The sequence below is a fragment of the Barbatula barbatula genome (genome assembly GCF_947034865.1).
Source record: "Barbatula barbatula genome assembly, chromosome: 8".
Lineage (NCBI taxonomy): Eukaryota > Metazoa > Chordata > Actinopteri > Cypriniformes > Nemacheilidae > Barbatula > Barbatula barbatula.
In genome coordinates this window covers 10,907,444-11,021,111 of record NC_136771.1, presented here as the reverse complement: position 1 = coordinate 11,021,111, position 113,668 = coordinate 10,907,444, and the positions used below count along the sequence as shown (strand labels likewise).

The window sequence follows — 113,668 nt, the reverse complement described above, 5'->3', positions numbered from 1 at the left end:
AGCAATATCATGGCAGCAAGTCTTGGAACACTTCTTGTCAAAGTAGATGACACAGAAGTAGTCAACGATGTCCCAGAAATCTCAGTTGCTAACATTTTTCCAAATATGTTACTTGGTGTTCAACTGGACAAAAAAATATATATACAGGTTTAGAACTGAGAGTGAGTAAATGATGACAGAACGTTCATTTTTGGGTGTCCCAAATGAGAACGTAATCTTTATGCGTGCACTTCAGCTATTCGCACATTACTGCAATTACCCTACATAAAAGATATTGCAAGATTATATCAAAACATTATATTTAGTGTGGCCTTGAGTTTGTGCGACTAAAACGGTGATGGGCGTAGATGAGAGAGATGGGTGTTTTACCGAGTAATAGACTAAGTGGCAGTCATTTTAGGTCTACATTACACCATTTCCTGTCCTTTCTGTCTCTTTTTCCGTGGAAATGAAATTGCAGAAGGTGACTGATCAGAGTTCAGTGAGAGCCTTAAAGAAAACCCATAAAATAGTTTTTATGGAGACTTCCCGACCTCATTCCTTCATCTCTCTATTAGAGGAGACAGTGCTCTGATTCAAGGCCGCAGTTTTCATTTTACTCCGCAGTTTGCTTAGTGGACCCAACAGCAGCAATAACTGTGCTGTAAAAACAAGACCATGTAGCTTTAGGACACATCACACTTGTTGTGGAAACGCACACTTAGATGTATAACTGCATAACATTGAATTATGTTTGCAACAGTTTTATATCCACCCGACTTTAATGGTTATAAACCATCACAAAAATAATTTTAGCCATTATGGCATGCTTTTGAAATGAACTAATGAATTCAAAAACAGGTCTTATCTGGACATGTTTCTCTGCCAGTCTTACTATTAACATTGGAAGCATGAAATCATCTGTTTGTTTGGGCATGTGAGGTCAATGACGAAAGTTCTGAACCCTGTGATGTGCGGTTGTAAACTGGATTTCTTATATTATTAAACATTATTCCAGACGGCACATTTTTGAAGTGCATTATCAAAAATTAGAATTAGCATCTGATAGTGAAGTGAGACATTACGTCAATGGTTGCGTTATAATATCTGTTCAAACTAAAGAGAGATTATAGATATTTATTTGATTATTTGATTATTAGTCATTAATTCCCCTCTCTCTCTTCCCCCTCCCACACCCTGACACTCCCACAAAAAATGCCCTATTCATTGTTTCCAGTCTTTGGGAAACAAGGGTGATCTTTAGAGCAAATTATATGGATGCATTCCACCTCATATATTTGTCAGGCGTTTCAGCAGCGGAGCACTCATTAGGAGAGGCAATAAGGAGCTCTGACAGCCAGATTCAGTCCACCTCAAAGCACAGTCCATTTACGGCGGCCCTCAGGAGCGCACATATACACTGCTCCTTTAGAAAACACACTCGTTACACTCTCCTCGCCGTGCAGTGTGTGTATTGTGACACATTCGACACAGATGTGTGATTTAGATGAGGTGAGTTTAGGGAAGTGATTGGTATAGTTTGACAAAGGTCAGCAAAGTTGTCTCCGGTGTGTGCTGGTGATTTATTTCGGGAGTACTGCGGTTTGGGCGAGTCAGTCGGAGCTGTGTGAGAAAAACATATTTTTGTGGATAGGAAACTGGTTTTATTGGTTGACGAAACCTCAGAGTTCCAGCTGTTTCCGAGCTTTAACTAAAGGCGGACAATCTAACTTTGACTCCAGAGAGATTTAGGAGAGAGAGAAAAGTTAAGGAATGGAAAATGATTTGGCAAATCTACCTCAAGATAAACACTTTCAGCACATCTTCCTACAAATTACAGATTTAAGTTATCACATGATTTATTTACAGCTGCTATAATATTTTCAATGTACTGTGATTTTATTTACTTTGATCAAAACATTTTATATAGTGTAGAGATGAATCTTAGACAAAATGTCGCTTTTTGCATTGAGCTCTCTCAAACTCAATGAGCTACATTGCCATTCAAAGGTTTTATCAGTATCATTGAATAAATAAGTCTGAAACAACAGATAGCATTGAAAAACCAGGATCTCTCAGTATTTCCACTGGTAAACATGTTCACGTCACCAAGCTTAGCTCAACACTCGGATATGTCATGGGAAAACTGAGTCAGGCTTTGTTTGAGCGTTTTCTGCTATCTCTATCCGGTTGGTATACAGCTGTCATGTGTATATTCATTTGGCCCCCACACTGTCGTCATAAAGAACTTGTAAAAGTATGTTATCAGGCTCAATTCTGGAACAAATTGTCCTATTTTTATCTTTGACATTATTGTAAATTATACTTGACCCAGTCTGTGAAAACCAGGGTAACGTCTCAAAATTGAATAATGAGATAATAAGCATCAAATTTGATTTCAACCTTTAATTTCACTATGATTTCAATCTTTGACATAACGTTATTCAGTCAGTATTAAAGATATTAAAATTATATTTTCACAAAGGGTTCTTTACATAATGTAGGGCACTTCCATGTAGAAAACTGTAAATCACAAAAATGACTTTAGTTGGGTGTGCACAGACTGGGTCACATAATCTGCTCATTTGTAAAAAGATGATATTACACAATGTTTGCCAGGGTCATTGACAGATATTAATGAAATATTGGCTTAGTCTATTAAAATCAAAGTTAAATTGACTAATAATGCTGTTTGAAGACCATGTTTTCACCACACAATACAGCACAACATTGCAATGATTATTACAATGACATTGGAACAGCTTGTGTTATAGAGATATGAATCTCCTTATTATATGGGTGGTAAAGGATTATGTTTTTTTTCATTTTGTGATTTTTGTAATTTGTTTAATATGGACAAGGGAACCCGCTAAGTAACAAATAATTGCAATGAGATCAGCTAGCACAGCAGATTATTGAAAATGATTGTATTTCAGCTTTTGTATGACTGATAAATAATATTTAGCCTCTTAACCTTTTAGATATGTTTTTAGGTATGCCTGAATGTCATAATGACAATTTTACAGCTGTAGTGGCCTGTTTTTGATTTACTCTCAGCTGGAGGCCCTTGGACTCTGCCCCCAATGGTCTGGCCTTTAATAGATCCTTGAAGTCTGTGTTAAATTATGCCTCTCGTGTTTACAAAACATTTTTTGTCATTTACGCATGTAAAAATAATAAGTAACACCTGTCCGGTTGTTCTATTATTTGAAGCCAACTTGCTCACCAGGTGTCTGTGACATACATGTTTGTTCTGTTTCTGAGACCCCTCCGTCCCCAGGCTGTATGTCAGGGTGAAAGTGCTGCTGGTCATCGAGGCTAATGCTGACATCTGCCCCCAGCCAGCTGACTGCCCTCTGGGACAGAGATCTTAACATGCACAAGCCACACACAGCCTCTCAATCTTTATCTGTAGCTTTTGCTCTGTGGCTTAGAGTAACAGGTGCTCCTACAACTCTAATTGAACATAATGAGACTATCTACGAACCTGTCCTCAATCTTAGTCCGTCTATCTGCTGTCAAGAGACCTGCTCTCTTATCTGTGTATCTTAGACCAGAAAAAAAATTATTCAAAGGAATTAAAAAGTGGCTACTTGTGTGGATCATTTGCTCGGTCATTACAGTAACAAAGTTTCAAGCAGCACCGTCTGCGCGGTAGACACGTGCCGAATCAAAGGGCGAGAGTCCTGGAGCCGACCTTTCTTTGAGCATCCCACGGCCCCTGGGGGCTTCGAGGAGGGGTGGCCTCTAAGCCAAATTAACTTATCTTGTCCATTTGTTTCTCCTAAAACAGATTACAGCAAGGGAGTCCACGTTGGATGCACTTGGGCCCCTCACTCACTCTTTAACCCAAGCCCAGTGGGCGCTTGAGGAGCTTTTGTTCATGGTGCATTAACTCTGTCACACATTAGCTCTGACCACAGCTAATTGACTACACTTGAGTCAATTGCTGTATAGAGTCCATATTATCAGCTTTAAATGGTCTTTATGTGCACTCCCTGTCATCTTGCCGTGGTCTGACAGAGTTGCTTTAGTAAATCTCTGTGGAAGTTGAACTGAACAGTCTTTATTTTGGTGCATTAAGACTTAAATTGAGTTTAGTCACCGACAAATCAGCACGGAAATTCAAAATGTGGACGATTTCAGGGTGCTCAGTTTTCTTGGATGCAGCTTTCCAGGAAGCAATAGTTTGGAACATTGCTGGCAGAGAATCAGACGAGGCCCAGGCAAAATTAATGAGTGTGAGGGAGCCGAGCTTCGGCACACAGACTAAATGGCCATATTTATTAGAGCTTACAACAACAACAACTGGATTGCTTATTGCTCTAATGGCCCTGTGTGAAGAGCAGATGCACAGTGCCATTAATAGTCATCTGACCTTAGCTTAACAAACGCTCAAAACAGGCGCACGTGCACGTAGACCCATGCACACAGTCAGTTAAATGTGAATCAATCACATTAAAACTTGTAATTGTTTAATGAAAATGTAGGATTAAATAAACACACATGGGTGTTACTTTGAAACGGCCTGTTTTGGTCCTTCTGTCTTTTTTACACTTTTCCCACTCCCACTAGTTGATTTACAGTAATTTGTCCTCTAACAATGTCGAAGATTTTGAAATGTAATAATTATGATTTTCAAATTTTACGCACCAATGACATATTTGTGTGTGAAATGTAGTGGAATCTAGTGGTGAGGTTGCGAATTGCAATCAAAAGCTCACACCACCCCTCCTTTTTGAAGCACTACAGTGGCTGACACAGCCGTGACATGATGTCTCGTTTTTCGCTTCTGTGCCGAAGGAGATAACGTATTTGCGAAATGCGCTTTACATCAGTTTGTCCGTTTAGGGCAAGTGTAGAAACAACAAGGCAAATTCCATGTAAGGGGACCCACGGTGCATGCAGCTAGAAATAGGTCATTCTGAGGTATTAAAAACATAACACTTCATTGTGTAAGGTCTTTGTACACCTCTGAAGACAGTGTTCTTACATTGCATTTATGTAAATAGATCTTCCAAAATAATTACACAGCACCATTAAGTTTCAATGTGACCTTCATATACTAAATAATAACACCCGATAAGAAAAAGAGCTGATATAAAAAGTAGCAAAAACTGATAAAAGTGGGGGTAAAAAGTGTGTAAACACAGACAACATCACTGTCCTTCTGAAACCTTAATCCCCAAATTAGCTGGGAATGGAAAAAACACTGTGTTTTTAAATGATTATATACTGTGCTGTCAAAGTTGACAGGCACTAATACTCTTTATTGGCTAGATATTTGCAAAACCTAGTGAGGTTACTAATAATTATGATTCATTCCAAAAAATAACGAAACATGAAGATACAAGGTTTCAGCAGCTATATATTACTGGTCATTCATGCATATAGATACTTCACACACCTTTGAAATTGGTGTGTGTGTGCATGTGTGTGTGTGTGTGTGTGTGTGTGCATGTATGTGTTTGCAGATAATGCGTATTTGCCTCTTGTGAGTCTCTCAGTGTTCTATAAACAGCTCTATGCTATTTAAATCTGGGTGTGACGGCAAAAGCCTTGCAGCATGTTAAAATAGAGGCCTCTCAGTGCAGTAATTACTCCCCACAGGAGGGATTGTTTGACAAGGCACAAGGCAGGGGTCAAAGGTCACGCCCTGTCTGCCTCCCTTGTTTGCCAACATGGACACAAGATCACAGTCTGCCGAGGTGCCGCACGTTCTGTCGCATTTTGCCTCCTTGCACGCAAACAAACAAACAAACAAACAAACAACAGCAACCGGGCAAATACACGTGTCATTTGGAAATAAGCAGTTTTGGTTTTATAATGTGACACGATTATTCATATAAAGTGTCTTCAATGTTTCTCATCCTTCTTTCTCTGTCTCACTGAACGTGGCTGATTAGTAATTATGATAAAGCGCTTCTTGCCGCAAGCAAATTGAGTCCTGGGAGTCGGCCGTCCAGTCCGTGATTGATCATTAGTCTGAAACTTGCCGTGTCTCAGACCAGGGGTGTATTTTTAAAGTCGAACACTGGTAAAGAGAAATGTGGCGTGAGGCATGGCGCCTGAGGCCTCAGTTAAAGAGGAGATTTCCTCCATCTGATGGTATGCTGACTAATGAAATATGAAAGTACAAACATGGTCTAACAGATAGTGAATGGCAAAAAGAATACATATTTTTATACGTAGAGTGTAGGATAATTCAAACTTAGAGACTGAGATGTTTCATGTTTTCTAAAATATATTGCAATCTGAAGATGTATCTTGAATACAGTATTTAAAAGTACTCTTGTAGACAACAATGTAATAGTACTAAACTGCTGAGATTGGCATTCCTTCAATTCTCCACCAGGGTGATATCTAAAGAAAGTAGTAAATAAAATAGAAAGAGTACATCTGTATGTATAGTATAATACATTTTATAAATAATATAATATAGTTGTATCAGGACATTTTTATTTTATCAACAAAGCTGATAGAATATTCACCATGCAACATTTGATTCATTTTTTATCTTAATAAAGTAAATTTCCTCTTCTGTCGTCCGATTAACAACTCCATTTAAAAAAATAAGTCATAAATATTTTTGAGAATAATACAAACTCATTACTAAAGAATAGTAAACTATAGAGTTGCACAGATAGAACTGTATAAATAATGTTGTGACCAGTGTTGTAGTTTAGACCAGCTCAGAGTCCGAGTCAACACCGAGTCCAGAGTAAGTCGAGTCCAAGTCAAGACCGAGACCAGAGAGGATCGAGTCAGAGTCAAGACCGAGACCAGAGAGGGTCGAGTCCGAGTCAAGACCGAGACCAGAGAGGGTCGAGTCCGAGTCAAGTCTGAGTCCCCAGAGAGACTGAGACAAGACCTAAAGAAATCTGCAAGAATATGTTAAATGTTTGGTGGAAACAATAAAACTGACACCAAGCTCATAGAGTGCATTAAATATACCATAGCATGAACACTGCGTTTGATTTACTTAGACTGATAGTTTAAAAATATTATTAGTTGAGGGTAAAAAAGCTACATAGCAAGTGTTGTAAAGGTAATATTATTACAATTATGACTCCTCCCTGAGCAAAGATATGTCCAAAAGACCTCTTTTCTACATATTAGACGATGTAGAAAAGACGTCCCTTTATTGGCCAAAGTAAAGTGGTTTCTACGTCTGATTTATGCGTACAGGGGACCTTTGTACGATGTAAAAACTGGTTCAAATCTGGAGTTTATCAGACTACTTTCAGTTTTCACATGGAAATTAATTAAATGAGACTCTTTGAAATGAATTGAGTTGATGACATGATCCGTTTTTGCTTCAGTTGGGCTCTTGATCCTTGACTTTTGTAAAATTATTTCTTTTCGGTCGTGTAATACTGTTTTAAAAACACTTTCTATCTTGCTGAATTCAAATCATTCAACTCAGTTTATTTCGGAGAGTCTCACTTAATTTATTTCCATGTGTAAATTGTTACTAGACTGATAACCTCAAAATTTCAACCAGTTTTTACTTTGTACAGAGTTCCACTGGACAACATCAGTATTAGACAATCAGGAAATGCCATGAAGTAGAAACACTTTTCACTTTTGGCCCATAAAGGGACGTCTTTTCAATGTCTTTAATATGTCTTTAATACTCAGGAATAAGTCCAATGCATAACATGTTCTATTACGAGTCGAGACCGGGTGCACACAAGTCCATGACAAGACCATTAAAATATGGTCTTGAGACCGAGTTCAAGACAGAGTCCGAGTTTTAAAAACGTTTTATACTTTAGTATGTCCAGTATAGTCACCTTTGCCTAAAATTTGTGTAAATATACTTTGTCCAGTTTAGCAGCCAATGTCTTTAGGCCACACCCTGAATGTTAATTAACAATATTGAAATATATTTCTGCTGGCCTCTTTTGCTTCATTATTTAGTGAAAGTATAAATATAAAGACCTTTATTTAGTTTTAACTCTTTTTTTAATTTACTGTTTTAAGCATAAAAAGAAACTTGCATGTAAACACATAATAGCTTTGTCTGCAAAACAAATTTCAGACATTTAAGGATATGTCTTGTTAGGTCAAGTGGCACATTTTACTCAAGTGTCCTCAAAATTTTGAAATATACATGTTAAATCATAATAGGTCTTATAGAGTTGTTAGATCTTAACATCAACTGTCAACACTTCGGTCAAAGACCACTAACAGTACACTTTTTCCTAGTCTTCTTTGACCCTCTGATTTGTGATTTAAGACAATTTGCAATCCAAGGTCTGTTACAGATCTTTGCGTGAAAACAAACTGTACAATATACAGCTAAATGTTTTGAGGTGCCTTTGCCTGTAAATAATGACTATGATTTTGGAGAAAAGCAGGAAGCAAAAAATATTTATCAATAGACTGTAATAAGTTGCCCGACCTGTACTGACCTCTCACTACTATACCATACAATGCATTACCCAAAATGCTGTAAAGGTGCGGCTGACCTTTGCCTTCTGAGCAGTTTGTTCATGCAGAAAAGGTCAGTGCAGCTTTGGACTACAGGTGAGAAAGATCTGGCCTGTCAGTGGTGCTAGACTCTTCTCTGCTCTCTTAAGGGCGCCAGAGCACATGTGAGTTTGAACGGTGGAATGTTAACAGTCGTCATTAGTATCTGGGCTTCTGAGGGGGAGAGGGGCCCAGCGGCCCTGCTGCGAGTATGTCACAGGCTCGCGCCGCTATCTCTGTTTGGGTTTTCCCACGTTATGTCATGCATAGACACATATGTATGCACGCACGCTAAGTCGTGAGAAGCAGGTAGAGATTTTATTTAATGTTTAGGTTCCGTGACTCCAGCTGAGATTTATGGTAGCTGGAATGTGTAGATTTCACAGGGGTTATGTAGTTGATGTTTTGTGTATGTTCCATTGATGTTTACCTTTTCTTTTGAATTGTGTGTTTTTTCGTTCGTTTCAGAATGTTATGTCCAATATTTTAAGTGTGTCGTGCACTAGTAAAATGTAGTCCATGCTATTCTTCTATATACACTGTCTTCCAGCAAGCCAAACATAGTGTAGTAGTTACATTGCATTTAAGGTTACAGCACAGGAGACAAAACAGAGCTCTCAGTTTTGTTGACTTGTGAAGAGCATATTAAAATGGCAGAAATAAGAAATTAGCACAAATGTTCTGAAAATGTATGATAGTCTGTAGCTTACAGTAAATGAATGAGCTATATAATGATAATGAATTACATACAAGGGCTTTACAACGATTAATCTTGATCAACCGCGTCCATAATAAAAGTTTGTGTTTACAGAAAATATATTTGGTTACTGTGCATATTCATTTTGTTTCTGTAAACACATACACATACATGTCTATTTAAAGAAATAAAAAATTATAAATGATTATATGTAATTCAAATTATATATAAACTATATATATGCACATTTTTCCTAAATACATACATGAATGTGTAAATAAATACAAATACTAAATAAATAGGCTAAGTACACAGACATAAATTATGTAAATACAAACTTTTATTCTAGATGCGATTAATACCAATTTATCATTTAACAGCCCTATAACATACACAAGCTCAGATAGTTTGGTTTTAGAAGAATATAATGGATGTTCGACTTTGGTATCTTGGCACCTGAGTATTTAAATACAATGCGGGATATTTGTCAAATCTCTGAATCTCTGGAGTGAAAAGTCTCCATTTGCTTTAACTTAATCTCATTTATAACTGAAGTACGAGTACCTTATAACTGGTAAATGTGGTAGAGCAATGCCTATATCATGGGTTCATGATTCATCTTGATTCAGTTCAGTTATAATCACACATCCTTAAAAATATGGCATGAATGCTATAAATAGCTCAGATTGTTGCACCTGCACAATACAAAAATCTACATTAATACATGAATATTAAATCATCTCAGTTGTATTATTTATTTCCTTCTTTCCTATTTCTTTCCTATGGCACATTTTAAACTGAAACTAATTCCAACTCCATTGTTTGTTTTAAAGGTGTATAAATGCTTGGGTAAACACACAAATTTCTGCCGCTTTATAGGGAACATATCACCCAATTACCCTGTGTTACCACCTTTATAAACAGCAAAATCTTGATTAGCAAATAACATTCCTTTGGACACTTCATGGACACTGGTGTGCTGAAGTCTGAAACCTCGCAACCTTAACGGCGTGCAGAGTGAATTTATGGTGCGCTGCACTGGAGGGTGAGGTGAGCAATCCCGGAGGTCAGGCTGACCAGGGCAGATAACACAAGCTGATCCAGGGCACTGCGGGCCACTGCCCCCCCCCCTTCAACCCATTCCATGGATCTTCAGCACCATCCCTGGCTCTTTGAAGTAACTGTGATTTAATGTTATGAGAGGACTCCTCTGGCAAGTCTTCATTGATCTCGGGGCGTATCGACGGCCGCGACTCGGCCATGCTTGTTCTGTGAGGAGATTGACCCTATTTTCATCTCTTCGTCAATGTCTGATGACCGGACAGTGGATCCTGCTTCTGCCATCTGGCCTCTCTGAAGTGATGCTATAGAATGAAATACTGAGTGAGTGGGATAAACATGTGCTTTTATGCTAGAGGTGCCGGAATTCGGCACACAGGCCCGGGACATCGAGGAAAGCACATGTGCGCTGAGATGATTATGTGTTTATGCGATAAATGCGAACACTTCCACAATCCTTATCAGACCACTTGCCACATGGTGGCAGATCCAGTTAATCCAATCAGATTGTAATTCTGATAAATTCATATTTGGAGTCAAATAGTAAAGCGCTTGCTTGCAAACCCTCCTGGCTCATTGTTCAAGCATCAAGTGACGATGCGAGAAAAACGACTGGGGCAGTTGTCCTTGTCCATCCATACAGCTGAGTAACTTAACAACCAAAAGAATTTCAGCTCCCGCATGTCAGATGGTTTGTTATGTTTAAATGCTACAAAAAGCAGCTGCCACCTACTGTATGTATATGCAGAGGGAAAAATCAACTACAGTCTTTATTAAATTAAGACTTGGTTACAATGTAGCAAAGCAATGAGACATGATGCTCTGTCTGAACTGTGGTCACAGTAAATCATTTTTCCGAGAAATCGCATCATTGTATGTTATGTTGTCATGTAATGGTGATTTCGCTTAATGGTCCTTTATTGCATAAACATTCTAGGAGGGTTTGTTGATTGTTAGCACTTAATGCATCAAGCAAGATGTTTCGCAAGCACTTGAATTTCAGAGGGGTGTTTAGGAAAACAAAGTGCACTGAAACATTTAACAACTCGGTTAGCTACACCAGGAAGCAATAGTTATATTCGTGACTGGATGCATTAGGCTTTCATGCGTCACAACAATATTCACAGGTAATTGCTTCTTCATAAAATAATTCAATTATGGAGTCACTTACCACACAGAACTCATCTAATTCCCCTTGAACTCGGAAACAGTTTAATGCACAGCGGCTTGTCATGGCTGTTGAGAAGCTGCTATTAATAAAATTAGTTATAATTGTGGGAAAACATAAACTCTTCATGACCAGATGATCACAGATGGGGTGTCCATGGCAATATCTCCAAGGAGATGGAGTTGAAAACAAAACTTGTTCTTGTTTTCTTTTCTCAGGCAGGAACCGGCAATTTGAAGGGATTTTCACACCGGTGTCCTTGATGTCATATTGCTGTAGAACTCCCACTTTTCAATTGTGAAACGCATAGCTGCCCTAAAATGATTACATGCTTCCAATTCCAATATGACTTTCCAGGACAAACATTGGGTTTATACATCCTTCAAGGCCACCATTACAAAACTTAAACAACTTAAAGTGATAGTTCACCTAAAAATCTAAAATTCCGTCATCATTCTCTTAGCCTCGTGTAATTTCATACCTGTATAAATTACTTTGTCCTGATGAACACAGAGAAAGATATTTGTAAGAAAGTAAGCAATTTTTAAATTTGTGACTTCATCGACTTCCATAGTAGGAAAGATTAAATGGTAGTCTGAGGTGCCCCAGAACTGTTTGTTTTCCTAAATTCTTCAAAATATCTCACTTTGTGTTCAACAGAACAAAAAAAGATACAATATTTTTGTACTACTATGGAAGTGCTTTGTTGTCATTCTTACAAATATTTTTCTTTCTGTTTAACAGAACAAAGAAATGTATATAGGTTTGAAACAACCCGAGGGTAATTAAATGATGACAGAATTTCCATTTTTGATTGAACTTGCCCTTAACTGTGGTTAAATTCTCTCACCATCCAGCAGAGCCCTGATCACCCCAATGCCTGATTTAACTGTCACTAGCACTTTGCAAATCTTGGCCCAGGTTCACTAGATCCTTCATAGCAAACGTTCTGTTCAGTAACATCCCTTCCTAAATCACAGCTGTTCGGTAGAGAGAAGAAACGGGAAAGAACTCATGACCAACCCCTTGTGTAGCTCTCAGTCTGAGATCAAGGTTTGTGATGTTGTTTGAGCTTCTCAAAATGAAGTGTGATTTATAAGTCATGGGGAAAAACTGTCGGTTTTTGCAATTTTGACAATGATGATCTTATGAGCAGGGAATGATGGGCTCCAAAGGGCCTTTTGGGAGACAAGCTGCTGCTTCAGCCCAAACAATGAAGCACTGTAGTCCATTTCCTTTCATTGGCTCGGCTCGTTTTTAAACGTATTAGATCACTGTGATGCGATCGTTACATATTGCTGCTCTATAGATGACCCTGGTAGGATTCAACCAAACGAGACCAAAGGATAATCGGCTTTTCAGACTGCTTTCTCATACGAACAACTATACAATATTATCAAATATGTAATGATTAAATCAATGGAGCTGAATGAGCTCTGTTCCTTTTTGTCTCCGGCATTGGACGTTTTGGGCCTATTTTTCTTCTGCTTCTGCGTATCTCAGACGTATCTCTCTCCTAACAGTCACCAATCACAGGTCTGAAATAGAATGAATTTGGAACAGATTGCAGATTAAACGTGAGGAGGTAATTAGAGCTAAAGAGGAGATCATTTTGCTCCAGCCAGGCTCCTGTTGTTTTAAGTCCTTCTGGAAAATGTGGATTTTCCAATGATGGCCATTTAAAGGTGTCACTGTGGAGCCACAGCGAATTAAAGGGAGTCACTACATAGTCTAAACAAGCAATCTTCTCCATTATCAACAGCCTGACAGGATAATAGAGTACAACTGGTCATTTGACGCGGGCTGCAGAGACAAAAGACCGACATCTATCATTTAGGCGACTGCGATGGTGCCCGCTATTTATCAGCACAGTTTGATTTAAATGAGGGACAAGGAGAGCAAAGGAGTGTGAGGAGGATCAAGCATCTTGATTAAAAAAGGCAATGGTTTTAATTGGATATCAAAAAAGTATGTATTTTTTAGATTTTCTTAATAGTGTGATCATAAAAAGAATTATTTATTTATGAGATCTGCACAAAATTTTCCAACTGTTAATTTATTTATTGATTACAGTTTTTTGCTATATTTTCTGCTAATTTGTTTTGTTATGTTCTTTAATAGCAAGCTAATTTTTGCCAAACATTAACTCTGCATCAAAGGTACCGTAACAAACAAAGCAAATACTACCATAAAAGTTCAAGAGGTTATAAAGGTAAATTATTTCATCTGCCTCGCCCAAGCTACGGCAAACGGGGCCAATAGCAATGCAATGAGCCGGTCCATTCTCCTCCGAGGTGGAAACTGCTAGCTAGATTCCGTAATCTCCAGAGACGCCTCCAGTTCGCCCCAACCCTGAACCCCCCCACAAGGGTCTTTTAAGTGGAACCTTCTGAACATCGAGCCAGACTTTGCTGGATAGCAGGCAGCTGGACTTTGTCATGCATGACCAGCGACATTCTTGTTAGTGTAGTGTAACCTTTTCTGCACTAACACAGATAACACTGGCACCTAGCTGGGTCCTAATCTGTGTGCAGTGCCCAAGCAAGGGGAGGGAGTCCGGGCAGTTGGGAGATGGGGGAGTTGAAATTATTCCAAAACAGCAGGCCAGCGGTGGCTAGGGACCCTGGCAGGAATAAGTCAGAATCCCCCACAGCATTGGCGGTGACCTCATTATATTCAGAAAACAGATACAAAACTGATGATACCAAACTTCTACTGTCGATTTTTATTTACATCTGAAGTGCACTGTCACAGTCTATGTTGCCGTAGTTTGCCTGCCTCTGCTAGAGGATCAAAGCGTTAAGAGGATCTCCATCACATTGCAAATATGTTCAATCTAATCTCAATAGTGCTGCTAGGGATTCACTGTTGGTGTGGAGAGCTTAGCTGCTTCATGGAGAGGTGCTTTCAGACAGAGAGAGCCAACATGTGTACTCCAGATGCCCAAGAGCGGAGGTGGGTGTGAGCCATGCTAGTGCTGACAATAATTCGGGGACAGCGGGTGTCAGGCCGAGAGAGGCCTACACCTCATCACCCCGCCGGCTAATTGATTTCCAAATGAGCCGCGGTATTTCTGCACAGTAATCTTGAAAGGGGGCCATAAAAATGTCCAGGGATACAGGGTGTGCCGCGCTTTTATCTGAAAACCTAAAATCTCTCCCTCTTTCCTCTTCTCTCTTACTGCAGTAACCACTAACCTTTCTCTCTTTCTTTTCCACATTTCTTTCTTCAGTTTTGCTCCGTTTTTTCTATTTTTGGCTCAGAGGTTGCACACCTGAATGTTTGAGAACAGAAGAATCTAACTACCAACTTTCCACAAAAACAGCACTTTTTCTTTGAGAGGAAAACTCTAAGAACATTCAAATCAGAACCATACTGGTGTTCTCAACACACTTTCTAAAAAAACAGTGCGCATGTGTGTGAGAGAGGGAGTGAAGTAAGCAAGAATCACAAACAATAGTGTTTAAATCAATGATACATTATATGGCCCATTTAGATCCTGAAAAGGTGAGAAATCAGTATGATATTTGTTGCAGGTATTCTGTAGGTCAACAGTCGCCTCTTTACTGTGTCTCACTATTATGATGATGATGATGATTGTTGCTATTATTATTATGATTAATAATGATAATAATAGTGATAATGGTAATAATAATTATAATAATATTAGTAAGAATAAGATATTTTATTTATTATGTGCTATGTCCCTGATTTCTGGTGTTTTAAAGTATGTTTAAGATACCATATAAGTGGTACTTTTGTGTGCTCATACAGCTGTTGACTATAATGATAAATGCAAGTGTGTAGTGAAAATGGGGTCAGTTAATAAATTCAAGCAAAAAACTATCTTGTGTAATTTATTTATCTCCTTTCCAGTATTTATTTAAGTGTTTGAAAGGCTTAAAGGGATACTTCACCCAAAAATGTAAATGTTGTCATCATCTACTCACATTCGAGTTGTTCCAAATCTGTATAAATGTCTTTGTTCTGATGAACACAGAGAAAGATATTTGGAAGAATCTTGACCCCCATCGGCTCCCATAGTAGGAAAAATGACTTTATCTTTTATTTTTGTTCTGTTGAACACAAACGAAGACATTTTGAAGAATGAAGAAAGTTTGAACAGTTCTGTGGCACTTTGACATTATATTTGTTCCTACTATGAAAGTCAATGTGAAGCTAAATCTGTCTGGTTTTTAGTCTGTTCTGGTTTCCAGATATCTTTCTCTGTATTCACCAGAACAAAACATTTTTACATATCAACAACTCGAAGGTGAGTAAATGATAACAATTTTTGTTGAAGTATCCTTTGAATTGGTTAGGTAAACTTAGCATTGCTTGCAAAGCCACTCAATAAATCTGAATTTGAGAAACACTTTAAATTAGCCCCGAGTAGAAAACTGTAGAAAAGATAATTAAAAATAAATTATGCTAATTATAATAAAAATGTGTTTTTCGTCACTGTCCTTCAGAAACTTTGGATGTCCAAAGTTGCTGTTTAAATCCTGTGTTGTCAAAGTTGACCAGCACTTTTTAATAGTTTTTATTGGTTAGATATTTCCATGACCCAGTGACAAACAAAAAGTTCCTTTTTTAATTGTTGACAAAATGACAATATATGGAGTTTTTATAAGGTTATAGCAATATGGGGATTCATTTACTAGACAGAATTATTTGATTATTTATTTAATAATAATAATTATTATTTATTTTTATTACTAATAAATATATGATAATAAAAACGTGGAACAACTTTTTATGTGTTTGAGTTCTAGTCGGCAGAATTAGTTTTATATAAAAATGTCCCCATCTACATAGTTTGTTTTTAATAAATTTCAGTAAAACATGGGAGATACTTATATTATTTAGCTTTGTCCTATACATTTGTACAAATTTAAAGTTGTAATAAGGATTTTGAAGTAGATATGATTTAGAATAAAACAATATTACAAAATTTGTATAGAAAAAACTATAAACCAAAAAGAAAAATTCTAATCAACATTTACAAATGTTAATTCCATATAAATCACAACAACACTTGTTCGCCCAAATAAAGCTAAACAAGCTTTGCAATGATCCCTGATGATCCGTCATGGCAGTTGAATTCAGAGCAGATGTTTCCACAGATTACTCAGAGCTACTGTCCGCACCACTTGTCAGACTGGCACATTTCAAACTTTGCGGTCTCTTCGGGTAACACAGAGGCTGGGCAAGGGCATTATAACTGGCAGCCCTGCTGGCATTGTGCCCCTCTCCCTATTAGAGCCGTCCAAAATGTAAATATTTCCTTAGTTACCCCATTTGTTGATCTGTGCAGTGTTTCCATATTTATATTGCTTTCAAAACATTTGTTGGAGACAATGTGAATGGACTGAGGTGCTGTTCCATTAACAGTAACAAAATGATTTGCACACAACATTTTACCATTTCGTTTCAACAGGGAGCTACTGTTTCCCATTTAGAAACGTGCATCTGTAAGGAAAAAAATAAAAAAATAAATGTATCATTCGTGTGATGAAGATTGAAGTTTCAGCACATGCCGCTATTGTGCAGTTGCACCTGTGTGTGCATATTAAGCATTTTTGTATACAAATATTTTAATTTCTCTGTTTAAACACTTTTGTTCTGCTTTAGTCTAAATTTTTGGTTGGCACAAAACATTTTATTCTACTTTTCACATTTCAAAAGGGTATGTTTTACTTTGAAAGATGAAGCAAAAATAAAACCATCAAAGCGCTATGCCTGTATTCAATTGTCCTTGTTTATTGTTTTGTTGTTTGTGACATTTTGTGACAGATTCCAGTCCAGACTTGCAGTTTAATGAGCTTTCGAAATATATCTAAAAATATTTCAAAAACAAGTTCAAAAAGGAAATAATAACTTTTAAATATTATAAATGTTTGTGTATGTTGATACTGTACAATAAAGTACAGTATATAATGTAATGCATATATAGAAATGTTTTTATATTATGACCCTAAGACAGAAATAATTGCCTGGCAAGGTAAATCAAAGCATATTTCAAAATCTAAATTGTCCAAGTGTAAATTTTCTTTATCTCTGGACTGATGGTTCCAGAATACACAGAGCTTGGTGGCTCCTTCTTATCAGAGCCTTGCTGAGCCTATCATCACTTTTAGGAACTACAAGGCGAACTTTGACCTCTGATCTCTCACTTCACCAAGATATGGATAAGAAACCTAGTTCTCCTGAAACGTCTGATAAATGCAAATGTTTAAAAGCTCACCAGAAAAGTGGGGTCGGGAAATGAGGAACTTATGTCTCCTCCTTAAAAGTCCACAGATGCATTAGACTAAACTAGACAACTCCATCTCCATCCGACAATTTAAAAGTGAATTGAAACGACTGTGAGACTAGCCAAATGAAGAACTTGTGGGGCAAAATGAAAATTATGAGATTGGAAAAAGCAATATTTTGCTATTAATTCAATAAATTACAGGCAGAGCACATCACATGATGGAGAATGGATAAATAACCAAGTCAGCTTTGACATTGTGTCTGCTTCACATTACGATTAATCGTCGAATATACGACATAACCACGTTATCAACTCTTTCCCCTCTCCTGTTCCAAGAACAACCGTATACGCTGGCATCAATTACCCATCCCAAAATTCGGTTAACTCTTCTTTTCACAAAGCCGAAACAAAAGCCGATGGCTACACAGAACCACACTGAGGCTGAAGCTAAATGGATTAGCTCCGGGGCTTCTGGGTATCTGGTGTGTGTCAGTGGCTGGCTGGCCACAGTTTGAGTATGCAAGCGTGCGTTTGCTGGACCGGCTACGAGCTGCCCTCTTCTCAGTCCAGACCCTGCGTTCGCTGATGTGTTTTTTTTTAGTTGGTTTTAAAATCGGGTTAGGGTGACAGGGAGAGAATTCAAGCATTTGCTTGCTGATTTGATTTAGCAGGGCAATCAGTCGGGCAGTTGCTCTGATTTATAGCTTCCTGCTTCCCTTATGCTCCTCACGTTGCCCTTTCACATACTGTATCATGGCGCTGGGGGAAGAGGGCACTCGTACTGACCATAACACACACTAATATACACACACAGGCTACTTATCAGTGGTCACTGGGTCAGTGCTAACTGTATTTATTTAAACATGAAAAAATGCTTCCCTCAAAGCAATTAGGGAAATCCTCAATGGCGTTCTGGCTCAAGACCTCTACAGACATCTGGGAAGAAAAAATGCAGTATGAGAGGCTTTCTCGGCACAACAATATCATTAATTTCTGGCCAGGCCGTCGGCAGGCCACATAATGGGGCCTTTTGAGCAGTGCCACCCGCAGACTTCGGGAAAGCAGAGATGAAAGCTGGCACGCGGCTAACCTTTGTCTTTCAGAGAGATGATTCTCCTAATTGCTTGTGACTGCACGAATAGGCATGAAGATGGCTGCAGTCACGACCAATATTGGGTTGTGCCCGATGCCTGTGTGCCCACACACAGTCCCACACAAAAGTCCTTCACACTCAGAGCAGAAGTAACGGCTCAGATTTAAACATGGAGTCATGGAGCCCCTGAAGAGCTTCCAAGAACGATTTTCAATAATTGCATTTAATTCCCAAAAATACCACACCATAGCCAAAATATTTTGCACTGAGTCAGCTCTGTGTTCTAAGTATTTTTGTAGTGCTGAGGTAGGTAGGATCTATACCATCTACATATTATTGTAGATTAACTGTTGGATAAGCGTTACATAAATAAATGTTAATCAAAATTAAGTTTTCTATGCAGCCTTTATCATGTTGATAATTTTGCATGTTTTGGGCCTATTCGCTTTATGAAAAATCCTCAAGGGACAGTTTCCCGGACAGGGCTCAAGACTAGACTAAAATCAATGTTAAAGCTTTCTAAACTGAAAACAGTTATCAGTGACATATTCTAAAATACATACTTGAATTTTGTCTCAAAACAAGTAATGTTTTTTATTTATAAGGTATGTTTGTAAAAACTAGTTAAATATCCTAATTTAACTATCAGGCTTTAGAATAATCCCTGTCTGCGAAACTGCCCCTAAATGGCAATCCATACTTTTTTGGGTGCATAATAAATTATTATAAATGTTTCATAAAATATTAACAGTAAAACGTTTAAAGTGAGATATAATTGATTATTAAGTTTAGATTTAAGATGTTTGATTGATGTTATTTCAAACTTGACAAAAATGGTTTATTTTATACAGTAAATACAATTTTTTTTATTAACTTAACATGTATTAAATTCATTAAAAAATAATTTTAATAGGAATTAGCTTTTTACTTACATTTTGCAAATCTTTATACTGTAAAATGTTGTTACATTGTTATACTGTTAGAATCAAATTCGACATTATAAATGTAATGTTATTTTTTTTTTAAATAATAGATTTGATGGTTGTAGAAATATTGACAGGTAAAATATTATTTTGCAATGTTATAAACAACACAGACACACTGTTTATGGGGCTGATCAAAGCATTTTTAGACTATTGTGTTCTATTGTGTTCTTTTGCATTCTACATTTAAAGTTAGCCAAGATACTTTTATCGAAAGCGACTGAAAAAGCTAAAATAATAATAAAGCAACATATCATAAGGAGGCAGTAACAATACAAGAATTGCAAACAAACACGTTTTTATTGATAATAAGTGAAGAGCACTCAACATGTTCCTGTGCACAGAAAATAAAGATGTGAGAGAGTTGTAAAAGTTATTATTTTAGACTACTTTCCATTTACTAAATATTTTTTCTATAGAAGGCCATCAATATTCAATACAAATGTTACCTGTTAAGCGTTACATATATAGGCAATAGAGCAATGGGTGGTCCAGTTATGGCCCTTTAAGAGCCCTCTTATTTCCACCTACAGCTGTCCTCACCCGAGCCTGCTGTCCAGAATCAAGCCACCTATGCACCAGCTGGCCTTCACTGCCACTAAAGCCTCTGGTTTTAGGGTACGTGACATCAAGGAAACGCCACAAAGGCCTAATCATGTTAATGTCCGCAAACCAGACGCTGCACTCATCTGACTAATCAAAGAGAAGAGCTCGTTCAGAGAGCACTGAATGATCTACTTTCTATCTGTTATTCTTATCTGTTCATCCTGGTACAGCACCTATGCGGCGTGCACTTAATGTGGCCTGGACTTACTCATTTGCTTTCGCATGTTACCTGGGATGCACTGTGGGCTGGCGGATGGCTTGTTTGGTTTACGATGATGATGATGATGGTTTATTCAATGTAAATCTATTTCTCTAGTGGTTTTGCTTTGTTGCAAAGCAGCTTCACAGTAATATATATTAATACAGAATTAAATGAATGACATAAAATGAAATTAAGAAAAATACATGAAATAAATGCTACATACCAGATCGTATGAATACTATTGTGAAGCTTAGAATGATTTGTTGATTGCATTCTGTCACATTTAATGGACCAAATATTGATTTCAATGCTTCAATAAAAGTAAATAAAAATTGAAGGTTTTGAAAAAAAAATAATAGCAATAAGTAAAAGAGTATACTGTAAGTGTATACATAATAGCATTCATAGTTTTTCCCTTAAACTTAGTCATGCAGACAGCATTCCAACATCAACAGTTATCAGAAACTTTTCACCAGTACCCATTTCTGCACAGAAAGAAGATTGGCCCTATCCTAGTGCTGAATGATGTCTATAATGTTAAGCACAACAAATGACAAAACCTTCCAAGCGCGTACATCAGCACAGGGGTCAGGGAAGGTAAGGAAAAAGAGGCCCTCTGTGACATATCTACTGTGGGAAACGGGCCGCGGAGATAACCAAGCTTTAGTGTTTCATCTCTGCTTCATCCTATACACATTATCATTGACCTTTCACCCTGCAATAAGAAAGGCTCTGTAACCCAGAGAAACACACAGCCGTAAATCTATTTACTCGAAACTATAAAAGTGCAGGATATTTAGGTGATGGGAGTAGTGCAGAAACAGGAAAGAAACCCTTTGCTTTTGAGAAAAAGCATATTTTTGTTTTTACCATTTGTTCCTCAAGTTACACAAAAGTTGGTTTTGTTTCTTTTCATCCATGTGTGTATATCCCATTTTAGCTTATTCCTAACTGGTAGCTTTTATTTGAACTAAAATGCACATTTAATTCTCAGCACTGGAAATGCAAATAAAAGACACTGCACTCATTTATTTTGTCCTGTAAAATGTAGAATCTCTCCCTGTCTAAAAGCTGCTACTGACTATCAATAGCAAGTAAAATAAACCAATGTCATTACGATGGAATAAACAAATAAAGAAATGCATAATCTTTTGATTGCCAAGGAAAGAAAACTGTGCTCTTTACTCCAGTTCGTTGGGATTTTAATGTTTTTACTGACATTTTTTACCTCCGTCCTCATGTGGAAAGATCCTTTTCTGTCTCTCTTTTTCCTCCAGCTGATGGGAAAGAATCTAGAGACAGAGGAAGGTGATTAACTTTAATCAGAAGGCACAACAACACTGTAAAAACTGAGAAAACACGCAGTTACAGGAAATCACAAACTCAGTGCGTACACACGCATATACTCCACACGGATTAAGAAAAAATGGGATAGCTGGATTGTTTTGGTCATTTGCCCAATGAGACAGTTTTCAAGAGAGAATTAGATCACTGTATCACAATAGCTCTAGCTAAAATGACCTTCTAATATTTCACTATTTACAGATATTTACACGAATGCTAGTCAATATCATAGGCCTGTAATCTAAAATGCACTGGCCATAGGATATATTTTTTAGCTTCATTCAACTTCTTCATTCTACTACACCTAAAATTGAAAATAATGTCAACATTTACTCACTGAACACGGGCAGTGATTATAAAATAGAAGTGAATGGGTACCGCCATTGTTCGGTGTTGTTGTTTTTGTTCTGCAGAGTAAAAGAAAGTCATACAGGTTTGAAATGCCATTAGGATGATGACAGAATTAAAAATTTTGGGCAAACTATTCCTTTAATTTACTTTAATGTGCAAGTATGAATTTTTTAAAGTAGTTTCTATAAACATAAACAGCTTTTTATTTTATTTTTTAAAGCACAAAACAAGAATGAAAAATATGTAATTTTTCTAAAAGTTTTCTAAACAAACTCAACATTAATTTAATTTAAATGTCAAAGTCACTTATACAGGTCAAAAATAGACCCTGGTCTCACTCATTCAAGTGCTTGGATGGATTTTATTTAAGCTAATGAGGTGTGAAGCCTTACCCTCAGTGTGTGTGTGTGTGGTGCTGCTCATAAACTAAAAGTGAGAAACAGCTTGTTTGGTAAGAATTAGGGGCTTACGTTTTCCTTTTTCGACTCGCTGGCTGTCCATGTCCCCCTCCCCTGTACGAGTCAATGTGACATGCTAATAGATTTTTCTCAGAAATAAGCATTTCAGTTTAGCGTATGTATAAAGCATTATAGGAGGGAATCAAGTAAGCAAAATCCGGCAAATAACTCCCAGTATTTCCTCAAACTTTTATTTACCATGTCTATTTTGAGAGTGTATTAGTCTAAGTGGCTGATTAGTTGCCTGGGCCCCTGGACTCTTATTGTCATCTCATGCCTGTCTGTGTCTTGCAGACATGGGGCCCCTTCGCAATGCAGCCATTAACTAAGGTCATTACAGAGAGAGGCTTTGTCATTAGGACCACATGGCTTCTCTACGAGTCATGTTAATAACTTTTTCATTTTACATTTGATTTGTCCCTTGATTCTTCATATCCTTCTCACTATCGAGATCTCTTGAGACATTTGTGAGTTTCGACAAATATGAGTATCACCTTCAAGTGTCTACAGAGGTGTCTGGGTTGATGTCATCCACTCAGACAAACATCCTTTTAGCAGCTCTTTGCATGGCCATTGTTCTGCAGTGACAGCACATACTTGGAACTGTCAGTCAAGGTGTCATGAAGGTTTGTGTCGATGAACACGGAGGCAGCGTTATCGCCGCTCGCAAATAAATCTGTTGCAATTCATGCAGTGCATTTTAAGTATTTTTACAGCTATGTAATCGGTGTGACAGAACCTGCCAAAGCTGTTATGACATGGGAAAGTTGCTCTACCACCCAGGTGCTAACACCCTTTTGAGCAGCTCTGCTTAGCATTGGCGTCTCCTCCGCAGCTTTCAACAGAGAGGCCTCGCAAAGACTTGTGGGAAACGTAGTTTTGCACAACCTTTCAGAAACTAATTAATTTACATGACATGAAAATTGAGAGTACATTCACTAGTTGGTTTCCTAGCGTAACCTTGACAACCATCAGATGCAAAAAATCCCTTTACCTCGATGTAGCCAACCTGTAAATGAAAGCGGGCATCTGTTTTTTTTCATTCTATGGCAAAAGTAACCCAAGGGGATGGACAGAGCCTGTGAATGGGCCGGCACCCTGTTGTTTCAGAGGCCTGGTCTCTGTATCAAATAACGGCATCCCGGAGGAAAGACCCATGGCATAGGGGATACTATCATGGAAGTTTTGACCTGGATGTGTGTCTGTAGTGCATTTTATCTCCTCTATTTATCATCTGTTATTTTCCTTTTTCTATCACTCCTCCACCATTTTAAAGAGGTAGTTTGACTTCCCTCCTCACGCTCTTCTTGTTGCCCCTCTGTTTTTCCATGAAATCAGACATCCGTCACCAGATCCAATTCTCAGAGGACACACAATGGAAAGCATGAGATATGCCCTCACGGAGCTCCTTGTCCTCTTTGATGCTATTGTCCATGCGTGATGTCAGAAACTATAGCAATAGTGCTATTTAACATGTCTGAGATTCCGTTTGTTTAATCTCTGCCTTTTATTTGAGTGGAAATTGAAAACTGCCCGTGTTCTATTCATATTGCGGAACGCCATAAAAACTCCTGGATTTACTACTCGCGGTGTCCCCCAAGCCATAAGAGGCCATATTATACATGTCTGAAGTGACCCCCCCTCCACCACCGACAAAAAAATTTACACAGTGGATTCCAAGCCACTAGGCGGTCAAGGCCAATAAAAAGCCTAACAGTCTCTGCTTGTGGCTGTTGGTGGTCTGCCTTGTTCGTTGGCCTTTAGATGGCAGAAGGGCCTATGTGCAAGTGAATGTGTGTGTGCATAAATACGTTGTCCAGGGACATCTGAGAGAAACATCAAAAGGCAACATAATCCAGGTACAGGAGTTCACTTTTAACTTTACAACAGCTAGTGTCTGAAGCTGCAATAAAACTACGGTCAATGCAGTGAACAAAACAATTGATACTGAGCAAGGCATTTAGCTGCATCTTCATAATATGCTGAAAACTTTATGTCGAGTATGTTTATGTTGAGTACGTAAAGACAAAAAGGAGGATTGTTTTAAAGGTAAAAAGGTGTTCTTGCATTAGAGGGCAGAATTTGTTCTTTAAATTTAGGGTGCCATTTTTAAATCGGGAAGTCTAGATTTTCTTTTCATCCATGGCAACTGTACAGTTCAAAGAGGTGGGGTGATGAGAGAATAGGCTGGGCTGATCAAACAACTTTCCTGTGCCACCAGGGTCCTTCTCAAATCCTGCCCACTTACAGGACAGAGAGCTGGAAGAGTGAGAGGACTCCCTGCAACAGCTGTGCTCTATGGGCAAAAGTATAGGAAAGGTAAGATTGTGCCATCATGATGCGTAGTCTTGGACAAATTCTAATAAAATTCCAGTTGAACCGCTTACAATTGTGTATGACTGCAGGAGGCTGGTCAACATCCAGATTAATTTTCTCTTTTTATATCATTCTCATTGCATGTGGTTTTATGGTGACCTGTTTTTATTTTGATTTAGTTTAGGGTGATGTTAAAGACTGAAAGCCCTCCCCCAAACCACATGTTTGAAGGGGTTTTTATCGCCACCTAGTGGTTTTATGGCCCTAAAGCTACAGGTGAACCTTCTTCGTGAACCTTCTCAATTTTATATAAGGCACGGACATGCCATATTTGCATTACACCAATATATTGAAGTTAACAGCTCAATTATATTATAGAATAGTCTTTTATAAAATTTATATATTAAAAGTATATTTCATATAAAAAAAGTAAAATAAAGGTCTGCTCAATATACAAAGCCTAAGTTTATCAACATTATATAATACCATATTTAAAAAAAAGGTTCGTGTTCCTTCGTTATTATCAGACATTCATGCAATTTCCACAATAGATAATGAATACATATAAAATACATATTTTAACTAACCAAAATGTAAAGTGACAAGAACATACCCCAAAAAGTGCTTTAAATAACACGTTGTAATAAAACCGTAATGTAGCATAATTTACGATTTGGCACACATTTACAGTCATAAATACGGTTTCAAAAAGAAACATGGTATTAAAAAGACATGGAATCGACAAATAACCCTTAAATGTTGACCCCAATTACGCTAAAGGGCATTTGTGTTATAATTTCCAGTTATGTTTCGCCTCTATTATTTTCTGTTTTTATTATTTACAACAAGACAATTTTGCGTGAGAAACATTTTTATAACGCATTAATTAGTTTATTTTGTATGAAAATAAGAAAAAAACCTTGTTTTTATAAGATTATGTTGAAGATTATCATTATCTCTTGCCGTGGTTTAACAACTGTCATTTTGTTTTGATTTTATAAGATTTAGCCATGTGTTTAATGTTTCATTTGTTAGCAATAAACTGTACGCAACGTTGACAGCACGTTTTGTATAGTCCTGTACAGCAGCAACACTTATTATAGAAAAGTAAAACAAAATAAAATAGTTTTGAATCCGTTTTCACTCCCGGAACTCATTTTCTTTAAGTCACTTAAATCTAATACTGTGACAGTGTGTGCAATCATTTGTAATTATACAGAATGAACTTGCAGTCTTCATCCCTGGTGATAAATCTTTTAGACAAGCCACTCTTGACATTCTTACTCAATATCCTCGATGAAGCCATAAAGGGGAGAGCTGCAGACGACCCTGTTCTTTCTCATTGCTGAGTGATAACTATCCACCCCAATCGTTTCTTCACTCACTGTGGCCCAAATACAATTTTGTAAAATTACAAAAAGAAAACTTTGATTGGTTCATGTTCACGGAAGGGCAGATGGTAAATACGTGTTGTTCTAAATATCTGCATTACCTGAACGAATCAAATATGTGAGTGTTAAATGTGATTGTACAACAGACTAACTGCAAGTACACCATTTAAAAAAATTATACGTATTTGTAATAATATAGCTATTTTTTATTTTACGAAGTAGCTACTAAAATATTGTATTAGTACTCTTTTATTTATTGTTATTACACATGTTTATTCTATACACCATTACATTAGATTTTATTGCAGATGTTTTTTTTTTGTTTCGCTTTTATTTATTCATTTATATTTCAATAGGCAATTGTGATGAGCCGTTTAGAGAGAGAAATGGGCAGTTCTTTTTGCATTATGTATATTTTGTATATTTATGTATATTCTGCCTCCATATACACAAACCTTTTTTTAGGATTAAAGTCAACCAAGAAAAATCGCTATTTCTTTAACTGACACAGAAAACATATCTACTAAAATATAGAAAAATATAGAAAAACAACTCATCGAAACAATATGTATTGTTCAACAATTACGTATCACAAAGTAATGAAATCCGTGATCTGATTGTGACAAATGAGATAAGCGTAATTGGAGGATGCTGATGAACGTGATTCGAACATTCAAAATGCTATTGAATTGCATCTTTATTAGAAGAACAAAGCGAAAGTCTCCAAGATTGAACAGAAAAATCGCAACCTATCACGAGAAATAGTCAAATTTGTGCAACCTTCGTGGTTTGAAATAGATTAACACAATGCACGAGCATATGGCGATGGTTGTTTTCCAAACGGTGAACTTTGAATGTGTTTGTACTGTAGTTGTTTCCAGCACTTTTGTATTCAGAGATCAAACTGTTTGACACTGGCTCAATGAACGCAGCTTACGAAGGGGATCCGCGTGAGGTGCTGGGTGCTGGCTGGGGAAATGTTATGATCTTGTAATTACGGGTCTGGGACAGATGCATTATCCAGGCTCAAGCGTTGGAGCCACTGGATATTATTGTAGCCAGAGAGCCGGAGGGCCAGACACCTAGCATCGGAGAGAGGGGCTGACCCTGCTGGCCCTGCGCTCTGGCGCGCCATATTGCGCATTCAAGTGCCAGGATTTCCCAAGTTCACCAGCGCTGTTGAAGAACAGCGTTTAGGGCAGATGATGTCCGCATTCTTTATACGAGTTCCCTACAAAACGGGATTGATGTCATGCTAACATAGGACATGGGTGACAAATGCCAAGTTGTTTGTGAGACAGACAACACATTCACAAGTCAATCGGTAAATGTATACTTTACATTGCGCGGTTTTCATGGTTGCCAACGATATCCAGGGATCTTCTGGGGTAGAACAGACAAGAGAGTGTTGTCGAATAAGTGAGTTGTAACGCCAGTTAAAGCCATGATCCCGACCTGAGCTGGCAGAAGTTGTTTTTCTACGTGTAAAAATGGGACAAACTATTTTGAGCCAAGAAAGAATTATACAGTTTTTACTAATTTATCATTTCATTTGGTATCTGAGTTAGCACGTTCTAGGCTAATGTTAACAAACTGAACTATATGACAAAACAAAGATTGTAGGCTATTCGTGAATTTAACTCATTTGCACAGATTTTTAAATGCTTGACATTGGTTTGAGGTATAGTGAGCTGAGATGCCAGATTTAGGCTAATTAAAACAAGTCGAAAGTACTGCATTAAATATATAAATAACTTCGTTAAATATGTCCCCTGAATTAATTTAAATCAAAATTCTATGTATTTCTTTTTAAGTGCTCATTTTTTTCTATGGGCCGCACGTCTGTTCTGTTTCATGGATACAAAAAAAGATTGAAAAGGTAGAAGTGAAGCTACGCTATGTTTATTTAAATCCACTATAACTTAATTCCGCCCAGAAGTCCGTATTGGTTGGTACATGATCATGAATGTCTTCCATCGGCTCTCCAGTCCTGGAATAAGTGTTTCCCACAAGTGTCAGACACTAGCAAACGTCAAGCGCTCTGTATGGCACGATGTGACAGTGGACAGCCCCTGTCAAAGAGAGACGGTCTCATGCATAAACAAACCATAAAACATACTCTGCGATCATGGCCTCGGTAATGTTGAAGATTATTTTCAATAACTGCTGACTTAGGCAGGGCGTTTGGAGAGTGGTGTCTCACATGAAAAGCTCACCTCGGACAGGTAAAGAATCAGCTCTCAGGAGCGTTTAATGCACTTGGGCCGGATTGGGAGGAAGCTCACAGCTGTGCCACATCTGTGGAGAGCTGTAAGATGGTCAAGGGCTTTTATGGTGTGAATGACAGAAGACTCTGTCTTCGCATCACAGTCTGGGACCCAGGCATCATGCTTAGCTCATATCCAAACCACTGTTATTTGATCTGATCATACGATGTGCGCTCGTAAAACTTTGATCAAAGGAGGGCAATAGAGGGCGCATCACTTTAATAACCATCTGAGATAAAAGGCTACGGTTTGATAAAAGACGTTGACGAGCTTTGTCTTTAGTTTTGCCAACAACGATATTCACAGGCCTACGTCCAGATAAGCAGAATGTAAATGTTTCACCATGATTCGTAGCTTTTATAAAACGATTGTAATTTTTCAAGCGAGAAAACACTATTATTTTTTAATACAAATTGGAAGTCACAATGCAAATAAATAATATATAATCATACTTTTTAATGCACCACAGCTATTATGGACTCTATTTAGCTATTTAATAGGCAAAAGGCAATGCAGTTACAAAAGTATGTGTCATCAACAGCACATATTTCACGAGGCTACACAGCAATAACTCCTGCATCCAAATGACCATACCTATAAAAACATAATTTGATGCATAGCAAGCAGAAGTAATGCATTGCAATATTTCTATGTGCAAATTGCAGGGGCGTCATCTTGAACAGTTAGGGACAAGAAAATTAATTCATCGCATTTTCTCAACGATGATATATGACCAAGGAAGTCAATCAACCTAAATAGTCACTCACTCAGAAATTCTTGATTATTTAGTAGAGAAACTTACATCGCGGTATTGCGGTGGTCGCTGGGGGGAGTACAGGAAACAATTACAGAAACAGGGGCACTCCCGTCCTCAAGCGCAGGGTCTGGGTTATACCCACGTTATAGAGGAGGACACCTGGAGAGAGGACCAGCCTAAACAACCTGCCGTCATCACACAGAGCAGCTATACCTGACGTTACTGCGCCGATTTCCCATCAGCTGGCCTTAATAATCTTAAACCCCTTTTTATATTTGCATACACTACATTCATAGGTTACTTACACTTAGGTGCGCTGGTAAGTTAGTATGAGATTTGACGCAATGCAGTATGTTTTAGGCATACAAGGCTTTACCCAGCTTTTAAATCAAATTCAGTTATTCGTAACAAATTTAGACGATAGCCAGAAAAAAGTAAAAAAAACAGACATTATCATCACGACCTTCCAAATTCGCCCTGTCCCTCAACACAAAGAGAACTTTGAATATATCGACTTCAAAGACTGCAGATGTGAGTCAATAGGATTTTCCATGGCTCCACCATAAACATTAATATAAAACTAAAACCAAAATTCCAATTACTTAAGGCATTTGCTATAAAAAGCGGAGACATTTGAGTGGGCAGTTCTGGTTCTACGTTTTGAGCATCATGAAGTTTGGCGTCTGCAGGGCAATGACGTCGAACGAATTGCGTGAGAGAAACACTATTCAAATACCAAACATTTAAAATGATTCTTTACAAAAATAATAATACGAGAGCTCTTATGCTCTGTTATTCGTGATGTCTTGTAGAGGTTTAAGGTCAGCTTTCGATTTTAATTATTAAAGTAATTTCACTACTCACGACGCTTCTTCTATGTTAGAACTTCATACTCTCATACTGTTATTTTACTTGAATTCCAAATTAATTATAATAAAATATAGATTACACAATGGAAGTTCATACATTTCCAACATAGGCCTCATATAATATTATTTAAAGTTGTTAGCTTTTTATATTTTAAAAACAGTTTTACAAGCTCGAAATCCCAAGGTCTTCTCATTTTCTGTCGGGTGTCAGGTACCAGATGCAATTTTAGGCGTCAGAGAGGCTCGTTCTGTCGTTCAGCCGGTTGTATTGATGAAATGCAGTCATAGCGAACGCAAGGACTTCATCAATCATGCCAAATTATAGCCAAAACTCTGCCATTAGACCTGAGAAACATAACGTCACCTCAGATAAACAACCTTTAAGTGACAAGCCTTTGATAGATACATGGACAAAGAGAAAATATAGAGTTGCATTTTATTTATCCATAACTGAATTCCATGTCACATAAACATGTCCTTTTAGAATTTACGATAAACAAGCTTGGAGTGACAAGCCTTTGATAAAAACATGAACAAAGAGAAAATATTAAGTTGCATTTTATTTATCCATAACTGAATTCCGTGTCACATAAACATGTCCTTTTAGAATTTACGATAAACAACCTTTAAGTGATAAGCCTTTGATAAAAACATGGACAAAGAGAAAATATTAAGTTGCATTTTATTTATCCATAACTGAATTCCGTGTCACATAAAATTGTCCTGTTATAATTTACTTTATATTTTAATAAACAGCCTCCACTTTGTTTTTACTTGATTAAAGTTAAATATTTTATTTATTTAACATAATCCATTCATTTGTTCATGACATTAGACAATGTAATTAAATGAACTGAACTCATTTAAACTCATTCCTTCTTAAATAAGAAAATAAATCTTCTGACTTATAGCCATCTGATATTGGTCAGCCTACTTTACACACACATATATAACTCTCGTATAAATTAATTATTTATATATAAAGACAACTAACATCGATTTCCGAATATGAAAATTCAAAATTAAATTTACTAAAGAAAAGTCACGCGCTGTTTACGGTCACGTTTTTCTGAGTGCGGTTTGCCTTTGAGATAATAAATTGTGTCATATCAAATCGATAGATTTATGTTCAAATTATTGTCTGACCAAGAATGTAGGTAGGTCGTAACATGTAATCGTTTTCTCCTTAAATTGTTATTGTGGCATAATCTAGTTTCAATCTCAGATATTAAAATAATATTTTCCTGCTATTCGTGAATTTCCTGACCAACTGTTTAGATATATTTCTTTCTTTCTTTAATTAAAAAGAATAGCCTACCCGGTAAACAAAAACACTTGACTACGCAAATATTAATGCCAGAATAATTGTTAAAGGTTTATTTATAATTATCCTATTTGATACAATCTTGAAGTGCATTGATCCAGTGTTATAGTTATGCAATCTATATTAAACAAATCTTTTCTGATTTAAAAATACAGATTTGTTCAAAAAGAGTTGCATTGGCGAGATAAATATGTAATGGATGATTAATATTGTAAATGAGAAACAAGAATCAGGGTAATTTCAGTAGTAACGTGTTATTAAAATCACAGTTAAATGAGCACTGGATAACAACAACCATTATTATATAGGCTAACTTTTGTTGGCATGGCATCACAAAAAATATACAGCTTGTTTAGTGCTCAGTTTGTTAATGTTCTAACATGGTAAATATGCCAAAAAGTGCAAAAAGCAATTCACTCTATTGAGAAAAACACAACTCTTAGTTAAAATATTTGAAAATAAATTTACTGTTTATAAATCTCTATACTTAAATATTTACATTATGTGCAAATAAAATGTTCAACATTAAATTAAACTATGCAGAGCTTGTGAATAATTCTCCTTATTATTGTTTATGTTAGTTTAGTATTTAATCCTCACTATTGGCACCCGATTCTGGAAAATTTTGAATTAAAAGGAAAAAAGCTTCCATCAGACCAAACAGGTAACTAAAATTGATTTTCATAAAATTATTTGAAAAAGAAAAAAAGTCTCAGGATTTTCAGCAAAATACTTGGTCTAATTTCTAAATGTATTTTCAAAACATCTGCAATGTTACCATATCTGTTACCAAAGCTCTTTTAGGCTGATGCTACAGGCGAATTCTATAAAAATACACTTGAATATTGGGAAGGTGAGTCAATGAACAAAAAGAATGATAAACAGAAATGTACCAAACCTACAACAGATGTTAAATAATTAAAATTCAGTGCTTGTGTTTAACTCTTCCCAAAGAAGATATATGCGGCAATGCACATACACAACTCATCCTAAAACTAGAAAACCACACACAGAATTAAAATAAAAAACCTTTGTTCATTATCATTATTATAATTGTGCCATTGTAATCTGTAAAAGCTTTGATATTACAGTGGCTGTTGACTTTCCTGAGTGGAAAGAAATTGTAGTGCACTGGAATAAAATAAAGTTTCTTCACAATCATTAATTTCGGGACAATTGATATCCAAGCCAAGAGCAAAATGGTGTCTGGCTATTGTGGGAACAATGAATAAAAATGGCGGATAGAATGAGAGATCAGTGGGGCTTGTGAACTAGAGAAACATTTCCTTGGAATCTGACCATAAATATGGTAAAAAGCTGACATTCATGAGAGAGGTTTCCATATCAGAATAAGGAAGAAATGGATGTCTTATTAACATGATGCAAGCCCTGTAACTGCCACATTCAACTGACTGACTTGTTTTATAGATCTTCAGCTAGCTACATGGTTTTGCATGGTTAAGCGTTTTGTGGTAGGTTACATTTGTCACTACCCCTGCTAGTATGTTAGCCTGCTAACAGCTGACGTATTTTGTTGATGCTTCACATTGCTGCACTTCCTTTGCTCAGCTCCTATTGCAATGAACTTGGTGTCATTTCAAGGGTTGAAAATGACCATCACTGTTCTGACATGGTTGTTGTTCCAAGCTTCAAACAAATTTCTTCCAAGTGCAGTCGCTAAGGTTTAACATGGCAACCATGTCATGTGCCGCCGAGACTAAGCTGCCACGTGGCCAATCAGATAGATGTTGTCATAGAGGTGGCCTACAAAGTCCTCGCTGATGTTCTGAGCTGCCCGTCGTGTGTTTCGGATAAACTCTCTTTTGGACATCTTGTTCTTTACATGAGGGCTGGTGAGGTCGATGGAGAGAAGGATGAGGGAGTAGCACAGAACGTACACTGCATCTGCAAAACAACAAAAGAAAAGTGTGTTCTTTATCTGTTTAGAACTTACATAGTAGCTACTACAGATAAAACAGCAGAAAGGTTTACAGGCTTTAATAGCTGTATCTATCAAAGAATTAACCAAAGGTTAAAGCTTCACCCAAAAAAACAATTCTGTAATCATCCTCAAGTTGTTCCAAACCTGTTTAATTTCTTTGTTCTGATGAACACAAAAAAAGATACTGGGAAAAATGTTGCAAATGAGGTCATTGACTACCATAGTAGGAAAAAGTATTCTCTTTCTCTCTGACATTTTGAATATTGTAGTAATATTGTAGTAATTCATGATCGAATTTTCATTTTGGGTGGATTATCAATTTTATATGCCTTCTTACCCCATGATGAGAATTTGAAGAGTTAAAAAAAATCAATCATATGAATAAACACTTAACACGTGTTAGTGGGCAATAATGTGAGATTTTGGCCTAGAGTGTGAGCTTTATGAGTAATTTACAACACTATCACTTAAAGCCAGTGGGCTTAGCTTGGCTTTGGAGGCAAATAACAGTGTTCAAGTACAAGTAGGAGGATTTCTCACATCTTTCTCCATACACAGACAAAACATTATACAGACCCACACCTATTACCAGAGGGTTGAGACCAACACATTACAGCTCTAATCCTAAAACAGTTTGTGATTTGCTTGTACCAATCTTGGCACCAGTATTTCAGCTTCAATTTTTGCTTGTGGCAAAAATCTGACATTACATGTGAGCAGCTGTAAACTTTGAAAACTAGTCAAAACAGTCAGTGAACTTAGTGTCACAAAAACCGAGTAGATCATATGATACTATATAAGTGCTGATCTGGCATATTTTAGGACTGGTCTGTAGTTCACTCACCAGGACTTAAGCCCACTTCCTGCACAAGCGTGGGGTTGCAGGCGCAGAAACGATGAGAGAACTTTGTGATTAGGGTCTCCAGGTACTCGCCCCTCTCCTCCGGAGCATGGATGTGCCTGAAGAAGTCCCTCAGTGCATTAGGCAGGAACTGATTGCTAAAATTGTGATGCGTGACTAGCTCATCCAGGACATCCCGCCTGCAAAAATAGATCAACCCAGCGCATAGACATTAGAATGAATCCCAGCTAATTCACTTAATGTATCAGAAAACTAAAGAAAAACAACGAACCGTTCATCAAGATAAACCCGCAGCATCTTCCAGTTTAGCATTCTGGTATAGAATATAAACTTGCCAATTTCTTTCGGGTGGTCCAACAGAATGCCTCTGGACATGAAGTAACTGATACCCTGAATGAAAGAGCCCACATAAAACAGGGTGTGGGGATTAGGAAAAAGAGAAGGAGGGGGCACACTTTTTGCCAGACACCACGGTTTAGTCCAGAGCAAGGATATCGCATGTCCTTTAAGTGGACAACTAAAGCTTCACTAATCTAACCTAAGACATGGATGATGGGGAGTCAAAGACATTCAGATGCACCTTTGGACAGAAATCCTGTTTTAAGTGCAACTTGCATGAGGGAAAACCCATCAATTTCATTTTAATCTAGCGGTGTGTCATGTACCCTAATTCATTTTAGGTAAACCTGTAGAAATAATATACTGTATTATGCCTTTAGTATGAGAAGTGCCGGGTTATGTGAAAGTTTAGAGGGTAGAGCAGGTAATTGTCAATAATAATAACTTATTTCGGAAGCACATTGTGAATATGATAACGCATAATAGAGATATTAATGTGGCAAGACAAAACAAAAGCAAGTACCTCCTGTGGGTTGGCGTTGAAGGTTAGGCTTCCTTCATCTAACTCCATGTAAAGTTTTCTATAGGAAAATCCAGGTGGGAGCCTTCTGTTGTATATGGAACAGTGACCCCAAGTGGACTTGCACAAGCTAGAAACAAACAACTCCAGGTGAAACACAATAAGCATTCCCAATCCCCATTTATTGATACACGTATAAATCTATCATAAACATGAATCTGTTTATTTTCTTTTTTGTAATTTTGTGCAGTTCAACAGCATGTTACTTACCCCTGCCACAGATACTCATCATTACCCAAGTCCTGCCATACACAGGAGGCCAGGCACAGTTCGGTAGCATTCAAATAGGAGAGGATAGTGATGCTGAGTTCGGGGGGCAGCATCTCAAGGTCGATGAAGCCCTTGTCATCTTTGCCCTTGTGGACACGCAGCAGGTGATTGATGTCAGTGTTGGGTGTGCGGACCTGCTGCAGTGGATCAGCCAGTGAGTGCTCCCCTGACCTTCTGCTCCTCTCATTGTCCCGCTGGAGAAAATACTGTTCACTGTACTGCTGCTGCAGCTGCTGGTTCCTCACCACCCTCCACAGACCCTGACCCATCTGCAGATCTGCAGAAATTCAGATTCAAGTTGGATTTTCTATCTTGTAAGATTGTGGTGTGACAACAGTATTTTGAATTTGTGTAGTTAGTATTCTGTCCAGGTAGGGCCTCTTGTTCTTATCAATGGATGTATGGATGAGTAAAATCTTGCTCCATCTTGGCTATAAACCAGCAACAGGAAATGACCCGCTTGGCAATAATACCTATGCTGAGTGTGAGTATTAAAGCAGACAAATATGTTACACATACGTAACTCTTTTATTCCTAAGAGTTTAGTCTTAGGTCAGTTCCTGCCTTTGAATTCTCATGTAACAAATCCATATAAAGCAGTAAACGCTGCTAAATCTCAGCAGTCTTAGATATCCGCTCTACACAGTCCTGCTTTAACTGCATCTATTTTACCGAGAGCCTTTTCTAGATTGTATAATCTCTTGTATTTGATGTGTTAAAGGATAGTATCACGTATTAACCCTTTATCCTTTGGCCTTCTGTTTCTATAAACTCAACCAGAGTAATCCTAAAGCTTTAGGCTCTCAGCACATTATTTTTGAATTAGATAACTAGAACTTCTATTTAGTTATCTAAATTATTAAATAATCGTACTGAACAAAAGTGCTCGTGTGCAGTAGTCGGCTGGGAAATAAAAGACCTGATGGTAGCTTTATCTCCACTGCAGTAGCACTAATCCTGTCTCAGAGATATGCATTAAGCCTTTTTATGTGGCCCTGTCTGACTCCCTCCAAGGGCCTCACTCTCTAAAATCTGCTTCAATCTGGGAGTAGGGCTTGTTATTCACATCTTTAATGGACTCCTGAATGCTCTCTGCCTGGCTGTCTAGCTGTCCTCCTTGTCACTGAGTCTCTAACCTGACAGCATTTCTCATTCAAACTAGTTTTTCACGTGATAGGGCCTACACTCGCTCAGTACTGACGTAATGCTATGACACCTGTTTTTTGGTTTTATCAAAGAGGCGCTTTGGAATTTTTAGACACAGTCTGAGGTCAATGAACTCTTAAACATAATTTCTTTCTGCTCTTCCTATGGGCAAATGCAGTTATTTTTAACATGTTTAAATGCAATATGTTTTAATATGCGTTTTAATTTGTGTATTAATGTTTTAATGCATGTTTTATAAGGTGTATTTTATGCAAATATTCACTTTCAAAAGTGAAAGTGAACAGGTCTGGCAACCATATACATGTGTGAATCTTGACAAAACGGTTTGTTTTTATTTGACAAGATGGTAAGAACAATTGAGATATCAACACAATACAAGACATTAAGAGTATATTTTAGGTCACCGGATTACAAGAAAACAACTCTAAACTTTCTGTAACCCTTACTTTATTTTTACTGTGTAGTTTGTAAAATATTTGCATGTCACAATTCTGCTGTAACAAACGAAAAGTTTTCCGACGACTTACATAAAGCTTTTATATCAGCTATGACGTATTAGACATATAATTATAGTATTTATCAGTTAGCTCTACCAAATAGTTGTATTTAATAATAAATCTTCCGTTTTCTACAGATAATATTTTCTAAGAATAAAGTACGCTATCATGTTTGGCTGAAGCACAAAGTCCCGCCTCGCTCTAAAACGATTGGTTAGCATGACGAATTAGCGCACATACTCAAACTCTAATTGGCTGCTGCCCCATTTGACGCATCAACCAGTTTTGTTTTTATTTTTCCAACATCGACTCTGAAAGCACCACCACCCACCTCTGTGTATATGAAATACTTCTCCCGCCGCCGCGACGAAATTACTTCCTAATCTGTCACAGTCTTGAGGATGAAATTATCTCGGTCATTTAAAAGGAGCACAGGACAACCATTTTAACAACTCCAACGCTGAAACCTGCAGCTGTTCGAGGGGAGACAGCTCTGTGACAGTATCATTCATCAGTCCCTTCGCTCCTCCTGTCTCTCTCTCTCTCTCTCTCTCTCTCTCTCTCCGCCTCCTGTAACACTTTGGCCAGTCTGACGTTTCTTGTTTTTAGTGGAAGTGACGTAATGCTCTCAGAGTAAAAGAAATACAGCGAAGAAAAGTTGCACTTTCGATTAAATAGCATTAATCATTTTAGTCACATGCTAAGTTTATTCACAACAATAATAATTTTATATCATTTTATTTAACGCGGGTGTAATGTTTTCAGGTAACAGTATAATTGGTTTAAACTTATTTATATGAGAAATTAGTCGAAGTCGTGAATGTGCTGTAGTCAAATACTGGATTCTCTCCTGCATAGAAACCAATCATAACAAATACGCAACAGCCAGCGCCAAAAACAAAAGAGATGCATGAATACAATTTTGTCTAACTATAAGCATAACAACCACTCTCAGGTAAGATATACTGTTATAGTTTTGTTTCACTTGAATCAAATAAGAAACCGAACGAGGCCATGGAACGAATGTACTTAATAAAAATAATATGTTCATTTGTACACTGCGTGCCGTGGTCTCTAATGATGCACTGGCTGGTAAAATTCAGGGAATCTTATTATTAATAATGTTATTAATTAGTAACTTCTGATGAAATTACAGATATGGCCACGGGTGATCTTAAAGGGTGTCTAAGAAAACTAGAAGCGTGTCTCCGTTCTCTGAAGTATCCAAAGGAAGTGGACTATCAAAGGTATTAAACCATGATGAAAATCAGGTTGTGAAATTCGCAATTTGTTAACAACACGTATATATTCATACATATTGTAACTGTTTAATGCTTAGTTTACAAAAATAGATATTATACTATAATAGTGGCCCATATTCTTCATAAATGGGCAAACGAGAATTAAATACGTCACTGTTTTATGAAGAGCCGTCCCTTCTCCATTCAAGATGTCTAACACGATGTTCTTAAAAAAACACGTTTATCAACAAATTCCCTTTATATAAAGTTAAAACAAGGTATGAAATATTTAAAGGCATTAATTTAATAACTTTTACTAATAGTTTACAGTCTTTTACAATTGCTATGACAATTTTTCCAATCCTTTTAACAATTTTCCTAAACTCTTAACACAGTTTTTACATCACCTGGCTATGTAGGCAATACAATTAACACATTTCTTGTTGCTTTGACACAAAATGGACACATTTAACTAGCACAACCAACAAAACTATGCATTTTAAAGCTATAAACCTAACTTATAGGTTGAAGTCAAATTGAACAGCTGAACACAAATATATCTCCTGTATTTCATTTCATTGCTAATGAGAAAAAACAAATTGAAGTTATGCCGTAGTCTATATTTACACCGTAAGATTAACCTTTTGTGAGGGATCCACTTCCTAAATGTTATGTATAAAGAAACATATATATTTTTTTAGATAAATAGTGAATGTGAAATCACAGTATGAAGGCAACATATTGTTTCCAAATATACAAATATTGTTGAAGGTATATATAACCCTGAAGAGTCATTTCAACATGTATTTGTACTGTAATAAATTTCACTTTGAGTGTGGAAAAAAGGAAATATTTACTAGATATATACAAATATAAACGATTCTGAAAATATTGCATGCAGCAAAAAAAGCAGATTAACAGTTAACCTTCTGGGGGTCCCCGGACCCCAGTTTGAAAGCCCCTGTCATAAACCACAGGCTATTATAGAATCTGGAGAATGAATACAGACAAATCTAAGCTGGGACACAGTGGCATTTATACAGATTTTGCGAGAAACCAACAGGTAGGATATTGTTTAAGGGCAGACCTTTCTTTTATTCCATCTGATGTTAGTGTTTTTTATGAAATTGTGATATGATTGGCTAAATTTTCATGTTGGTAGAGAACGCATATGAGTGTTTTAGTGATACAGTCTGTTGTGTTAGTGGATTTTTGTTTTAGTTTAGTTTACAGTGTGCGATTTTGAGAATTAAATTAACAGTTTACCAATTCTGTGTTTTAGGTGTGTTGCTGTGTTAAGAGTTTAGGAAAATAAATAATTGTCATAGCAATTGTAAAAACTGTAACCCAATCAATTAATTCCTTAAAAGTCCTTCAAAAGTATTATTACCGTGACCATTTAAATTGTCAATCTCATAGCATGTTTTGCTAAAAACAAGAGAAGCAGAAAGTTTTTATGAATCATACATAATAAGACATTATTTCATTGAATATTATACATGTAAATGTGGAAAACTACCTGTATCGGTTATGAGAAAGGAAAAAGTTGTGTACACAGCGTGACAAGAGAATATTACGTTTTTAACTAGAAAAATATAAAGTAATTTGTTAACTTTCTAGCCTGATGAATTTGAACATCATTTGCATATTAAAACACCACTTAAACACTAAACAATATAAAACAGATTTTCACCAAGCGGGGTCTAGTAAAAGTAGTTCATTCCCAACACTCATTCCTTTTTTTGTTCTTCCTCGGACTCTGAATTTATAGCTCTTCTGAATAAATATTCACATGCAGTCAGCACAGAGGATATATGCTGTAACTCGTGTATGGATGTAATTCATTACAAACCTCCATCCCCTAAGCCCCCTCTCCCCCCTTTTTGGCTGAGGGTTAAAAAATGTTAACTCGTATAAACATCCACAAAGGGTCTCTTCCAGTGTTTCATGTCCCATATTTTGTTTTGAAGTTTGAGAATTGAAGATTTGTCCTTCCAGTACGGAGCTATTTTGTAAACAGGCTTTACATAAACCAGCTCTATTACTCCTTAAGGAATCACAAGCTGCACATCAGATGCTCAGTGATGAGGTTTTGATGTGAGATGTATCAAACACAGCATGCTCTTTGGTAAAACAGATCCATTTGGCCTGTATATGCTAGGGATCCAGAAAGATGACTTAATTTGTCCCCAGCACGACACACTTATGATGGCTTGCAGACAATTTGAGACATTTTTTATTGCTGCCAACAAATAACCTAAAAAGGCTAAAACCTTTTGACTGTATTTGTGACTTTGGTTAAATGTGCTAAAAATCAATGGCTGTGTTTCATAATCTAATATTGTGTTTTAATCTTTCAGATTGGCCCTGGGGGATCCGTCAGCATGTCTTCCTCTAGTAAGCTATGCCTTCACTTCCTATTCTGCCTCAGTCGCAGAGCACCTGGTCGATTATGGGGTGGAACTAACCGGAATGAATGATCTACGATTTATAGAGAATGTCTACAAGGTGAATTGCGATCTTTGTATTTCCTATGATAATGTACATTTTATGTAATAATTGTATTTAACGTAAGCATTTGGCATCTTACAGTAGTGAGGAAACCAATAGAGCAATGAAGCACTTCAGGAATTTTTACTGACTTTAAAATATCCACTCTCTTTATTAAAATGCCTTGAAGGGCAGCCCTTGTTTAAATTGAATTCTATATGGTTCATAGTTTTATTTCAAGTGCTAGTGGTTTTGTGGAGGTGTTTGTCCTGTAGTTAAAGACATTGCCCTGTAGTCAACCTTTCAGTAATGAGGACAGTTATGAAAATTTGTCCACAAAAATGCGTCATTCTGCCACTCAGTCATTTATAATATTATTCCATCAGCCTTTAATGACATAGCTTTTTTATTAGCATCGTCCCTAATCTGGGAGGTTTACCTCCCACATAAGAAAAGCAGCTCTCGCCAGAGCTCCGCGGTTTGAAGCATCTGTAACTCCGCTCTCCAGCATAGCACTCAGCCTCTAAACTGGCAGCCCAGCGGTGAATAATTACCATTTTTGCTCACATCTCCTGCAGTGAGAGAATAGAAAAAGAGAGGTGGCCTTCATGTTGGTCCAAATCGTCTGATCTCAGATTAACCCGAAGCTGATTCAGGATGTTTGGCCGCAGGACTGAAGCGCAGCTCTGTCTTTCTGCACTTCCTCCTGTTCATTGACCTTTCATGCTGTTCTAAAAGAGTTCTGGCCCTCGTCCCAGGATCATCTTAAACTCACGTGATATGTTCTGTAGAGAAACTGTGGTCCCGTCATGTAATTTAAAAGTCAGCAGGGGGCCTTGGTGGCATTTGCTAAAAATTATAGATGTTGTAACAGGAAGGCAGGATTTAGCAGTTCTATCTTGTTTTTTGCCATTTGTCTTTTTTACAGCTTTTGTTTCTGTTGTCTTGATCTTGTGATTATTTTTGGAGGTTTTAAATTCCAGAATTATCTGGTTTAAATCCACTTAAAGGGAAAACTACTGTGTAATATGCTTGAATTTGACCCTTACAGGTCATTGAAATAATGCTTCATTCCTTCTGAAGAGTGATGAAATTAAAAAGCTATTGTATCATGTATAACTGCATGCCTTTGTTATGTCTAAGAATAAAGCAAAGAAGCTGTGGAAAGAGATGAATTATTGCTTATTCTACAAAGATATTCTAAAATGGCCTGGACACATTTGTTGGTACCCCTAGAAAAGATAATTCATAATTGGATTATTGTGATATTTCAAACTAATTAGTTTCTTTAATTAGTATCACACGTGTATCCAATCTTGTCATCATTCATTCAGCCTATTTAAATGGAGAAAAGTAGTCACTGTGCTGTTTGGTATCATTGCGTGCCCCACACTGAACATGGACCAGAGAAAGCAAAGGATAGAGTTGTCTGAGGAGCTCAGAAATAAATAATAGACAAGCATGGTAACGCTAAGACCATCTCCAAGCAGCTTGATGTTCGTGTGACAACCGTTGCAAATATTATTAAGAAGTTTAAGGTCCATGCAGTTGTAGCCAACCTCCCTGGGCGAGACCGCAAGAGGAAAATCGACCCCAGATTGAACAGAAGGATGGTAGAAAAAGAATCGAGCAAACTGCCAAACAGATACAAGCTGAACTCCAAGGTGAAGGTACGTCAGTTTCTGATCAGACCATCCTTCGCTTTTTGAGCTCCATGGAAGAAGGACTCCACTTTGTTTGGCAAGTCACATCAGCTCTATGTTTACTTTCAAAGAAGTGAACACCATACCTACACTGAAACATGGAGGAGTGTTCTTTTTTTTGGGCTGCATCTGGCACAGGGTACCTTGTGCTCAAGACTATCAAGGCAGTCTGGAGCGGAACGTTCTGCCCAGTGTCAGAATGCTGTGTCTTGGTCGCAGCAGGTCATGGGTCCTCCAACAGGATAATGACCCAAAACACACAGCTAAAATCACCCAAGAATGGATAAGAACAAAACAATGGACTATTCTGAAGTGGTCTTCTATGAGTCCTGATATTAATCCTATCGAACATCTATGGAAAGAGCTGAAACTTGCAGTCTGGAGAAGGCAGGCACCCATCAAACCTGAGACAGCTGGAGCAGTTTGCGCAGGAAGAGTGGGCCAAACTACCTGTTAACAGGAGCAGAAGTCTCATTGAGATCTACAGAAATCGTTTGATTTGTTGTGCAACAAAATATTAGTTTAGGGGTCCTGTGTTTTTAGGTTAGGGTTTTATTTTCTGCAGAAGAAAGAAAGTCTTACAGGTTTTAAATTTACAAGGGGTTGACCGAGTTAATTCTGACAGAATTAAATTTTTTGGGTGAACAATCATGTTACAGGAGCAATGTGGGATTTTTAGGAGGATCTATTGACAGAAATGCCATTTAATATATGAAACTATTTCCTCAGAGGTGTATAAAGACCTTTCGTAATGAACCGTTATGTTTGTATTACCTTTGAAAAAGCATTTTCTATCAACATACAGAGCATTCGCCATGTTGCGCCATTATGTTTTGTACAGTAGCCCTAAATGGACAAACAGCTCTACAAAGCGTGAATCCACGTCCTCTCCCACTACCCTGCAGGAAATAATCCAGTTTAAAAACATCTACTAACTTACTTCTAACTGCTATGTGGCTGTCAGATCAAAGTCCTTTAACGTCATTGCCCTCAAACGTGCTGTGCAATGCAAGCATGAAATGCTTAGCTTTATCACAGCTTAGACAACGCAAATAATAACAATAATGAATAAAATAAGCGAGGACGACACAAGTATATCCAAGCAGCACACTGGTTCCAGATAAACAATGACTCTCAAAACCGCTCCGTTACACAGCTAATATAACAACAACAACATATCTTGGTTCTAACAAACAGAAAAAATTATTTTACTCACATACTGATCCGAATCAAAGCAACTTTCTCTGGGGTGATTTTTAGATGATCTTTCTCTCCAACGTCTCTCTGTTGTAAAGTCTCCCCATAGATATCTATGAGTATCTCCGCTAAAAGCCTGGTGGTCCTAACGCGTCTCTGCTGGAAAGTCTTTATAATATTTACGCAGGTCCTGATTTTTAGCTTTCTTTTTATACTTAAAATCCACAGACCCTTTATTTTATGTAATAAATAAGACATCGCTCTTTCGACAGTCTTTCTAATGCCCGCATGATCTCTTCCCTGCGTCAACATGAGAAGACACCCTGTCTCAGCCGACAACATCTTTTTGTACTGTGGTGGCCACCGGCTTGTTTCATAAGTGAGGGGTGAGTGTAGGACTGAGAGAATTCTCAAACTCACTGCCAGTGGCCGCTATAAACCCCACTATAGACCTTTAAGAAGCTTTTTTTTGAAAAACCAAGATAATTCAAATTCAAGGCAAACACTGACTGCTTTTCTGTATTTCCTTTGACTTGCATTTTCTTGTAGGTCTTGCGAGATGTTTTCAGCTATAAACCGCTCCTGACCAAGCAACAGTTCCTTCAGTCTGCCTTTGCTGAGAGGAAAGTCTCCATTCTCTGCGATGTCATCGGCCTTGTGATCAACAAACACAAAGGACTCACTAAAGAGAGCATGGTACTATATCTCAAAGATGTTTTTGCTTGTTTGTTTATTACTGAATTTTTAGACACAACATTTATTTAGTTTCTCTTGCAGCTTGTCAATAAACCAAAGAGAAGGTCTCAATTGAAGAGTTGCGTTAAAAATGATGATAACCCTTCTGTCGAGATTGACTCGCTGGATTTAACAGGCTTGAAGGTAAGTGTTTAATTATCTGGAAAATAACATTTTACATTACTTTCATGCATTGGCAGTCAGTACAGTGCTATCAGACTACAGTTTAACAGTTTGTGCATTCTTTGGAACTCAAAACTTACCTTTTTTAGGTGCTTTTTTAGGAAGGAGTATCTTATGGCTCAGTTCCAAAGATCAAATGTCCATGAAAATGTTTTTACTCTCAGAAATACACAAAATACAAAACTGCAAATAAGTACAACTTCAGTATTCTGACAAATCCTAAATCTTATTTTATTTATTTTATTATTTTTACAATTGAAAATGTTACAGACATATATTCAGCTACTATAGTACATTTTTAAGCACTTTGAATTCAGCTTGTAAACGTGTCATGCTATTGCAATGCTTTACGTGTTAAAGAAATGTTTAAATCACATAGTATTTTTACTACTTTCCATTTCAGGTTCTTCAGAAACAGCCACTTGTGGAAAGGCACCTTGGCAGCAGCTCAATACCAACATGGATCAAATTCTCCTCAGATGAGCAGCCTCAACAGGAACAGGAAACAGAAAAGAGCCCAACAGACAACGAGCCATTTCAGGATTTGCCTGATCCTACTGATTCCGATGTGAGAATATACACACACACACGCATTCTTCTGCAACATCTCTGACCTCGTTCAATGCACTCTCACACACGTCGTCTCTTCAGAAATGTGTTTTAGAAAGCATGCTGGCTGGGGTGGAGGCTAGGCTTCTGGATACTGTCAGCAGACTGGAGCAGCGACTGGCCTTCATGGAACACAGGATACATGCCCTGGAGAAAAGCATGGCTGGCAAGATTGTCATCGAGAGCAACCGGTGGGAGAATTTGGAGAGTCGAGTGTTGCTGCTGGAGACCAGGCTAGCGCTGACCTCGGCACAGGTTCGAGAGTTTAACATCTGTTTGGAACTGTTTATATTGAAATGGAGGCCTAGTGTTGCATTGTCCTGAAAAACACTTTGATGTTTATTCTTGCATTATGTGATGAAAACCTGTTGAGAGAACAGGGTTTTTGTAGTAATCAAACACCATAATGGTTCAGTTTCTACATGAGTAAGTTATTTTATGTTTTAATGGAAAGCTGACCCTGCAGCTTATGAAAAGAAGTCTCTTCTAAAATAACGTGACATTATATTAACAGTGTATTTGGTGCTCACAACATTTTCTCCATTCCAATAGAGATTAACATCAGGAAATGGAGATTGTAATCTTAATATAGACAGGGGTGAAATCAAAGAGGACACAGGTACTTCTAGCTTTTATCACTATTTAAAAAATAATGCAGTCCTTATGAATCTAAAATTGTTTGAATTTCTCTTTGCATCTGTCCCGATAGGATCTTCAAACTGCTTTTCCACTACGATCCAACCACCATCTGATGCAAGTGGTACTGGACCCACTCCAGCCAGTCCTCCTCCAACAGGACCAGAGGTGAGCATCCATCAGTCTTTCATTATTTGAAATATGATGGTATTTTTCACGAAAATCGTTTAATGCAGTTTCACAAGTTTTTTAATGTCTACTATTTATTTTTTCTTCAAATTTTAAGAATATTAAAGAACGGCTGGAGAGAATAGTTAACATGTAAGTGTTGACATCTATTTTATGTATTTTCTAAATAAATGTACATTTTTTCGTAATTTCCAAAAGAAAATTGCACTTAACGGAATGTATAAAGAAGATAGAAGCATGTTGCATGTCTCTATATAAAAGTACATACAATTTGCAAAACATACAATGGACGAACATATTTCTCTTCACGTTTTAGGATGAAGGATACATCAAACATTCTGCAAAATATAGAGCCAACAATGTGAGTTTCAAAGTAAATGAGTCTGTGGCGCCCTCTAAGGTCTATTTCTGTAAATTACAATCTGAAAAAGAATCTGTTTAGCCATTTCAAATTGCTTTGAACTCACTTGGATAAAAAAGTGTTTAATGGCTTGGTGCTGTCTCTGTTTGTTAATATGGAAGTCATGTGTTTGTTATGGTTTATATTGTCTAATTGTTGTAGAATTCAAGGTAACATAAAACTCCCTTTTCCCATAAGTACTTTGTCAAGCACACTGTAGGGTAATACAAGGTTAAGGGTGTGTAACCTTTTCAATGTAAAAATACTTTATCTATCCTCCTAACCTACTATGCTAACAGATTTGTCCGACAGTGTTCAGGAACATTACTTAAAAAAAGTGATTAGTAGTGCCGATATTATATATCTCATTGTGTTGACCCAGACAGGGAAGCATATTTGCCATATTCTTACTGACTGTTCTGTATAAAAATACTTTTGACACATTATTTCTCTTGTGAAGAGCTACAGAAATGCTTATTTATGAACCTTTTCTGTTTGGTAGTAATCCGAGTACAATTATAAGGATAGTTAACCTTTGGGAGGAGCGCATGGTCCTGTGCTTAATTGCACATGATCAGATTTATCAAATTTTAGTTTGTGTAAGAGACATGAAAGATCTGTCTATGACTTAACAACAGCTCACAACAAGACTTTAAGAGACTGACTTGTTGGTCTCACAGGACACATTTAGCGTCTAGTGTTTCTTTGCTGTTCAAGGCGATGCTGAAAATGCTGTTTTTCATCAGTGGATTGTTCCTTTCTGATTGACAATCATAGAGTGTTCCATTGACCTCTGTTCATATAGCTTTTTTCAGAGGTTCCCTTAAGATAGGTTGGACACAAACAGTCAAAAAAAGAAAAGTCTGATGTAAAGTTTGTGTGTCAGCCTGTGAGTTTCTTTGCACTTTAATGTGTGTCTATGGTGCATATGAGGCTCAATAAAATTGCAAACACTATACTGTAAGTAAACAAAAGCAAGCAATCTTGCTCTTTAATTTTACTTAAATTATTTTTATGTGTTATGTTGTGTGAATATGCTGTTACTGCGGCATTGCTAACAGGAAGGCCAGAGCGGTTCATTACTACCCGAAGGCAGGACTGAAATGAAACAACTTCATGAATGATCGCATTATTTCCTTGTCTCATTGGCTTTCTCAAACGTCTGTGGAAGCATCAAGATAGCTCTGCGGTCAGTTTGTGTGGTCTGAACTTCGAAGCACAGAGAGCGTGTTCTCTGAGATAATCTGATTTGCATTAAATTAACCTCACCAAAACTGATTCTCTTTAACCAACGAAGAAATGAAGATTGAATGGTTTTGTGCGTTGAGAAACAACACGACATGTTTTTGGTTTGGTGTTTTTCAAAGAAACATTTGATAATTTTTGCTTTTCCTGGGAATCAAACCCATGACTTTGCTAGTTTTACTCTACCTGATCTACAGGAATACATCGAGTTTGTTGTTATTAGAGTTTGACTGTTACCGGAAACCTGTCTTCTTACTTCGATCCTAAATTCTGGGGCTGTCCCATGATGTAATGTGTTGAAGTCATAGCTGCTGGATGAATGAGAGGCAAGCAGACTAGTCCAGTGATTGCAATAATAATCCTGCTCAGGTATTTTAAAAAAGGAAACAGTAAATGAAAGATGAAGACAGAGATCCATTCATAATGAACATGTCATTAGTTTTTGCTGATTGGTCATTGAACACATGGCCCTGTTGCTCTCCAGCACTGCCCTAATCCGCGCCTCCATCCCCTGCTCTCATTAATCACTGTCCCACCAGAAGAAAAAAAACGTATGGAGAGGGGGATGAGAGAAATGACTTGGTAAATTGGTTGAAAGGGAGCACTTTTTGCATTCCTTGTCTTTTATAAGATGTGTTTATGTAAGCTCTCCACGTTCCATTCAGTCATCCACACCATTCCAGATCCCACTACACATTAGCTTCATTTTCACACCTAATTAACAATTCTTCATGCATGTCTATGAACTCTTTTCCTTCCTGATTGGTTTGTCGCGGACATGCCGGCATCTGCACCTCTCCTGCAGCACAAGGCTAATTGAGCTAATCATTCAAGTTAATGAGAGCATTTTCAAAAGCTGGGGAGCACAAGCGAAAAGAAATGAACGGAACTAAATGTAAGATATAATTAGAATTACAGAGGACTTTTTTCAAGATTAACTTAAACTGATTTTTATTTTAATTGTCTGTTTATTAAGACTAAAATTACTAATGTATAACATTTAAATTAGTAATAAAACCAAACATTTTATTTTTAAGTTGCCTTATGGGCCAAATATTTTAAAATGTAGCTGATCCCTTAAATTAAAGTTAATTTTATTCATTGTTTTGTTCCGTAAAGAATTTCCTCCCCGTCCCTTGATTACGAATTTATACCACTCTCAGCGCTTATTTTCTTTGCCAATAGGAGCAGAGTTATTATCTTTGGCTGGCCGCCATATCCCCATTGCCTGCCAGTCAAAACAGTTTTCACATGCTCTTGGAAAGCCCTACAATAACATCTTATCATTTGAAATGAGCACATAGGCAAGTATTTGGGCCACTTGGTTTCCCCTGATGTAAAATAAACATGGGGCGCTCAGTAAACTTGAGTCCCCAGCAACTCTGGTGGGAATGTGCACACAGCTTTCTCTGTTAATATGTACTGGGTATGTGTTAGCAATGTCACGTGCAGACGGCATTTATATATGTTATAAATAATAATCTTCAGTCTTCATATTGGCCCTTTTAGTAAGGCGTAAAGATATTCTGCTCTCCAGAATGTCCTGTTGAAATGTCACATTTGGTGATATGTGCACAAGAATTTTGTTGCAAATGCACAATCTCGAGAGACCGTCCTTGGTGTGTTTACATATAAGATATCTCTGGTATGCACAACTAGAACTGACAGAAAAACTAATATTGTGTGAGATTTTCCCACCATGGTCCGCAAAGACTATATGAAATAAACACCGCTTGGTTATCTTGGAATTGTCTGCTTTGCCAACAATAATGGCATTTTTGTATATGTCTTATTCCCACAGTGCAGAGAGGACACTCTTGGGTTATCTAGTTACTGATATTTCTTAGATATTTTTTGACATTGTAGTGTTGGATTGGTTGCTTTGTAAATTTAAGGGGGTGGTTCCCGTACAGAGCTTAAAACTATGGACTAAATAAAATGTTAGAGGTGTCTAAACTGAAAACTGCTACCAATGACATACCTCAACATAAAGCAGCACCATTGTTTTGTCTCAAGATGCACAAACTGAAGTGTTCGGAAAAACTACTTAAATGTCCTAATTTAGATAAGGCTTAAATGAGTTTAAACCACACATAAAAATATCATTTTTTAAATTTTTTTATAATAATATGCAGGCTGTTCCTGTTAATTACCTACAATAATCATTCATAAGAAAAACATTAGCTTCTCATAACATACAGGGTTGGGGAGTAGCTGATTACATGTTACTGTTCCAAACCTGTATAAATGTCTTTGTTTGGTTGAACCAAACATTTCTTGGACCCATTGACAACCATAAAAGTAAAAATGACAATGATAGTCAAAACAGTTTGCTGTCATATATTCTTGAAAATATCTTAATTTGTGTTCAACAGGACAAAACAATTATGGTATGGGGTCGAAGAACTGTTTGGTTACAAATGATGTAAAGGATGACAGGATTTTTATTTTGGGGTGAACTGCCCCTTTAACATGTAACTTTGTGAGCCAAAAATGACTATTTCATTAAGACCAGGCAGTTGTGAGCTTACTTTAATAGGCAAAAAGGCATGTTATACGTCGATTAAGTTGTTAGCTCAGTAGTTGTAGCTCTTTTGTAGGTTAAAGGCATTAGAATACAATAATCTAGATTAACAGTAATTTATATTTGGTTTCCTTTCTTGATTCCTTTGCATTTGCTTGAGCAAGAATTGAAACAGAAACCCTATTAAAATGGGTGGGTGACAGAAGAGAGTGAGTGATTCATCCCAGACACTACGCATGCCGGCCTGACAACTGGTGTGTCATATTTTTTGTGAAAGTGATGGAGTGTTGGAGATCTTTTAGTCCAGCACTTTAAATGCATTTGTCAAGGCCAGTTAGAGTTGAAAAAAAATAAAAGGTCTGACTGATGATAAAAATGGCCAGCTCGGTAATTGCTGAAGTACTGTAACTCTGGCAAACTTACCATCCACGAAAACAGTCAATGGGTGTCAATATTGAGTAGTGATTTTATGTAACTGAATCTTGTAAATTCTTGAATCGTAACATGATAAATATTAAAACAGTCAATACAAATATTGTTTTAATGAACTGAGTAAGTAATTAATATATCTTAGTCACCATGAAATCGAACAGGAAAAAGTGTTTTACACAGTGTCGCAGTGATTATTATAAATTATTTTTAAGACTTTTTTTGCACTTGTATTCTTTCATCAAAAACAGCAAGTTCCTCTCCCCCCAGGGCATTCCAAGCCCTCCAGGCCCAATGTACAACAAACCAATCAAAAAGGGAAAGGCAAAATAAAGCCCCGCCCTACATTTTCTCAAATTTCTGAAGGTATTTCACTCGGATATATACGTCACGATACGGAAAAGAAGTCAATCGCAACTTCCGTTTAATGGAGACTTCAAACTGTTTATACTTTACCCCATTGGTAAATTTACCTTAATTGTCTTAAGCTAAACTCAAACCTAAGTATTTGTTAGATTTATGCGTAGAACAACAGAAAAAAAGCTATAAATTAACCTTTGCAATAAACCTGGCAATACTTTGAAAGTTTAAAAATGTTAACCTCTCCATGACTGTTGATAAATTGTTCAGAACACACTCAAAGAAACATGTGGGGTAAATGGGCCTAGACATCTGCACAATATAAAAGGTGTCAAATATAGTTAAGAAAACAAGATTACGATTACAACTCTAAAGGTACAATGGCATGTGTATCGTTATTCATACAAAATGCCAATAGCAATAGCTTTTTTAATTATAACAAAAAAGGCTTTTTAGGCTTTCTAGTGATAGTGAGCAGTACATTGGAAGTGCAGTCGCTAATGTTAACAAATGTTCACAGATATTATCACAACAAGGCTATATCCAGATGTCCAGCAGGACTGTACAATTGTAAGTGTGCGTGTAAACAGAAGGATCACAGAATATTTGAATTGAATACAATTTTAACTGGCTCTGATTTACTGCACAGCATTGGTGTTGTGTTACCATGTTGCTTGTATTATGTTGTATGTTAGTTAGTCTGATTGTTCTGTCTATTGTAAGAGTGAAATACAAAAACAGTTTTTTTGCCAATTCTTTATTCACAGTAAACATTTACCTATGCGTTATGCTGAGAATATTTTAGGCTTTGGTTAAAAGGAACCATGGGATGTTTATTATGATTTTACTGTATATTAAATAGAATTTTTATATAAACAAAGATATATGATAATGCGTGTTTATTAAAAAAGTATTCATTTTGACTGAGGCTTTAAATCAAAACAATGTAGGTTATATTAGATGGACAATATCGACTATAGGATTTAATTTATCCACAGGTAACAGCCTTTTCATTTGTTTCCTGAGGGGGGCGCCAATAAACTATAAACATGTCAAATGAAAACACTACAGTTTTTATATAATATTACTAGAATTGTTCTGTTAATTCGGATTAGAAACATCAATGGATGTAGTCACTGCTCGGTAATCTACTGTGATGGGAATGTTAAAAGACAGTGGCCTTAAAAACATTTGCAGACTTTACCCTTTTGGCTATTATACGTTACATATCAAAATATATTTGTATAATGTCTTTACATAGCTAAACCAACACTGCAAAAGTGAGATTTTTTTTAATAGGTTTTACTGTGAATATAAAACAATAAATATTTTGTCAGAAAATTAAGAAACCCTATAAAGGCACATGAGAGCGTTGCTGTCAATAGTCTTGCAAAACTAAAATAATTACGCTCGATGTGAGTGAAATTTTTTTGAGAAAGAGTAAAATATCACTCACAAATTGCCACGCACACAAGGAAACACTCAACCTCTCTCTCACCCCCCCCCCTCTAAGAAGTAAAGTTCCTGGAGGTGATCCAAAACACTCGGTAGAACTTTTCAGTGGAAGAACATTTAAATCCCTCTGCAATGAATTTGTTTGACTGCCAATTGGAACCTACACAGAATGAGATGAACATGATATGCAAACACATACAGAGAGTGAGTGAGTGAGAGAGAAAATGTTTCCAAGTATTATATACTGTAGCAGTTTTTTGTTATAGTTCTCTGTACAGTGAAACGGCGTGTTACAAGGCATGAGATAGTTAGAGATAATAGTTGGGATAATGAGATAATTAGTGTGAAAAAAGTGGAGGTCTTTAAAAACATACATTATGAAGTGAAACTCTGGGAGGGGGTGATGCGTGCATTACAGTTTGTAAAGGGTTCTGATGGATGCATCTCATTTCACATGAATTCTTGCCTGCAATAGCTGTGAAGTAAAATCAAGCTGCATTTCTTTCAGGTTAGTTTCTACTAGTCATTAACTGAGCACTCTCATCTGTCATTCTGAAACATTGTTTTTTTAACCTCTGCTCCAACCCCACCCAAACCTTCAGTGGGCATTCATTGCTAATGGCCTGGTTCGTCTTTTAGAGCAAATTACAGTCAGACGTGTTTCATTTTTTATAGATTTGTTAAGCATGTTTTTATTTCAGTCTCACATGTGTTTCCTAAATGTTTTCCTTATTGTGAGGACTTTTAAGACACAGACGTAGCTGTAGCTGTTGTAGTAAAATTTTACCAGTTACACAATGGCAACGGTCTTTGTAGCTATTACAAGAATGCAATGAGGAAATTATTTCAGACTATGGAAAACTTACACTTCCTTCATGCCTTTTGTTATAAAATAGTTCTCATTCAAACAGTCCACACCCATTCCTCATCTACTTTAATTTCCTGCCGTCATATCAAAATCATATCACATTCTTGGCAATCTCTGTGACGTTGATATCCAAAAAGTGAATTCCTTTTCTTACGTTACACCCTGAACAATGCTATTCAGAAGAATGTTATTTATATTCAACAGTTGTTAATTTAGACTTTAGTTACTGTATCAATACAACAGAGTATCGCTGGCTATGGAAGTCCTGAACCGCAACGTAAAATAAATTGTGGGGTGAAAAATAAAACATGCAGTGTCTTTGATCTTTCCTGAGCCTGCGTCCGAAGACTTGCCTTCTCTCTCTCTCTCTCTCCCTGAAAAACTCGCTCTTCAAATGTTTTCAAAGTTTTGAACAGCAAAAACATTTTTAAAACAGTACGATGAAGAGGAAGGTAAACATGGAGCAAAAACTACGTAAATATACATTTAGTGTTAATATGTTTGTATTTCATGCCACAGTTATGAAAGCTGAGCTCATAGCATACATTTTGTCTCTACATGAGGTTGAGATTACTGATTTTATGCTGAGATACATTTGGCAGACACCTTCATCCCAGTGGATTTAAGGTACAGTATACATTTTTGTGTTTAGATTAATATAAACTTAAATATCCATTAGACATTTTTTATTTGATTTCTACAAAATTTAAATTCTATGGACATTTATTTTGCCAAAATCTTAAAAGATCTAAAATAACTAATAATTGTACAGAAATGTAAGAAAATAATGGTTTAAGCTTATTGAGGTATATCATACAAGCCAAGAAACAGCAATTTAATTCATAATCATTAATAAATATTATGTTTGCTCACTCACTCACATTTGCATTAAAGGGTATTACAGAAAGACAACCTTACACCTGTATAGATTTTTGTGGTTTGTAAAACTTGAAATGATAAATAAAATACTCTTACAACATCCACATCTACCCTGCTTAATCAGGCCTGTACAGCAGCCTGTGAAAGAATAAGCAGAACTGGCTTTCTAAAGTCACTGCGCTCAAGCTGAAAGAGGCTCATAGGTGTGGAAGTGAATTCCTTTAGAACAGGTGATCTTCATCACAGCTCCATTCAGACTGTCATCTGTTATGAGTCGAAGCATTCCTTCAGCAATCAGAGATGGTCTGTAGAAATACCAACAGACACAGTAGAAATTATTATTTGCAGTCACCTGTATTGTTAGATGAAATGAAAAAACCTTTACACTCATTTGGCCTTTTTACAAGTTTTTAGATGTCGCAAGTACAGTCGGAAACCTGTAGTCACGTCCCAATTTGCATATTTACAACGTTAATACCATGTATTAGGAAAATAGAACTTATTGATTATTCATTCAAAATCACTTTGAAAAAAGGTGAATTTAAAAGAGAAGTAGTCCGAGACCATGTGATATTTCAGTTTTTCCTTTTTTAATAAATCTGCAAAAATGTCAACAATTCTGTGTTTTTCTGTCAATATGGGGTGCTGTGTGTACATTAATGAGAAAAAAATGAACTTAAATGGCTGCAATATAACAAAGAGTGAAACATTTAAGGGGGTCTGAATACTTTCCGTGCCCACTGTATATACAAATAAAATGAATCGTTATGTTTTTATTACCATAGAATGAGGTATTTCTATCTACATACACCGTGGGTCCCTTTGCATTGAATTCGTCATGTTGCTTCTACAATACCCCTAAACAGAAAAACTGCTCTACAGAGCTCATTTTATAAATACTTTATCTCCTTTGGCAGATAAGCGAAAACTCAACAACAGTGTTGCCAGATTGGGCAGTATTGAATTTGATTGTGTGGGTACACTTGGGCGGATGGACAAAATATTGCTGGGTTTAGGATCAGTTGGGTGGGTTTGACACATGTACATTTTATGAGCTAGTTATTTAAGGAACTCGCCTCCCAAAAATTGGCTCGTGGTTGTGTTAACTTGACAGAGTCGCAGCTCACAGGCTAGCCCTTGGTCCCCGCACTAATCACGAGTGATAGCAGCCAGCACTAGTTCACCAACCACCAATTAAGAAGTAGCAGCCATCACTCATATAAAGAATCAATATGCCTAAGTGGCCAAAATCTAAAAAAATCATAGATGCTTTTTGACTGGAGGTAGAATGTTTTCAAGACGCTGGAGGAAATACATACTTTACATACTGGCCCCAGTTGAAATCTTATTGGTCCCTGAACTGCCCCTGTCCTCTCAGGGCCTCTAAAGTCTACACCTGCACGTTTAGGTCGATCGGATCACAAGTGTAAATGGGGTGCGAAAGATTTTAAACTTGTCGACTTTCTACCACTTCCAGAAGAAGTCGACCGGATTGTGTTTGTGGTGTAGACGACCATGTTTGAAGGCGTTCGAGCAGTCACAAAAGACCGCCTACTCTTGAGTAGTGCTAGCCAGACAGGATTAAAATTTTAACGGCTAAAGACCTTGAATGTTGGTTTAAAGTAAAAAAAAATTAAAAGCGAAACGTTTTCTCACCATTCCAGACTTCTAACACTTACTTATAGTGTTCAGCGTAACCTTGCGGCTGTCAAAGCAGAAATAAAAACTCTGCTTTCAGTCTTTCATCTACGTTGCGTTCATGTAAAGTGCATGTGCTTATTTCATACATTTGATCAAAAGATTTCTGCATACAGCTGCTTAATAGTGCTTATGTTTTCACTGTCATCGTCCCTAAATACCTATTTAACATTTTAAAGTAAAAAAGCATGTGATGGTTGCTGTCACTTAACTTCTCTTTGTCTAACGTTAGAAAGCTAGTCAGCTTATGGCTCACACGAGTGCCCGATAGCCAGTGTGAAAGACGCTCGAGACAGTTGACGGATTTGTGACTTTCTCTATCAGGCCTCAGACCTTTCTCTTCCTTTAGTTACGTGTCTTCTTGTGCTTGAAGGGACAAATACATAGCTACAGAACTATGTCAAAATACCTTACTTGCATGAATCCTGGAAAACAGTCAGTCAAGGTATGTCATTCTTATATGTAACACAGTAAAGAAAATGCATTCTTTTATCTGAAAATATTATTTAGCATTTTGATTATTGCATTGGATTATATCTGTATCTGAACACCATTCATTTGTTCTGTTTATTTATATTATGTGCTATAGCTTGTCATTTTTTGTTCATTTGTTCTTATTTACTGACTTCATGCAGCGTAGGAACAGCTGTAGTGCAACCCAGCTGTGGTGCAATCCGAAAGAGAGAGATGGTTCTTATTTACTTACTGTTTACTTGTCTTTAATAACGTTTGAACTGTATATTTTTTAGCTCAATAGATTTAGCTGAAACTAGATGATATACATTTTTTGTGTCACATAAGTTTGCTAATTCATATACAAGATACAAAAACAATGATAACATTTCAAAGAAATTTCAATCACTGCCTGGGCCAGTGAAAAACCCTTAGTGTTGACCCCTGCAGCTACAAAAATTCACTAGTTTATAAACTAGCTTACCTTATTATTTGAACAGCTAGATTAAATGGGATTCACATATTAGTTAACAGTTGCATAGTTCAGAGAAAGGCTGAAAGGTTTGGGTTAGAGCGTTGGGCTTGTGATCAGAAGGTTGCCGGTTCGAATCTCAGTGCCAGCAGGTCATGACTGAAGTGCCCTTGAGCAAGGCATCTTACCCCTGATTTCTCTGCAGCAATGTGCCACTGTAAAAAACTACTTGTAAGTCGCTTTGGATAAAAGCGTCTGCCAAATTAAAAAATGGAAATGGAAATGGAGGTAGGCTTAAGATCTCCCTCTCTCTGTATGTCTCTCTCGCCCTCACTCACACACCTGTATATAATGAGTCAAATATAGTAATAATAATAATTAATGTAGATAATATAATTAAAATACTTATTGTTGAATTCGTTATTAGCGAAATTGGGTATGCCAATAAACTTTAAACTATTTAAATCTACACTGTTAAACTACACTGTGCATTGTGTGTGGTGTGGGCAGGGCCATATGTGTGAACGACTTATGTTGTCATTTTGCTATTTTGATTATGTTGCTGCTGGTGTATGTCGCTAGCCATAGCACGGTTCATTAATTTTGGCATAAAAAAACCTAAATATTTATAAAATTTGACCAAATATTGATCAAATATTTGGATTGGTTTTGTGTGCGTTTGGGTGGGTTTAGGACAGTTTTTGTACTAGAAACCATCAACTCTATCTTGCAAAACTGCTCAACAATATCATTGTCCTGTGAAAGCCACCACAGTGCTTCGAAAGGGAGGGGTGGAATCAGCCATTGGTGGCAATTTGCAACTCACCGCTAGATGCCACTAAACTCTCCATATTGCTCTTTTACGGGATAGTTCACCCAAAATCAAAAATTCTGTCATCATTTATTCAGGTACACAGACATTCTGCCTTTTGCATTCCATAGAACAAAGCAATTAATCTGTGACAAAGGACATGTCAATTTAAAGGGATAATTCATAAAAATAAAAATTCTGTCATATATTTTTCTCACCTTCGAGTTGTTCCAAATCTGTATAAATGTAATTGTGCTGATAACACAGAGAACAATATTTGAAAGATTAATTATAACCAAACTGTTCTTGGACCCCATGTTTGGTTACAAACATTCGTCAAATGTCTTTCTCCGTTTTCAACCAAATAAAGAAATGTATACAGGTTTGGAACAACTAGAGTGAGTAATTTATGACAGAATTTTCATTTTGGGGAGAACTATCCCTGGTTTTCTGGTGCTAAACAATTCACGTTTGCATTCTAGCAGCCCATGTTCTATATTGTGCAACTGCAGATAGAGCAGTAACTCAGGATTAAATACTGTAAGTGTTAAATATTACTGAACTGATGAGAATAAAATGTTGAAAAATAGGCAAACACTCTCTATATAACAATGTTATTCATTTGATTTTGTAGAGCTTATCTTCAATTTTATCACTTGCAATCTTATCTTCACTGTGTTCATATCAAGAAACTCCTACGAGTGTGCCTAACAAGAGCTTGAGAAAGACATAACAACTATGTCTGGTACAGAAAGACATAACAAAGATCTGAGTAGAAAACATTTCCAGTTCAATGACACACGAGTATAGGACCAGCTATGTAATACTTTAAGTCAGGGTGGAGACGTTTAAAACTGTTTAAATGTATGTCGTAAACATACTATTTAATCCATCCCATTGGGTGGTGCAGATTGAGAGCCTAAACTTTCCAGCAAACACAAAAACTGCAGGGCATTGAAGGTTTAAAACTGATCCACTGGTTATTTGCATGCGGCATTAAAAAGGTCTCATAAGAAAGCTGACTGACGCTGTCCTAAAAGACTAAACACAACACAAACAACGTTTCCAAAAGAACTGCCACAACAATCTACCTTAACCTAAACAGAACTTTCCAGTTAGTCATTTTGTTAAGACATGCTTTTGAGCAGCATGCTTTTGTTGTTTGCATTAATATAGAGTAGTAAAACAACAGGTAGCTCAGCAAAACTGCTTACTTAAGAATGCCATACTTGTCCATCCTCTCCTTGAATTCATCTTTGTACTTGACAAACTTGCCCATTGTTTCCTCATGCTCCACTGTGCGAAGCAGTTGGGTGTCCACGAAGGCTGGGCACAGTGTGTTGATCCTCACTCCATAATTGCCCTGCTCAGATGCGTCCTGCCGACAACAAAACGTGTCCAAACACGGTCAGCCTAAATTACACACACAGCGCAACGAATGCGTCAACACACAGGGGTGAGAGATCTTATCTGTGAGAAAATACATCTATTCTCTTGTGGGGAAATAGCTGTGCTTGTTCTCTGCTGAAAACAACATTCAATCAGTGAGATGCAGCAGACTGGAACATAGTACTTTTTTTAGGAAAAGTGCACTCAAATGTTTGCAATAAACTTTAGTGAGGGTAAACGTAGTTGGTGTGCTTACCGCCAAAGCACGTGAAAATCCAATAACCCCATGTTTTGTTGCTGTATACACTGGCTGATAAGGAGAATGGAGAAATGCTGTGAGGAAACAAAGCAAATGTGAATTCAGTAAAGTATGTAACAGTAACTAAAACTTCTTCTGTTTTGAAGCGAAAGATCACCTTCAAGTTCATCTTTTTTCCAAAAAGTTTTTTTTTGGGTCTTCCATGAAACACAATAAGAAGTTGCTCTCTAGAATATTAGAATTTTGTCTCTGTTCCATACAATCCATAAATAATAGCAATCACCTAGAGGGAACCCATGGTATAGAGAGATGTACGGCCGAAATACGTTTTAATAGCCTTACGTAGTGTAAGGCTATTAAAATGTTTGTCGTTAGAAACATTTGTCGTTAGAAACACATCAAATATTTTAATTTCTTTAAAAAAACCTAACTGTAATACTAATTTTAACCTAAGGGGGCCACCATGTTCTTGTTCGATGATGTAAAATGGTTGCGAACACTGGCAGCCAAACTGAACACAGACACACTAATCAGGTCTTTCATTAAATATAAGGTGCAGAATGAGCTATTTCTATCTACATACACCGCCCATTGCATGGGATTCACCATGTTGTTTCTACAGTAGCCCTAAATGGACAACTGCTGTACAGAGTGCATTTCGTAAATATATCCTTTGGCAAAGTGAAAACATGATGACATCTTAGTTCTTTGTCAGCCACCGTAATGCTTCAAAAGGGAGAGGATAGTGGTGGAGTGAGCCGTTTGTAGAAATTCACAACCTCACCACTAGATGCAGCTACATTTCATACAATGGACCTTTTAAATGTTATTTTTTTAATGATGACAGCCTTTTAATGTTTGGATAAACTATTCCTTCCAGATTTTTAACTACACCTTTGTACTTCAAGGTCTCCTAAAAGGCCTGTTTGGTTAAAAAAAGCAGTGTTTTCTTCATATTGAGACCTCTGCAAAACTAAGCCTTAGAATGATTACCAATACCATTGTCATGGAAAAAGTTTGAATTTTTTAAGCCTTCCAGGATTACTTTAATTCAAGCATATCAAATATTTTATAGCTGTTGAAACTGGTTCAAACAAAAAGCTTTTTGAAAACATTAAAACATTAAGAACTGAAGACAAATTCCTAAGTGAATGCTGTATATTTCTCTGGATAATCCACCTAAATATGGTTTTAAATATCCGCAATGAACTTTTTTAATGTAGAATTTTAATATAGAGCTGCAACGAGGGAATGTTTCCTTTAGCTTTCAGACTTTGTTATGATAAACAAACTTTAAAGCTGCATCAAATCCCGCAGCAAAGGGCGCCAGGGACAAATACATAAGGAAGCACTTACAATCAAACAGTTCTTGTGTGTTCTGAGTAAACAAATCTAAACATTAATGCACACCCAGTCAGCGAATAACCCACTTTAACACAAAAGAAGACTCTTGTCTGTAAACATGTTAATTGAGGAGTAAGATCTAAACCAAACAATGAGATCATGCTGCAGAGACATGTTCCCATTCAACCTGGTTAATTTTCGGTGAATAAGTGCCAAAAACGTTGTTTATCCAAACTCTCTCCCTACTCCCTACCGCTTTATACTCAGGATTATTCCACACTGCAGCTGTAGAAACATGTGCCAGCAAAAACAGCATTGTAATTTACTGAAAATTATGGGTATCTAGTACTCGCCTCGCAGATAATAAAGTGGGATGGACAGTATTCGTATTTGGCATGCTGTCAGTTATTCTCGGCTATTCCCGGGCCCGGTGTGTGCCCGAACCCGGGGGGGGGGGCGGAGGGGTTGGATTTGAGGTGAAAACCGGCAAGTTGTGTGGAGTCAGGATGTTGCGAAACATGCAGAGAATGTTTATAGGGCTAATAGGATGATTGCTGTAATTGTAAATTGAGTTAATTGTCTGTACGTGCTCCTCCCGAACCTTGTTAATAAAACATCATTAAGGGTCACCTGTCTCAAATATTTCTTATGATCTTATAAACCTTAGATCCGAATTAGTTTCCTAAATGTGGAAAAGTATGTAAAACTAAATTCACCCATGTAAATCTACTCTGTTCTCTGTGTCTTAACATACGAGTTCAACAGATTTCTGCTGCTTTTAAACTGATTTTCACACATCTTCATGTTTTTTTGTGCACAATGTTAAACCTGACTTTCCAGTACGCAAGAGAGCTTTAAATTAATTCCAAGATATGATATAGGTCTGTTGTCTACTACCGTGTCGATAAGCTTTGCGTTATAAATAAAAACTTTTCAACAGAAATGTATTAAATTGCTAACTTCCTATCACATAACACTAACAAGAAATGTAATACATGTGTGGTTAAACATCAACAAAACAAAACTTACAGCATTTGAGAGAAAGCAAGAGCTGCCAAATCACCAAATCACAGAGCATATCCAGATACAAATGCAAGACAGATTTTATTGCTGTAAACTTGGAGTAAGTTGTTTCTCTCACAGTGTCCCATCTGTAAATCCAGTTCACTTTCAGCCATGGTCTCCATTCATCATCCAAACCATATTTTGTATCTTCCCTTGAGTTTCAAACAGTGCATAGCCCTCTAACAGCTAAATGTTGCCATAACAAAAGGTATCTGGTGGCACACGGATAACTATCATTCTTTTGTTATGATTACAGTTCTGCCTCTGATTTACGATTGTAGGACGTTTTTTTGGAATTTGCGGTAGTGTTCATGTTAAAAAGCTGGTGGTATTTCTCATGCTTAGGGCTACAAGAGAATCTTGGTTGGTTGGGCGGTTGTTTTTTCTACAAGATCACAAAGGCAGTGATGCAAGGTTTAAACAGTGTCAAATGAGCTAATATGCTAGCATGGACTAACACACAAGGGAGAAGGATTTATTTTGCCTCTATTTGATGGTATACTGTAGTGTGAGAACGGACAGGAAGTGAAGTACCACGAGCTAGCAATTGTACTCAGGTCCCCAATAGCACAACCGCGGAGCAATGTAGGAATCAGTTTTTTATGTCTTACACTTTCAATGTTATGTTCCAGAAATGAAAAGGACTGTTTTCTTATTTGTATCTATGCATCTGTGCATTGAAGTTATATATTTTACCGATACATCTTGAAATATTCGTACTATTTATGTGCTCGATACACTGCCATAGTGTTCGTACAGGTTTCGGAAAGTTTTTTTTAACATGAAAAATTGTTATGTAACAACTTTTCTTAGTCCCTTATTGGACAATTCTTAGTCCCTTATTGGACAATTCTTAGTCCCTTATTGGACAGTTCTTAGTCCCTTATTGGACAAAAAAAGCATGCGGCACACCCACGCATCTACCATGGAAAGTGGGAGAAGGAGCATGCGCACAAGTCACTTTCACTTGTGTGGAGGAGAGAGAGAGAGCAAAATTGGTCTTTTGTATCTTAATCTTCAAGCTATTTTTCACGTTTTTTATTTGTAGACTTGAATAAATGCACATGAATTATTGTGCGATTTATTATATATGAGCATTTCAAACCGGAGGTTCAGATCCTTGGCAACAGTCACAACAGCAGCACTTTCAAAAGGTCAAATCTAGCTTATCTATCTTTACTGTGAGCAAACATTTGGCTCATGCTATAGTTTGCTAATGAACAAGAAAACAATCTTACGTAACATCCATAAGCACAGCCATTCTGAAACACGTGGTTCTACACATTTACACTTATGTTTTTTATACAATGCACAGGACTCATGATGAAATAATAAAGGTCGTACCTGCCATAGATGAGACATTGATGATAACGCCTCCTTCCTTTCCATGTTCTTTACTCATGTGTTCCAAGGCTAAATATGTCCCCTTTATGACAGATGTCTTGTGAAGAGAACATAGTTTAAATATGGTGCATGTCATGTTAATAATATTGTAACGAATGTGGTCTGCTATTACAGTCTTACAGTCTAAAACATTTAAAGTCAATTATCATACTCTCCACAAGTTTAGACACTACTTTTAACTTCCTGGAGAAGATCAATAATTATATATCTTGCACAAATGCATGTAACAGTGTGCTGTCAGATTCATAGTGCTGTTGTGAAATCTGTTGAATCAAAAGCCCAGGGGTGGATTGTTTCTTGTGAATTTGTAACTCCTGACTTGTGGTTAAATGGTATGCCTGGAGGCATGAAATGTGAAATGATGTGTAAATCATGAACCGTTTTCAGTTAAATGAGGTTGAAGTTTAAACTCCTTATACAAAACAAATCATAACTGTGAGCTCACCAGGTTCACTTCAATGGTCTTTTCCCAGTTTTTCTCATTGTTGATCCCAGCATTATTGATGACAATATCCAATCGGCCAAACCTCTTCACTGTGTTTTGAAAAGCTTCTAAAATAGGACAAAGGTTAAAAACACAGCTGTCATATCTTCACTTTAGAAACACATGCTATCATATGTTAAGAGTTTTAATCGGAATTAATAATAACAATGCAAAGTTTTGGTAATAGCCTATGCAGCTGTAAAAAGTGGCTATGCATCAACATCAAGTGAGTTGTCCAAGTAGAAAACTCAGTAGACTTTGAGAGAGCCTACAGCTTGCGTCAGGGTGTATCACCTGACTTGCAACAGCAACATTCCACAAAGAAACATTTAATTACACTCTACAGTACGTGCATCGTTTAAAACACGTTTAACAGGAATAAGCAATGTCTTGTATCACTTCACCACCGGTTATTAAAGTCTTGAAACTTAAAAAGGCAAAACAACCGATTGTGCTCAAACTACAAATAACATGGACAGTACCATTGCTATATAGGATTGCCCGATAACATTATGACCCGATTACCTTTTTAAACAACGAGGCTTCAGGAATAAAGATGCGCTGCACTTACAGGTGCGCACAAAGAAAATCAATACGTGGAAGAATGTTTGTTCAATTTTTTTAAACCTTTGCCCAAACAGAGCCTGTGATTCTCTGATGTTAAGAATAAACTATTCCAATGGTTTTACCTTCCAGTTTCCCCGCGTCCGTCACGTCACATTGGATGAAAATACAGTTATCATCTCCATACTGTCCATTTAGATCTCTTTTACATTCTTCGCCAACAGATTGGTTGAGGTCTAACAGTGCAACCTGGATTGTAAACAAATTAGTAACGCCAAATAAGTAGACAAATAAATGGTAGGCTTAATAAAATGTGCTGAAGTAGCAGCCTACTGCTCTTCAAAAAAAATTTATCCAATAGGGCAATGCGTAAATCCACCTGAAATATAAAATATCAACTGCTAGAATAAAACAACCTTTGCTTCATTCTCCAGAAGGGCTTCAGCTACGGCTCGCCCGATGCCCTGCGCTCCGCCTGTGACCAGAGCCACTTTCCCTTCCAAACTCATGCTGCACACCGCCGAGCGCGCAGCGCGCTGCTTTATGTAATCTGGTGCGCTCACTGTCAAAAGGGGCGTGTAGTGCTAAAGTAAACTCAGACGACCGAGTGTCATTTTACAAACTATAATTTACTCAAGAGATTACTGAAGAGATTTGTAAACGTTCCAAAATTCGTTCCGTAATGCCCTTGGCCACAGTGTTAAATACAAGTACGCACACGTGGAGTGAGTGAATAGCGTAGACAGAGCAGATATTATAAACATCTTTATTTTCAGTCATTCTAATAAAGATCTTCATTAAACCTATGAAAATTGTCACACTTTACATTAGAGTATTCATGATACAGTCATGCTTAATTGTTTTGTGGCGCAACGTCTAAATATAGTGTACTTATATAACGACTATTGCAATAAATGTATTACATTTGTAACATGGACCCTGTAACATAAAGTGTGATCAGAAGTATTTACAGATATCATAGTTAGAAAACGTATGTATCTCACTTGTACTCTCTTTTGATAGCATTAAGAACATTTTGACGCACGGTTGTATTTCACATTGAAAATTAAGTACATTAGAAAGACTTGAGTTCATGCATAACATTTAGTAATGTTTGTACAAAATAAATTACAAATGTTCTCGCATTATCATGTAAATGCCTAAAAACGTTTGGTGTCCTCTTCATGATGAGGGTGCATATTAAACGCAGATATCAAATGCTTTTAAAAATTCACAGCTCTGTTTTGGAATATGTGAGATTGGATATGTTTTCGCAATTTATATGGGACAGTTTACCATCAGTGTTGTTTTTTCAAAGAAATAAAAAGCAGTTTTCCAAAGTAAGGTTCCCTTAATCGTGATCTAATTAAGAATGCAATCTGGTTTTCATGACTTCAATAATATACATCTAAATTATGTTTATGGTAAACATAACTGAACATATAATTATGAACTTGAAAACATTTTAGGTATTTATTGTACCATTTATCTTTTGTAAATGTATCTTAAATCCATAGGAACACTTTCTTAAGAGACAGAATTAAATATTGCCATTCTTTATGACAGAATTTATCACTAAAAGTCAATTTAATCAGCATACATGCAATCCGGTCTTTAAAAAAACTAATCTAATTTATTTGCATTAAAGCATTAACTGCTCAATTTAAAGACATACCAATATACCATTCCATTATATTTTTGGCTTGTATACTTTAGAAATTGTTTTGTAAACCATGACTAATTTAACCATTGTCTTTCAACCATTGTCTTTCATCATGTCATGGTCCTCAGCAGACCTGCCCAAATTCTTTTCTCCATTCATGAATTTGTAACACATGTCAGGAGGTATTTACTGCAGGTATCATTGCTTGTGTGACTTGCAGTGGTTTCTGAAAAAAACAATGCTTTCGTTTAGGAACTTAAATAGGGTTGTAGGATGTTTCTCATTACACTTCTTTATTCCACAAAACACAAAAGAAGCTATTTTGAGGAAAGTGGGTAACCGAACAGCATGGAGACAAAACCAATTAAAGTGAATAGGTGCCAGTTAACAACGTTCTTCAAATCTATTTTTGTGTGTTCTGCAAAAGAAAGAAAGAAAGTCTTAGGTTTGAAATTACACAAAGGGTGACTACATTATATTTTTGGGTAAACTGTAGTTTAATTGCTGTCTCAAATGGATAAAGTTAGTAATAGGTTTACTTTTTTAAGAAATTCTTTTTGAAAGTGAACTCACAAAAACTGAAATAGATGAAAACATTATTTAGCTTGATAACTGTAAACAAAGTTTTTTTTCTGCTGGTTCTTGACACTTAGTTCTGAATGTTGTTTGGCCTTGATGCTGGTTTGTGTAGAGCTGGTTGACAATCAGGTCTTTGTTCAAACAAAAGGATATCTTTTTGTTAAAGGGTGAAAAGCCGACCAGTTGCAAGGAAGAATCATTCAACGCCACCTTATAAAATGATTAACATTTCAAAAACAGGTGTTGGGAAACTTGCAGAAAACTGTATGCAGCTTTGTTGATAGACTCTTCATTTTCCAATAGCTGTATATCAAAAACACAACACAAAACATTGGCAGTAAGCTGGAAAACAACAGAGTTGACTCAACCAGTGCAGGACACACACATTTGCCTTTACTGAGGCAGTAGACAGATTTAGACTGTGAAACAGTGCTCCTGCTTTCAGAGGAAGTGTTGAAGTTCTGACCACTTTTGCTTAGGGTGTGTGTGTGGGGGAAAGGTATCTTATCCATTGCATAGTGAGTGCATTGTTCTTAATACAACACAAACAGAATTCAAAGCATTAACTGTTGAAAGTATCCATATGTCATAGTCATTATGAGTGTGTATCATAGATCTTGGAAGAAAGTGTCTTGATGCAGCTGCTGTGTTGCTACCGAACCACCCAAGGTTCAACATGGTATGCATTTATGATTTGTGCACATCCTCATAGCGTAGGATTTTATAAAGAACCCAGTAGAAAATGTTGAAAAACAGGAAGGCTAGAGGGAAGCCAGCACGGGACACAGTGTCGATTTTCTTCGCTCGATCAATGAAAAGTTTTCTCATCTCTTCGTGACTCTTGCCAGGGGCAACGGCTGGGTCAGAAGGGGTTGCAGGAGTATTGTTAGCAGCTTTGGGTACGGCCCCGTCTTTCCTCGCATTGGGCGTGAAGCTCAACCGGCTCTCCTGCACTTCCTCCTCCTTAACACAGGAAAAGATACAGAGAGAGGAAATCAGGACACTGGTACATCTATCTAAAGATTACCTTATTTGGTCTATGTGTATGTGGCATGTGTGTGTGCAGCTAACCATATAATGTCCATGTAAAATCGTTTTTAAGAATATTTTTTTTCTAGAATAAAAAATGAATAGTCGTAAAGAATGAAAAAAACTAAATATGTTTGTTGTCAGACAGTAAAATGGACAGATTGCATGATATGAACTCATCCAACTATGAACAAAACTACAAAAACTAAACAAAAATATGCCCCTGACTAAATACAGATTAACTTTAGGAGAGAATGAAGATTATTTTTGCTGACAGAAAAGTGTTTTGTAAATTATTGACAACCAATAGCATGAATCCATGAAACCAAAATACAGAAAATAAAACGTATACAAAAAACCTTGCTATTCCACTATTAAGCGACATTGAATATGAAATGACATAACTGTCTTTTAACAAATCAATTTAAACACTAGGGGAAACTAGGCATTGGATTATGAATTTCTATATAGCAGAAATATACGTACAGTATACAGTGGGGCAAAAAAGTATTTAGTCAGCAACCGATAGTGCAAGTTCTCCCTATTAAAAATATGAGAGAGGCCTGTAATTTTCATCATTGGTATACTTCAACTATGAGACAGAATGAGAAAAAAAAAACAGAAAATCCCATTCCCCGGATTCTTTAATAATTTACTTGCAAATTATGGTGGAAAATAAGTGTTTGGTCAATAACTAAAGTTCATCTCAATACTTTGTTATATGCCCTTTGTTGGCAATGACAGAGGTCAAACATTTTCTGTAGGTCTCCACAAGGTTTTTACACACTGTTGCTGGTGGTTTGGCCCATTCCTCCATGCAGATCTCCTCTAGAGCAGTGATGTTTTGGGGCTGTCGCTGGGCAAAGGGATTTTCAACTCCCTCCAAAGATTTTCTATGGGGTTGAGATCTGGAGACTCGCTAGGCCACTCCAGGACCTTGAAATTCTACTTACGAAGCTACTCCTTCGTTGCCCAGGCGGTGTGTTTGGGATCATTGTCATGCTGAAAGACCCAGCCACGTTTCATCTTCAATGCCCTTGCAAATGGGAGGTTTTTGCTGAAAATCTCACGATACACGGCCCCATTCATTCTTTCCTTTACATGGATAAGTCGTCCTGGTCCCTTTGCAGAAAAACAGCCCCAAAGAATGATGTTTCCACCCCCATGCTTCACAGTAGGTATGGTGTTCTTTGGATGCAACTCAGCATTCTTTCTCCTCCAAACACGACAAGTTGAGTTTTTGTTACTTTAGTCCCAGCTCTCTGTAGGTCATTCACTAGGTCCCTCGTGTGGTTCTGGGATTTTTGCTCACCGTTCTTCTGATCATTTTGACCCCACGGGGTCTTCATAAAGAAGAAGTTACAGGTCTGTGAGAGCCAGAAATCTTGCCTTTTTTGTAGGTGAGCCAATACTTATTGTCCACCATCATTTGCAAATAAATTCTTTAAAAATCAGACAATGTGAATTTCTGGAGTTCTTTTCTCATTCTACACTTCTCTCATAGTTGAAGTGTAACTATGATGAAAATTACAGGCCTCTCTCATCTTTTTAAGTGGGAGAACTTGCACAATTGGTGGCTGACTAAATAAATGTTTTCCCAACTGTATATATATATATATATATATATATATATATATATATCATATAACAATAGGAAGTATTTAAAAAATAGGCAATATTTGTATTCATTCATGCCTCAGGAGTAACTAACAATGCAGGAAGGTAGGAGACTGTATCAAGATGAGACAGGGATGAACTCTATCTCTTTTTACCATGTCATTGGATTGGTCGAGCTGGCCCATTGATCCGTAAAAGGGCTCAGCGCTGCGCAGGCCATTGACACGGCGAAGTGACTCAGTAAGCTCCTCATCAAATGTTTGATTGAAAGTCTTTCAACACAACAGAGGATCGAAGAAAGAAAGAAACACAAAGCATGCAACTAATAAAATACAATCAACATGCAGGATATCATGCAAAACACATGCCTGTGGTTCTGAAAGTGATTGAAAACGACCACCACAACAACACCATGAGGAATTAAATCATGAGTGGCATTTAAGAATAATTCTACTTTTTTAAAATGCATTTATATTTAAAATATATTTAAAAATGTTCTTTGAATGTAATGCATGTTCAGCTTTCCCTTTTAAAACCACCACAAAGTCTTGGTTATATCATGATGTCAGTCTTCAAACATCAAAGCGCCTGAGGAAATAACATCGCTGCCCTGCACATGCAATAGGAATCCACTCTGATAACACATTAACAGACCCGAATGGCAATCTGACCTTTGTTACTGCAGCAGGCTTTAGCTTTTAAATAAACATGCTTGGTTTGCAAATACACTAAAAAGATTGACTAAATACCTTTGACCTCTAGGAGGCAGTGTTGTATATGTGCAGGGCTAAAAGTGCATGGAAATTACTGTAATATAATTGTGCAGGACTAAAACTAATAGACTTGAAGGTGGTTATTTTAGTTTAAAATATATATTTACATTATATTATTGTTTTACAGCTGCACATAAACCACATTTGTTCTGTCTAAAATACATAATAGAAGATCAATGTTAAATTGTGACAACTCGTTCATATCCAATCAGTTCAACTGTATTTCATAGAGCATTTAGGGTTTATCCAAACACAGTCGAGACAAAATAACAGACAAAAATAAACTCTACGTATCTCTCAGTGTGAGCCATTCATTCACTCCAGTCTCAATACAGTAAATTAACAGTATGCATCTGGCAGATTTACAACAAGTTTGTAACCTGAAATTCAAAACCACAACCTTTGCTGAAGTACAGATCTATTGTGTCTATTAAGTCTAACTCGGCTATACAGTGACAGTCTCTTCTTATACAATTTTCTGTGAATGCAATCTTGGGCTTTGTCTTCAGCGGTGATAAGAGCCACTTGTGTTCTCACTTTAAACCTTCTTAACCTATGTTATTCTGTTTCCTTTTTGCTGCATTCATTAAACAAAATGTGTCATGCTTTTGCAAACATGCATTGTTGCAGTTTTATTTGGCCTTTTAAGTCCATCTGCCATGATTAAATAGGTAATTATTTTTTTTATGTTTTTAATCCATTATCTTAATACTATTAAAATTATTATTTAATTTCCAGTTGTGTATTATGTTAATATTTCAAACTAATTAATCCGTCTTTTAACTTCAAATATATGTAATTCCAAACAGATAAGAGAGTTAGTTCCAGTCCACTGATATTAATTCATTAGACATGCTGTTTGTTTTATGCATCACTGCTTGACCATTTGTTTCTTTTGGAATCATTCCTATGTAATAGTTATTTTCCCACTACGAATTAATGCTTTCTAAAGAGGAGGCATTTTAAATGGAGGGAACCCTAACACTGTTCTCCATCAAACTGATGTCATGAGAAATAGACCGACCCTCCTAGGCACATAGTACATTCAAAGTACATTTTCAAATTATGATTAAAAATGATGATGACAAATAATTATTTCATGAATAACATAAATTAATTGTTCATCAAAAACCAGCAATGGGAGCTTACAAGGGAAATAGGATCAAGGCACTTTAAATGAAGCGCATTTGGCACTACATTATAACTAGAGGATACAGAGCCAAAAGATGATCAGAATCAGGGACGTGCACAGGAATTTTGAGGGGCAGTTGCTCTGACCTGAAAAAATGGCAACCCCCCACCCCCAAAAAAACCTCACAGGCTATATGAAGGACTGAGAATAACAGGGTCTTTATTAAAATATATATATAAAGAAGTAAAACACTGAAATACAGCACTCAATCACCTTAACTAGTACTAATAATAACACAGAAAAACATAACTCCCTGAAATATCTCTCCTGAATCCGCCTCTCTTCAGTGGGCATCTTGGCTTCAAACATTATCCAAAATAGTGAAAGGATTTAGGCATTTAACCATTTAGAATAAAATAATTAATGTGATGCATTGCTTCCATCATTCATTCTTCTTGCTAAAACGAAATGTGAGAAAATAATCAGCAGACATGTAGCTTAGTTTTACCTAATGCCTACCTACCAAAAGATAGTAGCAGGCTGCTTGTCTGCAAGCAATCTGTCTTATTATTTAGGCTAAACGTGGCAAACTCAGCCTGGATTTATGAAGATTTTAATTCATTTCACAAAACTTGATGATGATGATCGTTCGTTTGTTATACATCACAAACTCACCTTTTCTGACAACGTAATAGTGGCCATTTCCATAACACCAAAAAGGAGGACACTTTGCAGCATTAAGTGAGGCAAGAATAACTGCATAGGACTCTGGTGTACTCGCAACTACAATACAATTTTGTGCATCATATCGCCTACTCTATTTTCTCAAAAATTGTCTGGCAATGAATATTTCACCTAAGCTTAAGGGAAGATGTACCTGCAGCTCGTCGGTTACTTTTGTTTTTCTGTGCTGGCATGTCGCATGTCCCTTGACTACAAACGTCCACTTCACAGCGACATCCATGAAAAGTGTCTCTACAGCCTTTTTATATAAAGTTGTGCTCTTTTGTCCATTCCAGATTAAATGATGTTTCAGCAAGTTACCGTTATGATGTGACGAAGCCAGCACGTGGACTCCACTTCCATGTCGTGGAGGCTTGTTTACGTTTTTAACCAATGATAAATCAGATATTTATTTGACACCTCATTCAGCCAATCATTTGTTTGACTGGAGATCTTACGGCGTCAGACGCAATGCTGCTGCGTCCCAATAAATGTTCTAAAGCGGGTTTTGTTTAGGCCGATTCAGCACAAAAGAAGGACAAATGAGTGTCCGGTTTGAGGCTGCCACGGACGCGGGGGCTTAAAATCCGGACTGTCCGGCCGAAATCCAGACGTGTGGCGTTGATTCGTATCACCCGATAACCGCGACAATCTCCTTCTAGGGCCGCTCATGCAGGCTCAGCTCAGGTGCCGGTCACGTGCAGTGCTGAACCCATGTAAACAGAGTTCGCCCTTCCTCTTCTGACTTTCACTTTCGTTGCCCGAATACGGAGGTGAATGAGGCTTTTCGCGTTTTTTTATCTAGACTTATGTGAAATTCTGCATTCATTGTAGATTATTTATTTATTTATTTTCCACCTCGGGAGGGCAACGTGAGTCGAGAAGGGCATATGGGCAGTTGCCCGGGCAACCTGAGCAACCCCCCTGTGCACGTCCCTGATCAGAATACAGCAAATGCCAGCTGATTGTGTGTAGCACATACTCGGATGTAATCTCTCTGCTCATTTTAAACTGTAGAAATGGTGAAATGTATAATTAATGCTTAATTATGTCTAGCTGGATGGAATTGCTAATTGGTGACCCCAGCATTAGACTTCCTCACCTCTTCCTCCCATCGTCTGGCTCTCTGCCCCAAAAGGAGCTCCTTATCCAAGCATCACACCACACGCACACATATTGCTATCTGTCATGCCACCTCTTCATTTTCAAACACACATAACTTCCTATCGAAGTTACTGTTAACACATGTTGCTGTCTCACTCTCAACCTATGGCATTGAGCCCGCAATACCTTACCTTGCTAGACTTCTTCCTTTTCCTCCTAAATCTTAAGAGCTCCTTGTGTTGTCGTGACACAAAGTTGACTGCAGCGTACTCCAGCAGGGCAGAGAAGACAAAGAGCAAGCACACAGCCATCCAGATGTCAATAGCCTTCACATAGGAGACCTGTGTGATATTGACACATAAACACATTACTATTCAAATGCCTTAATTAGCCTTCCAGCCTGAAAAACAGCCCGGTCGTTGTAATATTGAACAGCATTGGGATCGGCCTGATTTTATTTATTCATGAAAGACCATTGTCATTCACACCCAGCCAATCCGATATGAATCAGAGATATCGCTCTGCCAGGTGCAAAGGCCTGCTTTCTGTAATGCTTAATTATGTTACATAAACTCATAAATGCAACATTGAGTTTTAATATGCAACACACACTATCCGCCTGCTTTCACGCATGGATGATCTTTACACATTCCACTATGGGCTGCATTAATAAATTACAACTAAGAATGAACAGATCAAGAATAAATTCTTGCAATTTATTCTTGATCTGAGACCAGTAGTGTAGTGTCTTCTAATACAAACATCTGACCTTAGGTAAAGATGTTCTGGATCCCGAGCTTTGGGTTGTCATAGTGAGTACTGTGGTGATTCCCAGGGCAACGCGGGCAGGAGCGGCGTCCATGTTAATCCAGAAGGAGACCCAGGAAAGTATGACGATGAGCAGGCTAGGAATGTACATCTGAATCAGGTAATATCCCATCTGTCTCTCCAGGTGAAAGCGTACCTCAATGCATGTGAACTTGCCTAGCAGGAGGACATGGGGGTTAAAAACTCAGTCCACTTGTCCTCAATTTGCAGCTTTATTACAGTCTTTGTTTCACTACAGATCACATTTTCAGTATGGCGATTTCTGGCAAGTTCAGCGAAAAGGAAATCAAATGGCAACATGCATTTAAACTGTCATCGACAAGTTTGTCCAAAATCTGATGAACCATGTAAATCCAGAACGATTTGGCAGTGTTTCAAATAGCATTTTTTGCACTTCAATAGACACAAGGTAATCTGACCTTTCTTCAAAAGGAGTGAACATGGTCATTGTCATGTAAATTAGCTTATTTAAACTGTCACAGTTTAATGCAGACTTTTGCGCTTGACTTTTTTATATTAATGTCTTGAAGTTCCCAGTGATATTCATACTTTTATTATTATTATAGGTCTCTGGTTTAATTGGTTTCAAATGTGACTGGCGAACATCACCATTACAGTAGGTTTTGATTGTACACATAATCCACATGAGAGGTACTGAGCACCTACTTATACGATCTGAGAGCTTTTAGCTGCAGTCTGTTTTTGTTCTCTACTACTGAGCCTTTTTCACTCAAGCCAAATTTCTGAGAGGCCTTTTTTTGAAAAGCAGGAAGACATGTTTTAGTCTTTCTCTTTTTACAAACTCCCTTGGGATTTTCACACATAGTAATATTCCACACTGCCCTAGTCTCCAATTTGAATACACCACATGAAAACAAATGTAAGACTGATATCTAAGTGTACTGTAAAAACCATAAAGCAAACCGTCACATATTAAAACCGTGCTGGACAAAACATGTGCATACAGTACAAGTGCTTAAACAAAATGCGGTTTCACCTCCCTCTGAAATTGACAAACTTTTACAAACACACAAACAAACATGGCAAAAAAAACCCCACAAACAAACAGTTTCTTAAGTAGTTTCTTAAGATGTTTGTGCAGTTGGTGTTGTCAAAGCTGTAGTTGAAGAAATCTAAGAATAAAGCTTGTGTGAGCAACAGAAATGGGAGCAAGGGGATATGCAGAATGGAGAATGAGAATCAGCTGGCAGCCTGTGTTACGGAGCCCCACGGCATATAGCATTCCCCGAGCTGAACCGGAAAGTGCTGCGGGCCCAGGATACAACCCAGCTGCACATCCTGGTTTATTACAGTAGATTTGGATAAAAGCAAACATGTGATTTCCATTTTGTCTTTTTCCCTCTCCTACGTCAGTGATGACTAATATTTTAAACCGTTTCAACTTAATTTAAATAATTCTCAGCCCATATTAAAGAAACCCAAAAGATCCTTCATCCTTTCACTGAACGGCTTGTTCCACACTCATGGCAATAGCCTGAGGATAAAAATCAACTGTGACATCACTAAAGCTGTGCCATGTGGTTATTTCACATCCTGCGCTCTTGAATCAACTGACGGGGCGAAAGCTCGCAGTAGATGAACGAGTTGGCAGATCCACATGACAGAAAAGTAAGTCTTATGTTGCAGAGAACGAAATGTGTGAGCAGTCATGCAGAACAACCTATGCCCATCCAGTCAGACCGAAGAGGGGATATCACATTTAAAGAAGTGATGATAAACAGGTGGTCAGAAAGACTGTCATTGTGATTATTAAAGATAAATATATTGGTTTGGAGGTTTACCTACTACATAGCATGGATGCCTTAAACCCAATGGGGGAAGTCTGAATAATTCGATTAGAAAAGGCCTATTGGATTGGGGGAATTCCATGTATTATTTCAGAGTAACAGATTCATGAAATATTTGGTCTATGAAATATGCTGTAGATCAAGAATTGAATTATTGACGTCATGCTAAATAAAAGCAGAGCCATTTGAGCACTTAGTGGTTTTCTATCAAGCAGAGACGTCTGTACGTCTGCGGCAGATGAGCTTGATATATTTTATATGCATATGGTGAACACTTTAATCCAAAGCGATTTACAGTGCATTGTATACATGTTCAGTGTGTTCGATCCCAGGGAGTCAAACCCACAATATTTAAAAGCATACAAAAAATGTATTTAGTAAATTTCATTGTACTGTATGTGGAACACTAAACTAAAGATAAAATACCTTAGATATAAATTCTGCAATTAACTGGCCATCTATCTAGGGTGTATCCTGCTTGTGGCCCAAGAAGTAATAGATGGATGGATATACAGTGGCTCCATTAGTGCATTCAAGTTACACGTTGTGGTAAATTACATTACGTGTTGGTGAAATTCTTCTTAAAAAATGTGTGGGTCTAGACTACTTGGGGGGAACCTACATCCAGTTAAAAGTAATTGCAAACATTATTATTAATGTTATTATATAATTAATAATTACAAATTAATAATAAAGATATGCATGATATGACCCCTTAAATATACTGTAGTTTGGCACTATTGGAGCAAGATGCTAAATCAATGTGTGATTTAATCTCTGTGAGAGAAATACATCTGTTCTGCCAGCCCTGATTACATTAGTTATTACGTCTAATTGGACATTTTGACAAATCCTTAGTACTTCAGTGCCCTACTGGCCTAGAAAGAACAGCACAACATTTAAAGAAAAGCAGAGTTCACTAAGCCTTGATGCCTTTTTAAAGGTTGCTGTTTATACTTGCCGAGTTGTACCAGTGGCCTTTTTTCACAGGTGTAGTTCTTTGGCAAGCAGCTTCATGAAAACAGAATTAAGATTAATGAAAGTGTTTTACAGTACTTGCCAAGAACAGTACCAAAGAGAGAGAGGAGCAGAAGGTATTGAAAATAACAATAAGGGGAAGTGATAAAAGAAAGGTTAAAAGGGTTCAAGAAAAAGGCAGGTTTAAACTGGATTTAGACTTTGGCAGATAGCAGGTGTGTAACATACCAACCACAATTACTAAACAAGACATGCAGGATTATAATGATCTTTCTAGTAGATGTGATAATATTATCTTAGCATTAAGATAAGACACATACGGTAAATTAAATCATGGACAGATATATCTTACAGTCCTATACAGTATGTTCACTGTTCTTGATATTAATGTTTCCAAATATGTCCTTGCATTGAATTTGTTTTGACTGTATTTGAAAACAATATAGTATAGCCGGTAGTCAAAAGAATAAAAAAGTACGGCAATATAAATAAAGTGCATGAATAAAGTAGATACAAATACATGGTGTTGGTAACGCCACGGTCAAAATTGTAAGAAAATACTTTAACTGATACACATGAAGGTTACTGACAAATGCATAAATATGGTAAATGTGTCACCCAGAAACTAAATCTATCCAAAACTATGAATTCAACAATCTTTTAGGTCAACACGCAACCTTTAACTTAATCAATATCAATGCATGCCTTTTGTGTGCAAATATTTATTTAATTACCAAGTGAGATATTTAAAGAGGTCCAGCGAATATCTTGACTAACATGTTGCTCCCATCCCTTTAGAAGCAGACAGAGTCCCTGAACACTATTGCCAAGAGATTTTCCTTTTATATCTCCCCCTCCTACTCCTATTGCTGTTTCACATTTATGATGGTCTTCAAGTCTTTTAGGGGAAACTCTTTCCCATTCTGTCATTTTATGCAGGGGTCACTTGTGTAAGGCAACCTAACCTTGACCCAGCGGCATCTGTTATTCATTCTATCACAGAAAAACATGAGGGAACAGAAAGCCAGCAAGCATCACATCACTTAGGATGCCCACCACTGTGCGACGATTTCCCGTATACACAGACTAAATATGATAAGACTAAAATATTTGGTTTTAAAAACAGAGAGATGAAGTATACAGTATATAAAGGGTAATGAGTACTTGATCTGAGTTCCCATTTGACTGGTTGGCGTACTGTAAAGACGATTTTGAAATGCTTTGACATTGCTCTTGTCCTAAAACTGTACATTTATCCTAAAAAAAGTTAATTCTAAGTAGTATGACATTGTGTTGGCCACGTGCTATCATGCATATTTTTGATGATGACTTTAGATTCCCCAAATCTCTCATTTGTATTTGTGTCAAGGTCACTAAGCTGAGTGTGCATGTGGGTCAAGTTTAGCTTGCATTGTTGGGCCAAATGTTGCTACAAGGATTGTTATACTTAAAACCATCTAGTGTGACAACCAGTGTGTTTAAAAATAGATTTCTGTAAGGATAAAGTCTATGGGTTGGCGAGCATAGATATTCATTTAGTAAGGTCAAGTTGAATACAAATGTTTGTGAAAGGTAAAACACTAAGTATTGTTTAACTTGGAGTACACATGATTGTGTGTTGAGGATACTAGGTGGTCAGTTGAGCGTACATTTACAATTCAGAGGGTGATGTCAGCTCTAACTTATCCTGACCCTGGTTTGGCTGAGGGCCACAATAAATACCCTGTGGTCTTGTCAAAAGGTCAGGATAGCAAAATCGTTTGGCATGCATACTGTAACCCCATTTCCTACCTACAGGAAATTTAATAACCATGTCATATACCAGAAAATTATTTTACTGACACAATCCATTCCTTTAAAGTGTTCTGGACAGTTCCCCATTGATGTTATCTTCCTTTAAGCACGAACACAACACAGACTCACAGAAAATGTGTGAGTCATGCACTTTGCCAGGCCATTTGGCATGCAAGAGTGTTATCATATATATAAAAAAATTATTGATTTAACTGAAATAATCCCAATAGACCTACAACAAACCTTCCATTCACAAAACCAGTCACATGCTCTTCTAGACTGTAGATTTTAGCGTTTTTAATGTGTGGCTGATAGGAGTTTGATGATACACAAGACGAGATGATATAAAAGATAGGATACACAAGAACTAGATCATATTTTAACACTTTAAAAAATGTATAGGAGGAAATATATTATAATGATGCATATCAATTTACATAACAGTTACGTAGTGGACAGTCATCTAACCCGACAGGCCCCATGAGCCACAAACAGAAAACAAAACAAAAACACTGAGACAACAGACAAGGCACAAAGAATGAGTTTAGATCTTGAAACCAAAAAATATAACTAAGGGGCCCTTTACACAAGACCGTTTTCAATTGAAAACGCACAAAAATAGCATTTTGGCTGTATTTTTAGTTTTGGCTCAGTAGCGTGAGTATAACCAAAACAATATGGCGGCTTCCCGTACTGTGAGCTCTTGCTGCTAGACTATGCATTAACGTTTCCCCAGCAAAATGAGGATTTGCTGCACCAATAAGACATGCGGAGACACACTATTTACATTCGCCAGACTTTAAACACACATATACGTCGACCAACAGTATTAAAAAGTACTTTTGGGTTATAACTGTGCATGTGCCAAGGCATGTCCTGTTTCTTTACACAACAACATCGCCATCCACTGGCTTAGCAAGCATACTACAGCATTTTTATCCATTTCCTGGATCCGTGTAAATTCAGACCATTTTGCAACTTTTCAAAAACGCAAAGAAAAACAATTCAGTTGTTCATCGTGTAAACGTGGCCTAAGACAAACACAAAAGTGTCTGGATCCAACCCAGATTCTGACAGGGAACAAACATGACATGGAGCATAGGACTCGGGATTCTGGCCATGTTTTTAAACTTACCTGTGTTGTAGTGTTTGGTGCAGCACCTTAAATCAGGCTCATCTTTGAAGATGAATTGAGGGAGGGTAAGTCCATCAGCCATCTGCACGGGTCCATTCTCTTGCCACTCAAATATCAGGTCATTCATTGTGTAACCAACTAGGAAAATGACCAAGAGAAAAAGATTATGTAATACTACACGCTATTCTGAAAATAACCTTATATGTACTGACACCTATACGAACTGAACCATTCTGATGTCTAGTTACTGTATCTAGATGTCTTCAGATTGAACTAGAACTGTGTGAGAATGCTATCTTTACCCAAAGAGCATTTTTTTCCAATGATGCAAAAAGCAAAACATGGCAAATTGTCTTATGTTAGGTTGGGAAGTCATCACTGCAGCACAGTGGTAATATTTATTCGAAATTAATTTTAACAAGTAAAAGGAAAAGCAGCTTAATAGTTGTATTATTAGCTGACTTTCCCAAGGCTCAACATTTATGGTTTATTTATACTTTACTGTTTGTAGAGACATGCATACAACCGTGAATTAATATAAACAAGCATTACATTGATAAGCACCAAACAATCCAGAGGGTTTCAAATGCAATTGTTGGTGTGATGTTGGTTGATATAATTAGAAGGAATCTTCTTTATATAGCTCTGGTGTCACTTGTTTATCTCAGTGAGCCACTTTGCCAGAAGGAAGGTGAACAAGGTGGAGACGGCTCATTATTCTATTCTATATTAATCTGTTCTATGTAACAAGCATGCCATTTTCTATGTAGTCATTCTTTTTAGATACTTATCAGTATGGCCACTTTAAAACATGTAGTTATGAAGAAAGATTCCCCATGACACAGGCCTTTCTTTAAAAGCCTCAACCCCACTGGAGACGAATCATCATGGGGAGACTTGAGTGAGCTATGCCATGTTTTCAGGCGAAGGAAAGCTCTTGGAATATTTACCAAACACTATGACCACAAACTTCACTTATCTTTAACCAGACACACTGCACTTATAGGATGTAGACAAACTTGTTAAGAAACTTTTGAGGATAGGACATACAGTAGTATGTTTGATTCTTTAAGGAAAAGGTTAGTCCTCTAGAATTATTCTAACCAACTTTACATTTTCAAGTTCCTTGTTCTCATTTGTAAGGCATTGAAAGGATACATTTTAAGACATTTTAACTTTCGCTCTGAAACAACTTTGTCCTAATTTCAGAAATTGTTTCTTAAATACGTATTTAAATAAAAAATATATAAAACGCACGCACACAATAGAGCAATAGAACATTTTATCAAAAGGCACTTGAAGGTATATCGAGGCCACGATAAGATCATTATTCCTGGACACATAATAAATGCTTCAACAGATGAAAAAAAAATATATTTTTAGTAAACAACACAAATAAAAAACTGCTCATAAAAATACAGTTTGCCAGAAAGACTAGGTGTCTAGAATAACTTAAATTTAACATGGAGATGTTAACTTATTCTAAGGCAGCAGGCTAGATGTCTGTAGGGGAGGACAGCCTATCAACCTGACATCCCTTAACAGAACCCTGCCAGGTGAACACTAATGCCAAACAAGCTCTACATCAAAGCTACTGTTGACCTCATCTTGACTACCGGCTGAAGTTATATTATGAAAAAGAAACACTCTGTTTCTTCCACATCGCTCTAAAAGAGAGGTGGAGGAGGGGAGGGGTTACATAACCATCTCTTGATGAGAAGAGGTCATCTGAGATTACTCACAACTCTCCAGCTGCATTATGCACGTCTGCATGTCCATGGGGAAATTCTTCAGATCCATCGGACAGGAGAGCGTCAGAGTCAATCTGAAAATCGAATAAAAATCGCAGACCTTATGAATCATGCACGACTACGGCTTAAAAACACTCTCCCTTTTCTAACACAGTGTGTGAGCTTCTTGATGTAATGCATGGTAATGTATTGCTCGTCCAAGTGCAGGTTCATATTGTATGTGCACTATTGTTAATGCAATTCTTTGAATCCTTTGAATCCTTTGAATTTGTAATGCACAAATCCGTGGCTCATACAAAGAAGGGGATCATAGAGGAGGCCTGCGAACATCTAAAGCTGCCAGAGTTGGGATTTCTGAACGGGGCCGTTAAGCATAAGAGAGACGAGTCTGGCAGCTGCAGATTGGCCATGTTTTAATTACGCATCTTTTCCCCCAGGGCACCACGTGGGTTTCAGTCGAAGTGAATACTCTGTCGTTTCACATCTGCACTGCCTTCCTTCATCTCTCCTCAAAGCTTGACGTAATTTACTTCTCTATTAACTCCAGCACTTCTCATCTGCCCTCATGCTGCCAAAGCGATATTGTTTTCCTGTAGCATTTTATGAATTGCATTGTGATTGATGTTGAACGATGCCGTGTTTATCCTGCCGTTTCCAGATTTCTGAGGGGTTGGTCACATTTTTGAGTGGGCTCATTACTGGCATTAGCACATCAATACTGCAAAAAATTCCATTCTTCCTAAGCTTTTTTGTCTTGTTTTCTAGTTAAAATATTTATTAATTATGATACAATTACATAACAAGAAAAGTGACCTTAGATTTTTTTGTCTTGTTTCATTAAAGAAAAAATATGAACTAGGTAAGTTTATATTTAAAACAAATGATAAATTAAATCAACTGTAAGTTACTGGCAAACCTGCTGCAAAACTAAAGCAAAGTTTTAAAGTGTCACACTGTAGATATGATAAATTTTTTAAAGCCATAAAGATAACCCTAAAAGGATTGTTCGCCCAAGTTAAAATTCCATCATTGTTTGTTCACCCCATGTCCTTCAAAACCTTTCTTTCTTGACTACGATGTCCTTCATACGTTTTATTACGATTTACTTTTGCGCCAGTAACATTAAGTTTTGGACTGGGGTAAGTGGGGGCTTCAGAATGGCATTTTTTTTATAATCGTATGTTCTTGTACAATTTACATCATACGAATTGATACAAATTAGCCACCTCATAAAATAGTTACGGATTTCTGTGAGATCAGACTGGTGGATCTTAAAAGAAGAAAATTTTAGAAATGCCTCAGTGGTTATGTGTCCAGACAATGGAAGTCAATGGGGGCCAGTGTTGTTTGGTTACCAACATTCTTCAAAATATATTCAGAATAAAGTTGTACAGGTTTGGAATGGCAAGATGTTTGGGTGAACTATTCCTTTAACACTATTTTTGCCTTCATTAATTGTATTGTGGCACCTGGGTATGAGAGTGTCATTTCTGCGTCATGCAGAAGTTATTCTAACTGGTCTCACCTGATGGAATACAGAACATTTCCATTTTTGAATATCCTCAAGAGTTTGTTGTCAGTTGTGACCTCGTGAAAATGAGCTCCTTTCTCATTGGCGAAGAACAGATCAGGCTTCCAAATGGAGTCTAACATAGATGGATCTAGGTCCAGGGAATCATCCGGATACTCGCTGTAAGCCAGCCGAGGGTCGTTCCACTGCTGTCGGAGGAATATGTTCACTCTGTAATCCTGTGAGGAAAAGCAAGGCTTAACATTAGTCCAAGGAAACAGATGAAACATGCCTCTCTGAGAGTTGTAAATCATTCATAATTTTATTTTCATGTATAGACATGTAAAGCTGCTGGAAGTTTTGTGGAAATGAGCATGATTGTTTACATTAAAGGTAGAGATATCTAGCTTACATTTATATAGCTTTAAATGCACTTTGTAAATCTGTGATTTCAAATGAGTCGTCAAAATTGTTTTCTAAATGCAAATAATGAAGTTGAACTAACCATACAAGCATGCATTTAGGATACCAAACAGAGTTATAAAAGAGAAGAGAAATGCTTCCTGTATCTTTTGTTGTTGACCTCTTCTTGGCACAAATTCAGCTGTCACTGTAGAAGCTAGTGATATTAGGCAGATGCCAACAGGGGATATTGCATAACATGACCTCATCCTCAAAAATCATGTGAAAAAACAACAGGCGAAGAGGCAGAGGAAAATATACCAAGACACATAAAAAATGGAAACTAGGTTTAGTATTTTGTTCGAACATAACTTGATGTCTATGTAAGATGGTCTTCAAGCATAACCAGTTGACAACCACTGCTTTAAATAAATCATGAATGGGAATTTTTCATTCTCAAGACAGTTTCAACAGTATGATACTGTGACAGGTTATCACTGCAGGGCAAGATTAGTAAATGTTTATTATGTAATCATTGGGCTTGTAGAAACTAAGTTATCTTTTACATCAGATCTCTTCTGAAATGCCATATATTCTATCATATAATTTTACTTATTGAAGGCGAGAGCGTATACTGTTGTGAAATACATAGGATCCAACAAAGAAAAATTCACACATAAGGCTTTTTTGGTCTCTCAGTTGTTTGTTGGCAACATTGCAAGGGAACATATTATAATAGGCCTTTTCATTTGCCTTGATATTCCTTTGAACGAGAACCTTTGAAATCTTACTTTAGTATATAACATAATGTAAACAGTGTTAAGAGCCAGATTCATGAAAATGTAAACTAATGAAGCAAACAAGTTGAGTAACGAGCTTTTGAAAAACAATGGTTCTTTGTTTTAAACAAGAAGTAATGTACGTAAGACTATGTGCGTAGTCAGACTGTCTGTGCCTGAGAGCACATAAGATAAAAACACTCACTAATAGTGAATGGAAGGTGACAGGGCGTGGGTGATATCATTTGTTAGGCAGCAAGGCGAATCGTGAACCAGGCAGTTTTCATATCCTATCTGTGTCTTTCTGAACACTCAAAGAAACTCATCTGAAGGTTTTTGTGTCTGAGCGCATACAAATTAGTGGTTGGAAGACAAGTTTTGTTTGAGAAGTTTCTAGTCTGCACTTGCAGTTTCACATGAAAAGCTGGTGAAATATAGGAATGGGATAACCTCAGCGGTTTTTGCAAATTTCTCAAGGCTGAATACATGAAGAGTTGTCAATGCATCCATGTTCTTCTCATCTTCACAGACCACAGCAGTTTGTCAGAAACACAAAAGTGGAGAACATCTCATCTGAGGTGTTTGCTTTTCTTGTACCAGATTCCACATTTTTGTCCCAAATTCAACCTTTGTCAAGCTTTTGCCTCTTCGCTCTTTGTGGAGCTCATCAGGACCTCGGGCAGCACATCTGAGATCGCTTAGCTGGCTGTGCGCAATTAGTGTCTCCATGGCAATCTCCACACATCTGCTGTGTTATTGCTTGCTAAAGCAGAATCTACTGGCATTGAAGATAAATCAGCCTTCTTGCCAGCTACCTGGAAGTACCAAATCTCTATACAGTACATGCATGTGTGTGACTTCTGTAATGGACAGATAGTCCTGCAGTTACATTCACTGCTTTAGGAATCACTTAACTTGCATGTTGTCAGCAGTGCTGCTGACTTATTTAAACCCGCATGTTGTCAGCACAACTAAAAAAGAGCAATGTTAAAAAATGTAGCACTTACGACTTGATATGGAGAAAAAATACATTAGTTATAGTGAAAAAAAGATCAAAGGACACATGCTATGCAATCTATGAAGCAACTAATATTACCAAGATGGCTGACAGTCTCTGCTCCCAGTGATCAAAGCTTTTTAATCCATTCTTATTACCAACTGGTGAAGCGAACTTGGGTGCTCAGTGTTTAATATCTTTGCATTGACTGGTAGATGTCTGAGGATTCTGAATGGACAGAAAGTAATCAGAGTCTCTACAGTGTTTTTCAAAAACAACCCGATAGATATTGCATTGCCATAGCCGCCAACATCATTTTCGCCCTCCATTACCTCATAATCAGTGGAATGAACAAAATAATAAGAACATAAATTAGGGTCTCTGGATCAGGAAACTATCAGCAGACTAGTATGATCATGTGTCTTTCATATGGATGAGGGGTAAGAACTTCCTAAAATCCTGTACAAATGCAGTGTTTTTTGCTCCTGGTTGTTAGGATTAACTCAATCTCCAGAGGCCAGATGGTTAAGGCAAGGACTCTGTAATCTATATGTGATATACAGTACGGGTAAGCCTGTGTTTTAACCCATCATAGTGGAGCCTATACACAAAACTGAGGAATGTTGTTTAATACTGCACATGAAGAAGCATTGTGTTTTGTGTGTCATGTGCTTTCATAAATTTAATACATGGTCCAGATGTTGTCAATTCTGTGGAATAAATTGTCTGTATTTAGTAAGATTATTCATGTGAAACACTGACTGATCTGACCCAAACACTTTAGATAGACTTTAGATGTTTTAGAGAAATAGTGTCAATTTGTAATTTTATTTGATGGTTGTATCCCTCACCTTAAAGCACAATCACAAGGCTCTAAGAGGGATATCTTTGTGTACAATCACTTCCTGTTTTATAGTTTTCTTGTCACATGACAACAAGAAGGCTTAAGGCATCTTGGTTATATTTCAGAGACTTTATTCAAGAAAATAATACAGAATATTAAGACTAAAAACTTGGCCTTTTAATTACACTTATTTAATGGGACACGACCGGTGAGGTTTTCCTGGTGGGCTGCTGGGAAATGTGTCAGAAGCCATAACATTAGATCTCTTTTCTAAGTGCAATGATCGTGCGGGCGCCGTGTATGTGCTTGTGTATGTACTGCCCTCTGTGACTGTTGTGATATCTGTGTCCCAGTTGTTTAATGCAGCAGCAGAAAACAAGTGCTCATATGTCAAAAGATTTTATATTTTAAAACAGAACTTACCGGACATCCAAAGAAATTAAGAGTGCTGGGTAATGCTCTGCTCAGTGTATGCCTGCGCATATGATGGTATTTTTAGCAAGCCAGTCACTCGTGAAGACCTCATGAAGTGTTTAAAGCAGTGAAAAGGAATTCCTCCGTTACATGCACAAGCACAGATCTAATAAACACTCCTTTTATATTACTACATCACTTGATTTTCGGGTCGTATCTTGTTATCACTTCCTGTTTTTGGTTCGGTTTCATGACTTTGGTCCGTGTTGCATTCATATTTCAACCAAACCACGCCAGAGTTTGTTTGAAAGCGCTTGTTTGGTGGGCTCCGAGGTTCAGTGAGGCAGCGTTCACACTTACACATTTAAACCGCACTAATAGAGCAATCGCATCAGAGTTCGTTTAAATCAAACCAAACATGCCATAAGTAAACACCCCCTAAGAGTCTCGTACCCTACTTGAAGAAAAGAATATTTATGAAGCGATAGAGTCCATTCTGAGTGAGGAAAAGGATTTGGCAAGGCACAGTCTCTTCAGACATAATTATTTCAGAGTGAGCGTGCCATCTCACGGCGCATAACTTATTCAGAGCAAGCTGAGGGAGGAAGGCGACGGGGCTCTTTTAGTGTGTGTGTGTTTATGAGTGTGACAAGCATTTTCAGCAGCAGAGTGGAATGTTGGGACACTTGCTAAAAGCACATCTCCTTGTTCCAGCATGTGGATCTGGTGCATGGACAAATGTGGGTGTGCGTGTGTGGCCGTCAGGAGAATATGTGTCTAAAAATAAAAATAAAAGTCATAGAATGTAGTATTGCCGGGCACACCTGCTGTCTGTTTCATGCAAGATGGGATATAATGGACGAACAAGAAAGTAAAGACAATAAACCTTTCCAGGATTAAAGCTTAAAGTTAAAGCTTTTGTGTTATCAACCGTGTAAATCATTGCATTCATTAAGCCTCCGGCGGCCAAACTATTTCACAATGTATTACTTTGAACAAAGATCAGATTCAGCCCAAAAACAGTCCTAAATTGAAGCTTAACTGTCATGATCCTGTCCTACTTGCAAGTTTTCTAGTCTTGTGGACAGGTGCGAGACAGTACAATATCTTTTGTGCTTGTTGTGTTTTGTGTGGAAGCAAATGGCCATTGTTTTGTTGCTTTGTGACATGTGCTCTCCTGTCGCCTGTCTTTACTCCACCCCCTCGTTTCCTCGGCAAGCCGATGCTTCATGTCCCTCACCTGCCCATTGTAATTACCCCACGTTCTGTCACCCTTTATAATGCCCTTGTGCTGCTACATTGTATTTTGATGTGTTCCCTGTATGTAGTCTTGTGTCCTGGTACAAAGCCAAGACGTTTGTTTTGAAGAGTTTGAACTTTGAGTTGAGTCTCAAGTTTTGTTGCTGTTAAAGTGCTCTCTACATTTGGGTTCTGTCTCTGCATACCCTGACGGAAAGTAGCAGCCAACCCGGTAGACAGAACTTTATCCACTGCTAGTCAGGAGTTGTTAAATAAAGTATTTTGAGTTAAATTGCTCTCTGCATTTGGGTTCTGTCTCTGCATACCCTGACATTATCATGCTCATTAAACGTAATTTTCCGAATGACTACCTAGAAGCACAGAAACACGTTTGTGTCCCCTTTGACATTTTTAGCCGGACAATTAACAACATCCTAAGGTCTTGTTCATAATCTAGATTTAGATGTGGTACGACATGTATGAGAGCAGAAACGTTCTCTTTGTTTGAAGAACAACCTCTCTTAATGTCTGCTATACCGTGTCCATTAGGCTTTAGCTGTGTATTTTAATGACACCCTATTAGTGCAATAATTATACCCTGTAGAAACAATCAACACGGCCATGATATTACTGCAGTGATTTATGATGGGTTAACACCGCTAAGGGGCATTTTGAATATATACATGAAAACTCATGCATCATCTCTAGACTGTAAATACATACCATAGTTGTCTCAGCGATGGAGCCAAAACTGTTAATGAATATGTTGCATGATACATTTACAGGTGGTCCTGGACAAAGAAGAAGAGCAGTCATACAAATAGTACAATATGACATATGTAGCACATGTGAAATATTTATAATTTTTCTTTCACTAAAATAGGCATCAATACAGGTCATCATCACGTTCCACAACAAATATCTTGACCAAAACACAAGGTAAAATAATGGGGAAAAAATAATTTTTACCCAATGAAAGTGAAAAGTGACTGAGACTGTAAGTCTTTCACTTTTTTCCTTTGTCATATAAGTTACTATAGGCACATACGTTACCATAGTCTGTAAAAAAATGTCATGATTAACTTATCATAAAAATATGACACACCATAAAAAAATTACTAAAATATCCCAGAAATGGCAGCTGAAATTTCACACCAATGACGTAACTTGGATCCAGTAATGAACGTATGTCAAGTTGAAGCCTTGGTGTCAAGGTCACGCCATATCACATTTTATTTTTATGACATATAACTTTGAATTCAAAGTGTAATTTAATTTGTTTATTTAATTTAGGTTTGGCTCACATGCTGTTCGTTTACATTGAGAGGGTTGGGGTTAATAACTGAATAATGAAGGCTCAGGCTGTGTTCAGGGTCACAGCAGAACTATCTTACTGGAACCGACCAGAGGCAACTGTAACTGGGAGATGTGAAATTGTATTATGTAATAGCATAAAAAGTTTATAGTTTCATATCATGAAAACGACTTCCATTTGCATGAACCTTACAAAAGATAAAGCAGCAATGATTATTTATCTAAGCATTTTGAATAACATGAGATGCTTTTCTCAAGGAGAAAAGGGAGTAAAAAAGGGAGAATAAGGTGTTTGTACTACCTTTAAAGTTAGGCCGAATTCTGGCATCATAACCTGAGGTTCTTCCCATGAGCTTGTCAAGGAAGTCAGAGGGCGACATGGGTGCTGTTCTTCCTCGAGTGTGTTCTGGTTCTTTGGATGCTACTAGACTGAAAAATAAAGAGAGATAAAATAGGGGACAGATTTTAGCAAACCGACTGTGACAGTCAACAGGGACACAAACGTAAAGGGTTATACCAATGCCATCTGACGTAAAATATTCAGGGCTTCCATTTAAGGCTTAAACAAAACCTAGAATAAAAGGGCCTCATTAAGACGAGATTTAAGTAAGCACATTTAAATTAGAACCCTAGAACACTAGATTCAGCAGGATATAATGATGCCCATGTGGGGAGAGCTATTTATGAGCTCTATGTTGTATAACAATAACAGCAACATGCATCATCTGCCATTGTTTAACAGTACACAATGTTCTGTTAGAGTTAAGCTTGTACCTTTTTCAAACTTAATGCGGTTATGCTAAATAGATAAAAAAAATTATACTGTTTTAAATAAATTAATCTGTACTGCTGCACTCTCTGTGGATGTTTTTACAAATTAATTGTTTAACTATGAGTTTTATTGTTAGATGTCAGATCTAACAAACTGACGGGGCAGTAAACTGAGCATAAGTTAAACCTAGTTTGATCTTAGACAGTATGACTTCTAATGAAACATGCCATCATAATAGTCTCATGGTTTTTGGTAAGCATAGGTCAAAGGTCAGGCTGTGAGATTAAGACTAAAAGAAAGTGAGCTCTTGGTGTCATGATTCTGCTGCATCATGTCATGTTTCTCTTAGTGTAGTGGCAGGATCATGACAGAACCTCATGTTTTGTGTGGAGAGAGGCAATTATTGTTCTTATGGCCTTCCATACTCTCTCTCCTGTCTCGTCTTTGCAGTAACGCAGAGGACATGGACCGCGGAACGCATCTGAACAAGGGGGGGGGCATAATTTCAAGTCACGCAGAGGTGGTGGGGGCGCATATGCATTGAAAAAGACAATATTACTGATGTATTAAATAACGTTGATGTATACTCTAACATTCACACACAACAGGCCAAGCCTTTTTACACATAAACGCACAGATGAAACTATAGCGAACAACAAAGTACATCAAGTCCAGTACACAACCACAACTCATCTTGCTGCCTTGAATCTAAATCAACATCATAGTCATTATCATCACAAGTCAACACTCATATCAGATTGATGTGCAGAGCCGTACACACACACACACACACACACACACACACACACAACAACAAAACAAGTCAAGTTTCCGGCTCATTTCACACTAGGTCAGCCAGTTAAAATCTTTGAACCACTGACATTGTACGGATCTTGCTCGTTGTTTAGACCCAGTGCCCTGTTCCTTTTTGCACAGCAGGGTCGTGAGGTTGATTGGGTTTTGTGAGATCCCCCGCAGCACTCACTTGTACAGTGGCTGTCTGTAGCTTGGCTTGAAGCCAGAGGAGAGCAGCTAGCCAGGGCTCGTCGGAGTCCGTGGTGGAGATGGACCCTCGCTCCGGGTCTGTTGTTGAGGCCACCGTGGAAGCTGGAGTAGTTTGCTTATTTTGTTTTGCCAGTTTATTTGTTAAAAATCTGATATTGACTTCTGTCTCTTCATTGTCGCAGCCTGGTAATGCCGCCAGCTGTTAAACAGGTGCCCACGACGTTAGCTCACGACGATGCTCACACATGACCGACCTAGTAACTACGTCGACATAACGTTGTAGTTGATGAACAATGCACACTAATTTCAAATCAAAATGCAGCAGTCAGTGGGAATTTTTTTATCGGCAGCAGTTGGTGAGAGTGAGTGAAGCTGTGTGGTGACTAGTATTGTTTGGCTCGTAAAAACACAGATACAACTTAGGCTTTTATTCATATAAGATAGTTTGTCAGAGTTACAAAGTCGCCCGGGCCGTGGACCCCCGGCCCCCCCAGTTCCGCGGTCTATGATGTCATAGGATGAATTTGAATGGCTTTCTACCCTATTAACAGCCAACCACAAAATAGAATCACAGTCGGCCATAAGTAGAAAGCCAGATTTCAGATATCAGATTTTGTCATTTAATAATATGTTTTCACTAAACTTTTTGTTAGAGCTGGCTTAGTGCTTTCAGTGCGTGAAATATTGAGAAAGTTACGGACTCAAACTGTGACACCTCAAATGGTTGGTAGATTAAAATAAACTCACTATCACTGATGCTGCCTTAGAAACTGACAGCGAATTTTGAGGAAAAGCTTTAGGCTTTGAGCATTGTGTCTCTGCTGTGGGCCCTGCCTGACTGTGAAGAATTGTTCTAGCGAGTGGACAATGCACCTCGCACCTTAGTTCCCAAGAACAGCAGGTTAACTGTGAACCTCCAATTAAGAAGCTCTTTCTCAGCAGAGAGATCCAGGCATCAGGCAACATTCTCTTTCTTCCTCTCTCTTTTTTTTTCTCTAAGCATTTTCTCTGAAGTCCTAATCTAGGGGACAGGAAGAAACACTGCTGCCAGAGAATGATTTAAGCTATGGATTTGCTTTCCCAAACCCGTGAAGAAATCACCTCTGGGTTCAGATGTCTTTCTGGTTTCCTACAGCCCCAGATACAGCATATTGTCCTTGACACTCCCCCACTTCCATCCCCCTAATACCGAAGGAGAACCATAGACAGTTGCCATGGAAACCATAGGCCAAAGAGACATCAATGGTGGTCAACAGAGCGAGGAAGACACACTCTCGAGTTGATCGAAGTGGATTGAGAAGATGTGTGAATGAATTCTAACTCAGTGCACTGCAGAATCAGTTACATGAAATAAAAGAATATACTGTATGGTTACAGTCAACTGACAGTTGACAGTATAAAGGGCTACTCTCACACATTCACTGTTAAATCTACCAGAACCTCAACGGCTAAGATTCATTACAAAGTCAATGAATTGGTCATCAGTGCACATCCGGCTAAGCAATGATAAACTGAAACTGATGTTTTACAATACTTGTATTTTGTCTCAGATGTCAAAATTATGGTTGTAATTGTACCCTGAGGTTAAATATCACAGATATTTGTAAGAAGACAAGACCAATAATGAGATACAAGCGAAAAGAGATAAAAGGAAGGATAAGAATGACAGAAAAGGCATAAGACAGCAGTACTGTAGATGTCTTTGTATGACCACAAATGAGAAAAAAACGCAGTAGAAGACACAAGTGGTTTTGGAGAGAGTGAGAATGAATGTGACAGATAGAGGGAGAAAATCATTTTTAGCAGGAAAGCTGAGATAAATGATCTGAAAGCATCAGTTCACAGTCCAGCCATTACAGAGGAAGAATTATAGCTTCGCCTTAACAGTGACGGCTCTGACTTAATCAAAAACCTTAACACGCCACAAGTGGTTTACTTCACATTTACTTCTCATTTATAACAATAAATACCAACAAAAACTAAAAATTGGGAATATGTCAGTTACTTATTGATAATTTCATAATCGATGGCTAAAAGTTATTCAAATTACATTGATATAGCATATTGATTTATTGTGTAACATACAGTATTTATTGTAGTTTGTGTTAACATTGTTTAATGAGATTTCATACAAAATATCATAATATACAAGCATTACTTATTATTCAGCGTTAAAAATATCTCCCATTTGGTCATGACTCATTATTTTCTTATGGCATTAAATCAACATGCACCCCAAAAGCTATACAAACCCAAAACCAGATGCTTATTGCATTAGATTAACATGCATCACAATAACTATACAGCCATACAACCAGCTGCATATTATACAACATTTACAACCAGATGCTTATTACATCTGATAAACATGCATTAAAATAAATGTACACCTACACAACCAGCTGCTTCTTGCATCAAATCAGCATGCATCATAATAGCTATACGACCATATAACCATATAACAGCTGCTTTGCTTATTTTCCATCTCATTCTGCTTAGCATGTCTGTAAAATGCATCCAGTTAGTGTGAGCAGAACTAGCTGCAGTTGTGTTGTCCACCCCTCTAGGCCTCAGTCTCATTGGGCTGTCATTGCTGTGGGACAAACAGCCACCCGCCACCCCCACTCCACAGGAAAACCACTGGATCTGTGTGACCTGTCCTGTCACCACGGTGCTTGCTGTGTTGTCTTGCTTTGCTAATGCAAGGAGGCTGGCCACAATTTGGTTACTTTGCTTTGCAGTGTTTCACCATCTATTAACGTTGTCCACTGTCCACTGTTGTCATTTTTGTGTCGCACGTTGTGCGAAATGCTGATGGACCTTGCGTTGTTTAGCTGACGGGCACAGACTGGCCATCAGACTGAAGTGTGCTGTACAAGCTAATATGTCTTTTCCTGTTAAAGTGCTGGTTATTTTTAAAGGGAACACGTGAGGGAGGTTACGTGTGTGGAGATGTGTTGCCACACTATCCACACATTCTCATTTTGGGACTGTCAGCTTCAGTTTGTCATTATAGGACAAGTATTACTGTGACATCTGGTAGTCATGTAAATGATAAATCCTGTCATGCCAGCCTGAATGAAACATGCCTGGTTACCAATTTAGCACCACCGTATCAAAAAATAAAGAAATTGATGTATATAAGAATTAAACCACAGTATATACAGAGAAAGTGCATATTTAACATAGAATATAAATTAATAATTTAATTGTACACAACACAATACACAAACCAAAACATCAACTATATCCATACCAACAGTTTTAAATGCATTCCATTTTTGTCCCTAGAAAAGGAACATATTCTGCATCAGTGCAGGCTGGGATACTCACTGCTGATGACACTGATTGTGAAAAAGCTATTGATGATGGTGGATTAATCCCGAGGTGTCAATTGCATGTGTGTGTAATACATCACCACAATGATTTGGATGCTTGGTGATGCAGCCCATAAAATAAATTGTGTTGTTCCGAAAAAAATAACATTATTGATTTCCTGTGAGAGGAAAGGTTGTCATTGAGATTGCTAGACTGACTGGCCTTTGTCCACCCTGTATCAGACATGTTATGACTAGAGTTCAGGGTGGTTTTACATTTTCATTTACATACATAATGTCAAACAAGTCATGTACCATACGAACTACCATCATTCTAAACAGTTTTGTTTAGTAAAAACTGCCACATATCCTGCCCTTTGAAGCTGTATTTCGTAAATGCTCTTGATATAACAAACACTCTGTTAACAGATTGTTTTATTTTTTTTTCGTTAAATTGCTTCAAAACTGGAAGTGGTCGAAGAATCTTCCCTCCCCCATTTTAGACACTCATCCATGCACATAAAATCCATGAAAGCGTGTGTTTGTGTGAGTGGTCAACCACAAAATTGGTAGAGATAACTGCAATTAGGTTGAAATGACTTCCAGCTAAAATAAATAAACTAATTTCTAGTAACCACCTTGTCCTGCAGTCAATTGAAACAATTATGTTGAACAGAAACACAGTGTTCTGTCTTTTAAACTGTAAACAACAATTACTGTACCAGACTGTACATTGTACATTATTATACAATGTACAGTGACTGAAAAGTTTGATGACACCAATCTAGTTTTTATTCATCTAGTTGTGAGCCAAATAAAATGGAAAACAGTAACATAAAATAGAAGCGTTTCTCCTTACGCAATTGTAACGTGCTAAAGAATAACACACACAGGTGAGATTTCAAGCTCTAGGGCCAACACTAGTGTAGCAGCATTAACTACGGGGAAATCTTGGACCAAAGGTAAGGGTCATCTCACTGGAGCAACCTTTGCAGAAGTGTCAATAGAGAAACAGTGTCAAGGCATATGAAAATAAAAACTCTGACTCAGGATTGCAGTTAGCCATAGAGACTTGGCTACTGTCTTGGCTGTCTGATTCCGTGTCGGTACAGCCATAGCATAATTGGTGAAATTATCCACAATCACCAATATGTCCTTTGTGTTACTCTGGTCAGACAGCCCATTTCAACGGCAAGAATTCTAACTTGTGGCCAGGGTACTATGCTTCACCCCTGGTAAGTCCTCTACTTGTAAAGACGATGACTCTCATTGTCCGTCTTGGTATAATGCTGCACCAAGACCGGTGGTGCTGGCATCTGTGTGCAGCAAATATGGAAGCTTGGGGTTGGCAAATTCTGGGGCAGAGGTGATTTTCTCAATGACAGTATCAAATGTCGCTGACAATCTTGAGTCCATCTTTCTCCAAACTGTTATTTTGGGTCATAATACTGCCTTGTCTCAACAGTTCTTTTCTTGCAACCTTTATTCAGTGGAGGATACCCAGCAGTTAAATCATTAAGGGGTTTCACGATTTTGGAATAGTCTTGAACAAACCTTCGATAATACCCAGAAAAACAGAGGAAAGATCTGAGCTCCTTGAAACTCTTCTTTCTTGGCCAAGTTTTGAGGGCTTTAACTTTTTCTAGATCTTGTAATGGAACTAATTCTGAGATACTATTTGACCCAACTATCAAATTACACTTTTCAGATCCAAAATCCCTTAGTCTCTTGAGAATTTCTTTCCGATTAAGGTCTCCCATACAACGTTCCATCAATCTTTTAAACATGCTAGGTGCGTTAGTGATTCCCTGGGACATCATGTTAAATTCCCAGAAACCTAATGGACATACAAAGGTGGTTTTCTGCTTATCAGACTGTTCCATTTCTTCCAAGTTAGGGAGGGCATATGCATCATTGATTGTCTGGGAGTTCAACTTTCTGAAATCGATGCATAAACACACAGTTTATCTTGCGAACCACCATGATCGGATGTGAGAATGGAGATTCTGACTCTCTAATAATTCCAGCTTCAAGAATAATTATTGTAGGTGCTTCCTGACAACATCCACATCTTGAATCGGTCAAACTCGATGTTTGAATGGTGTCTCATCATTGAGCTTTATCCGGTGTTTCACTTTGTCAGTGTGGCCATAATCCAGATCATGTAAAGAGAACACATCAGTCAAGAGGAAGATGAGAGACACCAGACCCAACAATGCAGATGACCTGAAGGCCGCCATCAAAGTAACCTGGGCTTCCATTACACCTGAGCAGTGCCACAGATTGTTTGCTCCATGCCACGCCGCATTGTTGGAGTAATTCATGCAATAGGAGACCCAACCGAGTATTGAGTGCATAGAAATGAACATACTTTTCAGAAGCCTGATATTTCTGTTTAAAATATCCTTTTTTATTGATCTTATGTAATATTCAAATTTTCTGAGACACTGAATTTGGGGTTTTCAAAATCTGTAAACCATAATCATCAAAATTTCAAGAGATAAAGGCCTGAAATATTTCACTTTATGTGTAATGAATCTATATAATATATTGGTTTTACTTTCTGAAATGAGTGACGAAAAATATTGACCTTTTTCACGATATTCTAATTTATTGAAATGAAAGAATTCTGCCTTGTGTTTCGGGCTATATGTGTTGTAAACTGGGGAGAAGTGACGCCATCATCCAAAGCTGAATTCAGAGTGCCTTTTCAGATCAAAGTGTGTAAGATATGTGAGAAAATCTTTAAGTCCTGCTCAGGGGAATTTGGAAAGGGGAAACTCGGTTGTCTTAAAGGATTTTATGGTTGCATAGAGGACCCAGACTACTGCTTTATGTGACGGAGGAAGTGATGGGGGATGAAAAATGTGCAATCAAATCAACTGCAATCAAATCAGTATTCAATAAATATCAATAAAATAATCATATTGTTGCATGTTACTTACAAACAATTCTAATGTTGATACCATAACTCTTGTCATTATCTAGGAAATTCTTAATTTCATAACATCTAAAGACTGCTAAAAACACTCAACCTTTATTTAGATATTATTTACATGTGTAACCTTAAAACATACCCATAAATAACATGCTGATAAATTGAAAATAAACAATAAACTTCCCTACAGTTCACTTTTTCTATTTCTATGGATGAAGTTTATTTTTTCATGGTAAGGTTGACATTTTCACAGAATTGCCCATTTCCTGTTTACAGTGGCATCGATGTCATTACTTTCCCACCAACCAATGAAAAGGCATGTGGACAAAGCAATAAAAGTAGCCCCTCCCTAGGGATAGTCACGCCTCGATCTGCAGTCTCCAGACAGGTGTACTTGACCGGTTCTGCTTCCTCCGAAACTTTTTTAAAAGGGGCGGAGCTATGCTTTTGTCTTCCCCATTTGAAATTACTTCAAGGGCTCTTTTTTCTTAGACTTAAATTTGTTTTTATCAAATCAATATGACTATGGTCATGTCTGTCTCTTAGCCTTGCAACTTCACCAAACAATTAATCAAATAATTAACAAATGTACAAACCAATATTTTTAGCCGATGTTAATGAATTGGGCTACACAATACAAAAAATAAAGCTTGCCATAATCTCACACAACATTACACAATCTCTGGATTTCAGTTCAGGCATAGATACAAATACTAGAGTGACCATACGTGCCATTTTTCCCGGACGCGTCCTGGCCAGGTTTCGTATTGCTGTGGTGCATACGTCATCATGGTTTATTATTTCAGGTTTTATTTCAGGAAAGAAAATGTTACATTACAAGGTAAGAATGAGACAATTGTTATCTCTTAAGAGACATAAATGTTAATTTTATCATCTTTTTTTTCTCAAATGAGACAACTGCGATTACATATGTGGCCAAAATCCTCAGGAGCACACAGCCAAACTCTGGCCAGGACAGGTCCATGAAAAATATCGCGATTGGTCACCCTACAAATACTCAAAAACTAGGAATATACAGTATGACAAGGTAAATACAAGGTTAAATACCATCAAAATAAAGCAGGAAATCAATTCAAATAACTTGACGTTGATCTGTGGACATGATCGCCTGAGGGTTTCCAGCACAAATTCGAGCAGATGGACGTCTAATTGAATACTCCAAGTCTTTATTTCAACTATTAAAAATATCTCTGGTTTGCTTAGCTATTATTGTACTGTTTTACAGTTTGTGTGGCTACACACCCAAGCCTTTGTGCCATGATGCGTTGCGCTACTTGTTTTTTTATAAATATTGATGCATTCTAATATCCTTGTCTTTCTCGCTGCGGAATCAGTAAAATAAATCAAACTGATAATTTCTTCTAGTAATTGTGATTATTTGAATGTCTGTCTCACTTGAAACAAGCTTGAACCCAGAAATAACATTGCTTATATCATCACTTAACAAGCAGATAATTATAATCTGTTGTGAAGAGGCCTTTAATGTTATTTCAGCCAGGTTGAAAATGTTACTAGCTGCATAATTTTCAAATACTCATTTCAAATTTAGATATCTGCCAAATTTAGAAAACTGGCCTATTTTCCATGATCCACCCTGTGGAGTCTACGCTTATTGAAATTCCAAAAAATCCTGGTTTCGGTGCTAAGCAGCTGTGAAAGCTCCCAACAGCATGTTATCTTTTGAGAGCTATGTGTTTGGTTATGTGAAAGAAAGCAGTGCTCATCTCTTCTTTTCCTTAAGAAGACATGTCGATTGTGTGTAAGCCTGCTGTTTTCCTGGGTTTTGTTTCTCTGTCAAAACAATTCATCCAGTTTACACACACAAACAATGGAAAGCACAAGGTCAGGACAATGTGTGATCATTTGGAGTCAACAAGGTTATAGACATATACTCTAAATCTCTGGCCCTTTGTGTCTATATTGGTTAACTGAATATCACTCCTTAGGCTCATTTCCCAGTTCCTCGCAATTTCTTTGTTGCCCATAATACAATGCTGTTGATCTCCCAGGATTTTTCGGAGGAGAGTCTTAGACTTAGATAGATCTTAGACTTCATAATTTTAACAGTCAAATGTTAAAAGCTCTTTTGTTTCTAAGTATTTGCACGCTATTTCCATTCCTCGACATACTTTAGTTTTACTCCACTGAAACTGAAATGACCAGAGTCCCCTGGGATTTTCTGTCTCATTCTCCATATTTCATGTAAGACCGTTATTTATTTTTCACTCCGCGAAATGATGCGCTGACTGCATAATGTGGAATGCCATTCACAGACTGAAGAGCAGCCATAAAGTCTGATAAAGTTCATGACTGTTTGGAATGGGCATTCATCCACTTCACCAGGGGGCCCCCTCTCCCCTTATGGACTGTGGACTCTCTCACTCTTATCAACATCCAGACTATCCTTCACACTACATTTCCCATAAGTCCTTGCCTGGTTTAATCACCTCCACCTGTGTCTTGCTATGCCATGCCATGCCATGCCATGCCATGCCATGCCATGCCAAGCCAAGCCGTTGTCTGTTTGGATTGTTCATGAACATTGCCTGCTTTTTATTAGGGTTATTGGATTACCCTTTTGTTTTGGCTCCTGTTTGGAGTGTTTACACGTGTTTTGACCTGTGCCTGTGTTACAGAGTCTGCTTTTGGATTTTCCTAATAAACTCTGGTGCATTTTGATTCTACCTCAGCCTCTGGTTCGTAACAATGACATGTGGAACAAAAAGAGGATAACAGTTTTCATACAGCTGCTGAATAAATGTTTCATGTTTGCCTGCGCTCATAGCCAACATGAACTATGTAACGGTAAAAACACACACTTAATTTTCTGTTTCAAATACTAACAATAGACTGATTGTATGTAGCACAGAAGCTGCACTGTGTATGGACAACATCAATACTTAGATCAATGCGGCCACTGAAGCTGGTCTCCATCAAGATCAGCATCTTTCATCTCCTCTTCATATCGGCTGTGATGTAATATCCTTTTTGTGCAGCATCTCACCTGCACGTAATGGACAGCCACACATACCTAAGATATAATACCTCAGGCTGCCAACAACAAAACATATTCACTAGTGAGTGCTATTTGGCAAACAAAATCAGAACAAACCTGATTTTAAATAAACGGCTTAAACTAAAGATCCACATGAAATGATGAAATAAAATGCTGTTATAATTTACTTAATTTGTAGTTGATTCAACTACAAATTGAATAGGTTGAAAGGTTGTTGTTCATCCAGGCAAAATGTTCAAGTACAAGGTTACATTCACAGTAAAAATGTCCTGTAAAAAAACTGAACATTTCTGGCTGCCGGGGCTCGAGAAATAAACCATACATTAAAAAATCTCCTGTAAAATTGTATACTTTCCCTGTTTTTCTTATGAATTTGCCGTCTTTTCTGAAATTTAGTTTTTTACCCTATTTTTAAAATACAGAAAAAATAACAGAAAAATCTATAAAATTGTGTGTTTTTACAGTGTTGATTTGTGTTTGTTATGCCTAATCCATTACATTTCATGCACAAAGACTGTTATGGTACGTCCAAGGGAACACAGACGAAGGAAAGTTCCAAACAAAAACACATTAATGATAGTTCACAGGAGGGTATAACATTCACTTTTGCACTTAAGATACGACAAACAACAAAGGGACAGATTGAGTATATAAACTGCAAGGGTGATGAGGGGATGCTGGCAGGTGTTATGATGACAGACGAGGGACAGGTGAATGAGTGTGGAGGATCGTGAGAGGTGTAGTCCAAGGGGGAAAACACGGAAAACGAGCAAGGGGACAGACGAAACTGTGACAAAGACTCTCTATAATTCTTTGTTGAATTCAAGTTTTTATATTATAATATTATAGATGCAATGATACAAAATTGATTCACCGATACCGATTCAGAGTGATATCAGCCGATACCAATACTGATTCTTAAGACTTTCTTAATGTTATTAATTCAAATAACGAGCAATACTATTGAACATCAAACTGGTGATGTCTCTTAACATTTTATATTTACAGAGCACAAATTCATTGCATTTTCCGGTGCATTTTTGATTGACAGGATATGTCGGCCCTGATCATCGGCTATTTTTAAACCATCGGCCGATAGCTGATACTGATTACTGGCTGATATATAGGTGCATCTTTAATATATAATGTATCTATGGATCCTACACTGAGTTCTTAGTCATAAAAATAGCGTCTATCCTGTAATTATAGCAATAACAGAAGTTTTTTTTTTAAATGAGCTTGAATGCATTTAAGACAGCGACTCCAACTATAATCCTCTCGTGCTGGTACAGACACAAACACATTTTACTGTTCACTTTATGATTTGGCATCAGCCTCTCAAAGAAGCCCTTGCATCACTGAGAAAACATAAAAATGTGTCAAAATATGTCACAAACCTCAGATACATCCCTAAACAAAAAAGAACTTTTATCAAAATATATACAGCTTCTGACAACATCATTTTTTCCATGCTTTCTTACAAGATGTTTATTTTACCCCTCTCTTTGTTCTGCCATAAGGAAACCAGAAACAAGTTCAGTGGACAGATCAACGTCTCATTCATCCACAGAGAGGTTTCCGTACTGATGGAGTTTTACTGAACATGTGCAGAGAAACCTTAGAGTACACAGTATGTGACAGCGGTGAGACTGATGTGTGACAGAGATGTGCACTTCACGCTTCACCTGCCATGTTGGCAGCTGTAAATGTCACAGTTATAGCTTATTTTCGCCACTATACATGAACCGTGCATGGCCTGCCATGCAGCTTACTGTAAGTAACAGCCTCAAAAGCAGAAGCTCACAGTACAAAGTAAATATTAAGCTGCAAACTGAGGAAAAGTAAATGTTCTAATGTTTATTTTTTCTTTAACTGCTTTTACTATTTAAGCACCTAACACTTTAAGTGTGTGTTGAACACATCCATAGTATGTGATAGTGTGGTGCATTTCTGTCTCTGTGGATGTGTTTTCTCCTGTCTTTCGTTGTGGGGACCGGCTTTGTTTTGTTTTTTTAAATAAGTTTGCTCTTTTTGTTTAAGTTAAAGCTTTGGCACTGATCTTTTGTTCCATGACATATTTCTCCTGATACAAAAAGAAGCCTTACAAATAATGTTAAGCTGCTTAAAGAGGCCAACGTCTCTGTCTCTTTTTTTCCTCTACTGCAGCTTTCAAAAACCCTGAAGAAGGTATTCAAGAGAAACGGGGCTGGCAGGATAACTCAAAGTGCAATCAATGCTTTGTGACAAAATCTTATCAATAATGCAACTGGAGCTTTCTAATCTGCCTTTTACGATATGTGAGCTGACACAGGAAACAAAAAAGAAACAGGCTCACAGAAACAGACTAAAATACTCCTTGAAGGGAGAAAAAAGAGACTATTAGTGATGTTGCGAGTTGGGTGGTTTGTTAAAGAAGAAGAGCCGAAGGAAAGGCGGCCCATTGGTCCTAATGCACATGGTGAAAGGTACAGAGCAAACAGACAGTGAGGTACTTTTCCCGCTCGGGGTGTATCAGAACATTCCGCTCCAATGAGCGGTCCAGCAGAGAGACAATGAAAGAGAAAGTAGCACACATAAATGAACTAACATCTGGCTGTACATGGTGCATGGTTCGTGTGCATTTTGGGACAGTGTCTGTTTAACATGTCTGATGTTTTATTTAATGCACTTTCTCGGATTGTTGGTGACATGTTGGCTTGTGCCCCATAATTAAAGAATAAATCACACCTGGCTTAAAGAAACAAGTGTGAAGCCGAGACATCTGCATATAATGTGGAAGCATTGCAGGTGACCTGAGTTCAGATTTCCCCACTATATTTCACTATATTCCATATGTCCATTGAAGGCTAAAAAATCCTAAAAATCGTAAGGAATCCTATAATGTAGTCTGTAGAGACTCAGTAAAGCTGAAACTTTTTTTGTGTTGGATGAGTTGACACAATGATGCATATTGACCTTCGCCAGGGCTGTCAAGTCACATGCATTTACCGTGAGACTCACGCATTTCAGCCTGTTCACACGCTCACACGCCACACCTGGTATTTCTCACACTGAGAAGTAAAGGGACAACTTGTCCCGCTTTGTACAATTCATAGACGAGGCAAATCGAATGATGTAGCGCTAATCTGGTGCTTTCTGCGATGTGGCTTTCCTGTGCGCGAACCTTATAAAAAATGACACAATATCACCTGTTACACTAGTAAACACACATTAAACAAACCCCGATTATCGCCTAAATGAGCCAGATGTTGATCAGAAATGAATTCACACGGGAAGTTTTTGCAACACTAAATACTCAAAGATTAAACTCTGTAGCGTCAGATTTGCTCAACAAAGCATATTTTATGAGTTTGCGTATTTGGAGACCTGCAAATTTTAAAAGTATAAAATGCTTAAAGTGCAAAAGTCCTGCGTGGTTTTCTCATACTTGCAATTTATTACTCTTTATTTACAACCTCCACGTCGCGTTCTGTATCAACAAAATACAGGATTCATCTCAAGACAGTACTCTGTCTCGAGACAAACTCTGTAAACACGGTGAAGGAAAATAATATTTCTTCACCACCAAACAGGTGTTTTTTCTAGTGTAACCTTACCTCAGCAACATTCCCGTTTCCCACGCAATGAATCCCCAGACAGCCACAGAGCGCAACCTTCCCCGTGTCATCTCAAGACTTCAGTGGCGTAGACATACACTCCTCTTTGAATGCCTGTGCGCTCTTTTCGACTTCAGTACCCCGGACAGCGCTCCAGCTGTTCTTCATCCACTCCAATACGGCGCGGGTTCGTTGCGCGCGGGAAATAAAGCAGTTTTGTAACCCCTCATAATCTTAAGAAGCTAAGCAGCACGTATTAAACTTCCCTCGAATCGCCACTGGAGGAGATGGAGTGCTGTTTGAAAGAGCTTGCGGGGGCTGAAGTGATTCTTGACATGTTCAGACACATCTCAGCAGAGACCGCCCCACGCAGCGCGCTTGACTGACAGTGCGCTTCTCCACTCTCACTGTAAATGTGAACGTGTACGGTTAATTTACAGCTAGAGCAAACGGGAGAATACCTCCCCTTGCTCGTTTCACCCTTATTAACGAGACCGGCTCATGTGATTTATCTTTATATTATTATCGTGAACGTGTTAACATATTATGGTACAATATATATCATCTCAGAATCTAAAAAAATCATAAACGCATACAATTTAAATTATTATAGTGAAATACAATATTTAAAAGAAATTGAAAGTGTTGAGTGTGAAATTGTACAGTATGTAGCATACTATTATTTTTAAATTTTGCTGTTGTTGAAAATCCTCCATGATCTGGAGTGGATAATAAAATTGTACATGCAATGAAGAAACTAAACTCAATGGAAGTCGTAAACAGAAGCCGTGAGTCATGCAACAACATGCTAACACATGAGCTACTCCCCCGATGCTGAAATGTGCCCAGTCCAATCTGGCAGTGGGCCCTATGCGTGGTATATGTATTTAGACTTAACGCGCAGAGTTTACACAGGCTGTTTTTTTAATTTACCCATTGAGTCATCGTTGTGCCACAGTGTGTGACAGTGTCTGGCACGGCCTGCCGAGGGCAGCGCGCACAGCTGAGGCCGGGTGCATCTGCGCAGTGTGTGTGTGCTGCCGCTCCTATTTATTGTGCCACGTTGACCCTGTTCCCAGCTTCGTGCCATTGCTCTGGAACGGAACGATAAGCTCAAACGCTCCGTGCTGCCAAAGTCTGGCATTAACGAGCTCGGTCGGGTTTGCTTTGTTGTCTTGTTGTCATTCGTTTTCTCTTTATTCAAAAGTTCTGTGTGAACGAAAATATGGTGCAGCAAACAGCGAGGATGACTGTTAATTCTAGAATAATAATCTGTGAGCTGTTGTATGTCTAGGCTAAACTTAAGCGTAAACCTTGTTATTTTATATTTTAGAGTCTCGGACTTTAACGTAGCCTATATTCTGTTAAAAACATATCAATGCATCCTTCTCCGTGCTCTGGGACTATTTGGATGTGCACTTTATTTTGATCAGTGCAGTATGGGTAAAGGGCAGATGAATGTGAAGAGCACTGATAATAGCCCAATGTGTTCTCTGTCAATTACAAAGTCCACAGCGCTTAGCCCCCAGATGATTTCCACTGCCCTCATTGAACAGAATTATCGAAGTGAAGTTAAACTGAAGGTTAAATTAGACATTGTGTGCATAATGTGAGGTGCACACACATGTTTTGGGTTATTTTTAACCTAGTTGGCTCATTAAGGGACAAAACCCAACCATTGTGTTGCAGGTTGCATGGTTTCAACCCATTGTTAGGTCAAATATGGATGTTTCTTAGGGTCATTTAAAAGGAATCCAATTCCTTTTTGACCCAATTTGTGGGGTTTTTTGCGTGTTTGGTTTTGCGTCATTTAGCACATTGTTGTAAGAAGTGCTACACCTGTTGTGCTACACTTTTGAGACTGACCAATTTTTTTTAATTACCTTATGTACTTATATACAAGTATACAAGGTTTTCAAATCTAGGGCTTTCAGAGATAAAAAGTGAAATACACTAATCTTGGACTAGAGGAGGGGCCCTTAATAGAAGGGCAAACATTTTGCGCCAACCTGTACATGTTTAGCAACAGAATGTAATCAATAACAGCTCTGCCGGCATTTTGCCACATTCGTTTAATAGGTTTAATCACTTTGCCCCCGGCGTTTTTTTTCACTGAAACCTTGTTTTTCATGGATAAAAGAGTGTTTAATCAATACACTGTAAGGATTAGACCTCATTATGTTGTGATTGACTAGCTTGTCTGAGAACACATCAAATAAATGTGTGTGTTAACAGATATACACAAATAACAGACAGATGCGTTACTTGGGCAATGAGACAGAGATCAGGAGAAGTGTGACATATTTTAACCCACTGTGTAGTGCTCGTCACATTATAATGCAAATGCATCTTCTCTGCAGCCAAGAAGATGTGTGGCATTTACAAAATCTGTTCTACATGCAGAGATTATTGCACTGTATTGGCTAGGAAAAAGACGAATTGCTCAATTATGCCTTTCTGGCGAGTCGTTATAAATCTCGGCCCAGCCTGCTGCATATTAAAGGGTCTCATTTAGAACTGACAAAGACTTTGGTAGACAGTACAGTCTCTAAAGAGGATTGAAGTCACAGACAAGCTCCAATAACTTCTCATTGTAAAATTATTTAAAGGAGCAATGTGGAGATTTTAGCGACATTTAGCAGTGAGGTTGTTGCAATCAATTGCTCACTCCCCGTCCTTTTGCCGGCTCTAACAAAACAAAGATGTCATCACGTTTTCACTTCTTTTCCGAAGTAGATAATGTATTTATGAAACATGCTTTGTTGAGGAGTTTGACCGTTCATTACGCAAGGTCTGTATACACCTCTGAAGACATAGTAATGTATATTATATTGCATTTCTGTCAATAGATCCTCCAAAAAATCACACACTGGACCTTTAACAGAAAGTCACCATTGGTACCAAAAGTACCATTAGATCAAAACATCAACCAAATGATTTCCTACTAGGACACAATCTGTTCATTTTACAAAAGTGGTGGCATTCTTATCTGCATTTTTAAATATGACCTAAATAAATACCTGCAAGTTATTCTCAGATGCTGCTTTGATAGTATGCATGCAGTATAACGTAACTTCTGATCTCATTCTGCAGGCGAAGAACCATCTTTGTCATGACCAATGCACATCCCACATTCAATACTGTAGCACAGCACTGACCAAATGGGTCACACCAGCAATAGAATTGTTTTAATCTGGCCGACAAATCCATCAGAGGGGCCTTTAGCCATGACTGACATAATAGTTCAGAGCGGATAATTAGAAATGCAATCTGCTGTGGCATGTTGAGATGTTAATAAAGCCTTAGAAATCAGGATTGGTGCGGAAAGCTGTGACTCAATCTCAAAGTATACTGCCTTTGTTTGCTGTGGATAATTGCAAGTGTATGTCAGAGGCATGACTTTTGGTCCAGAGTATGGGTATGAAGGTGTTTTATGTACAGTGAACACAAGTTAAAAGCATTTGATTGTACTAATCAGTGGCAATCCTGAAATTTGACATGAACATACAGGACTGATTGAATGAACAGAAACGATCTAGCATCGAAACATTACTGTATGCTTTGAAATGTGACCTAAAATAGGAATATAAGACCACAACAAGATGCTAAAACCAGGAAAAAACCCTTTACGTCTTTGTGTTTCCATTCCCACGCGAATATTTCCTGAGAATTTGTCGTTTTGTGCGTGAATTATGGAGCCTAACGGCACATGGAACATTTTCTTCCAGTTGAGATGATCTTTATGCTTCACTCAACTGCCCGAGCTCCACTGAGGTTTAGGATGGTCATTGCACTCCTAAAAAACATATGTACAGGCCCTGACTCGTTTTGGTGACACTTCTAGTTGTGTTCCAGTAATGATATAATGCCCAGAGAGCAGTTACATAAAATGAGTTTCAGTTAACTGTGCCCCACTCGATCTTGCCGACACTTCTAATCATGAATAACTACAAGGTGTAAAACAATTGTCAATCAGAAACCACATCTGTTTCAAAATGGGAAAGAATTAATTGGGTTAGGTGTAACAAACCAGATGTTCTATCGTGTTTTTAACAACTGCCTTGGATGCTTGGAAAATGGCCAAAATAGTGAAACAACCGCTTAGAACTGTTATACTTAAAAGCCTATTATTTTAAAATAACAGTGGGATCTTCCATGAGAATGGACTTGGAGCTCATATCTAGTGAAACACTTGATTACACACATTATGACCTCATAGATTATTTCTGTATGTTTAATGCAGTGATGCATGTGCGCATGTGGGTATAAATGGTGTATCTTTGTTAACTGTTACGCGAGCCTAAAAACTGACTATGTATGGAATTATTTTACTATAGCACAACATATAAAACAGTATGAACATTAAGGAAAAAATCTCCACTTACACTACATCACTTACAGTAAAGTAATGCTCTTATGCAATGGACTGTATACAGTTATTTAATCAGAAGCGATAGAGCTGTTGTTTCATTGCAATGTCTGGCAATTAAAGTGCTTGGCTGTGAGGGCAGCTGGAATCCCACAGTGACACAAACATGGCATGTTCCAATATTACCCCTCCATAATGATAAATTCTTTACCAGCACCCCCACTATCATGCCAGTTACAGCCTGATATCAATTAAGTAAGTTCATAATTCACACTAATGAGGGCCCCTGATGGACACAGAGGCGAGATATGCTGACATGTAAGTAGATCAGTCAATCCTGAGAATTCTACAAAGACCGGCTCATAATAATTTGAAAGTCTCCACGTTTCAGTTTCATTAACTTTATGTGGTAACAAATAAACAAATATAAAACATATAATTAAATATATAATGTATAATCAAGGAGTGTTAGAGAGACTGGGGCAAATTGACACACTTTTAAATCTAGCTACCATTTCTAAATGTTTTTATAAGCACAAACATTTCCACCATTAATGATCGGCCTACAGTTCATGATGACTTATCCTAAATTGAAGCATGTTGTCATAGTATTTATATACATAACTAAAACATGCAAAAAGACAATTATAGGCTTTGCAGAGAAAGTTGAACAGTAAAAATACAAGGCACACATGCAGCAACAACTGGTTGTGGAAAAAGATAAGCAGCAGATTATAGTGAGTGGATTTCTAATGAATTGTGTATTTGTCCAGCAGCACTAATCTCAGATATGAACTGTTCCTCCATAAATTTAACAGAATGTGCATTATTGGTTATGGAAGCTCTGCTCATGGAAATCAATATGCACACATTCCACGTGCCGTTTATGTTTTGTCACTATGAAAAAAATAATGATGGCTTCTCGTGATTTGATGAAAAATGTTACTGTAAGTCTTATTTAATAATGTATGTTATTGAAGTGTTTGGAACCACTTTATAGATATTAGATATAATAATTTCTAGTATTTTCCCAATATATTTATGCATTTGGAACATTTATTATTTTGAATTTATTAAAGCCTTGACTTAAAATGCAATTGCTAACAAAGTAGTGGTTGTTCCAAAAGATCTCTCACTTTTCAGGACTGTGCAGATGAGATCAATTAAAGAAGGGTTGGTAAAGAGAATAAAGACATTTAAAACAAGGATCACTCTCTTCCATTAAAAAATGAACTGAAAATCTAATTTGATCTAATGAGGTGACAAACAAGACATTTTAACGCAAAGCTTAAAAATAAGAAATAATTGTAAGGCATGTACAAAATGTAAACAAACAACCTTAGATGATTCACTGTTTTCTACTTATTTTGGAAGTTGGCAGAAACTGCATATCTTTTAATTTAGGAAAGCTGGTTAATGTACAAAATAGAAAACAGACAAAAGACAAAAGAAAACATTTGTAAGTATAAAACATTTGTCTCGGAGGCAATGTGAGTATGAAAAACATTAATCGGAATAACAATACTGAATATGCATGCTTTACTATTAAAACTAGGCAAGCAATTGGTAATTCAGACTGACAAATAAACTAAACAAATAATAGATGAGTTAAGCAATGAATAATTTATAATTTGGGAGGGTTTATTTTAATTGAACGTTCAGTAAATAAGAAAACCAAACTTTTTTATTTAATTTATATTAGCTTTATGTAGGAACAGGTTACCTTGGTGACACATTTGTTAAAAGAAGTAAAATAGAATATTTTATAATGTAATGTTAAAGTAATTTTAGTGGAATGTTGTGGATTTTTTATAGACTTAAAGAAAGCATTTGATAAAATCATGAAATTTTATTGTATAAAGAGAGATAGGGTAATGTAACAACTCAGCGTATCACTCCGCACAACTCTCTAATCCCTTGTACCTGATTACCAACACCCCACACCTGCAGCTCATCATCCTGGACACTATTTAACCTGTGTGTTTTGTCCTAGTCATGGTCAGGTCTAGTTGCATTTTTGTGTTCATTAGTTCTGATACAGTGTTTCCGTGGATGTTACATTTTTACCTTGTATTGGATTTACTTGTTTCCGTGGATGTTATCTTGTTTACCTTCTGTTGGATTGACCTGTTTCACCTCAGTTCACCTCAGTTCAGTGACATAGTTCATCTGTTCAGTGAGGTGTTACTGAAGACCTGACCAAAACGTGCTCTGGATATGTGCATTGCATAGAGTCATATGATCCAACAACAACCAACCTGCTTATAATAAACCCACAGAAATGAAGTAAACATTATACTTATGTGGAATAATTTTCATTCCATTCTGGACTGAAATCAGTAAACTGATTTTTGCCTGTTTTAACAGTTTACCAGGTTAGTCTCGTTTTTTTTATTTTTTTTATTTCGCCGAATTGCAAAAGCATCCATATCTACTCAATAGGAATTCTGAATGAATGGGATGCAGGAATTATATATGCACGTTAGTAAGAATTTACAGCAGTTGACATTGGCCAAATCACGTAAAGAAACAAGTTTTGAAAAGATATTGTGAGCAATCACATTCTTATTCGGACGGGATTAGATTTCAGTGAAAAACAGTAGATAAATTGCTCTGGAATTTTTACAGAGATTATGTGAGAAAAAAAAGATTTAGCGGATTCATATGGGATTCAAATCACAGAGTAGGTATTTTCTCAGAGTAATTCTCAAACCTCCTCCGATAAAACTAGTCCCGTCCGAAAAAGGCTTGTAAAATTCTTAGACTAACTTTCCAATTCTAAGAAAGATCATGTCATGATTTCTTTCATTTATTACTTAGACTCAGCTGTTCCCTATCGCTATTGGTGTTGGCCAGTGGCGGCCGGCCAATAGAGGGCGCTAGGGCGCCGCCCCCTTAAGCCACAAAAAAAAAAAATTAAAACAATTAAAACAAAAATAGTAATAATAATGAGAAAAACATCAGTATGTCAATATTTGTGTGTTTTAAATATGGAATGCACCCAGTAATACATGTAAAATATGATACAAAATCATATTTGCAACCTTTCCTCTGCCTGTCTGACCGCTTCATCAGCTCTGGGGCGATAGAGAAAGCGCCCCAAGGAGGCGGGTCTATGTAGCAGTTAAGCCAATTGCTAATTTAAGATATGAATGTATGACATAAAATTTAGCCAATCAGCGTTCTTAAATAGAATCCAAGAAGGGCGATCATTTTATCGCCCCAAGCCCTGATAAAATAAGGACTGGGCTCTAGGGGCGCCATTTTTACTAAACGACAATGGCGAGCGCGGACGTTACTCCTCCAAGACCCAACCCTAACTCGGTGAAATCTCTCCTCCAAGATCCGTTTGAGAGGAGAACTTTGTCGGAGAAAGTTCGGGTGAAAGAGCTGGGCCCAGATCAACCTGACCTCTCAATCAAACAGCAGGCTAGCGAAAAAGGGAAGCAGTATATGCGCGGCTTCTCCCGTAGCTGGTACACCAGGAAGGCTTGGCTAATCATTCAGTTATATATGGTACTCTAAAAAATTTTAATAGTGTGTTTGCTAATATTACTGTATATATGTTTTGTATCAATTAATTGTTGCAGTTCTGGAGCACATTAACAATTAGTTACATTTAGTTTGATCATAAAATACTTTATGCTATTCTTCCAGTCAAAGGTTTGAGTTCAGCCACTTGATATCCATTTCTATATTATACATCCTTTATACAGTGTAAGAATTCCTATAAACTTTATAATAATTTAATGTTATTGTCCACTTTCCACTCTGTTCTGACAGCATGCATGTGTTGCCTATTTACTACCAATGGCACCAACAGCCTTTCCAAAAGATGTTACTTATATGTAGAAATAGTCAATTGTTTACAAGTTCAGTTTAAATGCAAATAAAAGGCTTGTGTTTGTGCATCATGATGTTTATGTTTTTGTGTACGAATGCCTCAACTTTTTAATATTGGCATTAAATAATTACTGACTATTTCACTGAGCACTGCTGTCCTGCAGTTTGTGTTAAATTTTATTGCGATGGTTACGGAAACAAAAAAGTATGGCACAGCCCCACCGAGAATATTTTTCACCAGCCGCCACTGGTGTTGGCGCTGAATTATCTCGCACCTGTCCTCTCTTATCTTGATTTCTTGTGCTACTTTACTCTCCTGTTGCCGCAGTTTCTTTGACAGATTATTGTGACATTGTTACGGAATGCTGTTCAGTTCTGCCAGAATCTTAGTTTATTTATCCTGTCTAGTTAAACCCAGCCGTGTCTGTGGTTTCAGATCTGTTCTCTGTCCAGTCGTCCCTGCTGCCTGTGCATGCCTAGTCCTGAGGCAGTGAAAAAGAGAAAGTCTGCTGGCCGGGATAAGGGCTCGCTTCACTCCACCCGTCTGCTGCCCATGCTGCTTGTCTACACACTAGAGAGACTGCCTTTGCCTCCTGAGTTCCTTCCACCTCTGCATCCACTTGTGCCAGCCGGAACGGCAGACTGCCTTGGTTTCCTTTCAATAATCTGTTGCAATCATCTGCTGTTGCTTTTGGTTCCTCCTTTATCTCCGTGACAGAATAAGATGGCCGATATGGACCCAGCGACAGAGATGCCCATTTTATCAGTGGTCAAATTTCAGGGCCACCGATCTTACGAACCATCTTCTCTTGCAGAGTCAGCCGTGGTCTCACGAGTCCTGCACCGCTCCGGCCCTGGTTTCATGTTTTTTGGAGGGACTCAATGCTGCTTTCAAAAATGAGGTTTAGTTTTGTGAGGTTCCGTCCCGCCTTGACCAGCTGGTGGAGCTGTCTGTCTGCCTGGACAAATGGTTTGCTACGCTAGGGGCTATGATGGCGTTCCTCCTCAAGCCCCTTCTTCTGCTGCCACTTCCGAACACTTTTCAGGGGCCGCATTACGTCTGAGGAATGCCAGTGCCGAACTCTGAATAGACTTTGCCTTTACTGCGGTGCCGCTGGTCACTTTGTTCCTGAATGCCCAGTAAAGAGCAGCCCTCAGACTTTCCACTTGACGGGGCATCGTGCAGCGAAGACTACAGGCAGGTGAGTCAGCAAGTTGCTGGCCACTTGGCTTGCTCTGAAGAGGTTTGTTCCCCTCATTCAGGTGCAATAACATCTGGCTCCTGGACCTGCCTCCACAGGTGCGTTTGAATATAACTGATGAGACAGTTAACCAATAGGATGATCCTAAGAGGGACAGGTAGAGAGAGAGAGAGAGAGAGAGAGACAACAAAGAACAGCACTACACAAACACATTCCCCCTAAATACTAGGACGTTACACTCGTAAATTATAACCCAGTTTTATCAGACCCTTTTATTTTGTCAAGGTCAATTAATCTCCTTAATGGGACCTTAATCGCATGGCCATATGCCTCCTCTGATTCGTTCCCCCTACCGTCCCAACCCCTGGGCCCATCAACATCCTCTGTACCTGTCCTTGTCCTTGGCTCTCCTTTTTTAAGGGTGTGAAGACTGCTGGACGTTCACCCCAGGAGGCGTGGTTTCCAGTATTCTGTCGATTGTGAGGGGTATGGTCCATAGGAGAGAAGTTGGATCCCAGCCCGGGATGTCCTGGACCGCTCCCTCATCGAGGACTTCCTTCACTTTCGTCAATTCTCTACCACGGGAGCACCTGGAGATGCTCATCAAGGGGGTGTACTGTCATGTGCCCTGTCATTAATGTGACATTGTTATGGAATGCTGTTCATTTCTGCCACAGTTTTCAATTAACTGAAGAGAGCACACGTCACTCTTCACTTCATTAAGTTACACGGGCTCCTTATAGTCACTCGCATCAAATTCAAGACTCTGCTCCTGGCCTACAAGACCACCACTGGTTCGGCACCCCCTTATCTTCATTAGCTAATGCAGACTTAG

At 37.7% G+C, this 113,668-nt stretch overlaps 4 protein-coding genes across 5 annotated transcripts; 1 reads left to right on the top strand and 3 right to left on the bottom strand.

Moving 5' to 3' along the window:
• Nucleotides 1-31,046: 31,046 nt before the first annotated feature.
• fbxo8 (F-box protein 8) lies at nt 31,047-37,876 on the bottom strand. The gene is made up of 6 exons (XM_079462099.1): nt 37,587-37,876; nt 35,532-35,868; nt 35,265-35,391; nt 34,674-34,792; nt 34,385-34,581; nt 31,047-33,503 (listed from the first exon to the last, which is right to left on the bottom strand). Exons 2-6 carry the CDS (start codon nt 35,858-35,860, stop codon nt 33,316-33,318), a joined length of 960 nt encoding a protein of 319 aa, XP_079318225.1. The 5' UTR covers nt 35,861-35,868; nt 37,587-37,876; the 3' UTR covers nt 31,047-33,315.
• Nucleotides 37,544-47,637, top strand: cep44 (centrosomal protein 44). The gene is made up of 12 exons (XM_079462098.1): nt 37,544-38,020; nt 38,114-38,210; nt 38,412-38,502; nt 40,857-41,004; nt 44,436-44,582; nt 44,664-44,765; nt 45,208-45,372; nt 45,456-45,668; nt 45,966-46,032; nt 46,123-46,217; nt 46,336-46,370; nt 46,555-47,637. The coding sequence occupies exons 3-12, from the start codon at nt 38,414-38,416 to the stop codon at nt 46,601-46,603; spliced, it is 1,110 nt and encodes a 369-aa protein (XP_079318224.1). The 5' UTR covers nt 37,544-38,020; nt 38,114-38,210; nt 38,412-38,413; the 3' UTR covers nt 46,604-47,637.
• Nucleotides 47,638-54,004: 6,367 nt separating this feature from the next.
• Nucleotides 54,005-64,896, bottom strand: hpgd (15-hydroxyprostaglandin dehydrogenase). The gene is made up of 7 exons (XM_079463126.1): nt 64,758-64,896; nt 64,467-64,590; nt 63,739-63,845; nt 63,234-63,330; nt 59,478-59,554; nt 59,047-59,210; nt 54,005-54,703 (listed from the first exon to the last, which is right to left on the bottom strand). The coding sequence occupies exons 1-7, from the start codon at nt 64,848-64,850 to the stop codon at nt 54,580-54,582; spliced, it is 786 nt and encodes a 261-aa protein (XP_079319252.1). The 5' UTR covers nt 64,851-64,896; the 3' UTR covers nt 54,005-54,579.
• Nucleotides 64,897-65,090: 194 nt separating this feature from the next.
• On the bottom strand, nt 65,091-103,861 carry glra3 (glycine receptor, alpha 3). 2 transcript variants are annotated; one of them, XM_079461870.1, is made up of 10 exons: nt 103,420-103,861; nt 89,056-89,183; nt 88,164-88,231; nt 82,781-83,004; nt 81,247-81,329; nt 79,505-79,642; nt 73,731-73,945; nt 73,153-73,302; nt 69,385-69,501; nt 65,098-67,546 (listed from the first exon to the last, which is right to left on the bottom strand). In XM_079461870.1, the coding sequence occupies exons 1-10, from the start codon at nt 103,488-103,490 to the stop codon at nt 67,271-67,273; spliced, it is 1,470 nt and encodes a 489-aa protein (XP_079317996.1). In that variant the 5' UTR covers nt 103,491-103,861; the 3' UTR covers nt 65,098-67,270. The 2 variants fall into 2 exon arrangements, with proteins under 2 accessions (XP_079317997.1, XP_079317996.1); XM_079461871.1 differs by lacking the exon at nt 69,385-69,501 and having other exon boundaries at nt 65,091-67,546; nt 103,420-103,836.
• Between the last annotated feature and the right edge of the window lie 9,807 nt (nt 103,862-113,668).

Coding starts and splice junctions, on each gene's coding strand:
- glra3 (XM_079461870.1), bottom strand. CDS start 103,490: ATGACACGGGGAAGGTTGCGCTCTGTGGCTGTCTGGGGATTCATTGCG. Junction 88,232..89,055: donor AATTCGGCCTAACTTTAAAG/GTAGTACAAACA, acceptor TTCTTTGTCCAG/GACCACCTGTAAATGTATCA. Junction 81,330..82,780: donor AATGTTCTGTATTCCATCAG/GTGAGACCAGTT, acceptor TTCGATTTTCAG/ATTGACTCTGACGCTCTCCT.
- cep44 (XM_079462098.1), top strand. CDS start 38,414: ATGGCCACGGGTGATCTTAAAGGGTGTCTAAGAAAACTAGAAGCGTGT. Junction 44,766..45,207: donor TGGATTTAACAGGCTTGAAG/GTAAGTGTTTAA, acceptor TTTCCATTTCAG/GTTCTTCAGAAACAGCCACT. Junction 46,371..46,554: donor CTGGAGAGAATAGTTAACAT/GTAAGTGTTGAC, acceptor TTCACGTTTTAG/GATGAAGGATACATCAAACA.
- hpgd (XM_079463126.1), bottom strand. CDS start 64,850: ATGAGTTTGGAAGGGAAAGTGGCTCTGGTCACAGGCGGAGCGCAGGGC. Junction 63,846..64,466: donor GGACGCGGGGAAACTGGAAG/GTAAAACCATTG, acceptor GTCCTATTTTAG/AAGCTTTTCAAAACACAGTG. Junction 63,331..63,738: donor AGACCATTGAAGTGAACCTG/GTGAGCTCACAG, acceptor TCTCTTCACAAG/ACATCTGTCATAAAGGGGAC.
- fbxo8 (XM_079462099.1), bottom strand. CDS start 35,860: ATGGGTCAGGGTCTGTGGAGGGTGGTGAGGAACCAGCAGCTGCAGCAG. Junction 35,392..35,531: donor GATGAGTATCTGTGGCAGGG/GTAAGTAACATG, acceptor GTTTGTTTCTAG/CTTGTGCAAGTCCACTTGGG. Junction 34,582..34,673: donor CGGGTTTATCTTGATGAACG/GTTCGTTGTTTT, acceptor CTATTTTTGCAG/GCGGGATGTCCTGGATGAGC.